This window comes from Girardinichthys multiradiatus, chromosome 17 (genome assembly GCF_021462225.1).
Source record: "Girardinichthys multiradiatus isolate DD_20200921_A chromosome 17, DD_fGirMul_XY1, whole genome shotgun sequence".
NCBI classification, from domain to species: Eukaryota; Metazoa; Chordata; class Actinopteri; order Cyprinodontiformes; family Goodeidae; genus Girardinichthys; species Girardinichthys multiradiatus.
In genome coordinates, this window is record NC_061809.1 from 8,256,827 (window position 1) to 8,401,005 (window position 144,179).

At 40.2% G+C, this 144,179-nt stretch overlaps 5 protein-coding genes and 1 long non-coding RNA gene across 9 annotated transcripts; 3 read left to right on the plus strand and 3 right to left on the minus strand.

The window, feature by feature from the left end:
- Positions 1-11,120: 11,120 nt before the first annotated feature.
- On the minus strand, positions 11,121-28,268 carry LOC124882933 (cAMP-regulated D2 protein). The gene is made up of 9 exons (XM_047389622.1): positions 27,939-28,268; positions 25,674-26,636; positions 24,519-24,720; positions 24,022-24,155; positions 23,320-23,447; positions 23,022-23,140; positions 21,078-21,218; positions 20,673-20,845; positions 11,121-12,081 (listed from the first exon to the last, which is right to left on the minus strand). Exons 2-9 carry the CDS (start codon positions 26,142-26,144, stop codon positions 11,629-11,631), a joined length of 1,821 nt encoding a protein of 606 aa, XP_047245578.1. The 5' UTR covers positions 26,145-26,636; positions 27,939-28,268; the 3' UTR covers positions 11,121-11,628.
- On the plus strand, positions 27,541-57,365 carry krr1 (KRR1 small subunit processome component homolog). 3 transcript variants are annotated; one of them, XM_047389619.1, is made up of 27 exons: positions 27,542-27,633; positions 27,706-27,758; positions 27,835-27,895; positions 29,529-29,683; positions 29,759-29,823; positions 29,935-30,028; positions 30,376-30,639; positions 30,793-31,086; positions 33,390-33,641; positions 33,767-34,081; positions 34,169-34,290; positions 35,274-35,493; positions 35,580-35,732; positions 37,348-37,538; positions 38,821-38,972; positions 39,062-39,319; positions 40,343-40,496; positions 41,914-42,043; positions 45,509-45,684; positions 46,846-46,980; positions 47,087-47,212; positions 53,275-53,358; positions 54,667-54,723; positions 55,210-55,380; positions 56,179-56,256; positions 56,434-56,530; positions 56,608-57,365. In XM_047389619.1, coding segments are annotated over exons 1-27 (4,011 nt in total). In that variant the 5' UTR covers positions 27,542-27,631; the 3' UTR covers positions 56,760-57,365. The 3 variants fall into 3 exon arrangements, with proteins under 3 accessions (XP_047245576.1, XP_047245575.1, XP_047245577.1); XM_047389620.1 differs by lacking the exon at positions 39,062-39,319 and having other exon boundaries at positions 27,541-27,633; XM_047389621.1 differs by lacking the exons at positions 27,542-27,633; positions 27,706-27,758; positions 27,835-27,895; ... (13 more) ...; positions 40,343-40,496; positions 41,914-42,043 and adding an exon at positions 43,687-43,841.
- A 318-nt stretch (positions 57,366-57,683) lies between these two features.
- On the minus strand, positions 57,684-63,525 carry glipr1a (GLI pathogenesis-related 1a). The gene is made up of 6 exons (XM_047389623.1): positions 62,594-63,525; positions 61,923-62,171; positions 58,577-58,689; positions 58,391-58,476; positions 58,295-58,318; positions 57,684-58,200 (listed from the first exon to the last, which is right to left on the minus strand). The coding sequence occupies exons 1-6, from the start codon at positions 62,744-62,746 to the stop codon at positions 58,052-58,054; spliced, it is 774 nt and encodes a 257-aa protein (XP_047245579.1). The 5' UTR covers positions 62,747-63,525; the 3' UTR covers positions 57,684-58,051.
- On the plus strand, positions 58,608-61,497 carry LOC124882935. The gene is made up of 2 exons (XR_007042035.1): positions 58,608-58,736; positions 60,336-61,497. It is a non-coding gene; the product is annotated as an uncharacterized LOC124882935 (long non-coding RNA).
- A 1,995-nt stretch (positions 63,526-65,520) lies between the features above and the next one.
- Positions 65,521-113,091, minus strand: LOC124883407 (cytidine monophosphate-N-acetylneuraminic acid hydroxylase-like). The gene is made up of 18 exons (XM_047390534.1): positions 112,893-113,091; positions 112,726-112,800; positions 107,849-107,975; positions 93,644-93,854; positions 93,471-93,562; positions 91,123-91,232; positions 90,851-91,041; positions 90,159-90,239; positions 82,521-82,587; positions 82,347-82,428; positions 82,141-82,278; positions 79,459-79,594; positions 79,080-79,223; positions 72,275-72,449; positions 70,681-70,797; positions 68,903-69,018; positions 66,942-67,123; positions 65,521-65,744 (listed from the first exon to the last, which is right to left on the minus strand). Exons 4-18 carry the CDS (start codon positions 93,847-93,849, stop codon positions 65,521-65,523), a joined length of 2,061 nt encoding a protein of 686 aa, XP_047246490.1. The 5' UTR covers positions 93,850-93,854; positions 107,849-107,975; positions 112,726-112,800; positions 112,893-113,091.
- Positions 100,380-104,135, plus strand: LOC124883253. 2 transcript variants are annotated; one of them, XM_047390264.1, is made up of 3 exons: positions 100,804-101,038; positions 101,142-102,041; positions 102,128-104,135. In XM_047390264.1, exons 2-3 carry the CDS (start codon positions 101,397-101,399, stop codon positions 102,323-102,325), a joined length of 843 nt encoding a protein of 280 aa, XP_047246220.1. In that variant the 5' UTR covers positions 100,804-101,038; positions 101,142-101,396; the 3' UTR covers positions 102,326-104,135. The 2 variants fall into 2 exon arrangements, with proteins under 2 accessions (XP_047246219.1, XP_047246220.1); XM_047390263.1 differs by having other exon boundaries at positions 100,380-102,041.
- Positions 113,092-144,179: the final 31,088 nt, after the last annotated feature.

Here is a 144,179-nt window from a genome sequence, read left to right on the forward strand (position 1 = left end):
AGTCAATAAAATTATCTAGAAGAGGGTATAAAATGCCATTGCATTTTTTAAACTGTCTAAGCAATCTTACAACAACAAATATTACAACTCTCAGGTTGAATATACAGTTTTTATTAGTACTCACTACAGTAAACCTAATGATTGATTCATTTCCCATGGAGAGTTAAGATCAGAGTATCCCACAGCACTACAACCTAATAATACTTGTTGACAGATTAGAGCATTTGCAGGTCATATTCATTCAGCCTACAAGTCACAGCTGTTTGGACCCAGGATTAAAATTCTGTGCTGCTCCAGGTGCTTACTGACATGATTGTTCCCTATAAAGAGGAAATGGCCTCGTAAACTTAATTTCAGGATCAATAAAACCACTGGCCTGTGGGACCGTCTCTGATGAGGAGTATAGTTGACTTAAGAGGCAACCAGGTGCACCTTGAACTGTCCCAGTCATCTGTAAAGTTGTCCGCAGGCTGTGTGGAGAGGTCGATAAACGTATTCAACACATGATCCTTTAGGCAAAATCAGAATCAGCTTTATTTGCCAAGTTTGTGTACACAACCAAGGCATTTGGCTTCTGTTCCACTTTGCTCTCAATGAGGACTTTTGTTTTCAGAAATATAGGGAAAAAATATTTTTGTAAATATTTATATATACAGTATTTTTACAAAATAGAAAGATAAATATGCATGGTATCAAATTGGGCACTCTAACTGTTAAGTGTTAATCAGAGAGACAGCCGGAGGGAAGAAACTGTCTCTGTGCCAACTAGTTTTTGCAAGTAATGATCTGTAGTGCCGACTCAAGGTAAAACTCTAAACTGTTTGTTTTCAGGATGTGTTGTCTCTGCTGGGCTCTCTTACGAACAGCATCTATGTTTGAGGACCATCTCAGGTCCCAAGAAAGGGTGGTTCATAGGAACCAGAAGTGACCCAGAGCGGACACAGTATGGATGAGGATGATGAAGGGAGGTACTGTGGGAGGCGTTTTGCGGTGGTCTACCATTATCTCCACTGTCTTGAGCCAGTTATGCTCCAGATATTTCTTACCGCACCAGTGGACCAGGCGATCCGCCTCCTGTCTGTATCAAGACTCATCACTGCCCTGGATCAGACCAATAACAGTAGTGCTCTGCAAACTTCAGGAATTTCACCTACAGGTCCACTGAGATGCAGTTGTACAGGGAGAAGAGGAGTGGGGAGAGAACACATCCCTGGGTGGCGCCGGTGCTGATTCTTGTGGGGGAGAAGATGCTTCCCGGCCTTAAGGAGAATGTCTGGGTTGATGGTATTGAAGTCTGAGCTCAAGTCTAGGAACAGGATTCTGGTGTAAGTCCGAGAGGTCGAAATGGTGCAGGATGAACTGTAGTCCCAGATCGACAGCCGACCTGTTTGCCCGGTAAGCAAACTGTAGGGGGTCCAGCAGGGGCCCTGTGATGTCCTTCGGCTTCTTCAACACCAGTCAGTCAAAGGATTTCATGACCACAGACATCAGCGTGACAGGTCTGTAATCATTTAATCCTGTGATGGTGCATTTCTTTGGGACCGGGATGATGGTTGCGCATTCGAAGCACGTGGCAACCTCATACAGCTCCAGAAACTTGTTGAAGATATGAGTGAAGATATGGGCCTGTTGGTTCAGCGCAGGCTCTCCGGCATGAGAGGATGCATTGTCAGGTTCTGGAGTGTTCTTGATGTTTTGATGCTGAAAAGCATGCAGACAAGCTTCTGTAGGCAGTGTGATTTCTCAAACCATTCCAACTGCTGGATTGTTAGCTGAGAAGCAGTTTTTTAGCTTCTTGCTGTAGCTTCTCTTAGCTGCCCTGATCCCCTTGGTAAGTTTGTTCCTGGCCTGCGAATACTAGGCCGTGTCCCCACCAATGTAAGCTTGAGTCTACATGTCCATAACCTTCTTGAATGAATACAGTCCTGGATAATGAATATCTAGTCCTTTTACCTCTTACGTTGTCAAAACATTGCAACATTTTTTATGCCCCCATCACACAAAAAATAATGCTCCCGCATTGCCTTACCAACCATCTGACAATGTAGCATGCACAATCTGGTCACCAGCTTACGTTTACAGACATGTTATTTGTTCAACATAATTTATATCAATCCTTGCAGACTGAGGATTAGTATTGGGGTCTGATATTAAAACTCAGTCATACGATGGTCTTTTCAGGGTCTATGCAAGGTCTTCATCAGCTTATTAGAAATGCAGTCTGAGTTTGACAGGTCTCTAACTGTTTTCTGTAGTCAAAACATTTGCAGCAAATGGTGCTTTATTGTCCTTGTGGTAGCACATAGAGATTTTGTTAGCACAGTTTCCTCTTCATTGAGAATTTTATAAGCATGGTAGCATGCTATGATTTTCCATTGCTCCACCCTAATTTAGTCGAAGAGAGTTGAGCCAGGTCAGGGTCAGGGCCATGTTGTGGTGGAAGTCTTATGTGGCAGGATTGTCATAGGAAGGTACCGCTAACGTATAGCATATGCAGAGAAATACAGCATCGTGGGAAAGTAGAGAATATGGGGGAGAAAACTGCTTAATGAGCACATAAAGCGTAGCAGTGTTTTGATAGCCTTTAAACTGAAGGAGGTTTTGTAAATTTGTCTCCATGTGATGGCTGTTTTGGTCACCAAGAGCCAGGTGCAATATTTTTAGGTCAGTTTAAATCACTAAAAATATATCTTGTCATGTAACTCTATCTAATTTGAATCAGTAATTGCTAGATCAGATATTCAAACGATTCCTAGTTTAAGTTGTTAGATGGACATGGTGGAGAGGGCTGCAAATCTAAGTGCTAACGGTTCTGTGTGAATGCTAGTGTTTACTAAGTAATGGTTTTTGCATGAGTAGCGCCCCTGAGCGAGCTCCTCCTTCTGCTGATCCCCCAACCAATTAAAATGCAGGAAATTATCTAAGATCCTTGGGTGGAATAAATGAAGTGCACTCCCTCACAAAGTACAGAAAACCCTGCCTCTGTATTCTCAGCTGCAAGCAACACACGGGGGTGCCAACTCTTCATTGACTGCACACACATAAAAGTATTAGAAAAATGATCTGAAAATGGCGCAACGGACAGTTAAGTCTTTTGTTATATCTAGTACTCATGTCCCCCTTTCTAATGTGGCCCTGGGCAAGAACCCATTTGACCAATATCATATATCATTACTGTAGACATATTAAAACGGCAAAGAAACATTATTGTGCTAGCAGCTTCACATCTCAGCAGCTCTAAATGCATCACTGTCTTTTTCCCCCACTACACTTTCTTAACACTCAATTCTTCAGACAGAGAAACAACCCTTTGGATTCATGAGCAAATTGCAGTGTAGTTTACCTTCTGAATTTACTCTGAGAGCTCCTGGGACCAATTTTCGAGAGGTAAGGGAAATGGAGAAAATAAGCCCCCGCTGCTGCTTTCCTTTTACATGGTAATTCTCCTGGGATTGTGACAGAGGCCCGTAAATCAGCAGAAACTGAGATCCTCTAAAGCAAGCTCTTTTTGTGTGCACATGCTTGCTGTATCACAGAATAATAGGAAAGCTGATTAAATTACTTTTTCACTTTTAATTGCCGTTTGAATGGGATCATGCCTAGAGGACCTTATGTGGAGGTGCAAGTGTTTTTCCCACCATATGGAGAGGCATCACTCTGGTAATAAGGATATATAAGAGATCTGTGTTTCCCTCTGGAATAAGAACATGATGGGAAAAGCACAGTTTAATGTCAGATAATTGCGTTCTGAGCAGTGGACCTGAAAGAATTTATTCAAGTCTTTTTTCTCTCTTCATGAAATTTGCAGTGCAAATCCACCTTCTACTTCTAATTCAATTTGACTACCCATTTTTGTCATTTCTACCCATGCCCAGGTGATTGGTTCACTGATTAGCAGGACCACATTTATTCTACCTGGGTTCCAACAAAAAATTGTCCATTCCAGTGGTGTAATTTTAACACTTAGACAATCAAAGTCAATGTTAGACACAGCTGCACTCGACCAAGAGGGCTGGCTGCAACACTTCATCAGCAAAGAAAAGAGGTTGCCAGTGAACAGTATGGGGTTGAATCTTTACTTGCTGAGTGTTTAGAAAACTGAATAGCTACTAAAATATTCTGTTAATAGACTGAAAGACATTAAATCAGGTACAGCCTAGTATATTACCCCACTTCCATAGGTTAATATCAATCTGAAGCACAATGTTTTTTTGATTATACATACAGTATAACAATAACACTATATAATTCATCTATGCATCCATCCACCAGGATTCCCAAAGCTCCCTGACCCTAACTGCCTTTGCTAGCTCAGCTGGGGGAGACCAAAGTATACTAAACCAAGCCCTCAGATACATTTATCCTGCAACTTCAGTGTTTGTCCAGACACCTTGGATATGTTTGAAGGCTCATCCTAAGAAGGTGTCAAGAAGTGTCCCAGCAAACCCATAAAGTATATTTTCCTGGGCACTGTTATAGGGTTTCCCATTGTATGTTGGTTCTAGTTGGGAGGGAAGACAAGATATCATCCTTTAGGATCAAGGAAACTAAGTTACACTAATTAGAATTCTACTAATAATAGTAGTAATACTAGTCCTAGTATTCTTAGTCCTAGTTGAGCCCGTAAATGAACCTCTTTTCCAGAGACATGGGAAAAAGGCACATCTGCTTACTTCTGGCTGGGCTGTTACCAATTAAACTTCCCTTTCGGGTTTTGTTGTGGAGGGCTCAAATGCAGGCAGGACACAGGCACAACAATATTTAGGTCAAGGAAATTACAGTGAACAGAATCCTAACATTCCTCAGCGCATGAAGAAGGATATAAAGAAGCAACAACGGCAATAACAAGGGAATCCAAACCAATATTGAAAAGCCTAGGACTAATGTCAGACATGAAGCATGGTGTAGAACTGGAGGATCTGACAAGGAATATACAAACTGAGAGGAAGCCATGGTCAGTGATTACTGAGACAAGAAGCAGGTGAGTCTAGCAGCTGGTGTTGGCCAAATCATGCTAAGGGGAACTATTTATTTAGCAGGGACAGGAGAGCTCAGAGTTTATATACATAAAGAGCAATCCAGCAAGAAAACCTGTTAGAGGCTGAAAAACATGAGACTATAACAGAAGTTCATCCTCCAGCAAGATAGAGAGCCTTAACATACAAGAGCTACAAAGAAGGATTTAGATAGAGTTAGAATGCTGAAAGGAATTTCAACACCATGATACTGCCACTGCCATGTTTCACTGTCAGGATGGTTTGTTCATGGTGATGTACAGTGTTATTATTCAGCATGTATGACAAAAAGTTCAGGATGGCCTCATCTGACTAGAGCACCTCCTTCCATGATTTCTGTGTTATAATGTGTGTCCTCATGTAAATCAGATGTCTAACAAACCACAACACATTTGTTCCCTTAATGTGTTTTTCAAAATGTCATGACATTTAAAAAGGTTGGACTTTTTTAAGCATTCTTTGAAGGATTTTCCAAGTATTCAGTTTTACAGAGTTAAAATCATGCAGTACAAGAAAGAAATTAGGCTGTTTTGTTCAAAGCACAGTCAGTGATTCATCTTCCCTAGAGTTTGTCCTCAGTGATATTTACCTGCAACACTAAGATATGAGAGAGAACAAAGTTGGGTGCATTCAAAGCAAAACTTGAACTGAAGTCTTGATGTGATATTGCTGCCAAGGCCTCTCCACTCTGTTTTTTAATCTTGGACGTAAACAAGAAGAATCCTAATTTCATCTCACCTCCCCTTACTGCTCTTGAGCATTCAATGTGTTGAGACAAATCACAGTGCGTGTGCTTTTGTTGCTTTTTAGTCATATAGCCGAGAGCAAAATAAAGGAGGAGAAATACACACACACACTGTGTTAATGTGCAACAAAAATCTAACCCTCCTTGTTCTAAGCCCTTTTCTAAAAAAATAATTTCCAGTCAAACTTTAAAGTTTCACTGCAGCAATGTTCAGCTATGCTGAATAATATCAATGTTCAAATATCAATCAGTGTCATTACCTGTCAGAAATCCCCCTGAAGGATGAACCATACCTTTCCATAGAGTTTGCTTTATTATAAATTACAAGAAGAATCAGGAGATTTTAGTATTTAAGATCTTGTTTAGAACCAATGCAAAGATTATTGAAGTTAATCACTGATAGAATATAGAATTGTATGTATCATTAATCTACTCACTAATATTTATTATCCAGTGATTGATTAAGCAAAAGAAACACACAAAAATAGAACAGCTAACAAAGATCAACAGCAGTAAAGAAAATACAGATTCAAAATATTATAATCTAAACTCATTTAAACATTTATCAGGGGTTTATCAGTCTCTTAGAAGCCAAAGAAAAAGATTTTATGGCATAGTTCTGAGATCTAACATCTAACTGTAACCAAAGAGAGAGGTGTGCAGACCAAGCAAGATTCAGGAGCAGCCTTGATTGGCTTTCAGCACCAGAACCGCCACAACAGTACTGAGTATCTTACTTTGGTCTGACACATGCTGTTCTGTAACCTCTGTCACAGAAGTTGCATCTGTTGGCTTAGGGGCCCGAGTCACTAGTTTAACAACTGGTTCTGTTGGCCATGAGGTAGCTCTAAGAATTGCAAACGGTTTTAGTTCATTTTAGCAATGGACTTTGGATGTTTGGAGGTTCCCCACTTTGGATCACATACAGGTTGGATATTAAGGGAAAGGTACTTAAGGAAAATTATTCAGTATTGCTGAGCACACATCCAAGTTGTGCAGAGGTAAAGCTGGAAATGTGCATAACTTGACACAAAATAGATAAACATATTGTCTTGCAGAAGGCAGAAACTGGATAGTCAGTCCTCTCATTAATTCAGTCAAGCAAATCTTCTTGATGGACTCTGGTTTTGTTTCCGAACTCAGCTCTCTGGGAACATGCATTTCCAGGAGAGGAGCAGTCATAAGGCACCTATGAACCAATCAAAAGCAGACCCTGCATTAGACACACAATGATAACTGGATTTAGCATTTTTTTTACACATTTTGCACATTCTTAGACATCAGACACTTCTAAGGTTCAAAAATGTCAACAAGTAATCACTCTAGTCATAGCTGTCTCCTAACTGAGATACTTTCACATTACTGTTTTTCTGAAATGTTATTGTTCTATTGAAAAAAGACAGGTTTACATTTAAGGTTTGAAACCAAGCAATTCTGGATTTGCTAAATAAGATTTATAGGATATTTTTCAGAATGTGAAAGAAGGAGCTCTTGTAAGGGAATGGTCATCTCCAAGGGTTGTGTGTGCACTACAACTTGTATAAATCCAAATTTTATTCTACTAAAGTTCTATTTGCTTAACAACTAAACCGCTTTAATTATAAAGTGTGTGTACCTCTATTAAGACAGTTCTGCAAGTAGAGTAGGCCAAATTCCACAGCAATGACTTACTAGCAATGATAGCAATGCTTCATGGTTTGTTGTTGCTGCCAAGGGTGGAATGATCTGAAACATTTAAGTGTGACAAAGAAGCAAGAACAGATCTGTAAGGGGGCAAACACTATTTTATGGCACTGTATATATTTTTTCAGCATTAAGGAAAATATACATATTACACAATTTCTTTTAGACAGATGATGAAGACTACTAGAGAAATAAATGCAGCCCCCCTCCCCTACAGTATTCTCACCAGCCTGATCAGCATACTGGGCACGGGGAGCTGTCAGCCCATATTTAATTGCGGCAACGGTGTCTCTAATCAGATTTTATTGGAATGCATCCACACAAAGCCTGCAGTTGTGATTTCTGGCCTGCGAGTGACAGAAGGGCACCATTACTACAACCTTTCCTAAATTATCCAAACAACACAGAGGACTGCTCTCTTTTCTCCCTAGCACTGACTCCATTATCCGTTATCACTTGTCACCATGAGTAGAGATGTTTGGAGGTGTGTGGGGGGGACCTGCAGCTCCAACCCTGGACACGGAGCTGAGATGAACTGCAATTGATTAGCCGTGCGGCCATCTAAGACGGCCGAGATGTAGTGTGCGCTGGGCTTTGATATTGGATGACAGCAAAGTAAATGTGTGCTGAGATAATGAGGTTACCTCAACACGCCACACAAGTCAACACTCAACCAATCGATGCTCCAATGTAAACAGCCAGTAAAACTGTGATGACTGAGCCAAATTTTAAACTGATGCCACAAGACGCAGGAGGAATCTTCAAGGAACAAAAGCCATTTATTGGTAGTCTGTATTCACACCAGAGGTATGGACTTTGACTGGATTACTTGAAGGCCCCTGAGGTTTGTTAGAGAATGTTAGAGAACAGTATCATAAAGCCCAAGGAACACAACGATCAGGGATGACGTTGTGGAGTTTAAAACAGGGTTAGGGTATAAAACAATATCCATTGAGCATTTCATGGATCACTTTTCAATCCATCCACTGAAAACTGAAAGAGTATGGTATAACATCACAACCCCCAAGGCATGGCCGTCCACAGGGGTGTTTCCTGGGCCTGGGAACATTGGGGACTGATCCCACATCCTCATAGGACAATCTGGGGGAATCTAACCAGAAAAAAGGCTTTTTATTTCAGCTTTCTTGAGCATCGTGGCTCCTTGTCTGAAGCCAAATACTGCAATATGAAGTTCTAAATGTATTTATTTTTTAAATTAATCTTGACACTGTAAACAAGATCTCTAAAATCAGTATTAATATTAAGGAATGATATTATGGAGGGCTGCAGTTGGCAGCACTGTTGCCTTGCAAGAAGAAGGTTGCACCTGGTTGGACCACTGTGTCTGCTACTCTCGTTGCTCTCCACCATCTGCTTTCTCCTTCAACCTTCTGCTGCCAGAAATAACAATAAAATTAAGATAAAAGTATTCAAAAAATCATCTAAAAAAATTTATTTTAGGTTTTCATTATTTCTTTCACTCATGCAGTTTTCACACAAATGTCATCCAGTAAGATGCTGTACCTTTAGCTTTTTCAGGCCGCTGCTGTTTCTCTCCACAATTTGCTCTCTGTCGTACAAATTCTGCAAAAAAGGCAAACGTGAACAGTTTTCAGTTACCTGCAATTTTCAGAAAAAAGATCATGCTGAGTATTTACTGTACCTCTTTATCATCTGATCTGTCTCTTCCCCCTTTCCCTACAGGCTTCATCACTTTATTCATTTTCATGAATAAATTAATCAACTATAGGCCAACCAATCTTAAGGTTGTTGATAATTACTTCTAGGTTATTAAGCCTATTGAGAAGTAAAATGTATGAAACTGATACATTATTTTGATAACGCATTATCATCATAATAATATCAGTTGTTATGACAATCGCATTAATGTAGAAAAACAACAAAATGAAATATTGTTATAGTATACATATAACATACACGGTTTAGCTAACACGGTGTTCTCTCCATACTCTCTGTTTGTATTCAAACTCTTTAAGTTTTCATTGTCCCCTGTTGGTTCCTTGTTGTGTTAAGTCCTGTCTTCCAAGTTGTTCTGTCATGTCTGGTATTCTGGTCTGGTTTCTGTTTCTGTGCCTGGTCCTGTGAGTAAGGATATTAAAGCCTTCTTACCTTCAATCTCCGTGTTCCTGAAGTACTTCTCTGTACTTTGGTCCTACTGGTTAGTTTCTTGACGCACATAGCAGGTAGAAACATACCACCAGCTGTAATTTACATAATTGTAATAATTCGAGTGAAACTATGGTAGCTTCTAATTGAAATATACATCTGCAAATAAAAAATTCTTTGCTGGAGAAGACTTTGGTGTGGTTTATATCCTCACCAACATAATTCTGGTTCACCTTGAGACATTAAAATGATTAAACCATCTGTGGCTGGTTGAATTATGCTAGTGTGGGTAAGTAGCAAAGAGCTGACTAAAGGACCTGCCTGTGCATCCCTTCAGCCATGTTGCAGGTCTAGCTTAAAATAACTGCCTTGATGTTTTGGTTTTATATACATTATCAAAACAAACTCCTGTTTGAGAGTATTTATATTTGAATTTGGGTGGGAAAAAAAGCAGGAATTGGGTGTTATATTGTAAAAATAAAATAAAAAAGGGAGTGTGGGGGGGCAGCTGACAGGAACAGTGCGACTCCTATCAAACGTTCATCAACGCTACATGGCAGTCTCTGGGGCAGAACTAAAGCAGACATCTACATCACCACATAATGAGACCAGACAAGACATTGAGGGCAGAACAATTTTCTTTGATACTGATAGGTCTTTCATGCTTTTTCCTTGGGCTATCTTAAATGAAAAAGATGTTAAATTGAGACCCTCAGAAGGGCCACAGGCATAAAATATGCATATACATATTTGTGTGTGTGTGGTCATAAAGCGTGCACTCTTTTTTTCTCTGTTCGACATCTTGCATCCTATGTTGCATCATTCATTAAATTTATTTGTTTTGATTGTAATGTTGCTGGAAGGTGAGAAATATAACAGGTCTTTGAAGACAGCCATACTGTGTGTTGTTATCCGTGAGATCTTTATCAAAAATAAAAAAAATTAAAAATCCTTGGAACCAAAAATGAGAATAGTTTCCAGGATGCTTTTTCTATGAGCAGTGGGGAGTAACAGAAATCCTTGCATGTTGTTGCTCCAGGCGGTTCTGTTGCAGATTGGCCACATGTCTGAGTCTCACTTTATTTTATGGAAGTGAAAAAGATGAAGCACTAGTATAACTTAAAGCACTCAGGGATCTGATTCCTCTGGGTCAAAAAGGTTGCTCCACTTGCTCCAATGATGAGAAACATATGCATTTCTCTTCACTAAAACATTGCTGATGACCCCCTGCTCTGATAAGGTGTTACCCTATAGCAGCAACCTTTCCAAAATTGGCTTGAATTTGGTTATAGGAACAAGAAGTTGTTAACTACTGCCTCCCAAGTCTCCAACTCTCAATCTATTCCAACACATAACTCAGATCATTAAATGTTCTCTTCAGTCTGTCACAAAACTCTGAAGGCACCTGCTAATAATGCAATCATTTAGGTCAAGTCTGGTAAGACCAGTGTCTGATCATCTGAGGATCTGAAAATGTCAAGGATCAGATGCCACAGATTGGTGTAAGATACTCCACCCAACATCTGAAAAAATGAAGTCAGTAGATTCCATTAATTACACTAAAAAGTTTATTTTCCTTTTCTGTCAGACATATTCTGCAATAAATAAGAAACAGAAATTCTCCCGACACAATAAATGGCATGAGTAAATCCTGTAGAGTATTCGCTTTGTGACAATGTTTTATTGCATAGAAAGAATCGTTGCATTGTTACTACTATCATTTAAGTAAGGTTAGTTGACTAGTCTTTACTGTATGTTGACTTTAGAATGGTGGCAGGTCATCGCCATCTTTCCCCAACCTGCCACGCATTTTGAAACAAATGGTGTCTCTCCACATTTGTACATTTCTAGGAGTTCTTTGTACTGTTCTTCTCTCCTGGTCATGTGACGTTCGCTGTCAAAGCCTTCAGGATAGAAGAGAAAATCTTTGACATATCTTCTTTGGGCGATTTTGGTTTCCTGACTTTCAGCAGTTTAAAGGTTTTAAAGATACACAGCTTTACGCTAAAATTTTAACCATGTAAAACGAGGCATGTTGACACCCGGCAAATTCTCTCCCTAGTAGATCCCTAGCCGGTCCCAAAAGTCACATATATGGTTCCTGGTTCCGACTTGCGCATGCGACCGCACTGTCAGGTTCATGACAAGCCAGTCGCTGGTGTCGAAATAGCGCGGCCAAACAGGAAGACGCTGCTCCCGGCAGAAAGCCGTCTGCTGAAGTCTTGAGGACGGGTCACCAGTGTGTGCAAAAGCCCCCCAGTAGCATAGCATCCGATTAGATAGTAGCTTTTCAGACGGGGATAGGGAGTAGTTGGCAACCAGGGCAGAGTCAAAGAGAAACGGCAGTTCAGCACCGTGGCAGACATGCTTGTAGCAGAATGTCAGACCCGACCAGACGCTGCAGTCGGATGCGACATGGTCGAACACGTACATCCACACCTGACTGCCTGTGGCAACAGCAGCATGCGCTGACCTCCTGGAGGGACACAGGAAGACGTAATCGGTAACGATCTGAAACGAGAAATAAAGTGGAGAGAAATAAATTACTTCACCACAACCAGGGGCTGTATAATAAGTGATTCGAGTTTTTGTTGGGATAATGTCTAAACAGCAAATGACCAAAACCCATTATACCAATTTTAGCTTTTTACGTGGTTTCCATGTCCATAGGTAGCACTAAATTGAGGATGACTTCATGCTTTTATACCCGCTGTTATATTTGGGACAGCTGCACCACACTGGTAAATTCGCCTGAGGCTGGTGGTAGTTGTCAATACTGCTTAATATATTTTTTGTTCTTTGGCTGTGTCACATAAAAACAATATTTTTGTTACTTAAACTATTCTTCAGTACTTTAGTTGTGTGTTTGGGTCACAGTCATGCTGAAACGCCCAAAGTTGCCGAAGACCAAATTTTTCTGCAGGCTGCCAGATGTTGTTGAGAATCATAATGTTTTTTTTTTTTTATAATGCCAATTACTTTGAATTGTTTGCTTGTCCCATTAACAAACATTCCAATCACTAAGCTTGACTGTGTGGATGGTGTTCTTGGGGTACAATGCTTATTTTTACCCCACATAACAGCTACATAACTGCTGCCAAACAATTGAATTTTGGTTTCATCTGACCACAAAAAACATGACCAGAAGTATTCTTGATTACTCGGATGGGATTTTGTAAAAGCGGGCTTTTTGTGTCTTAGTCTGAAAAGTGTCTTCCTCCTTGCTCAGCATCCATGGAATCCAGCAGATTACAGTGTTCACTGGACAACAGAAAAGTGTAGAGTTGTGACAACTACAGAGGAAATAAAGTTTATGAGTTATACAATACAGTTATGGAAAACAGTAGTGGAAGGTAGACTGAGGTCAGAAGTGAGAATCTGTGAGCAGCATTATGATTTTAGGTCAAGAAAATGTACTATAGATGCAACATTTGCTTTGAGGATGTCAATGGAGAAGAACAGCAAAGGTCAGAGGGAGCTGCATTGGGTTTTTATAGATCTTGAGAAAACATAAGACGAGAGGGGCTGTGGTAATGTATAAGGAAGTCTGGAGTAGCTGAGAAGTATGTTAGAGTGGTGCAGGACTTGCTGCTGTTAGTACTTTTAGCACCTGCTCGCTTGCAGTTCCAACCATACCGAATCGTGCTGAAAAAGCTACATCAGAGGACTGTCGATCATTGGTTAGCGGGTGGAGTCACTAGTCGTAGCTTAAATATTATAATAACTAACTAATATCTTCAACCATTAAATATTACACTGGGCTTATTACCACCATAGCAAGCTAGCATTAGGTAGCGTTAGCTTACCCTCCTGCATCTTTAGCTTGTTGCGTTCAGTTTGATACCTTTCCATGGCTTCCCTCTCTCTCCTTTACTTATCCAGTGTTTCAGGAGCCTTCTCTGGTTATCTTTTAACTCGTCTGACAAAAGCTATAGACTGAGCCCCAGGTCCTCCATTGTTGTGTTTACATACAAATCATGTTACTTTTTCGGACTGTCGAGCCATCTTGCTATTGACAATCCCACCCAAATAGAGATGGTACTCAATTGTAACAGGAAACGTAACAAACCGTGTGGGGTAAAACTAACCCAAGACGAACCGTGTTGAGTAGGTACTAATGGAAAATGGGCATAGATATAGCCTTGTAGCTCTTTCCTGAGTTGTGAGCAGCCACATTGCACAGCCACAGGGCCTCACTGAGTTATTTTGTTTTAGCCATGACTTGTCACAAACCAACTGCAGAGGGCTGTCGTTTTTCACTTAAAGAGTTGATGAAAACAGCAGTTCCTATTTAATCAGGGCACAGTGTAGAATCATATGCACAAGAAACGTATTAGTCAAGTTAAATTATTTCTCTAAATCTCAATCTGCCATTGGTATCAATAATTTTCGGCTTAGCTGTAAATATCTTGCTTTTTCCGGTTATTGCTAGATATTCCTTTGCTGAATATATTTCATTTAAATAGATACAAATGTATTAGCTCTTCATTTTTCTGTCTTATAGCCGTTATTAAAATAGTAACAAATCATGATTGGTTTGGCCATATTTGCCCAGGATTTGACTTCCATAGTCTGCTTGTTACATCTTTGTGATCAGATCCAAACTTGAGAAGAAAAAAAAACCCTGGCATTTCTCTATTGAATCTTAAAACATCTGGCAATGAAACATCAGTTTAAGCATCACTGCTCTTTGAAGGTCCCAAAGACTACAGTGCGAGTACATCTAATTAGCAGGATGTCTACAAGAAGACGAGCTTTAGGCAGACAGGCAAAAACGGGTGTTTCCTTTTGCCTAAAGGAAAGAAACAGATGTGAAGGCAGATTTCCTCTCTCCTGCCTGTTACCTGGAAACCAGTGTGCCTTTTTGGGCGGTGTGCAACTTGCGCCCACACAGCTGCATATCTCACACCCGAACATGAACTGTATGAAGTAAAAAAAAAAAGCACGCAAACATACACCCTCTTTTGGTTCTCCTTTTTAGGCTCATGGGTGCTCCAAACAGTCTCAAGATGAAATGTAATAAACCAAAACAGACACATTCTGCCCATAAATGCTGATATCAAGTGGGTATGTAATGTTATGTAATAACCCCCCCTCTACCTTCAAGAGGCAATGAATCTCTTGAAATACTCTCTCCCAAAACATCTAATGCATGTCAACATACAGTGTAACAACTACAGCACAATTACAATTTCAGTGTATTTTAAAGGGATTTTCATGTGACAGACAAACACTTCGCAGTGCAGAATTAAGTAAAGGTTTGTCCACCTAAACTGACAGAGCAGACAAAGAAATTATGTATTAGAGAAACATTGTTTGAGATGCAAATATTTGCATTTCAAACAAAGACATCAAACAATAAGAATTTAAATAGCCCAACAAAATAATGTTACAAAATACATAATGCCACTTTTAATGACTAATACAGCCTCAACCCCTTCATGCTAAGCATCACTAGTACTTCGTAGTGCATCCCTCTGCCGTTATGACCTGCTGCCAGTGTGATTCATAGCCAGACAGCAGCTCCTGGCAGTGTTCCTGAGGAATTCTAGCCCACTCTCAGGCGTCATTTTCTGATACTTGATCGAACCAATCTGGCCCTCTGCAGGTTTGCTGTGCTAGAGGAAGAAAAGCACCCCCAGACCATAACTAGGCCACCACCATGCTTCACCGTAGGCGTTCATTTCAGCTCTTCGTTTTCCAGACATACTGCTGATACATTGGCCTGGAAATAGTTGAAGTTTTGATTCATCGCTCCACAGAATAGAATCTCTAATTCTCTTTGGCTTATTTATACAACCATGAGCAAAGTGTTGTTGACTTTTCTTGTGGTTTTAGGTCAGAAGTGGTCTACCTCTTGTATTTCAGACATGGAACCCATCAGTGGTTATAATGTGCCATACTGTGAAAACTGAAACCTCAGTGCTGCCACCAAGTCAGTCAAACACTTTTGACCAACTTCCTCTGAGGAATCAGGTGGTAGCCACTGATAGCTTCCTCTTTCTGCCACCAGGTGGCAGCAGAGCCTCCATAGCCTATACATCCAACGGTATGTAAAGGCTCTGCTTCTCATCAAAGAGAGTTTTCCATACTTGCATTTCTGCCCAAGAACACTGCCACGGGTAGAGTGGGAGCAAACCATCCACCAAGAGCAGTTCCACCTTCTTCCAACAATCCAGGCACAATGTGGTGATGATCTGTGGATTTTCTAGCCTGACAAAGCACTGTGTCATAAGATAAAAGTGACACGAACTGCATCTTTTGATAAAGTAAGTCAAAGATCAAAACTTAGAAATTTTGGACTACATTTTCATCTTGTTGTGAAGCTGAGCTCAGTTCTCAAAGAGCCTGATAAACAAAACCAACAAATTGAGGTCACGCCCAAGGACCAATAAGCCAAGAATGGGTGACTATCAGTCAAAATTAGACTTAGAGGTTCATTTCCAACATGCTAGAGTAATAAAGATAAGATTGTAATAGTAGATAATAGGTGCATCTCAGTTAATTAGAACTGCAACAATGTATTTATTTCAATCAATTCCAAAAATGAAACTCAAATTTAATAGATTTTTCACAAAAATATTACAAATAAATGATCTAAAACACATACATTTTAAGTGCTTATTTCTCTTAATTATAATAATACTAAAGCTAATGAAAACAAAACATTCCATTCCTTTGAGTGTTAAATAAAAACCCTACACAAAAGGTCATTAAAAGGAAGCTGGGTATTCGCTAAGTTACATATCCAGGTATATTAGTAAAAGGTTGAGTGGAAGGAAAAAGTCTGGTTAACAATGTGCAGAAACCACAGGGAAAACAACAGTTTATTTCTGTTAATCATCAAAATGAAGAGAAGTAACATTGAAATATACACTGCTTAAAAAAATAAAGGGAACACATAACACATCCTAGATCTGAATGAAATATTCTCATTGAATACTTTGTTCTGTACAAAGTTGAATGTGCTGACAACAAAATCACAGAAAAATCATCAATGGAAATCAAATTTATTAACCAATGGAGGCCTGGATTTGGAGTCACACACAAAATTAAAGTGGAAAAACACACTACAGGCTGATCCAACTTTGATGTAATGTCCTTAAAACAAGTCAAAATGAGGCTCAGTATTGTGTGTGGCCTCCACGTGCCTGTATGACCTCCCTACAATGCCTGGACAGTCTGTGGTGCAACGTGATGTTGGTGGATGGAGCGAGGCATGATGTCCCAGATGTGCTCAATCGGATTCAGGTCTGGAGAACGGGCGGGCCAGTCCATAGCTTCAATGTCTTCATCTTGCAGGAACTGCTGACACATTCCAGCCACATAAGGTCTAGCAATGTCCTGCATTAGGAGGAACCCAGAGCAAACCGCACCAGCATATGGTCTCACAAGGAGTGTGAGGATCTCGGTACCTAATGGCAGTCAGGCTACCTCTGGTGAGCACATGGTGGGCCATGTGGCCCTCCAAAGAAATGCCATACCACACCATTACTGACCCACTGCCAAACCAGTCATGCTGAAGGATGTTGCAGGCAGCGGATCGCTCTCCACGGTGTCTCCGGACTCTGTCACATCTGTCACATGTATTCAGTGTGAACCTGCTTTCATCTGTGAAGAGCACAGGGCGCCAGTGGCAAATTTGCCAATCCTGGTGTTCTCTGGCAAATGCCAAGCGTCCTGCACGGTGTTGAGCTGTGAGCACAATCCCCATTTGTGGACTTCAGGCCCTCATACCATCCTCATGGAGTCGGTCTCTAACCATTTGTGCAGACACATGCACATTTGTGGCCTGCTGGAGGTCATTTTGCAGGGCTCTGGCAGTGCTCCTCCTGTTCCTCCTTGCACAAAGGTGGAGGTAGCTGTCCTGCTGCTGGGTTGTTGTCATCCTACGGCCTCCTCCACGTCTCCTGGTGTACTGGTCTGTCTCCTGGTAGCGCCTCCAGGCTCTGGACACTACGCTGACAGACACAGCAAACCTTCTTGCCACAGCTCGCATTGATGTGCCATCCTGGATGAGCTGCACTACCTGAGCCACTTGTGCCAAAGATTTCCCCCTGTTGTCTATTCCATTTGCACAAAAGCATGTGAAATTGATTGTCAATCAGTGTTGCTTCCTAAATGGACAGTTTGATTTCACAGAAGTTTGATTTACTTGGAGTTATGTTGTGTTGTTTAAGTGTTCCCTTTATTTTTTTGAGCTGAAATAAAGCAACTCTTTCATGATATTCTTATTCACTGAGAAGCACCAGCACATAAATCTGAATGTACGTCTTCCATTATGACTGGATTGGATTAAATCGGATTCATTTGAACTGACTTTTGAACTAAAACTGAATATGCAGAATAGCTGAACAGGCATTACAGCTGTTTGTCTTGCAAAGTGTGTTGAGATGACATTTTTTTGTTGTCAATTAGCAAGATATAAATAATCGGAGTTGAAAACAATTGAATAAGAAGCTCCTTATTAGCCAAAGCCAACATTTCAGACAGACTCTGGATGAGTCTGTTAGACACAAACACTGTCTTTTTATTCAACTTTCTTCTGGGACAATGACAGTGAGTGCTTCCTCCTCTGGCGAGCCTTTGGTCTTGATCTGTGATTCCACAGCTGATCCCTCCTGTCACCAAAGACCCACATAAGAATTGAGTCCCTGTTTGGTGGAGCAGTCAGGCTGCATCTTAAGCAGACAAACATCCTGACTCCAGGTGGTCAGTGTGCTTCATCCATGCAAATGATGGAGTGGAAAAACATTGCCTCTCAGTCAAAGTGAGAGATGCTGGAGCTGGAGCAAAAGCTTCCATTGCAGACCAAAGATTTTATGACGTGTTCAGAAAGTAAGCAAGTGAAACTTTTAACACGGCAAGACAGTTCTTCTCCTCCTAGCAGAAGAAATATCAATCTCTTATCATTTTTTTCTTTTTTTTTTTTGTGACAGCAGCAACCACTCATTGTTCTTTCACAGAAAGGAAGGACAAAGAAGATTCCTCATTAGGTACCAAGCTAAGACATGGAGTGGGACATCGATCTTTGGCTGAAGGTCTGTACCAGACAGTGTGTCAGGGAACTGGTTTGTGATGCAAGTGTATGTGGAGTTATGCCCAGCAGACTGTGAACAATTGGCAAAAAGGTGAAATAAAGCTAATGCTCCGCCAGTGCGGCTTCCCATTTCTCTTCTTTGAAAAACTACCTAAACTACCTAAATCTTAACACAGTTCTGTGCATTAGTTTTGTAAATGTCTTGCTTCTTACAAATTAACATTCAAATGGAAGCTAATTGATAGCATTGAACTGTGCCGCAAATAAAAACTACAAACAACCTTTGGTGTATCTTACTGGGATTTTATGTGATAGATCAACACAAAGTGGTGCATACTTGTGCAGGGGAAGGAAATGATACATGGTTTTCAAATTTACAAATAGAACTTTGAAAAGTTGGCCAATTATTTGTGCTTGTAGCCTTTATTGACAGTAATTAGTCAGGAAATGGGCAGAAAGACAGAAAGAACATGCAGCAAGGTTCACAGAGCTGAGCATCAAACCCCAGTTGACTATACTGATGGCTTCTGTAAATAGGGCATTCCTTTAACTGAACTTTTTTGACAATCAGCAAGTGTCGCCAAAAACTAATACTCCATGTCACCCTGTACACACCATCCCCACACTGAAAAATGGTGGGAGCAGCATCATGCTGTGGGGCTTCTTTTCTTTAAAGGGAACAGGAAAACTGGTCATAAGGGAAGATTAGCTGGATAGATTTAAATCCAGGATATAGGCCTATCCCAATAACAAATTTTGCTGGATGATAAATTGTCAAGAAAATAATTGCGACTAACGATAATACTGTCGTGCATAGACCTTTTTCAACTAATATAATGATAATGGCATAATGATGCAAATAGTTACACCCTCTTAAAGATCAATAAACTTTAATTTCTACAGAACATTTAACACTGAAAGACAAATATCCAAAATAAATAAATAACCAAAAACAATAAATAAAATGGAATATGAAGTCTCTATAAATTTGCCCCAGAAAATTGCCCTTCAAAAATATTAATCATTAGGCTCAGACAGGGAAAACGGGCAAAACTGCCACTTTTATAAACAAAATGTGCAAACTAACAACTTAAGCACTTATTTTGAATAAGAGCAGATGACTCAACTGACCATATGTGAATCTGTAGCTGCTTTAGTCTGTCAAATTAAACACTATAGTGATTCTGGATGTCAGGAAGACTCAAACGGCCCGGTTTTTTGACCCAGCTGGGAAACTACATCGGATGATTTTGTTTTTGGTACAGATGAATGTTGGTTGTATTACCGCATTTAGTTGCTACTGTTTTACAACAGTAAAAGTGTGGTTCACCACTGTCATTTGGTTTGAATCAAAAGTGCTCCCACACTTCAACCGTTACATTTGGCTTTGAAATCAATTCCATTTCTATTTTTCCAAATCTCAGCTAGCGTTTCTCTGGCTTGCTGCTCCTCATGGGGCTTCTTCTTCTCCTGAAGTACATAATGAGACCATGCGCCTGGCAAGTACCAGACGCAATACATTTTAATTTATCATGAGATAATTTGAATGAATGCGATTAACTGATTTATTGCTTATTGCGCCAGGCCAACCAGGGCAACCATGACTAAAAACCTATTGGAACATCTGCAGCTGGGACAGACCCTGAGAGTGCAGCCAGAACTACAACACAATTAACTGGCACTGCTTTGTGCTAGTCCGCCACATAAAATGAAAAAAAATTGATAATGATCAGAGGCTATAATTAAATTTGCAAGACACTGTAGCATAACGGACACATGGATCAGCATGGTTCCAACAGAGCACTTTGCTCTCAGTCTGAGGTTTCCATTGTGGTTCTGAGAATTTCCAATGGAGCCAGCTCGCTGTAATGTATTATATTGTTTGTAACTCAATTTGAATCTGACTGTGTTGGATTTAACTGTGTCCCAAACTAATTAGCGAGTCAAAATATTTACCTTTAAATTTCTTGAGGTTGCAAATGTAAAGTCAGTTAGGTTATTTAAAATGAGTCAGTTTAATAATGAAAGGGGGAGGGGGGAGGGGGTACTGAGATTTTCTTACCTGGGTTAGCATATGCCTGAAGTCAGCTTCCCTGTAGAGAGGCAGATATTTGTGTAGGATCCTCAAAGTGTGTTGCTTAAAGATGGCTGCGATGTACATGATGGCCTCCACAACAGACACTGGCTTGTTAAAGACCCCATAAACAAACAGCACTCCTTCTTCTGAGGTGGTTCCTGCAGGGCGGAAGACAGTCCAAAGAGACAAACACGCTTCAGTCTGTTGTTCCGAAGAATATCATTGACTTTAGATTTCCTGCAATCGTCAGAATGCTGACATGCAACTGGTTTTTAATGAGGACCTGTGGGAGTCCAGCAGAAAACAGGATGCAGATCCAAGATGAAGAAAAACAAAATAACACATTAGAATTTGTTTTTGTTTATGTCTCTGTGCTGATGTGGCTCCTACCCAGCAGTAATGCCTTCTCTTTCTGCCAGTCGCCCTTCTGAAAGGCGGTGATAGCCTGCTCTTTTATCAGCTCCCCATCAATGTGCGGGCCCCATGTCTCAAAAACCTCCAGGAATCTGAACGGGTTCACGATCTTAGAACCTGCAATCAAGATGAACATCATAGGGATTTGGCAGTCTACTTTTCAAAGCAGCAGAGGGTAAAAAGCAGATGAAACTAACTGTAACTGTTCATAAATCAGTCTCATAAATCCTTAAAAATTTAAATAAAAAAGGGAACATTTAATTTCCAGGAATAAATAATTATTACATATTGAACAGAAGAATCAGGATGTTTCTGAATATTTATCAGGATAAAAAATCTATTTAGAATCAATCAAAGATTATTATTTTTTTCAATTAAGATATTCAGTTTGGCCAAAGATGACTACTAAAAACTAATATTTATTCTCTACTGATAAATTCACTTTAAAATCAAAGACATGAAATAAAAAACAATGATTTATCTGTGTATTTATTTAACGTGGACTTTAAACTAGTGAAAAAAACACTGAACTCATTCAAACCCAAGAATTACCAGAAACATAGGATACTCAGAAGCCTAAAGGAAACGTTTTATGGCCTAGCCATGGTTCTAATCTCAGGAGACCAGTGCTCCATTAAGAAGAATTAAACACCTCACTTTGGTCTGAATCGAGCTGTGCCACTACTCATGAAACCGGGTCGATCTCAGCAGGTGGGTGGTCCAAATCCTTTTCGTCTCTCAGCTTGAGTGACCTGTAAATCTCAGCACAGCAGCAGCCAGAGTTTAGTCTGAGGCAGGCAGGCTGTGTGGCACAAGTCACAGGATGGCTGAGTGGTTCCGATGTTTGGATCGAGCATGAACAGAATCATTCATAGACAAAAAAGAAACTCCTCTACAGATCCTGCCAAGCTTCAGTTGATAAAGTCTCCACAGTGGAATTGGAGAAAAAAACAAGAGTCTTTTAAGAACTTTGTTAAAAAACAGATGAAACATCTGGTTCTGATAAACAGAATATTGCATCTTCTGTTGAAGCAGTACTAGAAGATCAAATGATTGGCGATGAAGGGCACACTTGATGCTTTAGGTATTAAAAGCTTTCCATATTAGCAAGTGATGGACAAAAATTATCTTTCTTCTGGGCTAAAAGAGTCATACAGGAGTGACCCACCAATTAGTTCTTGAGGGTTAGCTTCCTGGTTAACTGGGGTTTACACCACCTATTTATTTTAAATGTGTTTCCTTCAGGCATCTGAAAATCCTTTTAGGCTCAACAAAAGTTCAAAAATAATCCAATTTAGCACTTTTCCTATAAAAACAATCTCATGACACTTCATGTGCTTCACTCTCCTGAGATCTCATTCATATAATCACATTAGTGAACTAACTCAGTACTCACACTTAGATAAAGATTAACTAATCATTAATTATTTTATAACTTTCTGGATTTCCAAATAAACAGAAAATAGATTATTGATATAAGGACTTTAACATGTATCAACATATTAAAAGACACTTTTGACCTTAACAACTGACGAGGACATGTTTATGTTTTTAAGATCCCAGGACGCCACCTCTGTGATTATGAATTTGCTTAGATTAGGCTAGGGGTGATCTGGGGGAAAAACGTTTTTTGGTTTAAAGGAAGAATGAAAACTTCGTCTCAGAACAGAATCACAGATTTAGAGACTGATCAATAAACCTGCCAACCAAAGAAGGATGACATTCATTTTATGCTGTGAGGCAGTAAAGCCCATCCAATAGCTCCTTTAGGATAAAAGTTCAATTTGAACCATTTTGTCTTCCTCTAACTCAAGTTAAATAAAAGCTTTGCATCATCTTTCCCAGATAAACACACTGCATCCTTCTCTCTTATGTAACTGTGTGGGCAGCTCTAAATTCAGGGGGTTTGCGGCACCCTACGTGTTTTCATCTGTGCACTCAGGACAGCCTGAGGGGTGAGAGACAGCAGGCAGATGAAGTTGCTCACAGAGCAGTTGGTTTCTTTAGCAAAGTCTTTTCCCAGCCTCAGGGCATCATATCTGGAAAGGAGACGGGGAAACAAAATTAGACCGCAGCTTGAAGTTGTCCGGAGGCGTGCCAAAGACAGAGAGGGCTAGGTACAGTGTGGAGTCATTTGATTAAGTATGAAAATATTGAATTCTGTTTTCAGTGCACGGATATCTGTTACTCCAACCAACCCAGGTTGTCGGTTTCCCACCTGGTTTTGAGTGGGATGGAAAAAGGCAGGCTCTGCAGGACAGCTTGTTTGAACAGAGATTTGCTGCTTTGGATCATCAAGTGAAGACTCACTGACTGCGCACCTGCACTCTCTCCAAATATGGTTACCTGACCACAAAAAAGAGAACATACTCAGAACGTTTTTAGTTCCCTTCACCCCTACCACAGATTCTCATTATGAGCTAGTATTAGAAGTCACTGGTATAACAACTGAATAACATGGTGTCACATTATGCATAACCATCTCTGAGGCACGTAGAGTTCGGAGATGTAGTGTCTCTAATTTCATTGCTGTTGTCTTTCCACCCTGGCATCGTGCTAACAGACACATCTATGCTTCAAAGTCAAAAGTCCTGCTTTGGGTGTACATAGGTTTTTTTTTAAAGAAAACAAAAGTACTTTTTACTTTTTAGTCTGACTGTAAATAACAACTGTCTGATGTTGACAACATTTTGGGATTTTGAAGTGTTTTGAAAGCTTTTTATGAATTTTACTTTGCATCATTGTTTATTTTTTTTAATAATTTCTATGAACAACAACAACAAAAACATGCTCCAAGTAATCAGAAAAGCACATTATAATGTTTTATGTGTAAGGCAAATCAGACAGAAATTTGACATGATGTTACTCCATCAGGTTTAACAACCATCAGTGTGGATTTGTGTGCGCATTTCTTGCTTGCCTTGCTGGGGTCACCCCCGAATGCTGCAATGTTCTGCTGCACCCAGAGAAGAGCCGCCTGCTGGTCCAAGATCCCATAATTCCCCGTAGCGGTGGACAGAGGATCTGTGCCCGAAACAAGGAATCCAAACGCCCCTTCCACCACAGATCAGTTCACATGATTAACAAGACAATCAACTTAGGCAAGGCATGCATTTCCTCTACATTCCACATACCCATTCACATGCCACTGTTTTCAGCCTGCTGGAAGCCCATTTAATGTAATTACACACCGATTTCTTCTGCTTTCTGTCGCTCACAGGCAGACACTCAAATAATAAACACATTCTTATGCAAACAAAGAGAGGTTTCTGGAGAAACACCTGCTGCCCAGGTTTACTCTGTCTCCATCCCAGCACACACACAACAGCTATCAGTTTGCCGGGAGCATCCCCATTTCCATCTGCTAACACACAGTTCGCTAAAATATTTAAAGAAAACACCACCAATCATTCTCACCCAGTCGGTACTCCAGGTTCACAACAACAGTGTGAGTGAAGTTACTGAGGAAGCGTCCATCATACATGGGCTTGGAGGCAGATCCGGCAATGAAATCGCCCCCATGGATCCACACCATGACAGGCAGGGGGCGCCACAGAGGGGAGGTGAAGTTAAGGTCGAGAGGTATGAAGATGTTGAGGTAGAGGCAGTCCTCGCTGACCTGTTTGGGTTGCAAATGGATGCAGGTCAGTTAGCTTTTGGCATGCTTGCAAATACTGCACTCGGAAAATATGGACAACAATCAATTTCATATCCAACTAAACACGATTTAGTTCAATTCAAATTCACATAAATTCTAACTTGGGAGACAATTCTTCTTAATAAGTGTCTGCATGTCTAAAGAGTTAAAACCTGTGTAAACATATTTGGTAAGTAGTATGAGGCACCCAGGAAAAGGAACTAAATAAATCATTAAAAGCCCCTCGATAAATGGGTGGAAACTTCTCACTGAAACTAGAATCCTTCCCTTCCCTTTCTTTCCTTCCTTCCTTCCTTCTCCACTTCCATTAGTTACCTGTCTCCTTCCTTCTAGCTTTCCTTGTGTTCTTTCCCTCCTTGTGACCTAGCTTCTTTTCTTTCTTTTTTCCTTACTTGTGTTGTTCTTTTCCTGCTTCCTTGGAACTTTCATTTCTTTCTTCTTTGTGTTTCTTCTTGTGATCTCCTTCCTTGTGTCCTCCCTCTTAAGTCTCATCCTTCTCTTTGTTTCCTTCTGTCCATTCTTTCTTCCCTTCTTCTTCCTTGTCTTACCCCACATCCTTCCTTCCCCAACTCCTTACAGTTAGTTTTTCTTACAGGTTTTATACTTAAATTTTCCTGCTAACGTATAATAAACATTACATATTATAGCTGCAGGCCTTTTCAGATTTTTAATTAGAAATAGATTAGAAAGCTACTTATTTTTTACTTTACACTCTTACAATCTTTTGCACAACATAAATTCCCAATAAAGTACATTAAAATTTGCAGTTACAAATTGACAATGTGAAAAACTGTTTAGTGTATGCTCTAATCTCTAACAGGATAATTTAGCCTGTTTTTTTCTACCGTTGCCATCACACATGAACCTGAAAAAATACCCCAGCAGAAGGCAAATAAATGAAAAATCTTTCTTACCTTCTTAGGACACTCTGCGGAGCTGGATCCACTGCAGACCTGCATGCATGCTGCCCGGGGGAAAGAGGCATCGTAAACTCCAGACCACGTGCTTACAGGTCTAGGGGGCTTCCAGCGATAGGCACCAACAGGAGGGTCTGCATAGGGTACCCCATAGAATATATGGGCCTTATCCACAGTAACCCCCTTGATCTGTCCGTTTTTGGTAAACACCACTGGTCCATCAGCCTCGTCTCTGCCCTGACTGAGTGCTTTGTCCTTAGTTTGCTGTATGACTGCAAGGTCTGCTGGGCGCCTCAGCTCTTTAAGCTCAGAGTCCCTGACGAACGGCTCGTCTCTCAACAGCAGTGCACTGTAAATATTTCTCAGAAAGCCGAAAGGGTCAATGCCATCATCATTTTTCCTCACCCCTCCAGAGCAAGGCCTTAAAGTTATTGCAGTCAGCAGCAGCAGACACTGCCAGTTCTCCATATCATACCAAGGAGCTTCTCAACGCCTCGCTGCTTAGATCATTATTTGACTTGAATTATGTACCAGATGAGGCAGAGGCGATCCTTCAGCTCTTCACAGGCTGTGCATGACTTTAATTTGCCTTGTTATGTGTTAGACGTTTTCAGACAAAGGTGGCCTGTCTGACTGCTGATCGCTGAATTAACTGGATCCAGGACCACTAATAGTAGACCGCTGGCCTTTCCTTTGCCTAATACAGGCTAATCACCGTGATACATCCAGGGTAAAGAGAATAGATTTGACTTGTGGATGGAAAAACTGGCCTTGGATAACTATTAAAAACCTGTTCTGTTTAACCTGATGTATCAGTAAGAGAGATTTTATTTTCACAGATACCTTATTGAAGGGCTTCCCTTAGTGTAGTGAAATTGCAGTAATGTATACAGTGCCATCTACTGGTCTCCTGCACCACAACACAAAACTGGGAAATCTGGGAGGTCACCATGGGGTCATCTGTTTGAAGGAAGGAAATGCCAATCATTAGCAATTTCTTGTAAACCTTTATGCTTTCCTCTTTTCTGGTTGAATTAACAATACACGCCAGATATATACTAGGAGAGCCGTCACTGACACAAATTAACCTGATAATACACTAAAAGCATTTAAAAGCTTTTAAAAAACACAAACCTTACTACAGAGTAGCTAAAAATTTGAAAGTGTGGCACACATTCTTCCTCTGATACCCTAAAATTAAATCTAGTGTAACCAACTGCCTTCAGTTGCCACCTAATTAGTAAATTGAGTCTAGCTGTGTGTTATTTAATCTCTTATATAAGCATATGTTCTGTTCTACCTTTGTTATATATTCATATATTTTCAGTATATTCATGTGGTAGAACGGCCTAGTCCAAGTCAAGACCTAATTCCCGTGGAGGAGTTTTGGCAAGACTTGCAAATTGATGTTTACAGACACTCTCCATCTTGCATGGCTGAGCTTGAGTTGCTTTAAAAACATAAATGGGCAAAAGATCTAATAGTGTAAAGCTGGTAGAGATTTCCTCCCACCCGCACTCATCAGAATTGAATTGGATAAAAAGAAAAATAACAGTTTTACACTTCACAATAACGCTCTAGCTTATGTAAGTGTATCAAATAAACCCCCCCCCCACAAAAATAAACGTTTTAATGTGGAAAAGTTTAAGTATGAATGCTTTTCCACTGCACCATACATTCAGACTTAGCTATCAATGAAACGTTCAGGTCATGGTCCTGATATGGTCCATTATAAAAAGTTCTCAGTGAACCTTATTTATAATATTTGTTTACATTGACATAATTATCAGCTTAATCCAAATCAGATAATTACGTGTCCTTTTTTCTCTAAATTTTTGTGTGACGTCAGGAAACCTGAGCAGGTGAGGGATGGTTCTGCACACCTGCCTCTTATTAGCAGCCCTACATGCTTCTCAGTTTGCTAAACACAACATACTTGACAGGAAGAGAAAAAAATGTAAGATAATTCATTTACAGCGAGATTAAACACCACCTCAGATTCTAATTCTTTTATTTTTAATGCTTTCAGGAACTCATTAGAATACTCCTTTGTCTTTTTTATTTTGGTGCCTCATTCGTTTGGTAAGTATGAACCCACTGCTCCTGTGCATTTATTTACTTGATAATTTGGTAAATGCTACAATTTATTTAAATCCAGGAAGATGCTACGATATGTTCTTCTCAATATGTTGGCTGGACAAGGAGGACGCTTTAAATGGGTAAAACAGATGTCTGAAATACTTTTTTAAAAGCTCCACTCACCCAAAATGTTGCTTTTCTTACAGCAGCAACTGCCGGCCATGGGTCTCGTGCTCTGATGCAATATTTGGTCACGAGCCTTTTTTTTTTTTTTCCTAACTCGAGACCAAACAAATCAAATATAGCGTCATCAGGAAACGACCAAGCGAGGGCCAGAATTTCAGCGGTGATAAGAAAATGCGGCCACCACGTTGTGCTCAGTTCCCCTGAAATAATCTGTTCCCCCGAGTAACTTTGGGAAGGAAAGGGCAAAAATGTCTAAAAAGGCACAGGAATAGTGTATGATGGGTGGGAGAAACCCAAAACACGATTTGTTTCAAAAACAAGAATACGTTTTATTTATGTGTTTTTACCGACACCGTCAGAAATTATGTGCAGACTAGAACCCGGCTCTCCTGTCCCCTGAACTAATCTGTCCCACACAGAACCGGTGTTACACCATGGGCATGTATTTCACCATTTAGTGTTTCCACAGACTTGTTTAGTTACGAGTCTTGTGAGGTTAGGGTTTGTGGATTTATCAGACTGGGGAGGAAAGGCACCCCATGTGAAGCAACAGCGCCACCTGGAGTCACAAAATATACAGTGGTCACAGACGGGGAACATTATTTCGCACATCTTGTTTTAGAAGGTGAAAAAAAAAATAGTTTTTACATGGTATTTGCTTTGGTCGTGTACTAAAATATAATTAATCGAAAAAAATATGAATAGAATATATATTCTACAATTAACACCTAAATATGTGGTTTATTTTTATGTAGTGCAAGTTTTTTAAATGACTGTAGGACAAATTTCTAAAAAAGTTAATTCGTTATCCTACTTATTTTCAGTGTTTTTCTGTGTAATATCGGGTGCTTTTTTAAATTTAAATCAACAAATGCAATTTTGTCAATGTTTTTTATTATCATATTTTCTGAAATCTCCATCTTATGTCATCCTCCCAGAAAGCATGAAATGCAACATTTAGCTTTTTACAATTTTACTGGGGGAAAAAAAATAAATTATTTAGATATATATATATATATTATTTATTTATTCATTTTTTGATGGTAACATCCTCCCACACTGGCCCTCATTTATAAATGACAAAATACGGAAACATTGGTTTTTTTAACAACTCTTGGGGATGGGGTCGCCTACACTAAAAATAAATAGATGTGGCAATTTAAATCCAGACTATTTTACACTGCGAGATTAATCACCTTCTACTGTTCGTATGCTGAGATTGGCCAACATAATAAACAGTTTCATTAGTAACATTTGGAACTATTTTAGTTTTTTGCTAAAGAATGATCAGTATGTTTGTGCTACCTACACAATTTGCTCTACAGGCAAGTGAAATGAAAATGTTACAGCTTACCATATAGATAGGGTTAATTATAAAAAGGGTCGGTTCTAACAGGAATTAAACTTTAGTTTTTCCACAGATAGATTATTTAACTAATAAATATATTTCTTTGTGTTTTGAAAACTAGTTTTAAAGAAATTAGAAGCTTTTATATTCAGTGACTTTTTGGGGTTAAAAAAGCAAATGGAAAAAATAGTTGTCTGTAATTTTATAGATTATTTCTGAAAGTGTGTTTATTCTTTCAGGCTAAATGGAAACTTGTGGCTAAATGGCACGTCCTTGAACTCCATTGGAAAAGTGGGACGAGTTACCTCTGTAACGGTGTCTCCGGTTGTAGAAAACAAGGTTGCACTGCAGTATGGTGGCATTGCCCAGAGATGGACCTTAACAATCAGCCCACGTAAGGACTAAAGGGCTGAAGTGTGTTTTATCAGCTAATTGCACCCTGTAAGAACCATTCCTATCTCACCCTAAGGTACGAAGGTGATCAAAATCACAGGCAGACACAAACCCTTAGAGCATCCAACAAATGCAACAAAGGTATTGTTGACATGCATTAAAGTTTATTTTTGTTCAAAGATGAATGGCTATGTAAAGATTTTACACACTGCTTCCATTGCTACATAGTTTGATGACCTGTTTGTACTCCAGGGCTTTCTGGAGTTGCTTGATCCCACTGAGGTGTTTGCGTGTGAACGTGGTGCAATGTTCCTCCACCAGGATGAGAACTTCTTCCTAGCTGTTGGTATGACAAACTTTTCACCCACAGTTTGAGTATTTCCTTTTAATAAGATATAGGAATAAGAGATATAGGAATTTTTTCAAGGCACTTCCAGTATACAATATTCCATGCTCTGTGAACTTGATGAGGTTTTTTTTTTTAAGATCCAAGTATGTCTTGTTTTTATCCAAAACTAAAACCCAAAGATGGAGATGCTGCATTTTAATCCATCCATTATGTTTTTAAAACGATGAGTCACAGTACTTCCCATGAGCTTTTTATTCAGGTTTGCTGAGGGAAAAACTGTTTATAATTAATCTGATGTTTCTGCCTGCCTGAGCAGTGGAATGAAAGTTCTTCTCTCCTCTGAGGTCATACATTGCGTTTCCCCATCAAACTGGAGTCCAGGAGTCCCTCCATGTTACTGGTGTCCTGGTTGGTGAACGATCCAGAAAATGTCTATGCTCACATGGTGACCCTTTACCACATTGAAATGGGATCCTACAGCTCTTTCGCAGAGGACACCACCACCCTGGACCACTACCGCTTCACTGCCTTGGACCCATGCAGCCGCTACATGGTCTGTGTGGAAATTGCAAACACTCACTCCTTCACATGTCTCTCTACTATTTCAGGTATGAACATGAAGACCTTAATGTGTGGTTAAAATTGCATGGTGATGGTATCTGGCACAGTTCAAATTCTGCTTACCAATGATTTAAACAGTTTTTAGAAAGATAAATAAATTAAAGGATTTTAGTTTCTTTCCTTAAATTTTACCCCACTAGAGCCAGATATTCCAAAGCATTTTGAAGTGACGTCATGGAACAGCAGCAGCATATCCTTGGCATGGGACTGCCCAGAAAACCTGAAGTACTCCCTCTTCCTCCTTACGATCTTCTACCTTAATGGTACAGACCATATCACAGAGGAGGCAGAGCTGTGGCTGGCCGATGACAGCTTTACATTCACCATGTCTGACCTGCCACCCTGTGTCAGGCTCAGGTTTGGCCTGCAGACGGTTTGCCAGTCAGGGTTGGAGTCCCGCTACAGCAGAATGGCTTTGCATAAAGGAAACTCTGGTAGGTTCTGCAGATTGTTGCTCTAGTTTGGCCGGTCTGATCTTGCCTCACTTTAAAATAGGGTTTTTGATGTATGTTATTGCTTCTTGGTGATTTCTGCTCTTTGACAGATACTAGTAATGTTTTGACAGTTCACCTTTAAGAAAATCTAGTTCTTTTTATTTCAGAAAGGTTCAAAGTGACCAAACTCATGTTCATAGTCTCCACAAAGATGTTCTTAACCAAATTTGGAGTCCTAACATGAGACCCACTTGTCATTCATTTATCTTTTTTTATGAAATGGAGCTAAAAAAAATCAAACCATAAGGATTTTGTCGCTTGTTGGTTAGTATTTCAATGATGACAATGCATTTAACTGGTCTTGCCAGCATATTTACCTCAGTTAAAATCTCTCCTGTTCTCTTTACTCACATGAACTCTATTTTAATTTGTGTAATTAATTAATAACATTGCTCTCATTTTGTTTTTATGGACTTTAACTCTTGGAAAGCAACACTAGTCAAAAATGTTGACGGAAAAACAAGAAATTCAGATGACTGCTTTGAACCAGTTTGAATACACCACAAGGCTGGTGTAGTAAGCCGCTTCTGTTTATTGCTCTTTGTCAAACCTGTCAGTTTAGATGAATGGCCATATCTTGATAGGTTTGTTGAGCCATGTCCATCTTCAGGTGATGGTTTGAACTGTGCTTTATGAAATGTTTCGAATACCTGAGATATTGTTTTATCAGTCAACACTAAATTGACAGTGAACAAAAATATAAACCCAACACTTTAGTTGTTCCCATTTTTCACGAGCTGAATCCAAAGCTCGAAGACTTTTTCTTTTTACACAAAATGCCTATTTCTCTCAAATATTGTTTACAAATCTGTCTAAATATATTAGTGAGCGCATCTCCTTTTCCGAGATGATCCATCCACCTCACAGGTGTGGCATATCAAGATGCTGAGTAGACAGCATGATTATTGCACAGGTTTGCCTTAGGCTGGCCGCAATAAAATGCCACTCTAAAATGTGTGGTTTTATCACACAGCAAAATCCCAGAGATGTCGCAAGTTCTGTGGGAGCATGCAATTGGCATTCTGACTGCAGGAATGTCCACTAGAGCTGTTGCTTAGGTTCATTTATCTACCATAAGTCGTTTCAGAGAATTTGGCAGTACATCCAACCAGCCTCACAACCGCCGACCACGTGTAAGCACACCAGCCCAGGAGCTCCACATCCAGCCTCTTCAATGCCAAGATCGTCTGACAGCAGCCACCTGGACAGCTGCTGCAGCATTACCAAAGATTTCCACACAAACTGTCAAAAATCATCTCGGGGAAGGTCATCTGCATGCTCGTCATCCTCCTCAAGTTCTCGACCTGACTGCAGTTTGTCGTCGTAACTGACTTCAGTGAGCAAATGCTCGCATTCAATAGTGTCTGGCACTTTGGAGAGGGGTTCTGTTCATGGATGAATCCAGGTTTTCACTGTACAGAGCAGATGGCAGACAGCGCGTATGGTGCCATGTGGGTAACGGTTTGCTGTTGTCAATGTTGTGGCCCATGGTGGCGGTGTGGTTATGGAATGGGCAGGCGTATGTTATAAGGACAATGAACACAAGTGCATTTTGATCGCATTTTGAATGCACAGAAATACTGTGATGAGATCCTAAGGCCAATTCATCCAAGACAACCACCTCATGTTGGCAGCATGATGATGCACAGCCTCACGTTGCAGGGACCTGGACAGAATTCTTGGAAGCTGAAAACATCCCAGTTTTTGGATGGCTGGCCGTTGTGCATATTTGGGATGCTCCAGGTCGCCAGCGTGTTCCACATCCTGCCAATATCCTGCAATTTTGCACAGTCGTTGAAGAAGAGAGGACCAACATTCCACAGTCAACAACCTGATCAACTCTATGCGGAGGTCTGGTGCGCTGCCTGAGGCAAATGGTGGTCAACAACATTTGTGAACAACATTTGAGAGAAAATAGGCTTTTTGTTTTCGTAGAAAACATCTTAGATCTTCGGGTTCAGCTGGGGTTCAACATTTATATTTTTGTTCAGTATATATCAGTTAAACATAAGGGGGATAGACATAGATCATCAGTAATTGTTTCCTATAAGGATAGATGAGTGCAAAAGCCTAAATTTTGTCTGCATGCATGCATACATACAGTACACACACACACACAGATCTACCACCAAGCTCTTGCCTTCTAGGGAAGTTTTTCATTAAAAAAAAAACTGCATGTTAAAAGTTCTGCATAAGTGATCTGCTTCGGATGTCAGCAAATCTAATGTGTGTCTTCTTGCCAGACTTCTCCAACATTTACTTGTTGCGTCAGACTTCGTTTGGGCCCAACAATTACACACTGAACTGGGAGGTAAAGAACACCTCATCCATATCTGTGTTTAGAGTTTACCATGAGGGGGCGCTGCATGGCACCACACTCCTGACCACACACACTGTGGCAGGTCTGCTGCCATGCCAAAAGTACCAAGCCAAGGTGGCGGCAGTGTGTGGTGACAATGTGCTCATGAGTGCCAGGACAGTCACAGCTCAAACAGGTAATTTAGACCTGAACATCCAACATTCAGTAGTGTTCGTACCCTCTGAATACAGGTAGTGCTACTAACTTTTAGATTTTACTCATTTCCACTAGTGTTAAATGGTAAATTATTTGTGTATTTAGGAACTCGTGGTGTGTCTGAGCTCAGGTACCGTTCCAGTGATTCCACGGCTCTGTGGACACCCAGCCTCACTCATCAGCAAGTTGTGGCCTACATGTACGAGCTCTCCCTGGGGAACGGCTCCATCATTGAGAGCAGCAGTGTGTCCAACACTGAGCTGCCGCTTCCAAGTTTGGAGGTGGGAAAATCCTACGTCCTGGACGTGTGGGAGGAGTGTGACAGCCTGTGGGGGTCTGAACCGTCTCATTTGAATTTTGAAGGAGCTAATTCAACTTTCAAGATTGATGTGCGGGCCATTCAATCTCCTCAGAGCGAAGGTCAGTCTGGGGTGCGATGAACCCTGCCAAGGCTCTTTGTTAAAAAAAAAAATGGCTAACCTCACTTCTACATTGGGGGCTCTGCAGGGCTGCAGGTTGATTTCGACAACATTGGTCTCAGAATGGTTGTGCCCTGGTCTCTGCCAGATGATCTACAGGATGACTTGTCAGGATCTACAGACAAACTGGATCAGATTTTTAAAGCTAAGGTGAGACAAATTCATATGTAGAAAGAATATATTTTGTCTTAAATATTTTTGCAATTTAGTTAAACTTGCCATTATGCTGTTTAGAGGAAGCCTTGCATAAGAGATTTACATGTTTTACTGTCATTAGACCATATGTCACTTCACAAAATCAAACTTTAAAGAGTTTTCTTTGGATTTTATTCGATAAAACAACACAGAATGGCACGCTATTATGAAATGGAAATAAAATGTTTTTAAATCTTTCTTTTACAAATTAAATCTGAAAAGTGTGCCATCCATCTGTATTCAACTCAACTGACTACAGTGTCTGTAACTAAAGTCCAGTGCAATAAACTGTCTTAAGAGGTCACTTAATCAGTTAAGAGTTCCTCTGTGTGTTATTTAAACTTGTGGCAAATCCAGCTGTTCATGAAGGCCTCAGAGGTTTGTCAGAGAACATTAGTGACAGCAGCCAAAAGCGCCATGTCAAGTCTGGGGGAGCTGCAGAGATCCACAGCTCAGGTGGGAGAATCTTTCATTGGGACAACTGACCTTCATGCACGGCACAAATCTGGTTAGAATGGAAGAATGGCAACAACAAAGCCCCAATCCATGCAGAGGACGCAGCAAATGTGCGAAAGACGGTTCTCTGGTCAGATGAGAATTAAAATTGGATTTTTTTTTTTTTACTTAATTTTAAGGAGCTATACGTGGCATCAGTCTTGGCACACTTTTCAGATTTCTATCTGTAAAAATCTTTGAAAACACAATTTTCCTTTATAATAATGCACTACTTTGTTATGGTCTGTTACATAAAATGACAATCAAATACTTAGAAGTTTGTGGTTGTAATAGAGAGAGAGATTCAAAGGCTATGAATACTCTTGCAAGGAAGTCTGTGTTTTATATATATCCTCTTCAGTTATATTTGTATAAAACTGCAATTAACTTAGTGAAATGGTTATGCTCTAATTGAAAGCTTTTCCTGTGTATGTGTCCTTCAGCTGGAGGAACTGTTAAAGGGCTTTGATCAGCCGGTCCGCATTGAGCTGGATGGTTTGGTACCCGCAGATGAACCAGGAAGGACAGTTGTTGTGTTTAAGTCCTTTGATGCCTCCAACCCCCAGGAAAACATCCCCTTACCAGTTGATGATCAGCTCAGTTACATTAGCTCTCTTAATAGGTCTGAGATCAGTGTTAAGAATGGGGTCATTTACTGGGACGGTAAGTGATGTCAAACAGCTTGCGTTCGTCTATGCATAAGTAATTCTGAGTCATACTATTTTTGGTGCTTTCTTTATAATTTTTAGGTCCAAACTTGTGTGCTTTTAAGCAAGCTTTCTGTCCCCGTAAGTCTTTGTGCATCAACACTCTGGGCTCATACTTATGCGTTTGCCAGGACGGTTACTATGATGTCAGCTCTTTCATAGATATGCCTGCAGCTTCACATCCAGTATGCAAAGGTACAAAGCAGCACTCCTAATATTTTTCTTAAAAGCACCTTAAAAGCACGAAGCACCTTTAGACATTACGAGAGCTCCTAAAGTGAACAAATGTTAAAAGTAGTGAGGAGGACTTTTAGTGAGCCTAAGAGTGTCTTCAGTGGGGAAGATGGTGGAAAGACAAAAAGAAAAGATATTCTCCGAACAGTGAATTAATAAAACACTACCAGCTCGACCGTGCAGGGATCCATCTCCTTAATAGTTGAGTAAATGAGCACATAAACTTCTAAAACAATCATCCAATTATTAATATAGACAAAAAATTAACATTATCATCCCCCTAGGGCAAAATAAAATGGTTTCAGCAACAGGACACATTAAAGGTGCACCTCTAGCACAGTAATATTAGGAAGGATAAATAAAAAAATAAAAACAATAATAAATAACCACGAATAAAGTAAAGAAGTGCACAAAGTTATTTATATATATATATATATATATATATATATATATCATTTTATCAAATTAATCCTCATTATACAAGAAGTCAATCACAGTAAAATGCTGAATTTTAATATTAACATGAAATTAATTAATATGAAATGGATGCAGTATGAAAACGACCAGCATGGTGAGTAAACATAATGATAAGCAAATTAAAATACTGACAAGCTTGTAATTCAGCTACATTCAAACATGTTGATGTGACAATTTTATTTTGCTAAGTTTTATCATCATGATTTATACATTTCTAAATCCAGTCTAAATTCTATCATCGGTTAATTTCTCCCCAGAGATTACTAGGAGTGTATTTGTTTTTTTGCAACAATCAATAACCGCTCTTAGAAGACAGCATCACACCTAGCAACGGGTCAACCACACCTCCTCACTAAGATAGGAATTTCTGTTGTCTCCTTGCTTAGTCGCTCTCAGCAGCGAACTGGTCACTTTTAAGCTAGAAGTCCTAGCCAGGAATTTTTAGGCCAAGTCAGGAGCTCTCTAAGAAAACTGAGAATCTTTGTGAATGCGGGCCTAGATTATTTTAATGTTTTGACACATAAAACTCTAAAATATTGAGGGCGTACCTTCTTTTCTTAGACTAAATGTGCAAACGTAAGCAAACAAACCACAAACCAAGGTGTGAACTTGAATCATCCTTCACCTTTATCGGATTTTAACTTGTTTGCTGATGTTTTAGAATATTCCAGCACTAAACGATCTGAGAACGATCTGAGGCATCTGTGCTGCACACACGTTACATTTAAACTGGGATCCTACCTCGGCACATGTGCAGATTATGATGCTCCACAGAGACGGCTTTATTCCAGCTTTAATTGGAGTAACATGCTCTGCTGTGCTCGACATTCCATGCAGAACAGGATCTGTTCTGTGTCAATGTACTGTACATAGTCCACTGTTGAAAACATTAGCCTGTACAGTTTAGAGGTTTTATCAACTGGGATTCTAAATTATGCTGCATTAACATCATGGCTCAAGGCAGTTTACTTGGGCACAGCAAGCCAATACTACTACTACTACAAAGTCATAACAATGTGGATGTTGTTAAACCCTGCTCCAAAATTAAATGATGCCTGCAAAAGTACCGCAGTAAACATTGCATGTCTTGATTTAACAGATAAAGGACTCTTCAGCCAATGTCTGGATGATGTGATGAGGGGTGGAATAGCAAAGGCCTACTTGACTTCTCTTTTCGGGGGAAAGGTTGAGGTGAAACTGAACGATGGCCAGTGCCCTGTAAAGGAGACGGATGTTTTGTACTACTTCCACACCTCACGAAACCCTCCAGAGTGTGGAATAGAGAAAAAGGTAAAGGATAGCTGCAGAGTAAAAAACTAAAACAGATGTGCTTTACATTTAAGTCCCAGGTACACTATTACATTCCAAAAGAAGAAAATCCTTATTAAGGCAAACGATTTTCCCAAAACAAGAATGCTGCTTGCAGGAGTATTATTTTTTTTTCCAGCTCGTTAATACTTAAAATTATTTGTCCTCAGGAACAGGCCAAGAAAGTGACATTGGATAAGGATGGATGGATGTTGAGATTTTATTATACCTTCTTGTTACGAGTGTTCCCCTTTACTGCCTTGTTGTCACCCTTAATTCAAACAAATTCAAACATTTTATCATCAGGTAAAGATGATCTGAGGAAATTGAAAAAGCATATTCAAAAGATTTGTGTATTTATCGAAAAAAGGCATCCATACCATCCCCATCCTGTGTGAAGTAATTGCCCTTAATCCTGAGTCATCAATTAACTTTGATTAACCACATTTCTTTTTTTTGCATTGTACAGTCAGGCTTGATTTCTGTCAGACCTAGAAACAACTTAAACAAGATGACATGCAGTGCTTTAAAATATATTGCAAAGCAATATATCCTTTCCAGATCTAAAGAAACTTATTAGCAGCCAGTTACAAAGTCATTTCTAAGGTTTTGGGACCAAGAGCCATTATCCACAAATTGTGAAAATATGGAATTGTGGTGAACTTTTTTAGGAGGGGTTAGCCTATCAAAATGACTCCAATGGTCATTAGCAACTCATCCAGGAGGTGCTAAAAGAACCTAGAACAACATCTAAACCACTGCAGGCCTCACTTGTCTTAGGTCAGAGTTCATGATTCGACAATAAGAAAAAGACTTGTGGTATCTATTTGAAAGCTCACCCTTGCTAAAAAAATAAAATAAAATTATGATCCCTACGACCTTTTGGGAAAATATTTTGCGGACTGATGAGACAAAAGTTGGAACGTTTTGGATGGTGTGTTTGTGTGCATTGTATCTTGGATAAAACCAGTATTTCAGAAGAAAAATTACACTAGCAGTCAAACATGGTGGTGGTAGTGTGATGTTTGGGGCTGCTTTGCTGTGTCAGGTACAAAAGGAGATATTTCACGATACTTTACAGTTCATTGTTTCTCATGACATTTTTGTTGATTATTAATGGAGATGCAAAGAATGGACACTGCATGTGTTATCAAATTGAATACACCAGAATTGTACATTGATGGAAAGTTTGTACAATAAAGCAGCAAATGTTTTTTTTTTTTTTGGTATATTGCAAATAAGTGTGTGTGTGTCTCTCTTCCAGGTGAACAAAACCCACATCGTGCTCCAAAATTCTCTAAGCATCAGTCTGACTAGAAAGCACACCATCAGCCGGCAGGATCTCAAGGTGGTCTGGAAGTGCATCTACCCAAGATATTATGTCCGAAACACTCAAGTTGTTACTGATATGGAATGGTGAGGCACATGTTCTAGTGTTTCCATCCTTTTTTAAATCAAGTTACTGGAACTGGAAATCTTGTTTGAATGTGCTGGGTTTTTTTTAGGCTGTCCTCACTTTCCTTTGTGGAGTTTAACTCATCAGTACAGCTGGGGCTGACCATGTACTTGTTTAAGGACGAGTCTTATGCCCATGCTTACACGGATGCAGTCGAGCTGCAATATGAGGACACGTTATTCTTCCAGGTGGCCCTGCTGGACAACCGTTCTTTTGCCTCCAATGTGCTGCTGCAGGTGGAGTCCTGCTGGGCTACCGAGAGCGCCGACCCACAGGATGCGGTCCAGGCTGTTTTGCTTAAAGAAGGGTACTTTTTTGGATATTCTCACCCGTGTGCCATGAAGCTTTGCATGGTTAAACAGATCACCATGTTCAGTGCCCTTCAGATGTATTTATAACCCTTATAGCGTATGAACTTTTTAAGTTTTTTTTTCAAGTGACGCAAAAATTTCAATACAAAGTAGTGCTTATTTATGAAATAAAAGGAAAAGGAAATGTTTTTTTCAAAATTAAAAGTGTGGGATGCATTTACATTCAGTCCTCTCTGAGTCAATACTTAGTAGAACCACCTTTAGCTGCCACTACAACTGCAGGTCTATGGCTCGTGGAGACCTGGTGGGCCACTGGATGCAGGTCGATACTGGGACATGGAGATATTTTTGTGAAAAAAAAAAAAGTGTAGTGTTGGTCTGCTCTGACCACAAAGCTTCTGTAGCATGTTTACTCTGACCCCTTGATGGCTTAAAGCAAACTTGAGCTCTTAAGGCTTTCTTCTTGCCATTCTTGGCTGTCTCTTTGATTAATGTTCTCCTTGTCCACACTGTCACCCCAGGTGGAAAGCATTGTCTTGAAGGTTAGCAGGTGCTCTTTAGATCTTAAAATGGATTAAGCAATGCTCTGTGAGACATTCAAAGCTTTGGATAATGTTGTATAAGCTGTACCTACTTTAAATTTCTCAACAACTCTCTCCCTGCCCTGCCTGCTGTTTCCCTTGGTCTGCATCATGCTTGTTGATTGTCACGTTTATCTAATGTTCTGGAACAAGCCTTTGAGTCCTTCACAGAACAGCTGGATTTACAGTGGAGTTGCATTATATACAGGTGGTCCAATTGGCTGCACTGCAGTTTATTTAGGGTTATCAGACTGAAGGGGGGTGATTACTAAAATGTCACACTTTTTTTGTATAAATCATGTCATCAGCCTTCACTTCAGTTATATGCTACTTAACATCACATGAATGATGATAAAATGCAACAAAATATTTTGAAATTTGTGTTTGCAATGTAAAAAAGTTCAGTTGGTATAAAGTCTGTTCAACTGTTTTCTTCAGCTGTCCCACTGACAACACATTCCGGTGGCTCTCTGTTAATGGCCTGGCACAGAGAAGCAGATTTTCCATCCAGATGTTCCAGATGCCCAAAGGCCTACCACTGTACTTCCACTGCCTGACCAACATATGTGGACAAAAAGAAAACTGCACAAAGGTAAAACCATGCAGCTAATCTTGGTTCACCAGACAATGGCTTCAAATCCGAGCATAAATTTTAGACCCGGTTGTTATAATCCTCATTCTCCTTATGATTTTCCCTGGTACTACATGAACTCTAGGGTGCTTCAAAATCCATTTTAATTCGTCTACGTCCTGGATTTTGTTTACACTTGTTAACACCTTGGGTAGTGATCGGACTCATGCAAATATCTGATATCACCAGGTGTAAACAATAGGACCACAATTAAATGCACCAGGCCAGTTAAAGTTGTGGGTAAAAGTCGAACAGCCTCAGCAATGGAATAAATATAATATAGACCACATTTAAAACCATCTAATTTATCTAAATTATTTTAATTTATTTGATTTAAAACAGAAAAGCAACAAAAAGTATTTTTACAGCTGCTAAAAACACAACATTATTATATATAGACTATTATTATATAACAAATATACATTATTAGTTACGTTATTGATTTATTATTTTGATGCTTTTGACTTTCTTAGATGTAGGAGCTCCGATCTGGGAATTTTGACACACTAGAGTAGAGCACATTCTGGCTGCAGGTTGGAAAACCAGTGGCTGCTTGTCTACAGTGACATGCTAACTATTAGCAGTATTCTGTTCACTCAGTGCATTTAAAGGGTAAACTGAAAGGCCCACAAATGGAGGATGAACAGTTCTGTGCCCCACTGGTTTAAAAATATGCAACCCATCAGAACTTCAAATAATATTTTTTCCTGTATTTTTTCCTGCAATTCGGACCCGGTACCAAGACACAGCTGATATTAATTAGCTTGTTTAGTTTCCAAGGCCAGACAGTGCTCCTTTGTTGTGACTGGACATGTAACCAATGCAGCCAAACTGTCTTTCTTGTAACTATGAAAAAAGTGAAACACTGACTGCTCACAGCAGTGGGTAGGGCGGGGTCAGCGTTGCATTACTCTATGATGTAGAAAGCTCGGGTCAAAGCAGCACATTCTTTGAGCATCAAGAAAAGGATTTCAAACCATAGGACCAGTATAAAGGAGCATTTCAGCAGCTTTAAAACCGCAATTCTTTCAAGTCTTACTGTAGCTTCATACAGGTGACTGAGCTATAGCTATATGCAAACCACAACTTCCTGCGTATTTATTCAAAGCAAATGTTTTAGTATCTGATCTTTAGGATATTAAAACTGATGTCTTTTGAGAACATCCATATCAAAATCAAACATGTTTTCATTTTAGATGGTTTTAAAATCCATTTCTGAAGATATTATTGTTATGCTGTGTAACAGACTGGTCATTATCTCTAACTTCTTATGAGTCTTCAGAGAACCTGAGGATTTTTTATTTCTGTGAAATGGCACTAATGATGATAAAGATACAAACTTTCATTTTATTTTGTGCCATTGATTATTTTAATGCAGAACTGCGCCAGCCAGCAGCGTCCCAAAAGGTCAGCGGGCCAGACAAACAGACAGGAGAAACAAGCTGCCATTGTGTCTGCTGGGCCACTGACTATCAACATGAGGGTGAAGTCGATCCATCCATCTAATTGTGAGTTTATCAGTACAGACTCAATTGGTTCAGATTAATCAAACAGCCGCAAGAGCACCTGTTGAAACAGCAATGTTTTTTTTGTTTTTGTTATTTGTTGGTGGTTGTTTGTATTAAAATGAACACATTTTAATTATAAAGTCATATAATGTCCCTAATTATTTCTACAAACATCCTGGCATGTGTTTTGGGTAAGATGACTTGTTTCTATCTCTTTCAGGGGCAGAACACATTAGCATGGTCGTCATCATTGCTGCATTTATAAGCTTTTTAGGAATCTGTGTGCTCTCACTGAGTGCAATCAAAGCAGTCATGGTGTACTATGAGAAGCTACGGCTGCAATAAACAGTTTGAAGCCACATCAGAGTGTCTTTTGTGTTGTGACCATGGAAACTGCTTAACCAGGGATCAAAACGAATAACTAAACATTGTTATTATCAAAATGCTGTTAGAGGGGGACTCTAAAGGAGAAGGTGAACAAGAACACGCTGCCTGAGAACGAGGAGACTGGTGGTCTACTGAAAGAAGAAATGGTTTATAAAAAATACCTAATTTAGATTGATGCAGTCTACCCAGATGCCCTAGTGTTTTCCATGCTGGTGACTTTAAGGTCATTTATTTTGCATGTGCTTATCAGACTGATCACTCAAGAAAAAAATCTCAAGGGTTCACAAAGTGGACGAAAGTGTAAAACTTCATAAAATTCCTAAGAATGGCGATCAAATCAGGTTACAATAGGTCTTAAGAAAAACTGTGTGCCAAGCAAAATGTCAATGCATATATAAATAAGAAGGAATATGTAAGATGGTTTTAAAATTGTCTGCTAATTTCTGTTCAGTGGCCTTTACTCTAATGGTCCTTAGTAAAATCCTGTAAAGCTGACTGGCTTCAGAATTCAAATGTTACTAGTCTAGGTATGTGTAATTTATTCTCCACATAAAACAAGCTGTTCTATGAAGGCCTTTGAGGTTTGTTACCAAACATTAGTGAAGAAACGGCATCATTGAGACCAAGGAACACAGCAGACACTTCAGGGATGAGGTTGTGGAGGAGTTTAAAGCAGGTTCGGTTAGAAACCGACAGCCTGGGTGAGGAAAGCATAAATCATGGAATCCACCAAAAGGCCCATGCTATGGGGGAGCTGCAGAGATTCAATGCAGGGAACATTTCCTTTTATTTGCAATAAACGTTTTTAAAAACCAAGAATTTTAATTCACAATTGTCGATTAATTTGCGTCGGTCTGTCAAATAAAAGACTGAAATTTGTGGTTGTGATGTCCTTAAAAATGTTAAGACAAAAAGTTCAAGGAATATGCCTACTTTTACAAGCTGTTGCAACTGATTGAAAGCATTAAGTTCAACTGAGCTGAGGCCGGAAGGAACAGTTCCGAACTTCCTGTTGGGAAAACCTATTCAGCTGCCTTGTTATGTCCGAACCTCGGTCATTCAGTCAAATTCTTACACATTTGGGTCATGACTTTCTTATGGAGACCAGTCATTTTTGACGCACTTTATTATGGTGGATTTGTGTTCAGTCAATAATTCATAAATACAACTCTAGTCCAAACGTTTTACTACAGCTGTATATAAAATAATCTGTGTTGAAAATCCGCCTGTTACTAGGGAGATCCGAGCAGCAGATTAATAAAACAAAAACGAAACGACACACTTAACTTTACAGGAAGAAGTGTGGCTTTGCGTCACTTCCGCTTCTTCGCAACAATGGCGGCCTCCACAACTAAAGACGGCATGAGTGGAGCCCAAACAGCTAAAAGCCCAAAAAAGACGAAAATCCAAGGTAGGTTCTGGATGCTGGAGAGTCCAGGCCTGTTAGCTGCTACCCAGAAAGAAGTTCATTGTTTACAGGCGCGCTTTTAATTCCGATTTTACTGATATTTTCAGGTCATTTACAGTGCACGCATTTGGAAAATCACTTTCCGTAACGTTAACTGTTTACACATCGAACCGTAGAAATAAACAACGACGCATAGTTTTAAAAACACTAAACACGCGATGCTTTACAATACAGTTTATTGTTAACCCGCTGAGTCAAGTCAAGTTTATTTCTAGCGCTTTTCAGCAACAAAGCAGGATACAGTTAGAGATTGCAAAAAAACCTCAGCACAAAGAAGCAACATATATACAAAATAACATCATAAAGGGGATCCGGTGAAAGCGGTGTGAAGGGGTGCATATGTTTATCTTGAGCATATGAGTGTGTGCAAAGTAAGTCCGTGAAGCACTATCACAGAGGCCATTGTCCTTGATGTTCATTAACCGGCCACACAGTTCTGAGCAGGTCCACAGATGTCCTCAGGGAAGGGAGGGAGCAGAGCGTCATGTTTACATAACTTCCAGGAGAAGTTGAAGATAGTCGGCCATCAAAGCCGTGCAGGGGAGCTAAATTCAGAAAAACAATAATTATGTGGGTTAGGCTGACTCTTAATTTTCTGTCAGCCTTGAGAGTCTCGCTGGTGCTTCTCAATGGCGAATCCAAACAGCCAAATTCCAGGTCCTTTCTGCCAGATCCGAGCGAACAACTTTCACCAAGATTCATCCCATTTCACCCATGAGTCCAGGAACCAGTCTGCGATTCAGCTCATGTAACATCTCAGTCTGAGTGTTGATCGCTCTGTAGATCCCATCATACATGCCAAGCAGTCTTACAATGGCCAAAACAGCTGCCGACGTTTTTCGAATTTCTCAAAATGCCAAACCACCAACTCCAAAAAGCAGAAATCCTGTTATCAAACATCCAATTGTGTACACATCTTCAACATCCTCGTCTGGACAAGAGGCTTTCCCCTTCACCCTGTCTTCTCGTTGAGAAAATTTGATCAATTGCATTGAGGGACCAGCTGACCAAATCCACACCTCATAATTTTGGAAGATATGCAAAAAGAGGCTCCAAAAAGAAAGACAAGACACAGAGCTAAAGCAGGGTAGATATGGGTGGTTGCGGAGACCGATAAAAGCGTCCTCCTCCACCGAGAGCAGAAAGAAAAAAGATCGTCTCTGTTACAACCCCTCCATTAAAACTACCTCTATGCAACAGATCCTCCGCTGAGAGGGCTTAAAGGTTATGATTTTTAAATGTCATTTAGATTGAAGAAGGTGTCAGAAACATTACTGTTGTCGTGCTGTAGCAGTGATGTAGATCTGCACATCCATGTTTCAAAGCTTCTGTTCCACCACATCCTGAAGGTGCTCTGTTGGATTGAGACCTGCTGACTGTGGAGCCCATTGGAGTACAGTGAACTCTTTGGCAACTTCAGGAGTCCACCTTGAGATTGCTCCTCTGGAGGTAGCCATCAGATGATGGTTACATTCCGGAGTTAAAGGGATGGACATGGCCAGCGACAATATTATAAACTGATATAATCCTATAACACAGGCTGTTGTGTTTAAATGACAATCCACTGCTAGTGTCAGATCTTTACTGATTGTGATCTTTGTGTCCTGCAGTGGATGAATCTGAACTCCTGACTGTTCCTGATGGGTGGAAGGAGCCGGCGTTCACTAGAGACGACAACCCCCGCGGGATGCTGGAGGAGAGCAGCTTCGCCACACTGTTTCCCAAATACAGGGATGCTTACCTGAAGGAGTGCTGGCCACTGGTGGAGAAGGCTTTAGGAGAGACAGTATGTACACACATTCATCCCGCTGATAACCTCTGATTCCACACTGGTACCCAGCTGTTCCCCTATATATACGAAGACCTTACACCTAATAATCATCTAACTACCAGAAAAGCATAGAGAAGTTTAAATTTTTTCACCACCTTGTGAAAAACCTATACATTAATCAGGCATAGCATCATGACCACCTGCCTCATAGTGTGTTTGTTTGCCTTTTTCTGCAAAAATGTTAGCAGAAGACCCTCTGATTCCTACTTGTGTGGAGGTGAGGTCTCCCCTGGAGCTGACCACAGATGTCCACAGATGGAGGCAACACCTCAAAATTATTGTTGTGCTCCTCAAAATATTTCCTGACGCCTGCTTGTGGGTTATCATACTGAAAGAGGCCACAGCCATCAAGGAGTTCTGCTTCGAACCTGGACTGGTCTATTGCAATTCTGAAACCTTCCAGTAAGAGCTATAGTAGCAGCCGTTGGATCGGACCACACGATGTGCGTCAGTGATTCTTTTACCGGTTCACTTTTAAAGGATGTGTAAACTGCAGACCTGGAAATTCTTATACTTGCAAATGTTTCCTGCTTCTAACATCAGCTTTGAGGAAAAAACCTTCACCCGTTCACCTAGTTCAGTGAAAAGTATTTGCTCCCTACAGATTTCTTCTGTTTTTGCTTTTTCGTCACATTTAAACATTTCAGATCATAAAGCAAATTTTAATGTCAAAGATATCCTGAATTTTCAAATGTTGATTTCTCATAAATTAACTTTGATTATGGGAGAGTTCCTAGGCAAAAAACACAACTAATCAAAAGGACTACAAAGGCCTGCCTCACATTTGCCCAAAACATCTAGATGATTTCCAAGACTTTCGGAAAAATGTTCTGTGGACAGATGGGACAAAAGCAAATGTTTTAGAAGGGGTTCATCTTATGGATGGCAGAATTGGTCCTCCATTAAACTGAATTATTACAGAGTTTTGGATGATGCTTTGGTTCTTTTGGAGCTTAAATGTGGGGAATAATCTCAAGTGTTATAGGTTTCTTTAGGTACCTGTTACTTGTTGAATTAGTGTTGCCTCACATGGGACAGTTCATTAGTGCAGAGGTTTTTAGTCCACAGCCAGCAGCGACCTACAAGTCATGTTGTGTCAAATCCTGTTTCTCTCAGCACATCAAGGCTTCTCTAGACCTGATAGAGGGCAGCATGAGTGTCAGCACCACCAAGAAGACATTCGACCCGTACGCTATTGTGAAAGCAAGAGACCTCATTAAGCTGCTGGCAAGGAGCGTCCCATTTGAGCAGGTAAAGGCCTCTGTTCCTTTGATTGCGACCTACCTGGTTAGCACGGTCACTGCTCATGGTCAGCACTACTGATTATTACCTTCCATCTGATCCTGGATGTTTCCAGGCTGTCCGCATATTACAAGATGACGTGGCCTGTGATATCATCAAAATTGGGACCCTCGTGAGGAACAGAGAGCGGTTTGTAAAACGAAGGCAGCGGCTGATTGGTCCCAAGGGCTCCACCTTGAAAGTAAGACCCACGTAGTAACTATTTATTTAAATGTAACTGATTATTTATTTAGGCGTTTTTTATAATATCTAAGAGATATCCATCCATAACTTGTTGCATCAGATTCAATTCGACTTTACTGGTTGGGGAAATATTTCATATTTGAAATTAAATGCATTGGTTTGAAAATGAATTTCACTGAACTGAAACTGAATTAAATGGTTTGAAGCTGAATTTATTTGCTTTGAAACTGAATTTGTTTTCTTTGAAAATTGTTTTGCTTTGTAATAAAAATTCAGTTTGACTACTTTCACTTTCAGGTCTGTAATTCAATTTCAGTTCCAAAATTCAGTTTTTTGTGTCGAACATCCAGGTCCTTGAGGATAGCCACAGATTAATCAAACACAGATTCATCGATTTACGTTTCACATCAGGTTAAACTTCCTTTACGGCATGTTGAGCTGGAGCAGTGCAGCATACATGAGCTTAGCGGATGTCAATCACCAAGTCAAATTAACGTCTATAAGAAGTGTCATGTAAACAAATGATGGTCAAACAGTGACACTTATGCTACCTGCAGCTATTAGCTAAACATGCCAGATTAGCCTAGTTTGCCACCAGTGTTACGTCGGTCTATGTTTCTCTTGCCCTTAACTCAGCTAACCTTTGTTGCCTAGCAATCGTGTAAGCGTGAAGCGCAGAGCTGTGAAGCTGAACAAATGGAGCCTAAAGGTTAATAACGCTGTCTCTACTGTAAATAACTACATGGTTTTTATTTACTCTTTTACATATTGCTGATCGCTTATAATGCTGTTTTGTTTTAAAATGTTCTTGTTTTATGATCTTATTATTCAGCCATATAAAATGTTCAAAATAATTTTTGTATTCATATATATAAACATCTAACACCATAGATAAAATACATTGATGAAAATACCATTTGTTTAATTTTTTGGTGAAGCTTTCAACAACTTAAACACTAACATATTAACTTTAGCAACACAGTTTAATAATAATAATTCTTATTATAATTCTAATAAATAAACCAAACATTAATATTAGATATCATCTGACTGAATTATATCTGTTTAACTTCCACACATTGGGGAAACCCAGCGGGAGTTTGAAAACAATGTTCTCGTGTTGCGCCAAACGAGTTACTCAACAGAATTTGTATCCCCTGGGTCAGGAGGGCGCATTCAGCATGAAGAGCGAGTCACGTCAACTCCGCCTCATTTCCGACCAACTAGACATGGAAGTAAAGATGTTTTACTTTTGTTAACGAAGTAAAAGAGGAGTGTTGTTACATTATCGTTCAGTTAGTGGGTTAAATCTGAAACTTTCACACCTGTTGTTATCACGTGGTATCGTACGGGGTTGTTTGAACAGATCGAGACCTTTTGCCTAATATGAGGATCATCACGTCTATTTAAATTCGATTGATCACTCAATATATCGCGTTCTGAAAAGTAAACGGCTCTGTGGTCATTTCCAGATGTCTCACGGAAATATTATTTGCTTTATCAGATTGTCTCTTGTCTGTCTGCTGAAACCAAACATCCACCTCCCTAAGGCCATCACAGCTGTCTGCCTGTTTGTGTATCTTTTGTTGATAGAGAAACCGCATGAATGGATCATATAAAACCGATCCCAAATATGATCAAATAAACACTGAATAAAGTTACAGCCAAAATTATTCTTTTCTGGCAGATCTAGATTCAATGAGATTTTATTTCAGTCAAGAAGTATGTCAAGGAAACGAGATTTTAATGTATAAGGTGTTTTAAAAATGTATTTTATTAACATGGCATGTTTAAAGTCTTTTAGACTTCTCAGTACTGAGGTTTTACTGATTTAAAGCACTGGAGCCCAGTTTACAAGTGCTGACCAGCTTTTTTTTACATCTTTCTAATGGTGTTTTGACATTTGTCTTTGGAGCAGAGTCCTGCAGGCCGGAAGTATACTACCATCACCGTGTTTTTTAACATCAGGTTTCATATTTTATTTTACACTGCTATTCTCAGATTATGATTAATGGTTTGTGTATTTTTAAGTATTTCTGTCCTAATCTTGCACTAGGTCAGCTAACAAATTACCACTATTTTTTGGGGAAACAGGCTGCATCATGCTGAGCCTGTCAGGATTTGTATCCCCTTCCAAAAATAGACTAACAATGGCCCACATTCTTGATTTTTGGATCATAACCCCTTCTTATAATGAATAACTACTCCAGACATTTTGAAGCTGTTAGCTCTTTATATAGTGGACTTACAGGGGGGAACAGATTCTATCAGGACATTGTTAGTCCATTTTTGGAAGGGGATACAAATCCTGGCAGGCTGGCCCTGATATTTTTCATATCCCCCTGTAACTTTTACATTTAAAGAACCAACAGCTCTAAAATGTCTGGAGTAGTTATTCATTATAAGAAGTGTTTATGATTTTACACAATTGGCAGATGATACTACCCTGTTCTTAAAGGACAAGGATCAAATTTCATTGGCTATCCAAGTAATAAATAATTTCTCAAAGGCCTCTGGGCTTCATTTAAATCTTAAGAAGTGTGAGATTGTGTCAGTTAAGGATTGCACTGAAACTTCAATTTATTCAATTCAAATTAAATTCAATTCAAAAATACTTTATTAATCCCAAAGGGAAATTAAATGTTGTAGCTCATTATGTAGGTTTCTTCAAAGAGCCGTAGTAGATGCTGATGGCTGTGGGCAGGAAGGATCTCCTGTAGCGCTCCGTCTTACAGCAGATCTGAAGAAGCCTCTGACTGAAGACACTCTGTTGTTGTAGGACAGTCTCATGAAGAGGATGCTCAGGGTTCTCCATAATGTTCTTCATTTTATGAAGAATCCGTTTTTCCACAATGATCTCCAGAGGTTCTAGAGGAGTCCCCAGAACAGAGCCAGCCTTCTTTATCAGCTTGTTGAGCTTTTTTTAAGTCCCTGGCTCTGATGCTGCTTCCCCAGCAGATGATGGTAGAAGAGATAACACTCCACAACAGACTTATAGAAGATATGCAGCATCTTGCTGCAAACACCAAAGGACCTAAGCTTCCTCAAGAAGTACAGTCTGCTCTGTCCCTTCTTGTAGATGGCTTCACAGTTGCATCTCCACTCTAGTCTATTGTCCAGGTGAACACTGAGGTATTTATACTCCTCCACCACCTCCACTTCTTCTCCCATGATAGAAATAGTGTTTGACTTATTCCTGTTTCTCTTAAAATCTACAATCATCTCCTTTGTTTTAGTCACGTTCAACATGAGATGATTGTTTCCACACCATGCCACAAAGCGGTCCACCACCTTCCTGTACTTAGCTTCTTGTCCATCTCTGATCCACCCCACGACTGCAGAATCATCCGAGTATTTCTGCAGATGACAGGAGTCTGTCTTGTACTGGAAGTCTGAGGTGTACAGAGTGAAAAGGAATGGTGAGAGTACAGGACCCTGTGATGCTCCTGTGCTGCTGACTACCTGGTTAGACTCACAACCCTTCAGTCTCACAAACTGTGGTCTGTTTGTCAGGTAGTCTTTGATCCAGGAGATTGTTGAGGCCTCCACCTGAGTCTTCTGGAGTTTCTGACAAAGCAAATCAGGTTGGATTGTATTAAATGCACTGGAGAAATTAAAGAACATGATCCTCACAGTGCTACTGGCTTTGCCCAGATGACAGTGGGTTTGTTGAAGCAGGTGTATGATGGCATCTTCAACTCCAACTCCACAGCGATAAGCAAACTGAAGGGGGTCCTGATGGTTTACTGTTTGCTTACTCAGGTGGGCCAACAGGAGTCTCTCTAGGACCTTCATGATGTGAGATGTCAGGGCAACAGGTCTATAGTCATTGAGGACTGATGGGTGAGTTTTCTTTGGTACCGGAACAAGACAGGAGGTCTTCCACAACACCGGAACCTTCTTCTGGGCCAGGCTAAGGTTGAAGAGGTGCTGCAGAATCCCACAGAGCTGCTCTGCACAGGCCTTCAGGACTCTAGGGCTGACATGATCTGGACCTGCAGCCTTATTCCGATTCAGTCTCTCCAGTTGCATCTTCACTTGACTTCTTGAGACACACAGGTGGAAGGGGGAAGCAAAGGAAGCATCAGCATCTTCTGATATGGTTGAAGGCAAACATGTAGAAGCAGAAGGCATACCAGTTAAAAATGAGGTCATTTATTTGGGCATGACCATCTCAAAAGAGCAGAAAAAAATGAAGCTCTCTAAATTTTGACCCTCTAATTCTCAAGACTAGAAAAAGATTTAATCAGTGGTTATTAAACGATCTTTCGCTGCGAGGTCATATTCTGCTTAGTAAGGCTGAAGGTATCTCGAGGCTTACCTATGCTGCACAGGCTTTAGATCTTGATAACAATACTGAGGAAGAAATTGATAAATTGCTCTTTAACCTCATTTGGAAGAATAAGACACATTATATTCGGAAATCCACTCTAATAAACTTGTATGAAAATGGAGAACTTCATTGTTTATCATTCTCTACTTTAAATAACACTTTCAAGATAAACTGGATTAGTCCGTTTTTTTTGTATCTCAGTCTTCTATCTGGTACATTATCCCTTATCATATTTTTTTTTTTTATTTGGGGGCTTACACTTTTTCTTGGTTTGTAATTTTGATGTACAGAAACTTCCTATCCAACTCTTCAATTTTCACCGTCAGGCTTTTTTTGTCATGGTCACTTTTCTACAAGAACAACATCTCTCCTCACCGTTTAGTCATATGGAACATTAAAGACATTTTATTTAAGAGAAGAAAACAGTTTTTGGGCTCCTGGTTCAATCATAACATCATTCTGGTAGATCAACTATTTGACAATGCGGGCACTTTGAGTTATGAGGGGTTTCTCTAAATGTAATTTAGCCTTTGCATATTCTTCTGGAGAATATGCAAAGGTTTTTGGCGCTATTTCTGCTGAGATCCGCATGTTATTCAGACAGAGGCCAAGACTCTTCTCCATCTCCTACTCTGACTCCCATGAACTCTCCTGTTGGAAAAATTTGTCTTACCTCGCCTATTCGTAAGAACAATAAATCAATTAGGTCCCTCTTTCAGAGGAAGGTGATATCGATTCCTGCTGTTGTGCCGTACTGGAATCGTTTTGTGACTGATGTGTCCTGGAAACATACTTGGCTGCTGCCCAATCACTTTCTCCTCACTAACAAGGTGAAAGAAGTGACCTTTGAACTCATACACAGGATCTATCCTGTCAAAGACTACCTGAAGAAGTTCAAGTCTGACATTTTTGTGATCTTCTCCCAGAATTTGTTACGCATTTGTTCTGGTTATGTCCATACTCTAAAGCTTTTTGGAAACATTCCTGTAACTATGGATTCAAATATTTTAGAAAAATTTAAAATACTATGGGAAAACATTCTATTTGGATTTCAACAACACATCAAAATTTATCCAAAGGTTTTCTTCATTAGCCTATGAATCATCCAAGCTAAATTTCACTTACATAAATGTAAATGTTTAAAGAAAAAGCCTAACTTTAATGTCTTTTAAATTGAACTTAAACAATATTTGCATACTATCTGATTTTTCCACTCACCAAAACACAAAAAAACCCATTTCGGTTTGTTTCCAACTTAAAATTCAGGACAGCTTAATCTCTTAGAATAGATATTTATTTGACACTGTGGCAATATGTCTTTTTAATGTACATTTTCTTGTCTCCTATGGTATACCCCCTGGCATACTTGTGTTCTGTTGTATTTAGTCTCTCTATTATGTTATTTAAGTTGAAAATAAAGTTTAAAAGAAAAGGATGCAGCCCCTGAATTTGGACACGGCAATAGTGAATGACATCCATGAATCAGTAAACCTGTGTTTGATTAATCTGTGGGTTCAAGAACCTGGATGAATTAGATAAATGCCACTAGGTGGCAGCAGTGAGCTGTTTTAGCCGCTTCTCTGTAATTCAATGTACAGATTATTAACTATGTATTATAACTATATCTATTTATAACTAAATCTTACAAATCTAATGTTTATTTTATATATCCTATTTAAATGTCATATATTAATTATATAAATAATATTTTTTTCCTTGCTTTATAGGCGTTAGAGTTGTTGACCAACTGCTATGTGATGGTGCAGGGTAACACTGTGTCAGCACTGGGACCCTACAACGGCCTTAAAGAGGTAAGAGTGCCACTGCGGCCTGTCATAGTAGTGGGTGGAATGGTTTATAGCTAAGAGGCATATTTGCAAGATAGGCATAATCATCCAATCACAAATCGGCTTACTTTTTCCTAAGTATCGTATTTTCCGCACTATAAGGCGCACTTAAAAACCTTTAATTTTTTCAAAAAATGACAGTGTGCCTTGTAATCTGGAGCGCCTTATATATGGATCAATTGGTTAATTGGTTGATCCATACTGGTTGTACACGGCGCTCTGTCAAAATGTTTCAGTACGACTGGTAAACTACAAAGCCGCACCGCTTGCAGCATTACGGCTACCGTAATCAGGGGTGTCGCCGAAGTAATAGCGGTAAACACCTGTACTGTGCTTACTCCTAGTCCAACACCACTTGTGTGTGTATAATGTTTGAATGTACTGTTGCAGGAAATGCCTGAACTATATGTGATTAGAAGCTCAGTGTGTGGGGTGTATGTTTCGTGTGTGTGTATGGAAGATGTTGACATTACTCCTCCGGACAGAGGTGGCGCTGTGTGCTGCCGTAGCTGAGAATCAAGAGTGAAGGAGTGACGTCGGTATTATTGTGTGTGTGGGGTGGGTAGAGACGGCGACCGGAGCAGCGGTGTATGAGTCTGTAAGCCCTGTGTTTTTACGTGCTGCAAAGTAATTAAAAAGAACCCCGAATCTCGTCAACAACTCAGTGTTTTGACGCTGTTTCTTCATGCTCAACTCAGCAACGTATGAGTGAGGGAGTTAACCCCGAGGAAACTAGTAACTTAGGCCCTGGAGAAAGCGTCTCCCCTGTGTCATCAGACTACGGTCAGGGGACAGAAACAGGAAAGGTTAACAGTACTAACGTTTAATTTAGTGCATCAAACTGTTTCTTTTACGTGTTTATTGAATCAGGGAAAAGTTCCCTTTCACGTTTTAACTAACGTTTGATTTCAACTTCATAGACTCCAATGCATTCCTAACGTGCGGTTGGCTCTATTCAATAGAATTCTATGTAGAGGAGACCTTACCATGAGAGTGAATGGAGTTATCAGAACGCTGGTTTGTAGTGTATTAATAAAGTTTGACCGACTGACTTATCTGACTGTTTTGTTGACATTCTCTTTAGCACAGCTCCGTCTAGTGGATGCATAACGCAACCCCAGTCAAACGTTTGACTGCAGTAGCTTCTATTCTATGCGCCTTATAATCTGGTGCGCCTTATAGTGCGGAAAATACGGTAATTAAAGTAGGGCAGAATTTTACACACACAAAATAGGAAATGCTTTATTGTCACAACAATCTGTTATTACACAGGTCCGCAAAGTGGTAATGGAGACCATGAAGAACATCCACCCCATCTACAACATCAAGGTATGTTCAGCTGCTCTCAGAGACATCGCTAGCTTAACAAGCTTCCTGTTTAAGCCAAAGATGGAAGACATTCATGTCCAATGAAGATTTTCTCCATCCTTGTTCTTGACTTCCTGACTGAAGCGAATTCCTCTGGGTTTGAATGCCAGGGCTGGCTCAACCTAGAGCTGAGGGCATGAAAAAGCAAATATTCACTGTTTAAGCTCCAGATGTTTGATTTCCACACCAGGACTGTCTGTTTTGGCAACTGGAACTGTTTCCAAACGGCCAAATCTGCCATTTTTATATGCAGGGGGGAAGTGTAGGTGTTATCTTTCAGCCAGCCAACTGGGAGTGTGCAGAGGCTGGTCCATACAGCAGTAGAAAATACCATTAGCATTAATCATTAAAGTCTACGTCTTGAATTACCCATAACTTTCACCGTTCTGCTGCTATTGTTCCACTAACCACCTCTCTTTTAATCTCTCTTACTGCCTCAACCGTCAGACACTGATGATCAAACAGGAGCTTTCTAAAGACCCAGATCTCCGGACACAGAATTGGGAACGCTTCCTGCCCAAGTTCCGCCACAAGAACCTCTCCAAGCGCAAGGAACCCAAGAAGAAGAGTGTGAAGAAGGAATACACCCCGTTCCCTCCTTCACAGCCAGAAAGCAAGGTCAGGAGGGGTTTGCATGTGAAAAAAATTGATGTGCAACTACCTTGAAATAATCACTTCTACTAAGTCATAATACAGTCCAAATGTAAGAAAAATTGTATTGGATTGTAGTTGAAACCAAGTATTTGCTAAAAGGGACACTACCTTTTTTGATCATATGGGATTACCAAAATAATTTATATTTCCTGAATTCTAAAATTATGAGAATTTCTTTAAACTGTCTTCTAATTAAGGAGATGACATAGATTTCCTTCGTTGCTGGAATGACCTTTGGGTCTAATGTTTTGAGTATCTTTCCACTAGCGTCTTGCTGTAGTTTCTCAGACCTTCAGTCCATTTTGATAACCACTGTAAAACATTGACCTTCTTGTCCTTAAGTCACCTTCCAACTAATTAGGCGTTATAATTCTGCTCATTGTCTGCTTGGAAGACCCATATGTGACCAAGCCGTAACTTCCTGGCTGATGTCTTGAGATGTTCAGCCCATGTTGTTAAAGGTGGCGGTTCCGTGTGGATAATAGCTCTTTTCTGCCAGCTTCAGCAAGAAGGCAGTGTGTTTGAGGTGTTGCTTCAACATACATGCACAGTTCAGAAGCTTGCAAAGCTGTGATATCAGCTAGACTTTCTAAAACGGAGTTAAAGAAAGTAATCTTATTTCAAAGAAGGCAAACAAACTCAAAGATTGTCTCTCATTCTGTCATTGTTTTAGTAATTCTGACTCTGTTCAAACTATGTATGTAAATATCTGGTTTATATTGAGACAAATTAGCAACCTTAACTGTTTGGATTGCTTCACAGGTTGATAAGGAGCTCGCTACAGGTGAATTCTTTTTACGTGAAAGCGTTAAAAGGAGGAAGAAGATGGAAGAAATTAAGGTAGGCATTTGTTTTGTTCCTTCTGTTGCTTAGTTGTAACCATTTTTTCATGTAAAAACAAGACTTCTTTAAACTTTGCAAAAAAAACAACAAACAAACCCTGTAACAGGAAGTAAAGTTACATCATCCTGAACAGTGGTAAATGTGACCGTTGTCGTTCCCTTTTTACCTTTTTAGGTCCAACAAGCAGAAGCACTGAGCAAGAAGCAAGAGGAGCGGAACAAAGCGTTCATTCCTCCCAAAGAGAAGCCATTAATGAAGAAGACAGCTAAAGGTAGATGGAATACACTGATCTGAGATCAGAGGATTTAAATGTAGTCCTGATTAACCATCTGAGTGTTTGTGTCACAGCTCCTACAGAACAACTGGACATCGCAGCCATCAAGGACAAAGTGAAAAAGGCCAAAACCAAGAAACTGGGAGCTCCACCTGTGATCCCACTTCCTCCCCCCAGCAGCACAACGGACAAAAAGAAGAAAAAGAAAGCAAAAGACAAAGGCTAACAGCATGTGAAGCCCAATCATATAAGTGACATGTACCATAAGATCTGGTATTCGTTGGACAGTTCACAGATACTAGATACACGTCGGTAGATTGGGAGTGTATGAATATATTCCCTCATTTCCTCAAAATCTCAAAACATGCTTTCATTCTTGTAGGATACAAAGAGTGATGTACAGAGATACATTTCTTCCTTCGTTATCTTTGTTTTCTTTCCATTGCTACAGTTTATGGACAGATAATATAGGTTGTTTCTTGTTTTTGCTCAGACAGTGTGTCAGTGAGGACTCTGAGACACTGAGAAATGTAAAATTGAAGTTTTTTATGATCTGATTCCTGGATATAAATCGTTTTGTTGTCATCCGTGTGTTCACATTACATTAATATATTATTCCCACTAAAAGCTGACTGTTAACAGGGTCATAATTAGTTTTATCAACTTTATGGTGTGTTCAGTTTGGATCCAGGAGTAGGAATTTATGAGTTCCAAGTCTGTTTAGCTTGTATCACCCTGCTCTAGTAATAGGAACTCAGATCTGTTAAAGACTTCACACTCAGTACTTGTGCCCGGTTCATGACATTGATTCAACAAAGTGTTTGCAACATTCCTCCAAGAATTTTATCCTTATTGACATACAATTGCTATCATATCCATATACCAACAAAATATCCCACACCATTATACAACCACCAGCTGCCTTTACTGTATGAATGTTGCAGCTGAAGTTGGAGACTGATCGGACCAGGAGATGTACAACCTGCTATTGTCTAATTTTGGTGAGCCTGTGAATTATAGCCTCAGTCTCTGTCTTGATGGGGAGTTCTATCTGATTCTTGTCTGTCTTGGAACGTGAAAACACGGACTCTACAGCGGAAATTGACTTCAGCGCAGGTTTCTACTATCTTCTGCAGCTCAACACCAAAGCTTAAATCAGAATCAGCTTTATTGCCAAGTTCGTACATACAAACAAGGAATTTGACTCAAAGGTTCGTTTATAGGGGACAGATATTCATGCTTAAGTTAATAAAGGCGTGGGAGGACTATTGTATGGTTCACGTTTTCCATACAGGCATCATCCACAGAAAAATCCAGGCAAGAAGGTTTGGAGCTATCTACATAGAAGCCAGGAAAATGGAACAGTGGAGATGTTTTCTCTAGTCATATTGTGATTGATCAGATAATGGTGACATGCTCTTCATTGCTTGATGATGTCCTATTTTATTAAAAAAATCAATTTCCAGGTCATCATGAGTTGCTGTCCAACTGGGTCTCCCATCAAAATGCCACAAAGCTCTACTCGTAGCAGAAGACATCGGGGTAAAGGTAATGGACTGCGTATGCAGAAATACACGTCAAGATGAGGACCACGGTCCGGACGATCAGAACATCCGCAAAGTTGTTGCTTCTTGAGGCAGGGTCCCAGTCTGGAGTACAGTTATAGCCTAGAAAACAACAGTATCGGTTTTTAGTTTTACAATGGAGTACAATTGCTCACTTTTACTGATAGATTTTTGGCTTTCCTGCCATGGCACTTACTTCTCAATTTGTCTCCTTTACTGCCTGCAGAGACACAAAGATGCTTTAAAAAAAGTCTACCCAGTTTACTTTACTTTAACTGGGAATAATACTTACAACAGAGCCTGTCCACACAGCTGTCTTTACATCTAGAACAGGGAGCCCCGTTAGATTCATAAGGACGTCTTCCGATCACATTACCACTGTAAAAGGAAGCATGCCATTTCCTGCTTCATCAAGCCACTTCTGTTTCACACCTGACGTTCTCACAGTGTTTCATATCAAATGCAAAGTTTAAGTTACCCTGGGCCGTAGTTGCATACAAAAATGGCACCCTCATGAGCGGTAAATGTTTTGACCCCATTTGGGCAGAGCTGGACAGCGCAACCAACCTTGTAGCTGTTTGCCCACACAACCTGAAAGGAACAAGGATACAGTTGGAACCAGATATTTATATATACAGGTCCTTCTCAAAATATTAGCATATTGTGATAAAGTTCATTATTTTCCTTAATGTCATGATGAAAATTTAACATTCATATATTTTAGATTCATTGCACACTAACTGAAATATATCAGGTCTTTTATTGTCTTAATACGGATGATTTTGGCATACAGCTCATGAAAACCCAAAATTCCTATCTCACAAAATTAGCATATTTCATCCGACCAATAAAAGAAAAGTGTTTTTAATACAAAAAACGTCAACCTTCAAATAATCATGTACAGTTATGCACTCAATACTTGGTCGGGAATCCTTTTGCAGAAATGACTGCTTCATGGAGGCAATCAGCCTGTGGCACTACTGAGATCTTATGGAGGCCCAGGATGCTTCAATAGCGGCCTTTAGCTCATCCAGAGTGTTGGGTCTTGAGTCTCTCAACGTTCTCTTCACAATATCCCACAGATTCTCTATGGGGTTCAGGTCAGGAGAGTTGGCAGGCCAATTGAGCACAGTGATACCATGGTCAGTAAACCATTTACCAGTGGTTTTGGCACTGTGAGCAGGTGCCAGGTCGTGCTGAAAAATGAAATCTTCATCTCCATAAAGCTTTTCAGCAGATGGAAGCATGAAGTGCTCCAAAATCTCCTGATAGCTAGCTGCATTGACCCTGCCCTTGATAAAACACAGTGGACCAACACCAGCAGCTGACACGGCACCCCAGACCATCACTGACTGTGGGTACTTGACACTGGACTTCTGGCATTTTGGCATTTCCTTCTCCCCAGTCTTCCTCCAGACTCTGGCACCTTGATTTCCGAATGACATGCAGAATTTGCTTTCATCCGAAAAAAGTACTTTGGACCACTGAGCAACAGTCCAGTGCTGTTTCTCTGTAGCCCAGGTCAAGCGCTTCTGCCGCTGTTTCTGGTTCAAAAGTGGCTTGACCTGGGGAATGCGGCACCTGTAGCCCATTTCCTGCACACGCCTGTGCACGGTGGCTCTGGATGTTTCTACTCCAGACTCAGTCCACTGTTTCTGCAGGTCCCCCAAGGTCTGGAATCGGCCCTTCTCCACAATCTTCCTCAGGGTCCGGTCACCTCTTCTCGTTGTGCAGCGTTTTCTGCCACACTTTTTCCTTCCCACAGACTTCCCACTGAGGTGCCTTGATACAGCACTCTGGGAACAGCCTATTCGTTCAGAAATTTCTTTCTGTGTCTTACCCTCTTGCTTGAGGGTGTCAATAGTGGCCTTCTGGACAGCAGTCAGGTCGGCAGTCTTACCCATGATTGGGGTTTTGAGTGGTGAACCAGGCTGGGAGTTTTAAAGGCCTCAGGAATCTTTTGCAGGTGTTTAGAGTTAACTCGTTGATTCAGATGATTAGGTTCATAGCTCGTTTAGAGACCCTTTTAATGATATACTAATTTTGTGAGATAGGAATTTTGGGTTTTCATGAGCTGTATGCCAAAATCATCCGTATTAAGACAATAAAAGACCTGAAATATTTCAGTTAGTGTGCAATGAATCTAAAATATATGAATGTTAAATTTTCATCATGACATTATGGAAAATAATGAACTTTATCACAATATGCTAATATTTTGAGAAGGACCTGTACAGTACAAAAAGACACATATCCTTATTTTTCTCCTTGACATTGAATCAGGTTCAACCTTTAGTGTTTTAAGTCAATTTAGGATTACCAAAATCATTCTATCTGCAAAATTTCAGAAAGATATAACAGTTCTTTTTGCCTTCATTTAAATTAAGAATTTTCCAAATATTTGCTTAGTATTTGGCCTTATCAACTATATGACCAGACTCAATTGTTATGGTTATCATTCCAAGAACTTCTTACAAAATATATATATTTATATAGCATTTTCTAGTATTTCATATCACTCAAGACCCCTATTCACACAATCCCACTCACACTTTGCACACATTCATACACCAATATGCAGGTCAGTAGGCAACTTGGGGTTAAGTGTCTTGCCCAGGGGCACACAGACATGTTACAGGAGAAAGCTGGAATTTAACCCACACGGTGAGTGGGGGACGACTACCCATTGAGCCACAGTCACGTCCCACAGTTTATCGAGAGCACCAGTTCCTCCTGTAGCTAAGTACTCATGCTCCCACCTCCATACCTTACAGTTGGACTGGTGTTTGCAGGCTTGTAAGCTTCCAAATTTCTTTCAGATTTAACAAAAGTCATTATGAACAAATTACTCCAAAAATAAGATCTTTGCCTGAAGTGTATTTGTAAACTGCTATCTGGCCTTTTTATGTTGCTTTTGCAGTAATGGCTTCTTCCCCTTTGAGTGGCATTCAGCTCATTTTCAGCTCACTGTTGAAAATGATACTTTCTTTCCAGCTTTAGTCGGCATCTTCACTGTATTTTTTGCTTTTGTTCTATATGGATGCATGTTCGAGGTGTTAATTCTACATGTGTGCCCCACTTTAACTTGGTGAGAATTAACTTATTAGAGACAAGTAGGGGTGCACCGATCGGCGGGCTGATCTCCTCATTTCCTTAATTTCCAGAGATCGGTGATCAGCCGATACTTACATGTATAAACGATCTTATCCACTGATCTTATCCATTGTGCAAGTTTTGTTTCTTTTTAAAATGTGAAAAATTAAAGACGGAAGGAACTGCAATGTTCTAAACCTTTCATTTATATTTGAGAGCATGTCCTCATGTGCAGTTAAAACAAGTTTGCATTGTTTTACAGGTATTGTTCAATGTTTTTCAATAAAATGAGATTGGAATTGTGTAGGTGTATTGTGACCTTTATAAAAACCTGTCAAGAGTCAGTTATATATAAAAAAATTAAAAACACTTTATAGGCCAAAATCTGAATCGGCAGGTCAGGCATTTTAAAGATCGGTAATCGGTGATCAGCCAGAAAACTGCAATCGGTGCGCCCATACTTACAAGTCATGACATCATTATATAGGCTCATCCAAATAGTTTCAAAGGCATACTAATCCTAGTTTATGTAAACTTTATGTATATTAAATTCTCACTTTTCTGGAAATTAACAAATACAAAATATTTTTGTAATCTCAAGTGGCCTCAAAACAGAAGAAGCTCACTGTGAATGGCAGGCCGGGAGCAAATAAGGACATGTTTTTATAATACAGTGTATGTAAACACCTGGTTTCAACTATAGATGAACCATGATATCACTGAGCACATACCTGTGTGTAGTGGCCACAGACATGTGTACAGCTGTTTCTCTGGTAGCTGTAATCCTTGCTTTCGTTCACCCAGCTTTGTATGGCACCCTTTACGCTGAAAATCGATGGCGGGTGGGCTGTCCATAGGTTTTCTCCTACGGAGTGAAAGGTAGGGTGCTCACGCTGGACCTCCTTCAGGTAGATGTTGTGTTGAAAATTACAGTGTCCCGCCCATGCTCTGGCAGTAACAGCCAAAGCTTCATCCCATGACTGCATGACATCATGAACACATGAAACCAAGATGAAACATAACACATTATTTTTAGATGTCACAGGAACTTAGTAAAATGAGGGTAAATAGAACAGATTCTTGGTAATGAGTATGAACTAGATTGGTGAGAGCATTTCAGAGCATTGGGCAATGGACATAAGTTTCCCTTTTTGAACTGACTTACTAAAATAAATTACCTTTCAACCATATTCTCATTTACAGTAGATGCACCTGTATATGTAGGTTAACCTTTCATCCATTTGTTGCCCTTAACAAAAAGTGTTTTCTCATACCTTTTTTATTTAATTGCAACAAAATTTCACTTCATTCGATAAACTGTTTAACCATCAGTCTGGACGGCTAACACCAGTCTGATCCCTCCTTTGGCAGTAAGACACAGGTTGAGATGTGCAGTACCTACCATGTACAGCATGTCGCTCGCTGGTGGATGGACAGCTGATCGATGGCTGTTGTGTTCCCTCACACATTCGTCAATAAATTCCTTTTCATTGATTTGTGGCAGTGACACAGAGAAAGCTCCCAAATCCAGGATGATCAGGGCCCACAGCAACATCTTCACAGTTCTCTGCAAAGCTGTAAACTGCAGCAAGTTTAACTGCCACAGGAAATGATTCACTTTTGAGAAACAGGATGTAATCTTTTTTTTTTTTTTTACTGGAATACGTTTACATTTATGTTTTGCATCAAACTAATAATGCAGCTTTAAAAAAATAGGTGGCTCAATATACTTTCTATTTATGGTAAACATAAAATGCACCCCCTTAATCTTCTAGCATTTTGGAGCCATTTAAAACCTTGCTATTAAGGTTGAAATATTTTTGTAAGCTAAAGACATGAACCTGTATGTTGAAACCTGCCGTGCATCAAAGCCTGAAATTTCTTGAGCAAGGTTAACATAAATTATTATAGAACAGCCTCCTCCTCAGATGGCCACATCTCCAATTACTTAGTCACATTTGATGGCCTGCATTTGAATTGAAATACTATCTCCTTTGCTCTCAGCAGCCAACTTAGCACAACCTAGGTGCAATTTGGAGACATATGCTTTTTTGCTTTGGAGATCTACTCCAAGTCAAGTCAAGTCAAGTTTATTTATATAACGCTTTTCAGCAACAAGGCACTCAAGGCCCTGCTAATGATACAGAAAATCAAACAACAGAAAAACAAATCAAATGTCATTAATAATCCTTGGGGGTTTACTAGTAAGAATACAATCCTTGTAAGAAATCTAAAAATCTATGAATTCTTCTAAGCTGGGTCACTGGTATAAAGTTTTAGTCCAAACGTTTAAATACTAATAATGTTTGGCTTTCACTGGTATGAAATAGTTGTAATACAATCCTTCTAAGCATTCTAAAAATCTATGAAGCCACATTTAGGTAAAAAGAGGATAAAAAGAAAGACCACATTAGGTAAGAGGAGGAAAAAAAAATCATATTTCACACTTTATGCTTAGCAGGATACAGTTTGAGATATCAAAAAAAAAACCTCAGCACAAATAAGCAACACATATACAAGACAACATATTACAGGGATACAGTGAAGGCTGTATGTCAGGAGTGCATATGTTAATATGAGCATGTGAGTGTATGCAAAGTAAGTCCATGACGCACTGTCATAGAGGCCATTGACCTTGATGGTACAATAGAATGTTCATCAACCGGCCAAACAGTTCTGAGCAGGTCCACAGATGGAAGGAAGGGGGCAGAGGGAGCAGAGCATCATGTTTACATAACTTCCAGGAGAAGTTGAAGATAGCCAGCCATCAAGGCCGTGCGGGGGAGCCAGATTCAGAAAAACAATTATTTGGGTTAGGCTGACTCTTAATTTTCCGTCAGCCTTGAGAGTCTCACTGGTGCTTCTCAATGGCGAATCCAAACAGCCAAATTCCAGGTCTTTCACCAGATCCGAGCAAACAACTTCTTCAAGATTTATCCCAGGCGGGTAGCTTGGCACAAAACGGTCACTATATGCAAGGTGGATAGGCGTGGCACAATATTTACTGGCATGGAGCTCATGAATTGCATGTTACAGCTACATGGTGAGATGCTTTTGGTTAAAGCCAAAGCAATGAGTTGTAGTAAATGGAGTGCTAAGAGCATTACAAGAGGCTAGAATGGACATGATAAGGTTGTAAGGTTTTGTTGCAGCAATATATATATTTTTTATTTTTCTCAAATTTTTGACACTAAGCAGACAAGAAAGGGGTGGAGAGAGAGGGATGACATGCATCAAAGGTTGCCTGGGCCAGGAGTTGAAACTGTGATGGCTGTGTCGAGGACCGAAGCCTCCAAACATGGGTTGTGCGCTTTACCCCATGCCACTGCCCATGAGGTCATCACTTCAATTTAAGGATGTAGGTCTGTGCCAGTACTATGGAATGTATACACTACAACAACTATGACCCCTGGCAAAACATATGGAGATATTACTCTTGAAGAGTGTTTAAAATCAAACATATGACTCAAAACCATTTAACTGTATAGCAGTCTGGCGTTATAAAGCATACCTAAACATTTTTAAATAAATCTGATGTTATTGATTGCTAATTTATTGCTTACTTCTTATCATAAGAATCAGAAACCCAAAAGATCTTTAATGTAAGAAAAAAAAAAATTACAATATCATTTTCTGTTGGATTGTGGTTAGATAATTTTAAATTACTCAAGGATAAAAGCCAGTTCATGCCATCTGTCATGCTATAACAGATGGCTTGAGAAGGGAGTAAACAGCCATACCACGAAGGGAGTGCTGCTGTTGTTTGTAAACCTAAAGTTAATCAGGTAAGAAGATGCAATGTTTATAAATATTTAGTTTCAACTGTGTGAATTTAAAGCTGTCTGTTGCTTCAGGTCTTTTTTTTTTTTTTTTTGCTTTTGTTAATTTTATTCTGCTACTGTTTACAGTGAAGCTAAAATTTTGTTTTTCTGTCCCTTTGAAGCTTCTACCAAGCACCTACCCTACAACAAGAAGTTCAACTGCCCCCCCTACTGGTGGAACTGAAAGCCTCGGGTTCCCTTCTTACTTCAATGTTGTGCCCACATAATAATTGCATAATAGTTTATTTCTCTTAGAAGTTTCCTTTTGTATGATTTATGGAGATAAACAGTAATAAAAACATCCCCATATGATGTTTGCCGTCTGGGGTCGGAGGCCGGGAGAGGGAGCGGGGCTTCTGGATGGGATCTGGGCTGGGGATTGTCTGGTGCTAGGGCTGGCTTTTCGGCCCTCTCGGGATCATTTGGATTGCCTTGAATCTCGGTCCCTGGCTTCGGAGTCTGGTACATCGGTCGGGGGGGGGGGTCTTGGTCGGGCAGTATACAGTGTTCATTGAGATGTGGCTTCGCTTAGGTGGAGGGGCTGGCCATCCTGCGAGGTGTGGCGAGGTGTGCCGTGGGTAGCTGGCATCCTGGGGGAACCTCCAGGGTTTGGGTGTGGGGTTGGCAGGATGCCTGGACCAGGTTCAGGTGCTAGGACGGTCTGCCTGTCTCCGCCCTCAGAGGGAAGGGGAACACCTCCTGGTTGCCCCTGTGGGGTATCAGCACCTGGACCTGGGAGTATAGAGTATGTATGGGGAGTGTGAGTGAGTGTACGACGTCCATTGTTGTTTCTCTTTATGTTGGGTGCGTGGGTGTGAGTGTTTTATGTGTACGTATGAGGGTGGGAATGTGTGATTGTGACTGTGTGTGCCTGTTTTTTGTGTCAAGTTGGGTCTTGGGCTGCTCCCTCTCCTGGATCAGTTTAGGCTCACCATCAAATGTGGAGCCAATTCCTTCCCCGCCACACTACTTGCCGGTGGTTGGTGTCTCTGCCCACCAGTGTACTTGTGGTTCTCGGTAACCAGCAGGGCTGTGGGCTTTGGTGTGTGCTGGCGTACTCCCAGTGGCTGCTTGCTGGGGCCTGGACCCCTGGGCTCTGTCGGGCCTCTGCTCGGGGAGTGAAATGTCCCGGGGTCCATGGCTGGATCTGCTCGGGCGTACACGGCTGCCAGCGGGGCCTGTGAGCTCGTCGATGCAGCTCCCTGGGGCTTCTGCATCGCGGCTGCTTGGTGGTTCCCCTGGGACTCTCCCCTGCTCTTCTCTGGGGGGGTTGCGGTAGTCCCGGCGGTGGTTCTCCTGGGGTTCCTGTGCTCTGGGGGGCCTTTGGATGTCTGTGGGTTGGATTTCCTCCGCATCTTTCCGGGGTCCAGGGGGGCAGGTCTGCGGCTCCTTACACTCACTATTGCATATTTTTACGAATGTACCTTGTATACACAAGCGCTCTCACACTTAGACCCACAGGTGTTTAGATTCAATATTGAGCAGCATTTACCACTAAATACATCTTGCATTCATACGTACAGTGCACTTTTCGGTAAAAAAGCTGGTAATATGAATTTTTCTGCATGTGTAGAAGCAAGCAGTTCTTTCTTTCTTTCTATTCTATTTCTCTCCCCTTTTCCTTTGTGCCCCTTTTTCTCTTTTGTGCTTCTTTTTCTCTCCCTTTTCATTTCTGTCTGCGTGTCCGTAACAACTGAAATAACCCCAAAGCAGTTTCTAATAAAGTTTCTTTGTATACATATCAAACAGAGCTTTAAAGCGTTAGCTTTCCACTTGTGAAAGTAAATCTGTCAGGCTTTTTCTTGGCACTCAGACAACAATTCTGAGCGCTACTTTAAAAAAAAAAGAAAAAGAAAAAAAAAAAAAAAAGAAAAGAAAAGAAAAAAAGAACATTTCTGGTTTCTATTTCTATTAGCACTGTTGCCTTGCACCAAGAAGGTTCTGGGTCTGGGGGGTCTTTCTGCATGGAGTTTGGTTGAGATTGGTTGTTTGTCCTGTGTCTCTGCGTTGCCCTGCGATGGACTGGCAACCTGTCCAGGGTGTACCCCGCCAGAAACTGGTTCCAGTCTGGACAGCAAAGTGGTAACTGGGTCTGGAAATGATTCCAGAACCTGAAGGCCAAAAGTATAAAATAGATATTGCATGAGTGAACATCGAATAAAAGCAAATTAACTGTAATTTTTTTTTCAAAACTTTATTCCAGACATATTATACAGGTCCTTCTCAAAATATTAGCATATTGTGATAAAGTTCATTATTTTCCATAATGTCATGATGAAAATTTAACATTCATATATTTTAGATTCATTGCACACTAACTGAAATATTTCAGGTCTTTTATTGTCTTAATACGGATGATTTTGGCATACAGCTCAGGAAAACCCAAAATTCCTATCTCACAAAATTAGCATATCATTAAAAGGGTCTCTAAACGAGCTATGAACCTAATCATCTGAATCAACAAGTTAACTCTAAACACCTGCAAAAGATTCCTGAGGCCTTTAAAACTCCCAGCCTGGTTCATCACTCAAAACCCCAATCATGGGTAAGACTGCCGACCTGACTGCTGTCCAGAAGGCCACTATTGACACCCTCAAGCAAGAGGGTAAGACACAGAAAGACATTTCTGAACGAATAGGCTGTTCCCAGAGTGCTGTATCAAGGCACCTCAGTGGGAAGTCTGTGGGAAGGAAAAAGTGTGGCAGAAAACGCTGCACAACGAGAAGAGGTGACCGGACCCTGAGGAAGATTGTGGAGAAGGGCCGATTCCAGACCTTGGGGGACCCGCGGAAGCAGTGGACTGAGTCTGGAGTAGAAACATCCAGAGCCACCGTGCACAGGCGTGTGCAGGAAATGGGCTACAGGTGCCGCATTCCCCAGGTCAAGCCACTTTTGAACCAGAAACAGCAGCAGAAGCACCTGACCTGGGCTACAGAAACAGCACTGGACTGTTGCTCAGTGGTCCAAAGTACTTTTTTCGGATGAAAGCAAATTCTGCATGTCATTGAGAAATCAAGGTGCCAGAGTCTGGAGGAAGACTGGGGAGAAGGAAATGCCAAAATGCCAGAAGTCCAGTGTCAAGTACCCACAGTCAGTGATGGTCTGCGGTGCCGTGTCAGCTGCTGGTGTTGGTCCACTGTGTTTTATCAAGGGCAGGGTCAATGCAGCTAGCTATCAGGAGATTTTGGAGCACTTCATGCTTCCATCTGCTGAAAAGCTTTATGGAGATGAAGATTTAATTTTTCAGCACGACCTGGCACCTGCTCACAGTGCCAAAACCACTGGTAAATGGTTTACTGACCATGGTATCACTGTGCTCAATTGGCCTGCCAACTCTCCTGACCTGAACCCCATAGAGAATCTGTGGGATATTGTGAAGAGAACGTTGAGAGACTCAAGACCCAACACTCTGGATGAGCTAAAGGCCGCTATCGAAGCATCCTGGGCCTCCATAAGACCTCAGCAGTGCCACAGGCTGATTGCCTCCATGCCACGCTGCATTGAAGCAGTCATTTCTGCAAAAGGATTCCCGACCAAGTATTGAGTGCATAACTGTACATGATTATTTGAAGGTTGACGTTTTTTGTATTAAAAACACTTTTCTTTTATTGGTTGGATGAAATATGCTAATTTTGTGAGATAGGAATTTTGGGTTTTCATGAGCTGTATGCCAAAATCATCCGTATTAAGACAATAAAAGACCTGAAATATTTCAGTTAGTGTGCAATGAATCTAAAATATATGAAGGTTAAATTTTCATCATTACATTATGGAAAATAATGAACTTTATCACAATATGCTAACATTTTGAGAAGGACCTGTATATTAATCCGTCGATTGAGAGCTTTCTCTGTGTGTGTGTGTTTGTGTGTGCGTGTGTATGTGTAAACCTGTGGTGGTAGATGTCCGGATCTCGGCTGATGCGGTTCTGAAAGCCAATATACAGGTCATCCCAGAGGCAGCCATGCAGCACCACATACCGCATCACACCGACTCTGTTTTTAATCTCAAGGGAATACAACAAGAGACTTTCAGCTTTTTTTCTGGATGTCAAAGTTAAGCTTCATTTCAAAAGGATCTGCAGTTAGGGAAATAAGTAATAATCCTCTTGATGTTTTTGACATTTGTTTAAGTAAATATACTTCTAATGGGACTATTAAAATGAAATTCACACTAGATATCAGTAAAAATAAACAATTTAAATCCATTAATTAAAGGTTGTGTAAAAACTTGGAAAGACACAGGAAATTTGCATCAAATACATGAAGAAAAGAAGCAGCCAAAAGTGTGTGGAAAGTCAAGCAAAAAGCTGAAAACTTTTCAAATTTAGAAGCATTAAAAAAAAAACTTTTTAATTGCAAATTAATATTGTGTAGGGTCTGAAAGTGGTTCCAGAACCAGAATGGCAAATGGCCTGAACTTGTATAGCGTTTTATCAAGTCCCCAGAGACCCCATAGCACTTTACACTACAATCAGTCATCCACCCATTCATACACACATTAACACACTAACAGTGGTGAGCTACAATGTAGCCACAGGCACCCTGGGGCACACTGACTGAAATGAGGCTGCCATAAAGCCAGAAAGCCAAGAGTAAAAAATCAATAATGCATGAGTGCACAGCCAATGAAAGCAACAAGGCAAGAGTTAACTGTACTTTTTTTTCAAAACTATACTCCATACTTTTGCAAACTTTCATCCATCGATTTTCTATACTCGCTTCTTCCATACAGGGGGAGCTGGTGTCTATTTCCAGTGGCTTACGGGCGAGAGGCGGGGTACACCCTGGACAGATTGCTAGTCCATCACAAACCATCAGCAGTGCTCATTTTATGAGCCCCGACTATATCCACATGCTCCTCACAAGATTTCAGACAGAGGATTTCGAAGAATTATAAAAAGAGCTGGCTAGGATTCAACAACCACTTGCAGGGAATTTTCCATTTGAACAAATTACTTCTACGATGATAGCTGCCAAATATAGACTTTAGAATACTCATCTTCCTAGATGACAATTTTACACAATTTTAACTATGAAAACAAAGGAGTGGATTTAGGAGCAATCTTAAGTGACCCTGTAAGAGCCCAGACTAAAATCCAATGTTACATCTCCTGATCCACCTATACATGGCTGTGTACTGATGCTTTCCATCCATCCATCAGTCATTGTTTCCAAAATAGGTTGATTGCTCAAAACATAAAAGGGAATGTGCAGGAAAGTGCCAAGCTCTGTGTTACAATACTTCAAACACCCTGAATCAACACTAGTAGAATAATTTTACATGCCCAAGGAAAACAGAAACATTTTAAAAAGGAGAGCAGTATGCAATAAGCAACATGCACAGGGTGTGTGCAAAAGATAGTTTCTTATAAGCATCAAATGGCTTAATACTGCAGGATGTGCAGGTTTCATGACCACTCAGTGAGTAGCTGATTGTACAGCTACTAACTGGGAGGATATGAGAATAAACAAAATATTCTATCCATATCTATAACCTCTTGTTTGCAGTGCCTTTCTATGTTTTTGTGCAACAGTCCACGCAAAACATGACACTGATTATCAATCTTTGGTCCAAGATATGTTTTTGTTCAATTTCCTTATATTCTCTTTATTCTGAAAACAAGCTAAAATAGTACAAATATGCCCTTGTCTTGAGTGGTGCTTACCTCAATGTAGCAGTGTTCTCTGTTCGGTCTTGTGGAGGGAAAAGATAAATCCAAGAAGTCCACAAAGTAGTCATAACCATTAGAGAGTTGTTCAAAGTTGTCATCTGTTTCAATCATCTACAAGAATGAGGGGGAAGTAGAGAGAAAAACATATGTCAGTTTATCTAACATGTTAATGCTGAGTACAAAAGTGGCCAAAGGTTAGGGTTTGCTTTTAAGCAGCCAAAGCAAGAAAAAAAAACAGTGTCCTCCTCTACACATTGTGGGCTCTTGAACCAGAGTGATAGAAAAGGGCTGGACAGTCCCCTATTCCCGAGTTGTCCAGGGAGAACAGTGTTGGAGAGTTATAGGAAAAGTCCCGTCTTCAGCCAGTGAATGATTGTGCATATTGAAGCCACAGCACCAGCAGTAAGGGAAAGTTCTGACTGTGCTCCTGGATTGAACAGCAACTCAGATTTGTTGACCTTTTTTATTGAAGTCGCTGGATAGTTTCCTGAAAGAAGTGCCATATAGATTATGATCAATAATTCTGATTGGCAGTTGGCCACGTTAGACTTGATGCTTGATTTTGTAGTTATAGAATCTGACCCGTGGTCCCACTTGAAGAAAGAAAAATTACTGTTATGAACTGTCCAACTTTGGCTTTCACTTTTTCTGTTATTTAGTATTTCAGATGATTCATAGGTTTGTGTACTGTTATTGTTTAGCTATGTTCTGTTATTGTTCTCCAAGTGTTTTGTCTATGCTTGATGCTTAGACTTTATATTTGAGGTTTAACTTAAGTAAATCCTTTTATGTTTGGTTTAGTTCGTTTTTGAATTTATTTATTAGATGTCAATCTCCATTAAATACCCACAGTATCTCCTCTCTCCCTCGGCTGCAGTCTGTTAACATTTAACTGCTTTTGTTTAGCAGTTACTTTCCCACACTGAATATCTCTTGCTTTAGCCAGGTCTTTTCCAGATCCTCCCAGCCAAATTCGCGGTGCTGTGTTTTCATGCTATTCCAGTTGTTTCCTTGTATTCTGTAAGTTTGCTCATTTTCTATTAAAACCATGTTTGATCATGGTTCTGCCTAGCTTCTGCTTGCGTTTGATTCCACCATCATCACTTACTACAGTCAGTTATGCAAAGGCAATGAGATGGCCTGCCCCTGTGAATTTCTAGTTCTTTCCTTTTTTTTTTTTAAATCGTCCCGGTAGACTCACAACCAGTTGAGGTGTATCAAAATGGCTGATTGTGTCAACCAACGTAATGTTAACCTAATAACATACTGCTGTGAATTTGTAAACCTTTAATATGTGCTAACAAAGCCGTGTATTCCATAAATATTAACATTTTAAAGTAATTTAAAAAAGTTAGAAACAGCTAAAATGTGGTCTGTCTAATTATCTGTCAGCCTTCCACTTTAAGGACTTCTTCACTTTCCTACAAACTTACTGTGATATGACAACTTCAAAAAAAGGTATTATTAGTGGCAAAAAAGAATTGATAGAAAAAAGCAATGCAGTAGCCGTAAAATAAAAAGACCCAAGAGTTTCTGCAACAGGTGTTAAAGAAGAGTAGATGCGATCCTTCTGGTCTAATATATTTACCCGGACCACCAGGTTGTAGTCTTGAAAGCCTGCCCAGGTGTAATAAAACTGGATCCAGTCTGAATGTTTAAATATCTCACTGTCCAAGGCGCTGTTCAGCTCATCTACATACAAGTCAAACTCCCAGCTGTCCTTGTAGATTTTGGTACTTGCTGGAGGATCAGTGATGGCCTTTCTGTAGTTGATCGTAGCAAAGGAAGTAAAGGAAATATAAAATGAGCATTGTTGTTGGATTGTACTTTAACAATTTTTGTACATTTGTTTATACAGTCTGTCCATCCATCTATCCATAGGCTGGTGCATATCTCCAGTGGTCACTAGGAGTTCCCCTTATGATGAATCACCCTATTTGTTTACATTATTGTTAGGGGGAAAAAATTATTTGCCGAAGTGAAACTTCACAACAGCTACACTCATTTCTATTTCAAGGTTAAAATGAGTATGAAATAAATTCCATGGTTCCACAGCTTTTACAGCAACGTTTTTTCCAGAAGTGCCTTAAGAGTCTAAGTAAGCTTCTAACGTCATTGCTGTCAAACTCTGCTGTAGTACCTGGCCCAGTCTATGTCTCAATCTGTTTATTCTATAGTTTTCATAACACAGAAAATGAGCCAGAAACTGCAGCCTGTTAGTACTGTGTCCATCCAGTTTGCTTGTTGCTGTGTGGCACAACACAAGAAACTTCTGAGTAGGAGCAAGAAAGCTGCACTAAAAACCCATGAAAGATGGAGTTGCAAGACACAGCTGACTGAAAAAAAATCTATTCATTTTTACTGCTCTTGAATTAAAACAAAAGAACTAAGTGAACCTCAAGGGTGCACTGTAGCTCCAAGTCAAAGGAAAAGCTTTAAAATTCAGTGTAAGCTGTGTTTTTCCAGAGACTGAACTGTATCAAACATCAGATATGCAGCATATTTGGGTAAGGACTCTTTTACACTGAATATAGAAGCGCTGAAAATAGAACTGAGAATTTGAATGCACATCAGACACAGCTGTCCAGCTTGGATAAAAAAAAAGCACCATCCATGACGTGAACACATGCTCACACTATAACTTAATAATAGGCATGCTGTCATTTCTTATTCTTATGCCTACATTTATTTAATTGCTTGCCTCTGAACCTTCCTGTGCTCTCTCTAAAAGTAATGCTTCCTATCCTAAAACAAGCCAGGTCCACAGGTAAGGGAGTAAGCATGCACTAAAGGACTAGCGTCTGGAGTGATGGTTGCTTAAGAGGTAGGTGTTTGTCCTGTAACCAGTTGGTTGCCAGTTTGAACCCCACCTCCGTCCATCTCAGTTGTTGTGTCCTTGGGCAAGACTCTTCACCCGTCTTGCTGATGGTGATGCCGATTGTAGGGCGTCCCACCTCTGTCAGTCTGTCCCAGGGCAGCTGTGCCTAAAGTGTAGCTTACCACAGTCAGTGTGCGAATGTGTGTATGAATGGGTGGATGACTGATTGTAGTGTAAAGCGCTTTGGAGGCCTCAAACTTGATAAAACTCTATACATTTACCATAAATATAAACAGTATCCAATTGAAATGGGGTGTAACTGAAATTTTGGTGTTCAAATTTTTTAATCACATGGGGAAAAATTGTCAAGCCAAAAGCACCCACACAGAACTGTCATGCACGGTTTTTACCTGTTCAACATAAACTAAGCATGCAATATTTGAATAAAATAAATAAAGTAGTAATTTTTTTTGTCTAAAAGAAATGTGTAAATCATTGGAGATTGCATGTTTGCCTATTAAAACATTTCTGGGCTCACTTTTAAAAAGACAAAAACAAAATTAGTCTATTCTCGGCAATAAAATAGGATTTGTGTCACACTTTCATTGAAAATGGTTGCTGATTTCAGCCAAGTTTTTTAAATAAACTAAAAGTGGATTTAGATGCATCAAAGTCTGCTTTTATATAAAAGTCAATAGAATCCCATTTACTGTAAAATTAAAGAGATTACAACATGCGTGGTTATTAAAAGACAAATACTTTTGTTGTACCTAACATTTCCCATTGTAATAAGATTCTATTCTGTTGGCAATAATTTTGCCCAAACTGTATCATCAATGAATTGCTCTCGGGGGCCGCACAAGATCAGTCACGGGGCTGCCAATGGCCCCAAGGCCTTGCTTCAAACACCCCTGCTGCAACTGTATGTCAACATTTTTCCTGTTTTTGGTTTCAATCTGACTCAGCTTGACCTTGAAAAATTAATCAACAGTCTCTGCTTTTTTCTTTTCTGCATCTCACTGATACAATCTGGCAAAAAGACAAGGGTATGTTGAACAGTAACATGGGTCTGACTGACAGGATTGTAAGACTGCTTAATAGTACTTACATTGGCATGCCCAAAAAAACCAACATTTAAGCACTTTCAGTTGAATAGGCGCCACTCTTTCTGCTGAATGTGCTCTCTTGATGCAGGGGAACCAGATCTGTCCGGTATAACTCGCTTGGCACCATACGTGCATCAATCTATGTGGTTGTGCTTCAAGGTGGTAGTGGAGTGGAATGCAAGTAGGCAGCCTCAATGCTGACACAGCTGGCCCACAGAAACTGAGCAACGACAATGAAGCATTTATTTCTAGTTGAAGAAAGTGTGGCAGTTGAGTCACAGGAAAAGCATGGGTCTTTTAAAAAAAATATTTTTTCCAACAGTAGGCAGACAGGAAATAGGGGTGGAGAGAGGGGGAAGACATTCGGCAAAGGTTTCCAGTTCCAGTACTTGAACCCAGGACAGCCACTTCGAGGACTGTAGCCTGTATACACATGTCGTTCACTTAACCCCTACACCACGACGCCCATAGTGTTAACCACCGTGCCTAGGTAAAGTATTCATACTCCCTTTTTGTACATTTTGTCATGCTTTGGACACAAACTTTAATGGATTTTACAGGGATTTTATGTGGTAGACTTACATGGAGTTGTGCATAATTATAAAGGGTAAAGAATATGCTACATGGTGTCAAATATTTTCACCAAAACAACATCTAAAAAGTGTGGCATGCATCTGTTTTGAGCCCATTTTAATCAGATACCCCTAATTAAAATACAGTGAAACTGATTGCACCAGCAATGTGTAATTCTTTGTTTTTTGCATGAGGAACGTCCAATAGGACGTATAGAGATAGATACTAAAGAAAAATCATAAAAGCCTTTTTTGGGAGGATAAGATATTTTGTAATACAGAAATGAAGGCTTACTGAAAGGTATTTACTGTATAGGCACTCAATAATTGGTCAGAGCTCCTTTCACATTGATTACTTTGCCATGCCACATTGGTGCAGGACCAAGGTTCCGCTGAGGTGTTAAGGAAGCCTAAGTAGGTTTAATAAGAGCCTTCAGCTCATCTGCCGGTGCCAAGTCCTGCTGGAAAATGAAATCAGCATTCCCACTGTTGGGACCCACAGCCATGGATTTCAACATTAAACTCCGGTATAAACTTTTCTGGAACTTTCAAAATAAATTGCATTAACCTACTTCCGGCACAGCCAAGCAAACTGTAGCAGCGGACTTCCCATGATGCCACTGGCTGCATAAAAGCACCCCCTTCCAATGGTCCGATCTCTTCCACACCGGTGATCATTGGGATAGGAGGGGAAACAAGCGCGCTAATGTCTCTTTGCTGGCAAAAAGACATAAACACTTCAAACTGGATCCAAGGATGTCATACGATCATCGATCATATGCAAAGTTAAGTACGAATGAAATTCTGTATGTGTATCCAATATTTTCATTTATGAACGGGGAAATTAAGGTGTAAGCATTGCTTACTTTCTCTCTGAGGCCTGCAGAAGCAAACTGTCCCAGAGAAGTTCCCTACACAAATGCGGTCTCTACAAAGCCAAGCGGAGTGATTTTCCCTGTCTGAGAGAAGGACAACAGGAGCCGCATCAACGTGGTTACGGTAACGTGCAATTTTGGCCGGCCGACAGAACAGCCGCCACTCCCCACAGCTAAGGAGGCTAACTGCTCAAAGACCGTGGATGTTTCTTCAAACTTGTGTGTTTGATTCTGGTGCTAAGCTATCAGCTTCTTTTGTTAGCTCAACTGCTAACCGGTAAGAACACGTCCTTGCTACTAAAGAGTATTTAACAGAAAGGTTGTTAGTTTTCAAGCTAGTGAATAATAGTCCCTAAACATCATTTTACTAAATTTGATAACTAAGTAAACACCATTAAGCCCCATTTCTCCAGAAAGATTTGGCTCTTTTCCAAAATACTCCCTCAATAATACAGGTCCTCAAAATATTAGCATATTGTGATAAAGTTAATTATTTTCCATAATGTAATGATGAAAATTTAACATTCATATATTTTAGATTCATTGCACACTAACTGAAATATTTCAGGTCTTTTATTGTCTTAATACGGATGATTTTGGCATACAGCTCATGAAAACCCAAAATTCCTATCTCACAAAATTAGCATATTTCATCCGACCAATAAAAAAAAAGTGTTTTTAATACAAAAAACATCAACCTTCAAATAATCATGTACAGTTATGCACTCAATACTTGGTCGGGAATCCTTTTGCAGAAATGACTGCTTCAATGCGGCGTGGCATGGAGGCAATCAGCCTGTGGCACTGCTGAGGTCTTATGGAGGCCCAGGATGCTTCGATAGCGGCCTTTAGCTCATCCAGAGTGTTGGGTCTTGAGTCTCTCAACGTTCTCTTCACAATATCCCACAGATTCTCTATGGGGTTCAGGTCAGGAGAGTTGGCAGGCCAATTGAGCACAGTGATACCATGGTCAGTAAACCATTTACCAGTGGTTTTGGCACTGTGAGCAGGTGCCAGGTCGTGCTGAAAAATGAAATCTTCATCTCCATAAAGCTTTTCAGCAGATGGAAGCATGAAGTGCTCCAAAATCTCCTGATAGCTAGCTGCATTGACCCTGCCCTTGATAAAACACAGTGGACCAACACCAGCAGCTGTTTGTGCAGCGTTTTCTGCCACACTTTTTCCTTCCCACAGACTTCCCACTGAGGTGCCTTGATACAGCACTCTGGGAACAGCCTATTCGTTCAGAAAGGTCTTTCTGTGTCTTACCCTCTTGCTTGAGGGTGTCAATAGCGGCCTTCTGGACAGCAGTCAGGTCGGCAGTCTTACCCATGATTGGGGTTTTGAGTGATGAACCAGGCTGGGAGTTTTAAAGGCCTCAGGAATCTTTTGCAGGTGTTTAGAGTTAACCCGTTGATTCAGATGATTAGGTTCATAGCTCGTTTAGAGACCCTTTTAATGATATGCTAATTTTGTGAGATAGGAATTTTGGGTTTTCATGAGCTGTATGCCAAAATCATCCGTGTTAAGATAATAAAAGGCCTGAAATATTTCAGTTAGTGTGCAATGAATCTAAAATATATGAATGTTAAATTTTCATCATGACATTATGGAAAATGATTAACTTTATCACAATATGCTAATATTTTGAGAAGGACCTGTATTTCTTTAAATATTATTTTAATAAATAAAGGCAGCTAATTAGACCCGTTGAGAAATGGTCATCCAGAACTTTAATTTTATTCAGCAGATCATTATTTAAAACATAATTTTATTAAAATAATATTTTATCTGATCTTGCATTGTGAATGGTTGTCTAAACGTTTGCTGATTATTGCCTAAGTTGGTTCCAAGACTAACTTAACTTCATTTCCAGATTCTTCAAGATAATCCTTGGTTCTCAAACATAAATAACATTGCATGGTAATGTTGCATCACTCTTTTTGGTCATGATTTTCAATCATCTCTCGTCAACTTGTTTATATTGTACATAGCCCATTAGTCTTCCCTATTCTTTAATTCTGCTTGGTAGTTTAGTTGGATTGTTTTAGCATAGTGAAGAGTTTGTTGATTGAAATATGTTTGACTTTGAGTTGACTTATTTTTGTTAATAAATTCTTGTATTTTAAGAAATTGTGTGAATTCATTCCATGTGTGTGCAGAGTTTTTGCTGTTCAATAATGTCAGAGCTCATCTCACACCTTTCTATTTTGTCCTGATACCATCACCTTACTGGGATGGTATTCACAGGACAACCCTTAACAGACCAAAATATTATTTGATAAAATATTAAAATATTAATATTAAATAATATTCTCAGATTCATAATCCTAACACCACTAAGCATGTCAGCAGAGGGAAGGATGCGTTGCTCTAAATTTTCCTGGCACGTTGCTGAGATGATAGCTCTTCTGATGTTTTCCTTGTTTCAAAAGTGGTTTAGCTCTAGGAATGTAAAAGCTGTAGCTCATGACAAGGCCACTTGTGTGTGTGTGTGTGTGTATGTTTCCAGCTACACTCCACACTTTATTTGCCAATCCTCTCAAGGTTGCTGTTATTCCTGCTACACTTTGACCTCCCACTTAACTTTCTATTAGTATGCTTGGATACAGCAGCTATTTATGAACTAGCTTCTTTGGAAATGACCCTCCCTGTGGAAAGTACCAGTGACTGTCTGCTGAGCAACTGTGGCATAGGCAGTCTTACCCATGATTCTGTTGGCCATAGCAAAACATTTCTGCATTAAAAGTATCTTTTTCTACTGCTCTTAATATAAACTGCATCTAAAGCAATAGATAAAACACAGTTTTCCCCTATATATATATACATATGAGCTTTACCCTGAACTTGCCCCACGCCTCTGGTTTTCTATCCGTTCATTTGAGTCATTTCTTGTTTTCTTACCACTCTTCCTGTAGTTCTTTAAGATAAAATAAGATAAAATCTCCACACCCATCACAATTTACACCCAGTACTTATGCCCAACATGAAGACATAGAGACAACTTTGAGTTATTGTAAACCTGCTTGAGGGGTCTTTCAGTGCAAGGCAAAGGTCCAGCATGGCGCCAGGCTTGGGCGTCCACGTCTTGGTGTCTGGTGCAAGCTTATTGATCAGTGCATTGAGGTCCTCTGGGCTATTTTTGATGTTTGTATTCTTAATGTACCTTCACACATATAGACAGAAGAGACAAAAATAACAATTAGAAAGACAACGTACAATTTACCAGTTAATGCATTGAGTGTTTTAGTTACTATTTTCTATACTGTAGATTTTTCTATCCGCCTGCACCTTCATCAGGGCAGCACAATGTGAAGGCTATGAAGCCCATTCCCGTGGCCTTTATGCATAAGCCATTGGTAATGTATGAACCCTGACCAACCCTTCTGTGTAAACTCAACTTGTCTGATGGATGAGCTTCCACAAAATATCCAGCAAAGGGGCAGTAGATCCTTGGCTGTAGTGATTTGACCAGCGTAGCTTTGTAGTTCAATAACTTTTTCCTTTCATTCTTGATGAACTCTGCCTTCCAAGAGCCTGAGAATAAAATAAAAGGACAGGAATAACATTTAGGATTATTTTATTTTTCATATATTTTTTTAAGTACAACAGGAAGTAATTCTTGAGTTGTTATTCACTTGTATGACAAAGTTGGCTAATGTTGTCAACAATTTTGAGTACACGGTAGAAAATAGAAAGGGTGAGAAAATAACAGACCGGAATTAAACTATTTATAAGCACTGATTAAATAACGTAACTAAAGTGGTCATCTGCTTCCCAGCTTCTTTTTAAAGCTTTAGGGTGTGTGTGGACTACAGGTCCTTCTCAAAATATTAGCATATTGTGATAAAGTTCATTATTTTCCATAATGTAATGATGAAAATGTAACATTCATATATTTTAGATTCATTGCACACTAACTGAAATATTTCAGGTCTTTTATTGTCTTAATACGGATGATTTTGGCATACAGTTCATGAAAACCCAAAATTCCTATCTCACAAAATTAGCATATCCTTAAAAGGGTCTCTAAAGGAGCTATGAACCTAATCATCTGAATCAACGAGTTAACTCTAAACACCTGCAAAAGATTCCTGGGGCCTTTAAAACTCCCAGCCTGGTTCATCACTCAAAACCCCAATCATGGGTAAGACTGCCGACCTGACTGTTGTCCAGAAGGCCACTATTGACACCCTCAAGCAAGAGGGTAAGACACAGAAAGACATTTCTGAACGAATAGGCTGTTCCCAGAGTGCTGTATCAAGGCACCTCAGTGTCTGTGGGAAGGAAAAAGTGTGGCAGAAAACGCTGCACAACGAGAAGAGGTGACCGGACGCTGAGGAAGATTGTGGAGAAGGGCCGATTCCAGACCTTGGGGGACCTGCGGAAGCAGTGGACTGAGTCTGGAGTAGAAACATCCAGAGCCACCGTGCACAGGTGTGTGCAGGAAATGGGCTACAGGTGCCGCATTCCCCAGGTCAAGCCACTTTTGAACCAGAAACAGCGGCAGGAGCGCCTGACCTGGGCTACAGAGAAGCACCACTGGACTGTTGCTCAGTGGTCCAAAGTACGTTTTTTGGATGAAAGCAAATTCTGCATGTCATTCGGAAATTAAGGTGCCAGAGTCTGGAGGAAGACTGGGGAGAAGGAAATGCCAAAATGCCAGAAGTCCAGTGTCAAGTACCCACAGTCAGTGATGGTCTGGGGTGCCGTGTCAGCTGCTGGTGTTGGTCCACTGTGTTTTATCAAGGGCAGGGTCAATGCAGCTAGCTATCAGGAGATTTAGGAGCACTTCATGCTTCCATCTGCTGAAAAGCTTTATGGAGATGAAGATTTCATTTTTCAGCACGACCTGGCACCTGCTCACAGTGCCAAAACCACTGGTAAATGGTTTACTGACCATGGTATCACTGTGCTCAATTGGCCTGCCAACTCTCCTGACCTGAACCCCATAGAGAATCTGTGGGATGTTGTGAAGAGAACGTTGAGAGACTCAAGACCCAACACTCTGGATGAGCTAAAGGCCGCTATCGAAGCATCCTGGGCCTCCATAAGACCTCAGCAGTGCCACAGGCTGATTGCCTCCATGCCACGCCGCATTGAAGCAGTCATTTCTGCAAAAGGATTCCCGACCAAGTATTGAGTGCATAACTGTACATGATTATTTGAAGGTTGACGTTGTTTGTATTAAAAACACTTTTTTTTTATTGGTCGGATGAAATATGCTAATTTTGTGAGATAGGAATTTTGGGTTTTCATGAGCTGTATGCCAAAATCATCCGTATTAAGACAATAAAAGACCTGAAATATTTCAGTTAGTGTGCAATGAATCTAAAATATATGAATGTTAAATTTTCATCATTACATTATGGAAAATAATGAACTTTATCACAATATGCTAATATTTTGAGAAGGACCTGTATATCTGTCCTCCTCTGGTTCAAATCACTTAGGTCATTCTACACTAAACAGAGATTCTTTAGCACGCAATTCAAGATTTATCATAACTTTGTTCCATTTCTGAAACAGAAAAGAACATTTTCAATGCTTTTCGGCATTAATTTGAGAACAGTAGTAAATCTGTAATATACAGTATATACTTTAAAACTTTGACTGGATAATTCTACATTGATTAAAGGTTACTTAAAACACAGTTTCTGATCCATGACGGTTTTACTCTACTTGTGAAATAGATCCATCCATATATCACATCTCATCCAATCAATGTACTTGTCTGACATCATCCACTGTAAACTACAGGTCCTTCTCAAAATATTAGCATATAAGGACCTGTATGTATGCACTGTATGGTCTGTGGCTCCTATTTGGGATAATATCTGCCTTAGTGAACTGCAGCGGGATGAACAGACAGCCTCTCGGCAACCAAACCTTGAACTCTGGGTCTTGTGAACCAGGTAAAGTGTACTTTCTCATCTCGTGAGCTGGAAGTTTTGCTACACCACTAGAAGGGTATCTGAATAACTAATCACTCTACGTTTAAAACTTTATATTTATTTTTATATGAAACACAGATTTCATTACACCACCAAGTTATGTGATCCATAAAATTAAGTTAAGCTTACTGCTGTATTTTCCCCCTTGAAAAGTCATTGGAAATCCAGAAGCACCACCAGCAAAATCACTCATCATCAGGTCCACATTTTGTGGAAGTCTGCCACCATTCGGTCTGGTGCAGTCCACTGTGTTTAGGATCATGTGACCTGCAATCAATTTCAAACATCTGATCCACTGTTAGAGAATTGATGTAAAATCCATGTACCTCTTGTACCTTTATAGTCAACAATGATGCAGGTGTCCATTTCAGGATGGACACCGTCCATCAGAATCATGAACCTCAGGCTTTCATCAACCTGAAAATGTAAAATTGACATAAAATTAAAGTTTTAGAACAACAAACCTTTTTTAAACCTGCCTTTAATAAGCAACATAAACAGAAACTTACGTTCTGCCAAACACCAAAAGGAGTGACTTTGATATTGGTCAGCTTGACTTTGCTTTGCTCTAAATACCTGATGTACCGTGAAGAAAAAAGATGAAAGTAAATAATATAGCTTGAATACAAGAAAAAAGAATATTTTTTCAGGATATTTTAGAAGCTAAATAAGAAAAACATCTCAAATACATGAAAATGGCATGATAAATGACTGTTCATTTTAAATACTGAAGCATAATAACTGAAGAAAAACTATGGAGTATGCAACACATTATGAAATGTTATCTTTAAGGGATGGTTAAAAATTATAAAGGGATGAATAAAAAGATATCATTAAAATAATTATTTGAAGTTGAACCTTCAATGTCAAAAGTTACAATAGCAGTTTCCAAGAAGGGTTTAGACTTGGAAAACCAAGTTCAAAAGAAAGGCCGTGTTGGTCTCAGGATGTAGTATTTTTATTCTGTGAAAGCAACGTTAATGCAGAAATACACCACATTTTACAGGCAGGTCCAGTTGCTTCAATACAAGCTCAAATAATCATTCCTCCTCCACCATCCTGAAGCAACAAAGTTCAAGACCTGGATGTTTGTCAATATGATGTTTTATTTCTGAAGCACTGTGTTGTATGGCAGATGTAAAAAGGGCTGGCCTCTTCTGAAAGGGTCCACTTTTGTCATGTCAAGTCCAAAGAACATTTTACGAAAAGTCTTGAGGGCCATCAATATGTTTTTTTAGCAAATGTGAAATGAGCCAAAAACAAAGAAAAATGGTAAATATCAGTTTGTTTGTGATTAGAAAATAGGGCAATAATATTTTCATATATGGCTCGGTTGGTTTGGAAAGATTTATTTCCCTTAATAAATGAAGTATTCATTTGAAAACAAAGATCTGAAACATTTAGGTGTGACAAGAAAGTAAAAGCACAACTGTGTAATGGGACGGAACCTCGCAGCAAACTATACGTTTATGGTGTTGTCTCTTTATTGTCCTCTCAACTTCCAGTTAACTGAGGCAGCAAGCTGATTACTCTGAACCTAATTCTGCAGATAGCTTATCTTCTGTTAAGCTTCAGTTTGCCGAAATGAGAACTGAAACTAGCTCTTAGCATAAATACCTCAGCGAACAATAACTGAATTTGTAAGGAAACTGGAAAAATTTGCATTTCCTGCGAAAATGCAGTGTGAATGCAGTAAGCTGAATTTTTTAGATGAAAGCTGGCAGAAACAAGCTGAAATTGACTAAAGATAATCTGCTGAAATTTTATGAATTAGAAGAAAACAGAAATGCTAAACTCTTGTTGAAAGCTGGCAGAAAGTGGCTAAGGTTGACAGCAGAATATCAGCTGAAAAACCTTCAAAGCAAAGAAACAGTTAAGAAAAACTGTCATCTGATCTGTTTAAGCAGGAAGACTATTACCTGAAATACAGCGTAACAAGGTGATGTTACCTCAAAACTACTTGTTGAAATAGTTGTTGAAATGCAAAAACTGACAAAAACTTTAATAAAGCAGGAAAGAGCTGCCCATAGATGAGCTGAAAAGGCATAGACTGAAGCAAAAATATAGACTAAGAAGTTGAATTCAGTGCTAAAATATATTTTAAAAAGTTGCAGAAAATTTTTAAAAGAGTGAACTAACAACAAATACCTGAAGAAACACAAAAACAAACAGGTAATGTCCTAAAAAAGGCAATGTGTTCATCAGCTAAGAGAGAAGAGAGGATAAAGAGAAGCTAAAATGCTAACATTAGCAAATAGGCTACCACTAGCATGAAGGCTGATATTAATTTACCCCATCTACTATGCAAAAACAATGTATAAGCTAAAATGAGCTAAAATGCTAATGCTTACTACAGCCTATATTCAAAATTCTATGAAATTGCCCTTTAAAATTATTCACTCTTGTTCAGGTGTTGGAACAGCAGTAGAAGCTGTTTAAGTAGCTGACATCAAATGATCACAGTTTTTATGCTCCCCTGGGACCTATGAAGATGGTCTTATCATCATAAGTCACAGAGTAGTGGTTTCATTCTGGTTCTCACAGAGTTTTTGATTGGGGTTTTGTTCCTGATTATGATAGAGGGTTTTTCCTAGATCTGATCAAGATTTGTACCTGGTTCTGATAGTTAGGACCTGTTTCTAATGGATGCTTGTACATGGTTCTGGTTTAGATTTGTTCAAGGTTCTTATGGAGATTTTTGCCAGATTCTAGTGGAGTTGGGACCTGGTTTTGATTAAGGTTTCTTCCTGGTTGTGATAGAGTTTGGACCTAGATCTGATAGAGGTTTATACCTGATTCTGATGAAAATCTTTAGAAGGTTCTTAAACAGATTTTTTTTTCTGGTTCTGATGGAGCTTTTTGCCAGGTTCTGATGGAGTTTGAACCTGGTTCTTAAAGAGGTTTCTTTCTGGTTCTGATGGAGTTTGGACCTGGTTCCGATACAGGTTTGTACCTGGTTCTGATGGAGGTTTTTTCCTGGTACTGATGGAGTTTTTTGCCAGGTTCTGAAGGAGTTTGGACCTGGTTCTGATTGAGGGTTCCTCCTGGTTCTGAAGGTGATTTGGATCTGGTTCTGGTGGAGGGTCCCTAACTGGTTCTGATGGAGTTTGGGTCCAGTTCTGGTGGAGACTTGTTCCAGGTTCTGATGCTTCTTGGAACTGGTTCTGATAGAGGTTTCTTTCTGGTTCTGACTGAGTTTGGACCTGGTTCTGATAGTGGGTGACTAACTAGTCCTGATGGAGAATTTCTCCTGGTTCTGATGGAGTTTGGGTCTGGTTCTGATGTAGATTTGTTCCTGGTTCTGATGGAGTTTGGGTCTGGTTCTGATGGAGTGTTCCTAACTGGTTCTGATGGAGTTTTGGTCCGGTTCTGATGGATTTCTGAACTGGTTCTGATAGAGGTTTCTTTCTGGTTCTGATTCAGTTTGGACCTGGTTCTGATAGCGGGTGCCTAACTGGTCCTGATGGAGAATTCTTCCTGGTTCTGATGGAGTTTGGGTCTGGTTCTAATGGAGGGTTCCCAACTGGTTCTGATGGAGTTTGGGTACGGTTCTGATGGAGATTTGTTCCTGGTTCTGCTGGAGTTTGGATCTGGTTCTGATGAATGTTGGACCATGGTTCTGATAGAAGGGACCTCCTGATTCTGAAGGAGATTTGGACCTGGCTCTGGTGAAGTTTTCTTCCTGGTTCTGAAAGATTTGACCTGGTTCTCATAGACTTTGACCTGGTCCAGATGGAGTTTTGTACATGGCTCTGATGAAGATTTGTACCAGGTTCTGATGGAGTTTGGACCTGGTTCTGATGAATGTTTCTCCTTGGCTCTTATAGAATTTGGACCTATTTCAGATGGAGGTTTGTACATGGTTCTGATTAAGATTTGTACCTGGTTCTGATGGATATTGGACAAGGTTCTGATAGAGGTTCTTCCTGGTTCTGACAGATTTTGGACATGGTTCTGATGGAAGGTTCCTAACTGGTTCTGATGGAGATTTCCTCTTGGTTCTGATGGAGTTTGTGTCTGGTTCTGATAGAGACTTGTTCCAGGTTCTGATGCGCTAACAGCCTACATGCAAAACTCTATGAAATTGCCTTTTAAATTTAATCACTGTTGTCTAGCTGTTAGAACAGCAGTACATGCTGTTTAAGTACTCAACACAAAATGGCCGCCAGTAGCTGCCTCCTATGAAGATGGTCAAAGGGTTTGGGGTCGGGTCAGGTTTAGGCCATAGAAACGAATGAAAATGAATGGAAGTCAATGCAAAGTCCTCAAAAAGATAGTAAAACAGGGATGTGTGTGTGTACACGCGTGTGTGTGTGTGTGTGTGTCAGGGCTCTCCCTGTCTGAGTAGGAGACAGGGAGAGAAGAAAGGCAGAGTCACATACAGAATTCTACTGACTCTTGGCGATCGAGGGGGGTTTGACAGAAAACCGTGAGACCTAGAACAATTTTAAAGATATTTTAAAGATATTGTCTCAAAGCAGAGGCTTTGAGACAAACTGACCAAAAATGGTGACTTTAGAGTGAAATTTGTGGCCGTGACGGCGAGTTACAAATCATTTTTCCTGCAAAAAAACCCTGCTTTCTACACTAGTTAATTGCCATCTCCACTGTAGGAGTGGGATTTTCTCGCAAACTTTGTGTCGCTTGGAGTGTAATTGTAGAGAAACCGTAGCAGTTATCAACAAACCGTTTTCACTTCTGAAAAGCCGGCGGATTCTCTACAAATTGAAAGTTAAACTGTGTCTCTAGGTGAAAGTATGGCAATACAGCAAAGCCTCAAAAACAGTGAATTTTGAGAATTTCTTCCTCCCCTGACTCCATTCATTCCTATGGGATTTTTTTTGGGGGGGGTTCGTTCGTTAATTATGTCGCCATGGTAACTCCAAACGCCAACCAAAGTAATAGCACACCTCCCAGGACCGAGCCGGACGTTTTGATATATATATTGTGGGGGTGCGCGCTGCGGTTCGGGCCGCATTAAAGTGGATAGTTTTGACCAGGTGAATAACAATATGTGCCTGCATGCTTTGCATTGCAGGCCCCAACTTGAAAATTTCGGAAGAAATTTAGACGGGGCCTGCCTCTTGGTGCGTGCTTCTCGGACCGGTGCTTGCTATTTCTTTTATTGTCTATGCTATTATCAGCTTAAAATATTACTAGTAACTCTGGAAGACTGAGGCTTTTATTTTGAAATTTTCAGTAAGCCTTATTTTAAAAGGCCAACACTGGGTGAGCTCCAACATTAGTGTGAAGCCCAGTTCTGAAATGATCTATTGTTTAAAGTGTAAAGGCTTTTATTTTGTAGAGCATGTTTTGTCTTATTTTGAAAGTCCAGTATAATTGTACTTTCAGGTCTGGGTTAGTTCCATTAGTTAAAGAGAACCCGCTTGCTGTTTAAAAATCATTTTCTATACACTTGTCAGGTCAGAAAATCCATAGTAACTATGGAAGGTTGAGGCTTTTATTTTGAAAGTTTCAGTAACCCTTATTTCAAAGGACCAGCATAGTCCCATTTCCAACACTGGGTGAGCTCCAACATTAGTGTGAAGCCCAGGGCTGCAATCATCTATTGTTTAAAATGTAAAGGCTTTGATTTTGTAGAGCATTTTCTGTCTTATTTTGAAAGTCCAGTATAGTTGTCCTTTCAGGTATGGGTTACTTCCACTAGTTATATAGAAGCTGCTTGCTGTTCCAAAATCATTGTGTATACTGTTATCAGCTTAAAAAAATCAATAATAATTATGGAAGGTTGAGGCTTTTATTTTGAAAGTTTTAGTGCTCTTCTGAAATAATTGTGTATGCTATTATCAGCTTTCAAAAATCATTAGTAACCATGGAAGGGTGATGAAAGAAATTGCCCTTTAGGGTTAATCACTGTTGTCTGGGTGTTGGAACAGCAGTACATGCTGTTTAAGTATCCCACACAAAATGGCTGCCATGTAGTTGCCTCCTATGAAGATGGTCAAAGGGTCAGGGGTTGGGTCAGGTTTAAGCCATAGAAATGAATGAAAATCAATGGAAGTCAATGAAAGTCCTGAAATAGATAGTAATCCATGTATGTGTGTGTGTCTGTGTGTGTGGGTGTGTGTGTCCGAATGTGAGACAGACAGGCAGAAAGAAAGACAGAATCACATCCAGACATATACAGTCTGAGATACACAGAGCTATAAATAGAACAGTGAGGAATGAATCAGCCAATCAGCAAAGAGCGTCAGTGTAACTTGACACCTTTCTCACTCACGCAGCACCTCACTCTGTGTCTCGCCTGGTCTAGGCATTATAACATGGAGGTGCATGCTCCCGAACTACTGGCCATAACTTGGAAACCGTAGGGGCGATCGATGTCATTCTTGGACCGTTTTTATCAGAACGGAAAGGGGATCGAGAATATTAACACATTTTTGTTGAAAATATAATAATAAAGGCACAACACTGGGTGAAAAGAGAGTGAAAATTGAGAAAAAGGCAAAAACGCCTGAACATGCTCCCGAACAAAGTCTAATATCTCGGAATCCGTACATAGTATTTGAAATTTTTTTAAACTGTGGGCGACAGCTATCCTTCGTCCCCAATCATGGAGATTTTCATAGCTCTATGTCATTCACAGTATAAAATATGATTATGGAAATAAATGGTGTCACTCATGGATTACAGGTCAAGCTCTCATTGAAAATACATGGGAGAAGGCCTACAGAAATGTACTGACTCTTGGCGATTGAGGGGTGTTTGACAGAAAACTATGAGACTTGGAACAATTTTGAAGTTATTGTGTGAAAGCAGAGGCCCGGCACTACAAACTGACTGAAAATTGTGACTGTAGAGCGAAATTTGTGGCCGTGAGTGCCAGTTGAAACTAATTTTTCCTGAAAAAATCCCCTCTTTTTACACTCTAGTAACTGCCATCTCCACTGTTAAGAGTGTGATTTTCTGGCAAACTTTGTGTCGCTTGGAGTCTAATTTTAGAGAAACTGTAGCAGTTATCAACAAACCGTTTTCATTTCTGAAGAGCCGGCGGATTTTCCTACAAACTGAAAGTCAAACTGTGTTTCTAGGTGAAAGTATGGCGATACAGTAGAGCCTCAAAAACAGTGAATTTTGAGGATTCCTTCGCCCCTGACTCCATTCATTCCTATGGGGATTTTGGGGGCTGGTTTTTCGTTAATTACGTCGCCATGGTAACTCGAAACGCCAATAAAAGTAATAGCACACCTCACGGGACCGAGCCGGTCGTTTTGATGTATAAATTGTGGGGGTGCACGCAGCGGTTCGGGCCGCATTAATTTTGACGGAAGAAAAATAAATAAAGAGACCAGTTTAGAGGTGCATAGTAATAGGTGCCTGCAATGCACTGCTCTCCTATGCATTGTTATGGCAGGCCCCAATAAATAATAAAGAGTCCAGTTTAGAGGTGAATAGTAATAGTGAGAATGCATTCTCACTGATAAAGAATAAAGAAAAACAGGATCTCAATAGTGTGAATGCTGTAGGCATTCACACAATTATATTCATTGAAAGCCGACACCAGGTCTGGGTTGTATTTCATTTGAGAATAGACTGATCAAAAGGCTGGATTGAGTTATGAAGCAGAAAGAAACACAAACATGACATAAATGACTTAAAAATTTGTCATTTTAATTTTTATCATATTTATGTGTCCAGGAAGACAAGGCTGTTAAGAAGCTTGACTTGTTCAGCCCCAGCTTTCTTTTACTAAACAGCTGTAAATGGATTGGAATAAATTATTGTGTGAACTTGTGTTTGAATTGGACCTTTTTGCTTATTTTTATAAAGCGATGACAAGGCTTTTAATATGAATTGGTTATATTCACTAATCAGGCATAATATTATGATCATTGACAAGTGAAATGAATAACAGACCATCTCTAAATCATGTCACTGGATAATGGGTGGAATAAAATGGGGAAGTGCTCATAATGCCATGCTTGGTCACTGTATATAAAGCTGAATTAAACTGAACAGATTTGAAATGTAAGAAAGGACAGGCAATCATCATAAAAAAGCAAACTTTTATTAAAGAAATGACACTGATCTGATTCGTTGAAATAAAATACGTTCATGCGACTGTAGTAAAATCATATGGATTTACCAGTGGACTAAACAGAGCCCAGCCAATGCAATGTACTAACCAAAAAACTGGCCTGCTTGTGTCACCAACATATATGGGAACATCGGGCCTCCTCTCCGACAGCACTTTCAGGGTGGGGTAACTGGAAAACAAACAGAGCAGCTCACTCAGCATTTTATTAGTCCGTGGCTGGAAATGTTTTGTTAATCCAGATTTAATATTGATGGCAACCTTTATTGGCCATCATTATTTAGTTGGCAAAGTAACTGATGTGTGGTCTGAGAGCTCCACAATCTACATGTAGCACTTCCTGAAAATACGTTTTCAAAGATAAACGAAACTTTAAAAACTGATCAATAAACAGATTTTTATGAAAAATCAAAGGAGTTTAAATATTTTGCTACGGTATTTATAGTCCTTACACTTGTCCACATTTTCCACATTGAAGCAATTGCTAGAAGAAAGCAATAAGTCCAATGTACAGTTTGTCATAGGCATTTTGTCGTTTTTGTTCTAATTGCAAACCACTTTCTGTGTGAGATATCTGGGCCATCGCATTACCCTGAACATATCATCCCTATCACATATACCTATGTGTTTCATAAGGTGAATCCAAACATGGCAAATCCTACCAAAGGTTCCTTCCATTTTTTTTTTATCCTATCAGTTTGTGTGATCTTCGCTAGTCGGATCTTTTCCCATATGATATAAAAGTTTGAAAAACTTTAAGTTAATAGCAGTAACAGAGTTTACCTCAGGTGGTCAGAGTGCAAGTGGCTGATGTAGATCAGATCAGCTGCACAGAGTCTATCCAGGCAATCTGCCGGGGGCTCGTGGAGAAGCCACCAGCCTCGGGCAAAGGCAGGACCCCTCAGCCAGGGGTCAAACAGGAAGCACTTCTGTCCGAACTGAAGCTCCATGCAAGCGTGGGTGAGGTACGTTATCTGAACAGAAAGTTAAAGGTTTTATTTCTTTGGGACTAGTTTGGTCCCTTCTCAAAGTGTAGAAAGAAAAACAGGTCCTACTTTCACTTCTCCCTCCTGGAGCTCCAGAGGCTTTCTGGGGGCAGTCAGCCAGGGGTCAATTGGGCTCAGCTCCACGAGTTGCATCCCCCCTTCATCCAAGATCACAACTTCTGAGAGTAGGAAACAAATTTCAAATTGGGTTAAAATATTTAACCAATTTAAACAGTTTGGACGGGTTTACAACAGGAGGTTCAAAGTGTGACCCAGGGTCCACTGTGTTCCAACATTCAAATTAAAATGGATTAATAAAATACGTTTTCATTTTCAAAATGAAGCTGCATTTTTTGGAATCATAAAATTAAAAACAAATCATTCAAACTGCGTTTTCATTTTCTTCTTCAAGACTGCTTCTTCTGTTACTTTATTAAAATTTTAAATAAAATAACATTTAACATTTCATTTTCAAAACATGTCCCAGCAAAAAGTTACCAAAATTCACTTTAAAATGAAAAAGCATTTCTGTTAATCCATTTTAATTTTCAAATTTGACATTTCAAAGTCATAGCTGCATTTTTTTTGGCTCAAATGAAATTGCTAATAGATCTTTCAAACTGTGTTTTCATTTTCTTCATCAAGACTGCTTATTGTGTGACACAACTAAAGAGCAAACTGAGAGGAACATGCTTTTTCGTTTTCATGCCCGCCCACGTAGCAGTAGAGTGATGTCAATGGAAACTCTTCTTTTCCTGCCCCAGACTGCACCATTACGCATCTTGTATGCTAGGGAACGGTGTGCATTGCTCCTGAGACGAAATGAGATCACAAAGATTGTGTGTTCTATTTTATTGGATAAAAAGTTTGCTAAAATTATTGAATATAAGGAAACAAATCGGATTTTGTGACCCATAAGTACTTTCAAGTTGTCGATTTTGGCCCATGCTGGAAAACGATTGGACACCACTGGTTCTAACTAATCCTTTTATTAATTACTTATTATTCCTTATTAATTGGGGTCATCCCAGGACAGATTTTGCATTAGCAGAGTGTATGGTGCCAGTTCCCTTTAGTGAAAGTTTTCTTTGTCATTTTTCACTTTGTGTGCCCGTAAGCTCAGTTTCAACATTCATATCACTCATTTTCAACTGTGAATAAACAAAAACAACAACAAGTTGTGTTGTGCTTTATCGGTCTTTACACGCTGCCACAAGGCACAAACGCATTTACATGGGTAGCTGTTGAATGTTCACACTTTGAGATATGACTGAATAAAAGCCACCACAAAAATTAGCCGTTTATTAGGCAATAGCATCATCTCTGGAAAGCCGTAGGCCGAACGCTGTAACGCATCATAAAGCCAGTCCAATGCGTCATATGTTTGTATTTAATAAGGATGATTGCACTCACCAGAGACGTCTTGAATAGTAATCGTGCCTCATACCTTATTATTTGATCGGTCTTACTTGAGATGACAGGGATGGTTGAGTGAATGTAGCTCCTTTGTTTTCTCATGCATATTAGCTAGTCAGGTGGGCGTGCGCCAAACTTTTCCAGGTGAGTTGTCCTCTTCATAAAGTGGCATATCCTTTAATCCGAATGGTCAGGTTTTTTACTTTGTAGTAGCGACTATCAAATTCCATCCATTTTTAGTCGCTTCTGGGTGCGAGGGATCCAGGTCCTAACGCGCTCGTAAGGTAATGTCCGGACTGAGAGAAGTTTGGGAGTTTGGAATTTATTGAATACAAGCTGAGTATTGAATGAAATCCAAAATCCAGGGTGGCGGTTTATGGCAGCATGCAAAAGATGGCAATTATGGTCAATAGGTGGATATGATGAAGCCAAACCAGTATGCAACAGAGAGCGGTAAAAAACCATATGACCTCCACACACCCTAACACCTGATGCCCTCTAACCCTGAGACCTAAATAGATTTCCCCCACACCGCCACCAGTGGTAGAGTAAAATAAAGGTCAGAGTGTCAATTCACATATAAACAAAATACTGCCACCAAACAAACCGAATTAACAAAACTAAATAAGACAGACCCAAACTATGCCCAAACACCAAAAACCTCAAATGGCTCCTATATTAATCTTACAATTTTTTTTCTGGTAAGATGACACATTTGGTATGACAAAATCTCTAAATCTCTATTCTCACCTTCCAACTATCAATTAACGAAGGATGAATGACCAGCTTATTTAACTGACCAGAAATAAGTTACCATAACTTTATAAACTTTCGAATGAGATCACCAGACTGTGATATTATGGATCAGTTGCTGTTTGAATGTAATCCCAGGGAATTTGCCACCTGCATTAATGTTTCCATACCAAAACAAAAATAAAAGCATTTCGCTGAAGACTTATTGTCTTACCTTGAAAATAAAATGTGCCACTCACTCATCTTACCGAGTTCATCCTGCTGGAAGCTGTCAGGCGGGTTCACGTATTTCATTGATGAGATGTTTAACTTCCAGTTGTGTTTGGTGCATTTGACTGTCCTATGAGATTAGAGCAGCACATCAACCATAAGACGTCTCATTTTTAAAACTCTGTTTTTTGTTCCCAAGAAATGGCCTCACCTGCTATCCAAATCTTCTATATCCTTGATAAACACCCCTCCTTGGTGTTTGCACTGATTCTTGCATGCTTTAAAGCCACCACTGCTCTTGTATATGATGTAACATTTCCCATCGCTGGGGTTTTTCTTGAAGTTCACGCCATCTTTGAGCGAGTCCACCTCTTTAGTGTCCAATGACAGCACCACCTTGGATGTTTGGGCAGTCATTTATCCTAAAGATTAGTAAATAGACCAAAGAAAATGTCAGATTTAACCGTTTTGACAACTTAATCCCAAATAATCTAACAGTGAAAAAGGTGTAACAACCACATATTATAGACACATCCAGATACACCTTTTTTCTTACAATTTTGACCATTAAAACCCTAAATTGACCTGACCATTTACAGATGGGTGAGGGTTACCCATCAAAGTGACAGCAAATGCTTCATTGCATTTGTGAACCCGAAAAAGCCTAAGAGAGGTGGGGTGTGTCAGAATGTGCACAATCTTACAACCTGGCTCATGGGTTAAGACAAAACAATAGAAGACACAAGAGTATGATTTACAAATATTTATTTCAAAGAAAACAAGAAAACCAACCATAGTCCATTGTTTGAAGTTAGTAAAATCAGTCATGTCCATTAGAATGGGTGAAAATGTTAAATGTAAATGTTAAGGGGCAAACCAAGTAAAGCAAACCAAATCTGACCATGGAGGACAAGCATAACAAAGAGGGGGCAGCTGCACAGCAACCAAGCCTTCATAAAGGGTTAAAGATCAAACTCAGACCTTCTCAATCAGTATGCCTGCTGCACTCCAACCAATGGATCTGTTCCTGCAAAGGCTTAAACAATTCTCTCTCTCTCTCTCTTGAGTAGAAAGTAGAAAAACTTGAGTAGAGCCTTAGTTATGGTGGGTGCTGTGATTTTCCTAAGTGGTATGGTTTCAGGAAAACGAGTAGCAGCACACATGACTGTTAAGAGAAACTGATAACCAGTTTTTGTTGTGGGCAGAGGACCCACTCAATCTACCAAAACATGCTCCAAAGGCTCACCAACAGGCAGGCATGGGCTTAAGGGGAACAGGTGGCACTCTCTGGTTAGGTTTACCCACAATTTGGCAAACTATGCATGTTCTACAGAACCTGGCAACATCTTTCTTCAGCCCTGGCCAAATGAAATGCTGCAGAATGCAATCATAGGTTTTAGTAATTCCTAAATGACCTGACCATGGGTGTTCATGTGCCAGGTGAAGTATTTGTTCCCGGTAATCTTTAGAAATAACTATTTGACGTACCAACCCCCAATCCTCCTCAATACCCTCCTGTTGCAAAGCAGGCCTTGAGATCCATTCCCTCATGAGTAACCCATCTTCAACATAGAATTTATGGGCTTTGTTTCCATATGGTGCATCAGCGTAACAGTGAAAATTTATCCTATGCTGCCTGATAATTTTACCTATTGGACGCATATATATAGTAAAGAGAATTGGCCCAAGTACTAAACCCTGTGGTACTCCACAATTACCCCGGAGTTTAAAGATGATTTATCATTTACATGAACAAACTGGAATCTGTCAGACAGATAAGATTTAAACCACCCTAGCGCTGTTCCCCTGATCCCTACAGCGTATTCCAGCCTTTCTAAGAGAATATTGTGATCGACTGTATCAAATGCAGCACTGAGATCTAACAGGACAAGTACAGACACAAGTCCATTATCTGAGGCCATAAGAATATCATTAGTGACTTTCAACAGAGCTGTTTCAGTGCTATGATGAGCTCTGAAGCCTGACTGAAACTCTTCAAACAGGTAATTGCTGTGTAAATGCTCATACATTTGATTAGCAACTATTTTCTCAAGAATTTTAGATAAGAATGGAAGATTGGATCTGTCTGTCTGGTCTGTAATTTTTCAAGTCATCTCGATCAAGCGAAGGTTTCTTAAGTAAAGGTTTAATAACAGCTACCTTAAAAGCCTGTGGTACATATCCATTTACTAAGGATAGATTAATCATATCTAAAATGGGGCTGGTAATCAGAGGGAACACTTCCTTGAATAATTTGGTTGGGATTGGGTCTAACATACAAGTTGAAGGTTTAGATGAAGCTAATATTTCTGATAACTCAGGAAGCTCCACATGATCAAAACAGTCCAAACACAGATCAAGTTCTATAGTTACTTCCAATGTTGTCTCACTTGCTGAGGATGAAGTAATTATCTTCAGGAGTATGTCAAAGATTTTATTTTTAATAGAATCAATTTTATTTAAGAAGAATCGTGTCTCTGAACGCACAACACGTCGAACCTTGAGGTGGATGGGCTACAGCAGCGGAGGACTACACCGGGTGCCACTCCTGTCACCTAAGAACAGGAAACTGAGGCTACAATTTGCACAAGCTCACCAAAATTGGAAAATAGAAGATTGGAAAAACGTTGCCTGGTCTGATGAGTCTCGTTTTCTGCTGCGACATTCAGATGGTAGGGTCAGAATTTGGCATCAACGAGATGAAAGCATGAATCCATCCTGCCTTGTATCAACGGTTCAGGCTGGTGGTGGTGGTGTAATGGTGTGGGGGATATTTTCTTGGCACACTTTGGGCCCCTTAGTACCAATTGAGCACCATGTCAACACCACAGCCTACCTGAGAATTGTTGCTGACCATGTCCATCCCTTTATGACCACAGTGTACTTCCAGTAGGATAACACGCCATGTCATAAAGCACGAATCATCTCAGACTGGTTTCTTGAACATGACAATGAGTTAACTGTACTCAAATGGCCTCCACAGTCATCAGATATCAATCCAATAGAGCACCTTTGGGATATGGTGGAACGGGAGATTCGCATCATGGATGTGCAGCCGACAAATCTGCAGCATCTGTGTGATGCTATCATGTCAATGCGGACCAAATTGTTGGAGGAATTGTTGGAAAAATGTATAGAAGTTATCATTGTTTAGTTTAAACCACATTTATATTTGAAGTTGTACTCTAGCTAAGATGATTCTTATGATTGGTTTTTAGTGTGAAAAAGGGTTTGTGGAAGGTTAAGGAATGCGGTCTGGAGTGGATTACTTTCGGACATGACAAGCTTATACCATATATGGGAACGACTACTCTTTTAGGTTGAAATCTCTGTAAGAATTGGCTGAACCGATTCCCGCTTTTTGCTTGTAGGAATGGGAGTTGTAAATAAAAGGCTGGTGCAAGGACCTTACTTGATTCACTTGTGTCTTATTTTACACCTGTCTGTGTTTATCAGCCTTCTAACTCTATCAAGAATGTTTCCACTACCTTGTTGAATCTATGCCACGAAGGATTAAGGCAGTTCTGAAGGCAAAAGGGGGTCCAACCCGGTACTAGCAAGGTGTACCTAATAAAGTGGCCGGTGAGTGTATAACTATTTTAAAATCTGTCAAGCCAACACTTATCTGAATTAGTTAAAGGGATGACTCGTTGGAAAAATATTCTATTTTACTCATTTGTCTCAAAGGCTGATAACACTGACTTAGGGCAAGCCTCTCTACATCATTCAAACTGTGAAGCGGGGGGGTCATGTTGCAGGGCTGGTTTGTTGAAGGAGGGACTGGTGCACTTTACAAAATGGATGGCATCATGAGGAAAAGAACATTCTGTGAAAACACGGATTGGTCTGCCTCTACCTTAGACTTTTCCTTAGTTCTCCACTCCCTGTGACTTCCTTTGGGTCATGTTGGTTTTTAGTTAATTCTACCATAGTTCTGTGGTTATCTTCTCTGTTCATTTCTGTGTAATCTGTGTTTAATCTAGCTATTTTCTCTACATTACCATTTTTCATGTCACTGCTAAGCTGCTATGCTTTCTGTTTTCTCTAAATTCTTCTTGCCTAGTCTGTCCTCAGTTGCTTCCTCATATGTCCCTCGTAGCTGCACTTCAGTTGTTGACTTACATGCATCTGCCTGTCTCTGTACGTTTGTTTATTTTTTCAATAGAATCCAAACAAATGGATTGTGCCTTCGTTATGTCTGCATTTGGATCCTCCAACAACTGTGCAACTTATTAAAACCATCCCTCACTGCTAAAGATCAATTTCTGTAAATTCAAATGAACATGAAAATAGCTTCTCTTATGCTGCCTGCAAAGAGTTTGGACTTTTTTGGAGAATTGAGAAACAATGATAAAGTGAGAGGGGCAGAAATAGCGGACGTGCAAGTAGAGGGCTGTTAGGAGAGCTAATGTTAAGGTTCTATTCAAGCAGCTATTGTCTGGGTTGTCTAATTTCACTTATTAGTGGGCTGACTAAAAAAATAAACTAAACTAAACAAAAAATATATAATTGTATATTTTTGTAAAATATAATAAAAAGATGCAACTGTAAGTCATTTTCTACGGCTTCTTCCATAGTGGGTCACGGGGAAGCCGGTGCCTATCTCCAGCAGTCTATGGGTGGGAGGCGAGGTTCACCCTGGGCAGGTTGCCAGTCCATCGCAGGGCACTACAGACACACACACGACAAACAACCAATCACACACACTCATTCACGCCTAAGTCATGTTTTTGGAGTGTGGGAAGAAGCCAGCGTACCCAGAGAGAACTCATGCATGCACAGGGAGAACATGCAAACTCCATGCAGAAAGACCTGCGGCCAGGAGTCAAACCCAGGACCTTCTTGCTGCAAGGCAAAAGTGCCACCAACTTTGCCACCATGAAACCATTGTTTAGGAAAAAATTAGGACACCCCCACATTTACTTTGAGGAATGTAAATTTTTCCCACGTTCTCATCTTGTATCGCAGGAACAGCAACAGCAACAACGTGTGTCGCCGAGCCTGTAGCCTAAAGGCCTGCAGCCTTTAGGCTACAGGCTCAGCGACACACGTTGTTTACAGTAAGCTGGTTGTGTTTTGGAAAATACAGCTTTTTGCTGTGAACAGAGATGTGGATGGAAAGAATATGAGATTTAATTGGACCGCTGGATCACGTGCAAAGCTGTACTGTAAATTTTAAATGTACAGTTGCATTGTGGGATATTAACCGACCGGGAGGAGGAGACTTTTCGCGGGCGAGAAAGCGGGGCCAAAGGGGACTTTCACCGGGTAAGTACCTTTTTAATTAAACATTTTCATTGCATTTTGTGTCTGTTAGTGGACAAAAACGTATTTTATATGGTTATATTGAGCTAGCTTCTCTCGCACGTCTATCAGTTTGTCTGCTAAAGCTAACTTCGGTTATTTCTAAGCTAGCTTCATGTGCAACACAAGTGTTGTTTAGTTCCGTTTTAACTTTTGTTTCTCATCCAGAATTGCCGGTGGTTACATTATTAGTTAACATTAATGTTGGCACTGACATCGGGGTAAATCCTTTATTTTTTCTGTTATTTCCGGTGGCAGCCTTAAACTGGCATGTTCTGATCCCAACTCTGGCATACTGTCTCAGGTGACTTTACAGTGGTTTGTAAGTGAGCATAATCCAGACAGTTGTGTGTTAATCGCTGCTTTGTCCGGTTAAACTGTAATTATTCTTCCCAAAAATAATTAGCATTTTACACTTATGTTCAGGCAACTAGCATTGTAGTATTTTATAATTGCGGACCAGACATCCTGTCACTGAGATCACACTCAATCAATGTAGTTGCCATGTGCAAACTCCAATGAAAAACAATTGTACTTTGCTGTACTTAACAAATGCATTTAATCATAAAGTTTATTCTGCTGTGCACCCATCCTACACTTACAACTGTTGTCAGAGTAAGCGCATCTCACTCCCATGATTTGATGTCAGAGTTTAGGCAACCTCTCACTGAAGTGATACTGAGCTGTTGCTTAAAGAAAATATTTCGTTTTCTTGTCGTGTTCTTACATTCAGTAATGGGTTACTGCTACTTTATTGGATTTTAAGTTGCGCGACACAAAGATATAGGTTCTCCGTTATAATAGTACAATCAGCAGAGTAATTATTATCCTTTTCTTGTTTATATGACAACTTAACATTTAACTGTGGAAAAAAAACAATAGATTCGCGCCCTTTTTTTCCTCCTGCCTTTCAGGCACGGTGCCTCCACTGTGAGTTTTTTTTTTTATTACACTTTACTGGCAGCTTGAATGAGCGCTCACATATATTAAAAAAATCCCTAGTATTCACAGTTAGTTGTTTTTTTTTGTAGTGGTTGTAGACAATACAGATCATTTTTACTGCTGAACTGTTTGAGTCTGCACTCTGGACTAAAATAACTTGTATAAGTTCAGGATCAAGATGATTTCCTGTCAGTTTTGCCCACATAAAACTGAAACTCTTTTTGCCTATGTGAGGCACATAAAATTTCACAGGAATTTGCCAAATGGCATTTTTCAATGTGGAATGACAAACTGCAGCATGGTGTTGAAGATGCTTTTGTGGCAATTTCTGGTGATTTTAACCATGCTTCACTCTCTGCTACACTTCCAACGTTTCAACAGTTTGTCAGCTGCTCTACCAGAGAAAACAAAACATTGGATTTGTTTAATGCAAATGTCAAGGACTCATACTCATAGGCAAATCAGATCACAATCTTGTTTTTCTCTGCTCGAAATATAAGCCCCTTGTTCAGAGGCAACCTGTAATAAAGAGGACTGTGAGAAAATGGTCACAGGAAGCTGAAGAAGCTCTGCAAGGTTGCTTTGAGGCTACAGACTGGGACGCACTGTGCCAGCCACATGGAGAGGACATCAATGCCATGACTGAGTGTGTAACCGACTATATAAACTTCTGTGTTGATAACATCATCCCCACCAGAACCGTGAGATGCTTCCCCAATAACAAACCTTGGATCACCAGTGACCTGAAGGACCTGCTTAACAAGAAAAAAAGAGCCTTCAGAGAGGGAGACAGAGAATTATTGAGGAGTATCCACCTTATTCCTATCCCCCATGATGCCTTGCGCAATTTATGGGTACGACTTCCGCCGCCAACTGGAACCGGCTTTTGTTTTCATGCTAACAATAGGCACTAATCTTCCTTTTTCGAGCATTTGGGGCAAAAATATGTGGGAACATCAGCTGACACAGCTGAAATGTGGCAGTACTGTTATACCGCTACCTACAGCTATCGAGGGATGGGAGGACGATCTGAAAAGGTGGCCGCAGATAACCTACACTAGCATATTTAGTTACGTCATTAACGCGGTTGCTTCAGATGGCAAAGCGATGAGTAATCTTAAAAAGCTCAGAAGCGTATCAGTATCTCCATAGTAATAAAGTTGGTCGCATTTTGTTAAAAGAGGTGGGACACAATCTTCTCTACCTTAAAGCAGACATAGAGCCCAGCCAAAGCCTTAAAGCACCTTATCACCGAGCTTGGGTTTTAGTTTCAACATCAGGTGAAATTCAGACAGCTGGATGTTCATGTGTTGCAGGACAAGGCAGATCTTGCAGCCACGCTGCTGCAATACTGTGGAAGGTACATACTGTTTTTTTGTTTTGTTTTAATAATCATGTTAATAGCATTTTGTATTGACAGTGTAAAAACATTGTCTAACATTTTGACTTAATTTTTGATTCAGGTTGAGAATGCAGTCAGACAGGGAAAGACAGGGATATCATGCACTGATGTACAGAGAAAGTGGAATGCAGGTACAAGAAAGAATGCTGAGCTGAAAAGGGTGAAGCACATACATTTTAGACGTCATAAAGCAGACCAGATTCATGAAGGCCCATCTACATCAACATTAGATCCCACAACTGCATTCTCTTCAGTGAGCAATCCCACACTTTTCAAGGATCACAAAGAATTTAAAAGTTATATCAATTCCTCTGTGATGGCCCCTCTATTTCAGCTGCAGACAAACAGTCTTCTTTCAAGGTGCTACGGAGTAAATATAGAAAACCATGAATCTTCTCAGAGCCAGTGTGACTTACAAATGCCCCATACAGAGCACAGCACAACGCTGACCTGCAAGAAATGCCTCTCTTTTTTTGAGAAATATGTTAAACTAAACCCAGCTCAAGTGGAGAAGTTGACACAAGACACCCAGGTACAGAGTGCATCACAATTATGGCACAATGCAAGGAAGCTACGACTCACTGCTAGTACTGCAAAAAGAGTGCCCAAACGAAGCACTACCAACCCACAAAAATGCATAAATGAACACTTGCACCCCACCTTCATGGGCAGCAAGGCAACTAAATATGGGAAAGAAAATGAAGACAAAGCCATACAGCTCATGGAGGCCCAAGGGCACACTGTAGAGCGGAGGGGCCTGGTGTTGTGTCCTGACCATCCCTGGTTTGGAGCAAGCCCAGATGGAATTTTGGATTCAGCACAGCTCCTAGAGATCAAGTGTCCCCTAAAGAGTGCCATGTCCCTTGCAGAGTTTATTACTTGTCCAAATGGTGACATAAGACGCTTGGAAGGCGGGAACTACGTCATTCTTCCAAATGGGCAACATGGATACTACCTCCAGGTGATTGTTACCTTTAATCAATGATCTAATATAATAAGTTACTTGTGAATCTTCATTAAAAGAAACCATGGCATTAATTCTTCCAGGTCCAGCTTACAATGATGTGCCTCAGGCTGGAGAGCTGCAAGCTGGTCATCTGGGCACCAACTGAGCACCTGGAGTTTGACATTTCATTTGACAAAGATTTTACAGATGCACAAATGAAGCATCTTGAAAATTTCTACTTTTCACACATGCTTCCAACATTAGTCAATGAATTTGCTGCAAAGAAAATTCAGCTGTGACCAAAATACCTCGATCTCTTGAAAATACACTAGGCAAATAACTGGTTTTATGTGTAGTACATTCCCAAAATGCTCCAAACACTAGAACATTAAAAAATAAACAGAAAAATCCTCCAGACATATTAGGACATACAATCCGATTAGACAAAAGTACTTTATTAATCTCCAATTGGAATATTGTATATTACAACAGAGAAAAAATATTTCTTATATCTATATGTATTTCTTATATATGTATTCTTATAAGAATACATATATGTTAATAAGTGACGGTATGAACACAAGAATCACAAATACTTTAAACATTTTTTTAGTTCCTAGTTCAATAACAGGTTGAAAGGTTAAGAATTTTGTTTAGCTTTAACACAAATATTGCACTTTAAAAACTATTCAGCATATTACCATATTAGAGTTGTGTTAACGTTATTGTAAGTAAATTGGCATATCAAATGTTTGAGGTAATGTTCAATAAAAGAAGTACATCTAAGAGCAATATTACATTTCTTTTCACTTTTCACTTGAAATAAGCTCAGCTCTTAAATTCACTAAGCCTGCACAAATCCTGAGCATTTTGTCAATTTTAGGCACCAAGTTAATTGGCACCGTTTGAGACAGAATCTTGTACACCTTGAGACGCCTTATTGCTCGTTCAACGTGAATTCGGGCGTGTGCAATGTGGCGTGTGCGAGTGACTTCCTCGTTGGCCAGCTGGCATCCTTTGCGTGTGAATGCTGGAATGATAAGATTCACACCACGCTCCTCCAGCAAGTCCCTAACTGTGAAACCACAGTCACCCATTACCTCATCTCCAGCACGTAAATAGTCCAGAAACCCTGAGTTCTGTGTAATGTACCTGTCACTGCATTTGCCACCATAAGCATCTGAAATAAACATGATAAGCCCTTAGGGAGAAACAGCCACTAAATATTTCACTGTGTTGTTGGCATAGTAGTGACTGTATGATTCACTTCTGGAGTCCAGATTTTTAGCTTTCTGCAAAACTGTCTCTGTGCAGTCAATTACACAGGTTGTGTTAGCAAAGTGCTCCCTAAAAGCTTTTGGCAATGTTGCTTTGATAGTTTCACGGGGCAACCAGATAACGAGGTCCTTGGTGTGCTCAGACATTATGTCTATCCAGATTCCAATAGTTTTACTGACCTGACCCTGTGACAGTTTAAACTGCTGCGCTAAATCTGCCATGACAAAGTTTTGTCTTAGCTTCATTAAAGTAATTAGAATTTGGTCCACAACAGGCACTGATGAGGAAGCTGGAGCAAATGGCTGAAGGCAAGACACAAGTGTGAGAAACTCAATGAGTGGAATCCCTCTATATAGGAGAGAGTCCTCATCAGTCTGCAAAACACTTTCTGAAACAGATTTAGGCAATGCTGGGGATGGTGCACTCATTACACATGAGATTGTGGGCCCTGAGAGTAGCTGTGGTCGTCCATCCCAGGGCATGACCATTGTGTTTGGGCATCACAGGATGGCTCCAGTGTTGTACACAGCTCCTCACTCTTGTCAAGCTGATCTGATGATAAAAATACAGCAAAAGATATTGAAGATGAGTCAAATTAGGGTTTTCCCTATTATCTCTCATATATATATAGACACACACACACACACATTTTAGTTACTGCATTTATGCCTAACCCTGACAAAAGTCTAGTAAACATACCAGAAAATTTCCTAAATAGATAACAAGTACACACATACACACGCGTCTATATACACATTTACACAGCAAATAGTCATATTAAACGACATCATTGCCGGTAAAATGCTATAATCCGTCTCCTTACACAAGAAGTCATACCTGATCTCATGTCGCTGCTGTCAATCCTTCTAAGGATCCGGCGTCTCTTCTCCGGTGGTCTGTCGTAGCCCAGCCACAAACTAGGATGCAGGTTTTCCTCCATTGGCTTTTTGTCCACAAAATGAAACGAGCATACATACAGCGTTTTGGGTGGTCTCTTCAAATTCAGATTTTTCAGCCACATTCTTTTTTTCCCCTCATTGGTGGGTAGACGATAAAAACTGTACCGCTTTTCACAAGAACACTGACTTAGTATTAGGCGCATGTTCAACACATTGTTGTTGAAGCCACAAATTAAGCTTGGTCTGGTTATTAGTACAGCCACGAACAGCGCAACACGTACCAGAGCTCCGCAAAGACATTTTAGAAAACAAAAGTTTTGCTTGATATCCTCTAGAAAACGCAACTGTAACTTTTAAACTATAAGCTGATTAGCAACGAACCACAAGCAACAGCAGGAAGACTAGCTTAAAACTACTTCCGGTGTTCCGCCGGAAGTTCTACCCATAATCGTAACTACATAGGCCCTCCCAGGAATAAGGTGGATACAGAAGCAACTTAAAGTCAAAATAAGAGACAGCAAGGAGGTGTACAAGAAGAAGCTGGAGAGCAAGCTCCAGCAAAACGATATCAGAGATGTGTGGTCAGGGATGAAGAAGATCACAGGCTTCAAGCAGAAGGATGATCAGACCGATGGAGGTCTGGACAGAGCCAATGAACTGAACACATTCTTCAATAGGTTCAGTTCAGAAACAAGCTTCGCATCCTCCTCTCCTGCTCACAGCCAAACAGACATTCCACCCTCCTTTGACCCACAGGACCCACAGATGTCCAGTAACACCTCATTTTTTATCTTCCACCTCAGCCCTAGACCCTTCTGCTTGTACATGTTTGCCTTCAACCATATCAGAAGATGCTGATACTTCCTTTGCTTCCCCTTTCCACCTGTGTGTCTCAAGAAGTCAGGTGAAGAGACAACTGGAGAGACTGAATTGGAATAAGGCTGCAGGTCCAGATCATGTCAGCCCAAGAGTCTTGAAGGCCTGTGCAGAGCAGCTCTGTGGGATTCTGCAACACCTCTTCAACCTTAGCCTGGCCCAGAAGAAGGTTCCGGTGTTGTGGAAGACCTCCTGTCTTGTTCCGGTACCAAAGAAAACTCACCCATCAGTCCTCAATGACTATAGACCTGTTGCCCTGACATCTCACATCATGAAGGTCCTAGAGAGACTCCTGTTGGCCCACCTGAGTAAGCAAACAGTAAACCATCAGGACCCCCTTCAGTTTGCTTATTGCTGTGGAGTTGGAGTTGAAGATGCCATCATACACCTGCTTCAACAAACCCACTGTCATCTGGGCAAAGCCAGTAGCACGGTGAGGATCATGTTCTTTGATTTCTCCAGTGCATTTAATACAATCCAACCTGATTTGCTTTGTCAGAAACTCCAGAAGACTCAGGTGGAGGCCTCAACAATCTCCTGTATCAAAGACTACCTGACAAACAGACCACAGTTTGTGAGACTGAAGGGTTGTGAGTCTAACCAGGTAGTCAGCAGCACAGGAGCACCACAGGGGACTGTACTCTCACCATTCCTTTTCACTCTGTACACCTCAGACTTCCAGTACAAGACAGACTCCTGTCATCTGCAGAAATACTCGGATGATTCTGCAGTCGTGGGGTGGATCAGAGATGGACAAGAAGCTGAGTACAGGAAGGTGGTGGACCGCTTTGTGGCATGGTGTGGAAACAATCATCTCATTTTGAACGTGACTAAAACAAAGGAGATTATTGTAGATTTTAAGAGAAACAGGAATAAGTCAAAAACTATTTCTATCATGGGAGAAGAGGTGGAGGTGGTGGAGGAGTATAAATACCTCGGTGTTCACCTGGACAACAGAATAGAGTGGAGATGCAACTGTGAAGACATCTACAAGGGACAGAGCAGACTGTACTTCTTGAGGAAGCTTAGGTCTTTTGGTGTTTGCAGCAAGATGCTGCATATCTTCTATAAGTCTGCTGTGGAGAGTGTGATCTCTTCTGCCATCATCTGCTGGGGTAGCAGCATCAGAGCCAGGGACTTAAAAAAGCTCAACAAGCTGATAAAAAAGACAGGCTCTGTTCTGGGGACTCCTCTGGAACCTCTGGAGATCATTGTGGAAAAATGGATTCTTCATAAAATGAAGAACATTATGGAGAACCCTGAGCATCCTCTTCATGAGACTGTCCTACAACAACAGAGTGTCTTCAGTCAGAGGCTTCTTCAGATCTGTTGTAAGACGGAACGCTACAGGAGATCCTTCCTGCCCACAGCCATCAGCATCTACAACGGCTCTTTGAGGAAACCTTCATAATATGAGGTATAACAACATTTATTTTCCCTTTGGGATTAATAAAGTATTTTTGAATTGAATTGAATTGAAGAACTTCAATGCTTTCAAATCACACACATACCGATATCATAAGCTGCAACCTGCAGCAACCTGCAGCTCCAATCTACACCAATGATTTAACCTGTCATGTTGAATATTGCACTGTGCATTGTGATGACCTAATCAGCTTTCTTTCACATTTAAAAACTAATTTGAAGGAAGGTATAGGTGTAACCTGTCCATTTAAAAAGTGCAAAATAACTTTTACTATTTTGTCTACATTCACATCACATGTTTTTGTTGTGGGTAATCGTATGTTGTTACTTCACGTGCTACAGCTGCAGATCTTGAAGGAACACAACCTGCTGCCAAGTCCATGACTCATTGCCCTTGGTAAGTACAGCATATATTGTACAATGTTCAGTGTGTCTCACTGTATCTCCTATCCATCTGTCTATAGACAAATGGATGTCAGATACATTGGGACTCTGTCATCTTGCTGTGTGTGTCATCCCTATTTAAAAACTGAAGATGCAGTGAGATGATGTGGAGGAAACAGTATGTGGACAGAGACAGGATGTATCTGAGGGTTGGCAAGTACATCCCTTCAGAGGGTGGGGGATAGACAGGGATCTATCTGCCTCCCTTCTGTCTCTGTCTATAAAAATGTCCTTCTATAGACAGTGGGACACTCCACATCATCTCACTGTATCTGTGTCAATAGGCAGAGGGATGGCAGACCCGCTGTTTCTATAATCCCTGTCTGTAGAATTATGAATTGTCTGAATTGAATTAAATTTACTCACCTGGAAACACAGAAACCAAGAAAATTGTGGAAACAAAGAACCTGAACATCAAATTAAAATAATATCTGTGAATATTGTTTTTTTTTTTTTTTCTAGGAGACCTTTGACCAATGGATGATAAGCATTGAGGGTGAAATTGTTTCTGAGGGTACTCAACCTACCTTCCTGGCTAGTTTTGCAGCACTTTTTGCTACCTTCTATGTATTTAACCTTGAGTATCCAGAGGAGGCGACATGCACACTGGAGTTTATTCAAAGGTGAGAACTAATTCACTAATTCTTTTGCTAAACGTATTTTGTAGTTTAGGAGCGTCTGATTTAAAAATGCAATTTGTACCTTAAAATAAAGAAACAGGTAGTTTGAATGTTCTCTCTGGGTACTCTGGTTTCCTTCAACAGTCCAAAAACATGACTATTAGGTTAATTGGTATCTCTAAATTGCTCTTAGGTCTGAATGGGTGTGTGCATGGTTGTTTGTCTTGTGTCTCTGTGTTGCCCTGCGATAAACTGGTGAGCTGTCCAGGGTGTACCCTACCTCTTGCCCGTAGGGCACCAGCTCCCTGTACAGAAGAAGCGGGTGTAGAAAATTGATGGATGGATGGTAGTTTGAACTCTGAACTATGTCTCTCGTCTGTTTTTAGGCAGGTTTTTAGGCCTCAACCCTGAAATAAGAACAAAAGCAGCAAAAGGAAAAGTGACATTGAAAACAACAGGAAGACTTGTTCAAAAGAAACAGATGGCAGTGAACCCACGTCTCCACTCTCCTCTGCCAAATCGTGGACTACCAGTGGAACTTTTAAAATGGTAAGATTACACATTTACCCACAATCTGTTCGCTCTCTTATGTGCTCTTTGTTTTTTTCTCTATTCTACCAGCTTCAGGAGACCAACCACTGTTTTACACTCTGTTTAGGGAGAGTCTAAAACAGTGGTGAGATACAGTAAAATTTCTGTCTCTCTCTCCCTGTGACATAACTGTGGTTAAATCTGCTGTACATTTTATGTGTTGAATAAAATTTTTTTCTTTTCTTTATCCTCTAGCAACCCTTTGATGAATTACTTGGATCAGCAGCAGGACCTGGATCAGTCTACCTTATTTTCAGAGGTGTGTTCAGGACTCATTACTCGTTCTCGTTGGCTTTGTTTGGCTGTTCACAATGTTTTAAACTGGCTGACATTTTAAAGATGTACCAGCATGGTTCTTATGCAGTGTGTATGTGATTTAAATATTTTACAGTTCTGGATTAGTTTGATGAAGACAACAGTATTGAAATTGCTTATATTCCTAAACTTTATTCCCTGTTGCACTGTCCATTATTTTTCCATCCATCCATCCAGTCTGGAAATTTTACATTTCAAGCTTGTAAAGCTTTGTTCTTATGCTTTTGGTTGACAAGCTGTTTTTTTTGTAACTTTTAACCTTTGGCACTTCTACTTTTCTGGTTATTTAATAGCTTGTGTGTATTATGTTATAACCATGGGAGTTATGCATTTAAAATGGTGTATGAATATATATTTTTCAGTCAATTCTTGAATATTTTTACATTCAGGTTGCAATACCTTTTGACATTTATGTCAAAAGCAAATGTTGCTGTTCTTTAAAAATGTAATATTTTGTTTCACTGCTGTGTGTCGGTTTTAAACATTAACACTGAAATAAAATATGTTTAAAATGTATTGTTTTTTGTTTCCTTGAAATAACAATTACTGACATTTATTGTGAGTTTGTTAAATTAAGTTGAATTTTGACATTTCCATTTTAACAGCTAGCAATAGCCAGTCAGTTCAATTACTGTTGAAATTACAATGTAGGAAGTGTTCTTAGGCTACTGTAAAATAAAACAATAATAATAATAATTCTGTTACAGAATTACAGTAAAACTGTAATAAAATCACAGTAAAATGATAATATACAGGTCCTTCTCAAAATATTAGCATATTGTGATAAAGTTCATTATTTTCCATAATGTCATGATGAAAATTTAACATTCATATATTTTAGATTCATTGCACACTAACTAAAATATTTCAGGTCTTTTATTGTCTTAATACGGATGATTTTGGCATACAGCTCATGAAAACCCAAAATTCCTATCTCACAAAATTAGCATATTATTAAAAGGGTCTCTAAACGAGCTATGAACCTAATCATCTGAATCAACGAGTTAACTCTAAACACCTGCAAAAGATTCCTAAGGCCTTTAAAACTCCCAGCCTGGTTCATCACTCAAAACCCCAATCATGCGTAAGACTGCCGACCTGACTGCTGTCCAGAAAGCCACTATTGACACCCTCAAGCAAGAGGGTAAGACAGAAAGAAATTTCAGAACGAATAGGCTGTTCCCAGAGTGCTGTATCAAGGCACCTCAGTGGGAAGTCTGTGGGAAGGAAAAAGTGTGGCAGAAAACGCTGCACAACGAGAAGAGGTGACCGGACCCTGAGGAAGATTGTGGAGAAGGGCCGATTCCAGACCTTGGGGGACCTGCGGAAGCAGTGGACTGAGTCTGGAATAGAAACATCCAGAGCCACCGTGCACAGGCGTGTGCAGGAAATGGGCTACAGGTGCCGCATTCCCCAGGTCAAGCCACTTTTGAACCAGAAACAGCAGCAGAAGCGCCTGACCTGGGCTACAGAGAAGCAGCACTGGACTGTTGCTCAGTGGTCCAAAGTACTTTTTTCGGATGAAAGCAAATTCTGCATGTCATTCGGAAATCAAGGTGCCAGAGTCTGGAGGAAAACTGGGGAGAAGGAAATGCCAAAATGCCAGAAGTCCAGTGTCAAGTACCCACAGTCAGTGATGGTCTGGGCTGCCGTGTCAGCTGCTGGTGTTGTTCCACTGTGTTTTATCAAGGGCAGGGTCAATGCAGCTAGCTATCAGGAGATTTTGGAGCACTTCATGCTTCCATCTGCTGAAAAGCTTTATGGAGATGAAGATTTCATTTTTCAGCACGACCTGGCACCTGCTCACAGTGCCAAAACCACTGGTAAATGGTTTACTGACCATGGTATCACTGTGCTCAATTGGCCTGCCAACTCTCCTGACCTGAACCCCATAGAGAATCTGTGGGATATTGTGAAGAGAACGTTGAGAGACTCAACACCCAACACTCTGGATGAGCTAAAGGCCGCTATCGAAGCATCCTGGGCCTCCATAAGACCTCAGCAGTGCCACAGGCTGATTGCCTCCATGCCACGCCGCATTGAAGCAGTCATTTCTGCAAAAGGATTCTTGACCAAGTATTGAGTGCATAACTGTACATGATTATTTGAAGGTTGACGTTTTTTGTATTAAAAACTCTTTTCTTTTATTGGTCGGATGAAATATGCTAATTTTGTGAGATAGGAATTTTGGGTTTTCATGAGCTGTATGCCAAAATCATCCGTATTAAGACAATAAAAGACCTGAAATATTTAAGTTAGTGTGCAATGACTCTAAAATATATGAATGTTAAATTTTCATCATGACATTATGGAAAATAATGAACTTTATCACAATATGTTAATATTTTGAGAAGGACCTGTAATTACAATAAAATTGTGATAAAATTACAGTAAAATTGTGATAGAATTACGGTAAGATTGTGATAGAATTATGGTAAAATTGTAATAAAATTACGGTAAGATTGTGATAGCATTACGGTAAAATTGTAATAAAATTACGGTAAGATTGTAATAAAATTACAGTAAAATTGTAATAAAATTACAGTACAATTGTAATAAAATTACAGGAAGTTACTGTAAAGATTACAGTAAAGTACTGGCAACCCTGCTGCCAGTACTTTACTGTAAATTTTACAGTTACTTTTTTTTACAGTGTAGTAACCAATAATGTCTCAATCGCCCTCAGAACCTGAGCTGGGTCCTTTCTGGATGCTCACAATCAACACACTTCCATGTTTGTTTAGGTAAATATGACAACTCTGCCCATTTAATTTCCCTTTGGGATTATTAAAGTATTTTTGAAATGAATTGAATTGAATGTCAAAATACATCTACTTTGAATAAAGCTTGGTGCATGTAAATGCACGTCACAGTCGCATTATTGGATTTTGTTGCTATATAAATGGTGCATTCGGATTTATTTATTTCAATCCCATCAAGAATTTTTGCACGTGTAAAATATAGCTACTGTTACTCAGCATTGCCTTGTTTGAATCTCAGACTTCTAATTTTGAGTTCCTCTGACTATTAGCGTAAAGGATCCACTGGAATACAGCGCCAATTCCAATGAAGTTGGGACGTTGTGAAAACAGAATACAATGATTTGCAAATCCTGTTCAACCTAACTACAAGATATTTAATGTTCAAACTGACAAACCTTTTATTTTCTGCAAATATTTACTCATTTTGAATTTGATGCTTGCAACATATTCCAAAAAAGCAGGGACAAGAGCACCAAAGACTGGGAAAGTTGAGGAATTCTCAAAAATCACCTGTTCATGATTGAATGAGTTTCATGATTGGGAATAAGAGGAGCATCACTGACAGCCCATGATAAGATTGCAGCAGCTTAAGAGTCTGGAAAGGAATTTAAGAAGTCTCAAAAGAATTTGAAATCCACTATTCCACATTATAGTCCACTGTAAGATATTAAAATAAACTGCAACATGCCTAAGGCTGGCCATCCAATCACGTTTATCCTGAAAGCAGGATGTAAGATGCTAAAGGAAAGTACCAAACCCCTAAGATGTCATCATGGGACGTATAGCAGCCCCTACTTACAGTTGATGTACAGTTGATTGTATGTGCGAGTGCCTGAGGAGACCATCTGTAAAGAACTTTATGCAAAATTAAAGCTAAAGCAGAACTGGACCCTGCAACATAGCAATCACCCAAAATATACCAATAAGTCCAGTCCAATACTGGCTGAGAATTAATAAATGGAAAGTTCTAGGCAGAGTCAAAAATAGGTCCTGATCTCATTTAGATATTCGGGGTTGACTTGAAACGGCTCGTACAAGCAGGAAACCGATCAAACATCTCACAGCTGAAAGTAAGAAGCGGTGCAAACGCTCCTCAGGCAAAAAATTGAGACTTGTATTTGGAAAATGGATAAAACTTTACATACTGAAGTAATTTCCTGTAAGTCATGTTGCTTTTCCTGGAAGTGCGACTCAATCGGTGTGGCAGCAGAGATGCCGTTCAGCTTTGTGACATTCTGTGTTAGTTTGGGCTAATCTGTTTCCCTTTGCACTAAACCAGACTTTTCTGCTTTCGACATTGCTTATTCAAAATTTTAGTTTTCTTTTCTGATGATGAAAGCACTAAAATTAAGAATTTCAGTCATTACGCGGTTTATGTGAGCAGTGAGAACAGGATAAAATAACACTAATGCTTGGCAATAGTATAACGTTTAAATAAGAAGCATAAAATTATAATAATACAAAAAATACATAAATAATCCAGACTTACTGTTAATGCTGCAGGGATTATATTTATATTTCTTTCGGCAGCCTTAATATGAAGTTCCTCAAAGTTACATGAGCCCTAAAAAAGCCAGAATATATACATATACAATGCCATAATTCCAGTTAATATCTGTGCAGTCCATAATTTACCCCCAAAAAGAGGCAGCTTACCCTCCGCGGTACAATCGGGCTTTCCTCAGGAGCCAGAGGGAAATGAGCAAAAGGGAACTGTGGAAGACTGTTCTGCTCAGTGTTGCCAGGTGTACGATAATTATCGTATTTGTACCACAATTTTGCTCTCTGTACGATGTACAATCAATATTCCTAAAACAAAAGGCCAAATGTACGATAATTTGACCATTCCGTGAACGTGTGGTTGTAATCAGTTGTCATCAGCCAATCGCAAAGTCTGTCGGAGTTTTTTTGTGAACCCCGAAGGCATCTGTGTCCGGATTCGGAAACAGATCCTGGAAATTACAGCCAGTCGTGCTTTTCTAAATGTTAACTACGAGTGAAGTGTATGCGTTGGCCTCAGAACAACGGTCATATGATTGGCTGAATAGTCCACTGCGCCCGCCCATGATAGAGGAAAATAAAAGAAGAAGCAGAGCCAGGCACTGTGCTATGGAAGCAAATCGTTACCATATTTCAAATGAAAAAGCATTTTCAGAAATGCTTTTCATTTTAAGAATGTGGCTGCATTGTTTGACTCATAAATTAAATTAGTTATCAGTTGGTAGCACTGTTGCCTTGCAGCGAGAAGGTCCTGGGTTCGATTCCCAGCCTGGGGTCTTTGTGCATGGAGTTTGCATGTTCTCCCTGTGCATGTGTGGGTTCTCACCGGGTACTCTGGCTTCCTCCCACAGTCCAAAGACATGCCTGTTAGGTTAATTGGTAACTCTAAATTTCCCTTAGGTGTATGAATGAGTGTGTGCGTGGTTGTATGTGTGTTGCCCTGTGATGGACTGGTGACCTGTCCAGGGTGTACCCTGCCTCTTGCCCATAGACTGCTGGAGATAGGCACCAGCTCCCCTGCGACCCACTATGGAATAAGCAGTAGAAAATGACTGACTGACTGAGGCTATAACAATAATGACAACCAATTTGCCGATAATCAGCATCAGCTTCCACAAAAACAGCGGCAACTGCATTGGCAAGCTTTTACGGCCGGTCTGGCACCTTCTGGCATTCTTGCGGAATCCCGTGCCACCCTGCGGCAGGCTGTGGCAGTTCCGGTGGCAGCTTCGGTGGCAGGCTGGCGGAACTGCCAGTTCTGCCTGCCACTGCCACAAATTGAGCTCAGCCCTGCTGCAATTCAATCAATTTCTCGGCAAGTTTGCAATGTAATGCAATGCAGATGTGCACAGCGCCCCCTACCGAACAAGATGGGTAGCTCGGTCAGCAGGGAGCTGAGGAAGAGCGGCTGCTGACGTCACTCTGCTGCGCCCGCCGCTCGGAATGCTTTTTCGTTTTCGAGTTCTGGGCAGTACTTTGCGGGCAGACCACGAAAACGAAAAAGCAATGTCTGCTTTGTTTTCTCTTTGATTATGGCATAAAATGTGCAGGCGTGAAGAAGAAAATGCAAATGCAAATAGGATGATTGATCACTAATTTTATTTATGGGTCAAATAATGCAGCCACATTCTTAAAATGAAAAAGCATTTCTGGAAATGCTTTTTCATTTTCAAATTTTACATTTCAAATTGAATTTTGGTATCTATTTGCTGGGGTACATTTTGAAAAATAAATCTCAAATGTCTTTTTCATTTTAATTAAGTGAAAGAATGAGCAGTCTTGAAGAAGAAAATTAAAATGCAAATAGGATTATTGATAACTAATTTAATTTATGAGTCAAACAATGCAGCCACATTCTTAAAATGAAAAAGCATTTCTGAAAATGCTTTTTCATTTGAAATATGGTAACGATTTGCTTCCATACTGTGGGGCTGCAGGTGTTGATAAATCCATTCCGTACTGACGCCACAAAGCTGCGAGTGCCTGTTAGACGCTATTCAACACATCAACAGACTTGTTATTTTGGTTATGACGAGTGTACGATAATTTCCCTCAAAATACGATAATTTTATGTCTCTAGTACGATAATCCTACATTTCTCACCTGGCAACACTGGTCCTGCTCTTAAGTCACTAATATGCACACATGCATATGCCAAACAGCTTGCTGCGGTCACACAGAAACTGTATTTCAACATTTAACATGTTTTTGCTTTATATTCATTCATTTCAGTTTAACAATTTTTCCTTTATTGGTTATCTTTAGGAAAGAGTAAAGACGTAAACAAGTGGTAACTGAGTTTCTCTATTAAACAGTCTCTGCAGCCTTGTATCTTAGAAATGTGCATTTATCAGCAGGTTGTACTGGTCGCTGCTGATAAACGCATACAAACGTACAAGCAGATAAGAGTTGAAACCACACATTTTCATGCCAGAGGCAAATGAGCATAACGGAACTGTGGTAGACTGTTCTGCTCTTAGTCATTAATATGGTATGCACACACATGCATATGCTAAACAGCTTTTCACATTATATTCTTCCTAGTGGAACACAATCTCTCAGATTCACAGCTTTGTTTACAGTTCAAAATTACTTTATTTTTAAAATGAGAAGTGGAAAATTTATCCGCGGTGAAACTAGTTTTGGCAAGGGCAAGCTGATTTCGTGCAACTACTCTCTGCTGTCTCGCTTCTCCTGCACACGGTGGTTCGCTTATAGGGACTGTCAATAAATGTCCGAACCAAGCACTCGGGAGAAACAAAAATTAATAACTTTCATGTCTTGTGACCAAGTGTTGAGAATTAAAATCATGTATTAGTTTAGTTTGCATGTTATTAGTTTAGTTTGCATGTGAGAACATTAAACTGAGATTTAACATGAGTGAGCCTTGGGGAGAGAGTACAGCAGGGGTCAGGGTGAAACGGGTTAGAAGGGTCTCGGCAGCTGCAAGCCGTAAAAGCTGGCTGTAGGGACAAAATGTCAACTTTTGGCCATGGTATAGATGCCACAATGGAGCTTGGCTGATTTACAACACCTGATGGAAAAAGGGAAGGCACAGTCAGTAAGCTTTGAAGTCCACAGTATAAAGATGTACCTGGAACTTGAAATGACAGAGACATCTGGGTAAAGACAGCCATGCTTTGCTGAAAATCCATCTCTCTCCGTAAGGGCCCTTATGTAAATTTTCTATTCTTCATGTAATTTTCTTTCATTGTGTTATTTTGTATATTCATTTTGCATTAGAAATAATTGGACTTATTATCTTCCAAATTAAACTTGCGTTAATCTTAATTTCCTGCTCTTCATCTGGACATCCGGACTGGGAGAGGTTGAGGCCGCAAGAATATCAGTGATAGCATTATTTTACCTCAACACCAAGTGAAACAAAATCAATCATAAGTCATCCAAATAGACTGGAAGAAAAAGAGGCACTCATTTTGTTCTGATTTAGATGCATTTCCTATTTTTTACAATTTTTCTTCAACAGCTTTGAGGTCATGAGACCAATTTACACAAAATCCATCTTGAATCATCCTGGTAGACTGGAAGAAAGAGGTACACTTATCTTTATCTGATGTAATGCATTTTCTCTTTTTTATAAATTTATTTAGTCACAAATCATTTTTTTGGTGACGAGCTACTGGTAAATAATTATATTAGACTAAATAAATGAGACACACTTCTTTTTTATCTGATTTTCATGCCTTTTGTTTATTTTTTTTATGTATTTCTTTCATCAAAAATCATGATTTGTTTTCAATAGCTTTCAGGTCACATGACACAATGGTACAAAACTAATGTTAAATCATTCTACTAGACTGAATAGATGAGACGCACTTCTTTTTAAAGAATGTTTGTAATCACAATTGATCTTTTTGATTAAACATAGGATTATAATACATACTGTGATCAGTTGCAAGGTAATTCTCAAAGCTTACAACCTAGAGTCAAATGCAAAACGTTCATTTTAGCAGATCACTCTTGGTTTTTTGAAACTGTCCAGCTTTACTTTTCTTCAATTCATGAACCAGTTTCTTGGAATATCTGATGGTGAATTAACCTTACTTTGGAAAAAGAGGGGCACAGACGTTGTCCCTTCACAAATCAAGGGTTGAAGCATGTTCGTCCATCATTCAGAGCTATCCTTTTGTCCACATCAACAAGTGATAGGAGAGGTATGTGTGTATTTTTTAAGTTTATGTTTCACTTATTTGTCAACATTGACTTCATCATTTTAAGACATATCAACAAATGTTCAGATTTACTGGGAAACTGTTTTAGCCACTTTAAATATTTATAAATTATTATGTTGCTTTGCAGAATATTGCAAGCCTGTTTAATGTGGCTGCCCATGCATCGGGAATGGTGGATGCCAGTTACCTAAATCCCTCCACAGCTGGTGTGATTCTGTTTGGTGACCGAACAGAGCTTCTCCTCACAGTTAACCAAAGGTCATTTATATGTTTGTTTATTGTGGTATTGTACCAATGTAAGAAGTAGAACTCTGACACATCAGCTGCTGAGTTAAACATGACTAGAAATCAACAAATCTGCCATATAAACCAGTAATAATACCTCTCTTTTAGAAGGTGCACTTGTCACTAAAATAAATGACATACAGTGCATGAAAGAAGCTTGTTTGAGATTATTGGAAATTTATTAAAAATAGAAAAGAAATCACATTCACGTAAGTATTCACAGCCTTTGCTTAACACTATGTTGATTCACCTCTGGCAGCAATTACAGCCTCAAGTCTTTTGAATATGACGCCACAAGCTTAGCTCACCAGTTTGGCCCATTCTTCTTTGCAGAACTTCTCAAGCACCATCAGGTTGGATGAGTGAGGTCTATGCACAGCTATTTTTAGATCTCTCCAGATGTTCTATCGGATTCAAGTCTGGACTCTGGCTGGGACCCTCCAGGACATTCACAGGGTGGTTCTGAAGCCACTCCTTTGAGATCTTGGCTGTGGGCTTCGGGTCGTTGTCCTGCTGAAAAATGAATCATCGCTCCAGTCTGAGGTCAAAAAGGCTCTGGAGCAGGTTTTCATCCAGGATGTCTCTGTACATTGCTGCATTCATCTTTCTCTCTGTCCTGACTAGTCTCTCAGTTCCTGCTGTTGAAAAACATCCCCATAGCATGATTCTGCCACCACCATGCTTTACTGTAGGGATGGTATTGGCCTGGTGATGAGCGGTGCCTGGTCTCCTCCAAACATAACGAATACTTGTCTCATCAGACCAGATAATTTTCTTTTTTTGTGAGGTCCTATTAATACTTTCATTCATGACTTGTGCTTAACTAATTTCATTTAATCAATCTGTCATTAACTTATCTGATTATCTGTACAGCATTCATACAATTAAATCAAATATTCTGATTCCTTTAATATCAACATTATTCATTAAGTCACAGAATTCACTGTAAAGGATATCGGGTTAGACAGGGCAGGGCAGAAATAGGGCAGCCCCCCTTTTCACTTTTTCCTCTGTCAATCCAATGTGCCTGATCACAGCCCCCTCTTTCTTACATCCTTGATTTGAGGGGCCCAACCCCTTAACTATTTACATCTGACAGGCGGTTGGCACTCCCAGACCCCGTGAGTCCATGAAGCCCATGGTTGTAGTCATGCCCCTAAGGATGAGAGCCTAAAGGGTGTCATCCTCTTGTATCAGTTTATCTTTGACTATGTGTTGCATCTTATGTGATATGAACAGTTATGTTGTGTAAGCTGTAGCGGTGAGCAGTGCAGCAAGTAAGCAACAAGGGCAGATATATATTTAATTAAGGCAGCAAAGAGATAATTAGAAAAACACCACAGAATCACACATCCATAACAATCCCCCTGTTGAGGTGGGAAAAACCCATCTCACATCAATCAATGTGTCTAGTGCATATGGACCTAAACTAGAATATGGGAGGCAGTTCCTTCTGGTCGTCGCATAACTCCGGCCCCCCAAACGGAGTGCCATTTCTCTGGTAACTGCCTGCAGTACTCAGTGTCTGCACCCCCTCTGTTTCCCATAGAACAGACACATGCTGGTGTGTGTCTGAAATTTAAATGATTAAAACATTGCAAATAGAAAATAATGCCTTGTTGAAAAATTTAAAACAACAAAAATAATAAAAAGTTAGAAGCACAGAGGGAATGAGCAGCACAATGTGTATCAGTTTATTGTAGACCCTTCAGCTGTCTCTCCTGTTTTAGTGTCATTTAAAAGATTAGAATCGGTTCTAACAGGAAGCAGTTTGTATTCTAGCAGACATATCAAATTCAAAAACACATTTTCTGAAAGGTTCCCCCTGACGAAGTAGGCCAATCGGTGTCAGGGCATCCTGGAGGGAGAGGGTAACCAGGGTACATCTTTCCTGTCCAGTCAATAGGTAGTCACCCACAAAGCGATTATTCCCCATAAATCAGTTCTGTTCAGCAGCAAGTAAAAGTTCAAGGCCTTGTATCAAGTTAATTTACAATCTAAGTTGCAAACAACATCATCTATAAATAAATAACTCAGAAGCACATAGGAAGTTATAATTTCTATTCATTAAGTTATTCAAATTGATTAAATAGTTAAACACTCCTTTAACCCTTCTTGCAAATTATTCCACAATTTCACTCAATCACAGATATAAAAATTTGTTTTGTTCATTATTCACACAGTTTTACTTATAAAAATCTTTGAAATCATCCACAGAACAAAGTATTCGCATCATTTACCATGAAGGTGTCCAGTGTTTTGGACACCTACTTTTCAAGCATGTTGATAATTTGATTATATCTACCTAAATTAGACCTTTAAGGTCCTTCACTGTAACCTCTACACCCAATACCAGATAAAAGTAATTTGCATGTTCTTTACAATCTTAATTATACCATTATTTAGTTATTCATTCCTGTTAAACATTTGATCACTATAACCAGTCATTTTTTACCCAAAATATCCATTTCCATTTTCCATCCTATGATTATTATTATTTCTTTTTGTTTTCTCTGAAGTCTAAAGGTTAGTCAGACAAACATTTGAGACAAACATTAAAACAGAAATTTAGACAAACACTTAAGACACACAACACATGCCAGCTTCAGCCTCCCGTCTTAAGGGAGATTTGCTGCCAAATCTTTTACCATCAAATTATTCAACCAGAACCCTATGGCAGAATGACAGGTTCTATTTGGTTATGTTCCCATCCCAAAGAGAATTTAGATCCAATTTCACCTCAAGAGAATTCATAAGAAATTTAAATGTTCACCCTCTGAAACTAAAACCCAGAAAATTGTTCCAACTTGCTGAACACATATAGGGAACACCGACATTAGAGAAAAACAAATGAAAAACAAAACTTGGTGCACTCTAAAACGTTCTTTAGTTGTCCGAACACAACTATGAATCAAAACCCTGTTGTAGAAAACTTGTATTTTCCAAAGAAAGAGAACGATGATAACCATTCAACCAGCTTTATTAATTTAGCCGTATAAGAGAGACAGATCTTTCAGCATCCGACGTGTTACTGAACAGAGCCGAGACCAAATCTGATAAGACAAGTGCTGACCCCTCCTTATATCAGTCTGGTCCTGACACCACCTCTAGGAGAAACAGAGGTGAGAAATCAACCTAACTTTCTCGCAGACATCTCGGCTCCTCTGCAACTGATTGTTTGTTGGACCAGCAGGGGTTCCAGGCACAGGAAGAGAGACAAAACACCTTTTGTGTTCAGACACATTTCTCCTTCAGTGTTATGGTTTGTGAGATATAGGACCCCAGAATGCAGACGAGCAGGCAGCATGATGGTAAGTGAAAAAGGTTTAATAACAAAAACTCACTCACAGCAGGAGCCAGGAACAAAACAACAAAAGGGCACATGGCATTATCAAAAAACAACAAGACTTGGTGTGAGAAATGTTTCCGCGATGACTAACTGAACAGGTGTATATATATGGAGTGAAAACCAGGTGGAGCAAGGAGACAGATTAACTTTGAGCAGGTGAACCGAACAAACTTAATTGACGGACAGAACAAAACGTGACTGCGGCAAAAACAGAGACTCTAATATACAAACAAAACCAAACTTGACAAAACATGAACAAGACTAAAACATGACCAGAAAAATAATAAACAGAAGCAAGATTCAAAATCTAAGAAGAAGAATAATAACAAAAAAACGAGTCAAAACCTTAACTGTGAAAAACATAAGAAAAAAACAGAAACCAAACAACCCCAAATCATAACACTTCAGCTTGTAAATGCCTTGGGAAGACCACCCAGAGGGGGTAGAAAGGAAGGTGAAAGCTATTGTCATTTCAAACTTGGTCATCACCTCAAAAGCACAAAAGCAATTAAAATTTGTACATTACAATCCCACACTTTTTGATCATAAATGAAACATGTTTCATGTGTGATCAACACCAAGTTAAAGGAAACAAAATAAAAAATAAAAAAGAATTATACAATAAAAGGAAGAAATTAACAGAAAACAGTCATCCTTTGTGTGAGCGAAAAACCTGTCAGACGGAAATTAAGACACGTTTGTTTATCAACAAACAATCAGGCAGGAAAATTCTCACATGACCCCTCCGCCAAGGCGGTCACCAACATGGTAAAGGAATGACCGGAAATAAAAGAAGAATAAAAATGCAATAAAAGAAACATGATACTCAAATCATCAACACTCTGTGTCTTCATTATTCTTAAAGATGCATCATTAGAATCAAGAAACAACACAAATGATGATTGTAATGTTCATTAAGCAGGAACAAAATCATCGTTTGAATAAATGGAGATTAAACAGTGGTAAAATCAAAATCACCATCATGAGTTATAAGGAACCCCCTTCAGAAATATGTTTAGAAACAGAAACTCTAACCTGCTGAATGAACACATTTCAAATTTGTAATGAAACCAAAAAGATTGATATCAAGCAATATGCATGAAAGTTAGACAAAAGCATCCGTGATTTCCTCCTCAGAGTCAGTTTCACTGTCAAAGTGGGAGCCCATAAGCAGCGGCATCTGGAAAGGTGGAGGATTGTGTTCTTTTGATAGAGCAGTTGTAATAAGTCTATTTATCAGGGTTCTCAAGCAAGGAATGAGACGACAGCCACAACAGGTTAAAATTGCTGTAAACACGGCAAGGGAAATCAGAGCTGCCAAAACTAAAGCCTTGTATTGGCCTGGCATATTTGTAAATCTGTAAACCAATTGCCAAAAGGATTCTCAATGCCAGAATGTTTAGTCATAGAATTTGACAGAGTTTGAAGGCCATCTAAAGCACAGGTTACAGAGGATAAAGTGTGAAATATGATTTTTTCCCACTACTTACCTAATGTGGCCTCTTTTCTCATCTAGCAAGGGCAGCGCCTGTGAGTGGGCAGCAAAGCCTCTGTGACCCGTCCCCCCTTTGTCTTGTGTCATGATGTATGTTTGGATGGGTTGTACTGGATTTCTAATTTCCCCTCGGGGATCAATAAAGTATCTTTGTATTGAATTGAATTTGAATGTGTCTCTCACCGTGGTGTGTGCGCAGTGAGGCAAATGGCTTTATGATTTCTAACTTTCAGGCAATGCGATGGCCTTAAGTAGATTTGGAAATAATGTTGCACCGCCCAAGGAATTATTGTGCCCTTGTAAGAACAGTGTTCTTCAACCACCTTTTCAATCACTTGTCAGTGATCAGCTTACAGTCCTTTGTCTTTTGGTGGTCCGCTGTCCTCACACCTTTTTAGGCCATGGATGATCTAGTTGGAAGATGACTTGTGTCCTGGAAGCCAGATGAAGCTGGAGGAGCTGGAGCTTTCCTGCAGTATGATGCATGTAACCGGGCAACACGTTCTGCTATCTTGACAGCGGTGTGGGTGACTAGTAGGATCTGATATGGGCCATTCCAGCGCCTGGACTTCCAGTGTTTTCTCCTAGATTCTCTGACCAGAATCCAGTCGCCAGGAATAAAGGAGTTGAGTTTGGAAGTAGCTGTTTCTGGTAATGCAGCCTTCACCATCTGTGAAACTTGAGAAAGCATGAGCTACCCTAATTCCATAAGTGCTAAAACTTTTGTAGCCCAATGTTACTTCATTCTGACACCTCTTCTGGCGCAGGGTCAAACCCATGCAACAATCCAGCAAAAAGTTTGAACAAAAATTTTCTAGTAACCAGGATCACATTACAGAGAACCAAAAAAAGAATTCTGACATAACTATGTGTCACTATGAATTTACCGAAAGCAACATAAATAAAATCCAGATGTTTTTAAACTGCAACTCAGTTCCATTAACAACAAAATACAAACTTTAGTTGTTGTGCAATTTATCAATGTCTCACTTAGAATTAAGTCACATATCATCCTGATTTGTCTTGTATAAAGATGAGTATTAGATTAATGGAAATCTAATGTACTTTGGATGCATAAACCCTACAAATTGAATCTAATAAATATTTCCCACCAAGTATGAAGTCATGACTCAGATTCTTTATTAAAAATATATTCATTACTTTTGGCATATCTTGAACTGTCAGCTAGCTTAATGGCACCAGGGAAAACTTTCAATCCAATAAATCACCAATGATTCTGCATGCAAAACTAATTCTTTAAACTAGTTTAAACTATTTCATGAACCTTTTAATAGTAAAACACAGAAATCTAAATGTCATGCTACATCCTTAATTATTATACAAAGGACACAAACATGTTTTTAACACAGTAATCAGTACAAGCCTTTTGATTCTATTGTCTCTTAAACAGTGTTAAAACTCAGGAAGGGAGTTGCTGAGCGTTTCCATGAAAGCGAAGGCGTGTACAAATCTGGTAGGTGGGCAGAGTCAGGCAGAACTAACCTCTGATGGACAGCCTATGGGCGGACCCCACAGTTTCTTCATTCCAACCCATCTTAGTAAACTGCAAAACTGTTAACATGCACCTACCTCAGAAAAAAGCAGCTTCTTAACTCTCCTGAAAACTCAAGGTTTTAATCAATCTGGAATTTGGAAACATTATTCTAAACATGGATTATTGTTTCATGCAACATATAAACAAACATTCATTCCAACAAAACAAAGACAAAACATCAAAGACAGACAAATGGACAAATTTGAAGCTTCAAGAATTCAAAGAAATTTTTAACAATCTCTTTTCAGAATATGTTTTCTCAGCCATATCTCTTAATGCTGTAATTGATAAATTTTGTTATGACAATCTTCAGGATCCTGTTTTAAGATGAATGCACATAATCCACACAGATCTCAAACAATTTAGAAGCACAGCAACAGTTTTCTCTTACATGAATCCAAATTTACTGATGCTAAAACCCTTTGCCAATTCTTTGTACTGTAACTCTGTAATAATAATAACTACAATCCTGAGGGTTATTGTTATAATTCTCTTTTTGTTTGGCTCAATTTGATCGCAGCTGCATTCCAGAATTTCTCTGCTCAGGTTAAATGCAAAGAAGTATTTTAAGCCGGCATTGACATTTTTAAGGTATACCCAAACAAAACAAAACAAAACTGCAGTGTTAGACTTAATCAGAAATGAAGATAAGAAGCTTCTTACAAACATTATGCTAAAAAGCCGAAAACAAAACAAAAACACAGATTTGTTTTAAAATAAAGAAAAAAGCATGCTTAAAGAATTTGGTACTGTGGTGGGAAATAATTCCACAGTTCTGGACGAAGGCCTTTTCTATGCAGTCTTTTAGGGAACACGAGATTAGTTTAATTTTGTGTGGTACCACTGTCCAATCAGATTCTTTTTCACACTCTGACACAAAATAACCAACATCTATCCAGTCCTGCAATACAGGTTTTGCCAAAGGGATGTGTGGGACAAAGTCTCCCGTTTTGAAAAACTGCAGCTGGTGTGAGTTCAGACAAACAGCGAGCGCGGCTGTATTAGCATTCCAATACAGCATAGAAATGGTTAGATTTTCACAAGAAATGTGGAACCAAGCTTTCTTATATTCTATGTCAGGACCCAAAGACACATGAACAATACAGTTTAAATCAACAGATTGCTGTGAATTCAGGGAGGAATCCTTCATCCGACTGAGCTATGTCAGGGAGAAGTTTGGCAAACTCATCAATGTCCTGGGAAGTGCATGATCGGAAAACCAGGTGAGGTCCATCAGGACGCATTACTTCAACCATAGGTGCAGTGATAGTGTATCCATGAGTCTTCTGTCTGGTATGCATAGATGGGGGGCTGGAACTCGGTCCTGGCAGTGAAGCAGACGAGCCAGAGGTGCTGTCAAGGTCAGCAGATGTTGCTTCAGAGCTGTCTTCTTTCAGGGAGCGTTGCTGCTGTGGGTCTGCAGGCGTAACTGATTTTGTGGAGGCTGTTGGTCTAGCAGAGGAGGTGCCGTCAGGGTGTTGTCTGTTCTCTGTTGATCGGGCGAAGACACCAGTGTCCAGATCCTGATCCACCACAGCCGTCAGAGTCGCCAAACCTCGCACATCAGGGTATAAAGAGTGAGAAACAGAGGAAGAGTTAACAGGGGTGTTGGATGTTGCAAAAGTACTGTAAGGCGGTGGATTATGAACATGTATGCTTGCTTCAGAATTTCAAGAATAGGAGCAGAAATAGAGCAATTGTCCTGTCGTCCACATATATCTTTACTGTCATCCTGACTACCTGCCATTAGTTTAGAATATTTCTTCCCCTGACGCCTCTCAGCTTCCTCTTTCCAACATTGTAAGCATGCCTTATGTTTTTTCAAAGTCTGCAAATCTTTTTGATAAACTCTCTTTTGTCCTTCTAATTTTATCTCTCTCTTGTTTATAGCCTCCTCAATTTTATTTAGAATAGAATGATTGAACAAACCATCTGCAGGAAAATTTTATTTTTTAACCCATTCTTTAATGCACTCTGTGCTTTTTGGTCCATATTTTTTTACCATGTAGTCAAACATTTCTCCCTGAGGAGGAGGTGTCTCCTTAGAACTCGTCAGACCCATTACACTCCGGTTAATGGGGGAATATTCCTTAAAACCTGTAGACGTCTCCACAGGAGTTCAAGACTTTCTGGCAGCCTGATAGCCTTCCTTCCAGCCAAGTAGTCAGGAGAGCCTTATTCAATCACCTAAGGGCCCCTAATCAATTGGCCAGAAGAGCCTCACTCAACCACATAAAGGGAGGGGACTCTGCCAGCGAGCTACTGATCAGTCCACAGTCATAACCACCAAGGGAGAGGACATGGACCGAACCGTTGCTCAACTGCACACAGCTACGACCTTTAAGCTGTATGTTCTAAGGTGGAACAATCCTATAACACTTACACCCTCGTCCTCAGTAGAAATGCTTTAGAAATTTAAGCTTTCAATTTAATTAGTAGGACCTTTTCAATTTGGTAGAAATTTAAAATGTTGAATCTGGATATTTTATTCTAATTTGTTTTTAGGTTTCAAACCCAAGCTTGGTAAAACAAATAATTATAGTAATTATTAAATTATGCTGATTCAGGATCTCACCATCTCTGAGAAAAAATAAATCAGGTTCTTTCCAGATTCCAGTGCTGAGTCTCCAAGAACCTCAACGCAGAAGTCCTCCTTCCCTGTAACAGTAAATCGGGGTATGAGACGAGGAAACTCTTCCAAGGCTGGCCTAGCACTTCTCCATCGATGTCCTCAGAGGAATTCAGTCAAGGAATCTTGCCAGCAACGCCAAATTGTTGTAGAAAACTTGTATTTTCCAAAGAAAGAGAACGATGATAACCATTTAACCAGCTTTATTAATTTAGCCTTATTAGGGAGACAGATCTTTCAGCATTCGACGTGTTACTGAACAGAGCCGAGACCAAATCTGATGAGACAAGTGCTGACCCCTCCTTATATCAGTCTGGTCCTGACACCCCCTCTAGGAGAAACAGAGGTGAGAAATCAACCTAACTTTCTCGCAGACATCTCGGCTCCTTTGCGACTGATTGTTTGTTGGACCAGCAGGGGTTCCAGGGACAGGAAGAGAGACAAAACACCTTTTGTGTTCAGACACATTTCCCTTCAGCTTGTAAATGCCTTGGGAAGACCACCCAGAGGGGGCAGAAAGGAAGGTGAAAGCTATTGTCATTTCAAACTTGGTCATCATCTCAGAAGCACAAAAACAATTTAAATTTTTACATTACAACCCAAAACAAAAATGAGCTCACAGAAACTAAAACATACCATTCGATCCATGAACCTTTCACTCATGTGGTCCACATCATTCATCATTCATACCTTGGGCCTTCATTCACTCCTGTCATACCCTTCTCAACCACACGTTTTCAACCCTCAAACACAATCTTTGGATTCCTATTGTTCCTGAACCCCAGAGATCTCATGTTCTTATTAATAATGTGTCAATGGACCCATTTGTCAGGCTGTTTTAATATAGGACATTCATTTCAATTTTGTCAGAAGGCAATGGTAGGTTTATTCTTTTCAAATTATATAAAGTTAACAATCTCTTTCCTCCTGCTGAAAGTCTTAAATGAGTGAAAGTTTTTCCAAGTTTAATCACTGCAATTAATTGTTGTAAAGTTTTCGACAAATCATCTTTTGGAGTCAGATAAAATCTGAGTCTAACTGGTCGAATTTAAAATCCTAAATTTAATATTGTTTGAAAGCCTGTTGCCTTAAAATAGTCACATTATCGTTCTGCAGATTGTTTTTCCCTTCCAGCTTGTAAAATAGTTTTCCACAACTGGTGCTGCCAATGTAGAACACGCTGATGTTATTTATGGCCATGCCACAGAAACTAATCTTTATCCCCTCAAACTTTGAAATACTCCGTATTTAGAAATACTTAATCCAATTTAATTCACTATATGGCCTGAGAAATACTGATAAATTATCTTTTTGTGTTTTACACCAAGAATTAGGAAAAATTAGATGTTTTGCATTTCCGTTTAAAGCTTCATCAGCTTGAATACTTTGCCTCAGTTACTTAGCTGTATTACTGCTATTCATATTTACTTTATTGTAAAACATCTTTCTCTTGCTTTCAGTAAGAATAAAGGTTAATTTATTCTGGACTTAATCCTCACAGAGATGTGCACAGGAACTCTACATCTGTATGTGTTGTCTTATTTTGTGTCTCAAAGTTAAGTGTATGTGCCATGCAGTTGCTATGCTGGTGTTTTGTGAGAGTGTGTGTTTGTGGGTCCTTGAGAATGTTGTGGGTATTTCTGTGTGATTTTTTTCACATTTGTTTGATACGTTTTACTGTTGTTTATCTTCTGTTCTGCAAGGACCCTGTCAAAAATGAGATGGTGCATCTCAAGGGGTTAACCTTGAAATAATCAGTTGTCAGTGCTGCCAATTATACCTTTTATTTCTTTCCATACATAAAATGTGCCATGATAGGGTTAAATAAAGTCAAAATGAGGTCGAAGGACATTGGGTCTGCCCAGCAAATGTTTTTGTTTGGCCCTGATAAAGCTGCTCTCTTGTAATCATCTGGTTTCATAACAATTTTTTTGGTATTCATCAGCAAGATTATAACGGCTCTGAATGTTCTATTCTAATCTAGCCTTATTTACATCTGTCTATATTTTCTAATGCAGTAAGTCCTTATATTTAAGAGTGGGGTCACTAGTTTGTATTATTTGTTATTATTCTAATAATGCGAAGTGCTAATTTCATTAGTTCTAGGGCTTATTTTAATCTCTTTCCACACCTCGATTGGTCTCTTTTTATGTGTAGTGTAGGCATCAAAAAGGGTCAGAGTATTGTGTTCAGTTAATTGTGAATGTAAGTATTAAATCTGAACCATAGATACCATTTTAAAAAATCTGGTTCAATTACATTTAACTGTAACTGAGTCTTGTGGAAAAACTTGTTCGTTTAGAAGGCTTAATGAAATTGATGAACACAAAATGAAGGGCATGTTATGTCTTATACTCTTAGTTTTTCTTACCCAGTTTTATAAACAAACCGTACAGTTTCAGTCAGCTATATTTTATATTTATTTCAAGTAACTAAAGTTTGTTTCAGTTAACTCAAGTTTTCTCCATTTCAGTCCAGTCCAGTAATTATGTTAAGGTTAATTTCATCTTGTGTTAAATTTTAGTCTAATTTGATCATTCTGACTGGAAAAAGTCAAACCATCTATTAAAATCATGTTTTGAGGGGAGAGATTGTCTCTTTCTGGCACTTCCTTTCGTGTTATCATAAAGAACTGACCTAATATTATTATGGTACTGCTGGATCAGACCTGCTCTTGTAGTCTCTAATTATTATTGTGATACTTTACTTAATAAATAACACTGAGCGTCAGATAGTTTAAAATGTTTTTACCTTTCAAGCAGGCGGTCCATGGTCAGGACTGCCTCTCCAGACCTAAAAACTCAAAATTACCATTAGTTTCACATCAGAAAACAATTTAATTCATTCGTCTTCCTCTCAATCCTCACGGAAAGTGCGAGTGCTGTGAACTCTGCTCCCAGTTTCCTTAACTCCGTCTCCCCTGGCGGATCCCCTCTCCTTTCTAGTAAGAACAATAACCCTCGTACTCGTACTCGTCGTGTTCCGCTTATCCAGGACCGGGTCGCGGGGGCAGCAGACTCAGCAGAGACACCCGGACGTCCCTCTCACCAGACACCTCCTCCAGCTCCTCCAGGGGGAGCCCAAGGTGTTCCTGGGCCAGCCAAGAGACATAGTCCCTCCAGCGTGTCCTGGGCCGTCCCCTGGGCCTCCTCCCGGTGGGACGTGCATGGAACTACCTCCCGAGGAAGGCGTCCAGGAGGCATCCGGTATAGATGCCCGAGCCACCTCAACTGGCTCCTCTCGAAGTGGAGGAGCAGCGGCTCTACTCCGAGCCCCTCCCGGATGGCCGAGCTCCTCACCCTATCCTATCTCTAAGGGAGTGCCTACGGAGGAAGCTCATTTCAGCCGCTTGTATCCTGGACCTCGTTCTTTCGGTCATGACCCAAAGTTCATGGCCATAGGTGAGGGTAGGAACGTAGACCGACCGGTAAATTGAGAGCTTTGCTTTTCGGCTCAGCTCTCTCTTCACCACAACGGACCGGCACAGTGTCCCCATTACTGTGGCAGCCGCACCGATCTGTCTGTCGATCTCCCGCTCCATTCTTCCCTCACTCGTGAACAAGACCCCGAGATACTTAAACTCCTCCACTTGAGGCAGGAACTCCCCTCCAACCTGAAGAGGACAGGCCATCATTTTCTGGTCGAGAACCGTGGCCTCAGACTTGGAGGAGCTGATCTTCATCCCAGCCGCTTCACACTCGGCTGCGAACCGCCCCAGCGCATGCTGTAGGTCTTGGCTAGAGGGGGCCAGCAGGACCACGTCATCTGCAAAAAGAAGAGACAAAATCCACTGGTCCCCAAACCAGACCCCCTCTGGCCCTTGGCTGCGTCTAGAAATCCTGTCCATAAAGGTTATGAACAGGACCGGTGACAAAGGGCAGCCCTGCCGGAGTCCAACATGCACCGGGAACAGGTCCGACTTAGTGCCGGCAATGCGGACCAAACTCCTGCTCCGCTCATACAGGGACCGGATGGCCCCTAATAAAGGGCCCCCGATTCCATACTCCTGGAGCACCGCCCACAGGGCATCACGAGGGACACAGTCGAATGCCTTCTCCAGGTCCACAAAACACATGTGAACCGGTTGGACAAACTCCCATGAACCCTCGAGCACCCTGTAGAGGGTATAGAGCTGGTCCAGTGTTCCACGGCCGTGACGAAAACCACACTGCTCCTTCTGAAGCCGAGGTTCGACTATCGGCCGGACTCTCCTCTCCAATACCCTGGCGTAGGCCTTACCAGGGAGGCTGAGGAGTGTGATCCCCCTGTAGTTGGAACACACCCTCCGATCCCCCTTCTTTTGAAGGGGGACCACCACCCCAGTCTGCCAGTCCAGAGGCACTGTCCCCGACCGCCTCGCAATGTTGAAGAGGCGTGTCAACCATGACAGCCCAACAACATCCAGAGATTTGAGGTACTCAGGGCGGATCTCATCCACCCTCGAAGCCTTGCCACCACGGAGCTTTTTAACCACCTCGGTGACTTCAGCCTGGGTGATGAAAGAGTCCAACCCCGAGTCCCCAGCTTCTGTTTCCACCACGGAATGCGTGATGGCAGGATTGAGGAGATCCTCGAAGTACTCCTTCCACCGCCCGATAATGTCCTCAGTCGAGGTCAGCAGCCTCCCACCCCCACTATAAACAGTGTTGGCGAAGCACTGTTTCCCCCTCCTGAGGCGCCGGACGGTTTGCCAGAATCGCTTCGAAGCCAACCGGTAGTCCTTCTCCATGGCCTCACCGAACTCCTCCCAGGCCCAGGTTTTTGCCTCTGCCGCAGCCCGGGCCACAGCACGCTTGGCCTCACGGTACCCGTTAGCCGCCTCAGGAGTCCCACAAGCCAACCACAGCCGATAGGACTCCTTCTTCAGCTTGACAGCATCCCTTACTGCCGGTGTCCACCAACGGGTTCTGGGATTGCCTCCGTGACAGGCACAGCAGACCTTACGGGCAGCAGCATCGACAATAGATGTGGAGAACATGGTCCACTCGGACTCTATGTCTCCAACATCCCCCGGGATCTGGTCAAAGCTCTCCCGCAGGTGGGAGTTGAATACATCCCTGGCCGAGGGCTTGGGCCTGCCAAGTCTGTCCGGCTTTCTCCTCCTCCAGCGGATCCAACTCACCACCAGGTGGTGATCAGTGGACAGCTCAGCCCTTCTCTTCACCCGAGTGTTCGTAACATGCGGCCGAAGGTCTGATGATACAATAACAAAGTCGATCATCGACCTCCTGCCTAGGGTGTCCTGGTGCCAAGTGCACTGATGTACACCCTTATGTTTGAACATGGTGTTCATTATGGACAATCCGTGACTAGCACAGAAGTCCAATAACAAAACACCGCTCGGATTGGGATCGGGGAGGCCATTCCTCCCGATCACGTCTCTCCAGGTGTCATTGTCGTTTGCCACGTGGGCGTTGAAGTCCCCCAGCAGAATAATGGAGTCCCCGGGAGGGGCACTATCCAGCACCCCCGACAGGGACACCAAGAAGGCCGGGTACTCCGCACTACCGCTCGGCCCGTAGGCCGAGACGACAGTCAGAGACCTATCCCCAACCCGAAGGCGCAGGGATACGACCCTCTCATCCACTGGGGTAAACCCCAACATGAGACGGCTGAGCTGGGGGGCAACAAGCAAACCCACACCAGCCCGCCGCCTCTCCCCGTGGGCCACTCCAGAGTAGAAGAGAGTCCAACCCCTCTCAAGGAGATGGGTTCCAGAGCCCACGCTGTGCGTAGAGGCGAGCCCGACTATTTCTAGTCGATATCTCTCGACCTCCCGCACAAGCTCAGGCTCCTTCCCCCCCAGCGAGGTGACATTCCACGTCCCTAGAGCCAGCCTAAGCATCCGGGGATCGGGCCGCTGAGGTCTCCACCTTCGTCCGCCACCCAATCCTCTTTGCACCGGTCCCTCACGGTTCCCCCTGCAGGTGGTGGGCCCACTGGGGGATGGCCTCGCGTCTCTCGTTCGGGCTTGGCCCGGCCGGGTCCCGCGAGGAGCGACCCAGCCATCAGGCGCTCTCCGGCGAGTCCCAACCCCAGGCCTGGCTCCAGGTTGGGACCCCGGCTCCGCTGTACCGGGCGTCGTCACGTGCCTCGATATTTACAATAACCATTATTTATTATATGTTACCGTCACTGTTTCTTACCTGCCCTTTTCCCTCACACAGTTGGAGAAACCAGACTCCTGTTACTTCCCTGTAGGAATTAATGAGAAAATAAACTTATTTTTCACTGTGAGATTCTCTGCTGCGAATTCTTTCTGTATGTGGGTCAGATCAGTGTCAAAAATGATGTCAATCTCAGTTTTACGTTTACACATGCAGACTGAACAGATAGTATGAAACTAAATTATTTTAATTCTCAACAATGGCAAATCATAAGGATTAAGAACCTTTTTAAACTTAGCAATGATAATTCATGTACAAACCTTCCAACAATTCCCTCCTGTTTATTATTGATTAGTTTAAAATAAGTCATCCATGTCTACACTTCCTTTTGGCTTTATGCACATACTTCATTTAGTATGTGCATAAAATGTGCATTAATGACAACTATTTCCATGTCGTCATCAAGATCTGGATCTTCTCTCTCCAACAGCTGGTAATCCTGGGACAACATTGTTCCAACTATGCCTGCAATCATCTTGGAAATCATTACTCTAATGCAAGGAATGATACACATGGTGAAAAGGCAAAAACAGCATTAATATTATGAGAAAAGGAATCATGATTTTCAGTAGCAGTTGCCACCATGGTCCAGAGGTAAGCCATGAGATCAGGCCTCCTTGTCCCGGGTGTGCATCCTGCTGCATACCTTTCCTTATCTCTTTGAGCTAAGCTAACGCTTCACTCACCATCTCCGGTTTCATGAGGGTGCAGGTGCAACAGGTCTCATTCAGAAGAGCACAAACTCCCCCAGACGCGGCTGTTACCAAATCCAACACCATCCTGTTTTGCAGTACCACTGTGCGGATTGCTGTTATTTCCTGTAAAATTCCTGTAAATAATTCCTGTAAAAGCTTCATCAGAGGCATTAACAAATAACCCAAACCTATAATCTATGGTTTCCAATATAAGCATATTTTTTTCCTACTCCTAACCATGGGAATAAACCTAACAAGATCTTATCTCCTGTTGATCTATGTTTAAACTAGTCAGGGACATCTGTTCCCCATATACTATCATGTGGTTTGACTTGAACGAGTTCTCTCTTAATTTTATTTAGAGTGGAAAATTCTCGGTTGATAATAAAAGTATGGTCAGTTACATACACAGATGGCTCGGCTCAGGAGGGCACCTACTGGGACAGAACCCCTTCCTCCTACACAATGAGGGAACCGAGAACCTGCTAACAGTTTGACATAGTTAGAGACAGGAGCAGTGACATTGAACTTAAATGTAAAAATTGTGAAATTACAGGTGTGAAATTTTGTAAAGTTTACTCTCAGTACCAAATGAAAGTTCTCACTGTTTCCTTCAAGGCTCTGCCTTATAAAACACACATCCTCTGGTGTCAGCACTGGTCTAGACATTCATATATATTTCATATAAATGTACTATATCTTGATAAAAAAATGTCATGGAATCCTTCATTGATCCACCTTTTAACCTTTTTGCTGGGACTTTGTGTCATGATGTAGGGTTGTTTGGTGTTTGGTTTCGGGTTTCTTCTTATGTTTTTCACAGTTAAGGTTTTGACTCATGCGTTTTGTTTTGTCATCTTGTTCATGTTTTGTCAAGTTTGGTTTTCGGATCTGGTTATGCTTTTGCTTCATGTTTTTCTAGTTTGTGTTCAAGAGTCTGTTTTGCTCCAGTCACGTTTTGTTCTGTTAATTAAGTATATTCAGTTCACCTGCTTCAAGTTAATCTGTCTCCTTGCTTCACCTGGTTTTCACGCCATATATTCACACCTGTTCTGTTTAGTCTTTGCGGAAACATCTTTCACTCTCATGCTCATGTCAAGTTTTGATGCTCAAGTCTTATTTTCGGATCATGCCATGCCTGTCTCGCCTGCCCGTCCGTTGTTTTGTTCCTGCCTCCTGCTGTGAGTGAGTTTTTGTTTTTTTGTCATTAAAACCTTTTCACTTACCATCACGCTGCCTGCTCGTCTGCATTCTGGGGTCCAATTCCAAGTAAACCGTGACAGAACCGTGACACTTTGTTCATCAAACAAAATTAATAATGCTAAGGTACAAAAACCAGTTATGATTAATTGCTTCAAAGCCCCTTTTTCTTATTTTATACAGGTGTTATCAGTCAATCATTTACCTCCCCTAAGTTCTAGGAGGGACGTTGGTTTCTTCACTGACGTTGAGACGAAGCACCTCTAAACGGCCACTATTCCTTTGTAGGCGGATTTTGTCGCCCCATAGTGGTCGGGAGAAAGTATTGACTGACCCACCTTTTACAATGTGTCTTATGCAGCTCTTTCCTGGATTTTCACAGCAGTGGGAGTTGTGAGAACCACCAGCCTCCTTCCTTCGCATCTGAGGAGGTCTCTGGGGTGTCAAAAACATTTAGTAGATTATTTCCACTTTATATTTCTCTAGATTGTTAAGAAAATCTTTGACATACTCCCGAAGATGATTACTTCATGCTCAGCAAGTGAGACAACATTGGAAATAACTGCAGAACCTGATTTGTGTTTGGACTGTTTTGATCCTGTGAAGCTTCCTGAGTTATTAGAAATATTAGCTTCATCTAAACCTTCAACTTGTATGTTAGACCCAATCCCAACCAAATTATTTAAGGAAGTGTTCCCTCTGATTACCAGCCCCATTTTAGATATGATTAATCTATCTTTAGTAAATGGATATGTACCACAGGCTTTTAAGTTAGCTGTAATTAAACCTTTACTTAAGAAACCTTCGCTTGATCGAGATGACTTGAAAAATTACAGACCTATATCCAATCTTCCATTCTTATCTAAAATTCTTGAGAAAATTGTTGCTAATCAAATGTGTGAGCATTTATACAGCAATGACCTGTTTGAAGAGTTTCAGTCAGGTTTCAGAGCTCATCATAGCACTGAAACAGCTCTGCTGAAAGTCACTAATGATATTCTTATGGCCTCAGATAATGGACTTGTGTCTGTTCAGGTTCTGTTAGATCTCAGTGCTGCATTTGATACAGTCGATCACAAAATTCTCTTAGAAAGGCTGGAATATGCTGTAGGGATCAGGGGAACAGCGCTAGGCTGGTTTAAATCTTATTTGTCTGACAGAGTCCAGTTTGTTCATGTAAATGATAAATCATCTTTAAACTCCAGGGTTAATTGTGGAGTACCACAGGGCTCAGTACTTGGACTAATCCTCTTTACTATATATATGCTTCCAATAGGTCAAATTATTAGGCAGCATGGGATCAATTTTCACTGTTACGCTGATGATACTCAGCTTTACTTAACCATAAATCCTGATGAGCCCAACCAGTTAGATAGACTACAAGCATGTTTTGAAGATATAAAAACTTGGATGACGTTAATTTTTTGCTTCTAAATTCAGACAAGACAGAAGTTGTCGTCTTTGGACCGGAGTCTTTAAAAAAGAAACTGCTTAGTCAATCCCTTAACCTGGATGGCATTAAATTGACCTCTGATAATAAAGTAAAAAACCTTGGTGTTATTTTTGACCAGGACATGTCATTTAAATCCCATATTAAACAAGTTTCTAGGATTTCCTTCTTTCATCTCCGGAACATTGCCAAAATTAGAAATATCCTATCTAGGAGTGATGCCGAAAAACTAGTCCATGCATTTGTTACTTCAAGGCTGGACTATTGTAATTTGTTACTATCAGGATGTCCACAAAATGCAGTTAAAAGCCTTCAGCTGATTCAAAATGCTGCAGCAAGAGTTCTGATGAAAATTAAAAAGAGACATCATATTTCTCCTATTTTAGCTTCCCTTCATTGGCTCCCTGTTAAGTCCAGAATAGAATTTAAAATTCTCCTCCTCACATATAAAGCCCTTAATGATCTAGCTCCATCATACATCAGAGATCTGATTGTTCCATATGTTCCAAACAGAGCACTTCGTTCTCAGACTGCAGGTTTACTGGTGGTTCCTAGAGTCTGTAGAAGTAGAATGGGAGGCAGATCCTTTAGTTATCAGGCTCCTCTCCTGTGGAACCAGCTCCCAGCTTTAGTCCGTGAGGCAGACACCCGGTCTACTTTTAAGGCTAGGCTTAAAACTTTCCTTTTTGATAAAGCTTATAGTTAGAGTGGCTTAGTTTATCCTGAGCTATCTTTCTTATTTTTTACCTCCGTCTTCTTCCCTCCCTGTTGGTTGGAGTAAGGGGGAGTCAGGTTTAGCCTAAACCGGCTCAGTTATGGTTGAGGTGCAAACACAACCTCCATTTCTGCTACCTGTATGACCCCTTCTCTTTTCCAATGGTTATAATCAGTCTGACAGAGGGAGGTATCCCAATCATTGTGGTTTTTAGTATAACAATGACCATCAGTGGGACCCTTTGTGGGGTGCCTTGAGACGACATTGATGTAAATAATCGCCGCTTAACTAAATAATCTGAACTGAAACTATCTGTGTAGTTATGCTGCTATAGGCTTAGGCTGCTGGAGGACATAACGACCACTTTCACCCTCTTCGCTACATTTTCACACTACTCTCCAATTTTGCATTGTTTGCTGTTATTTCAGCTTTTAACCTTGTTCTCTCTTTTCTCTTCCTAGAAGCCACACCTGGCCTGGCTCTGTGTCTGCCTGTGACACCTTTCTGGAGAGGGGAATCGTCCGAGCTTCTGCTGGCAACAAGTTAATGCTCACCCTCTACCGATGATCCACATAGCCCTGTCTTTTAGTGTTTAACCCTTTCTCTCTCCTAGACATGGAAATTATATGGGCTCTCTTTCAGACTCTAACCTTCAAAACTGGCTCAGAGTTTATCTGTTCTTTCTTTCTAGGTGAAAAGACTAAAGGAGCTACATCCATTTACATTTACTTTTCCTTCTCATAGAAAGTCATTCTGGATCAGTGCTTCTGTGTTCTTTTTGTGTCTCTGCTCTGTTCTCTCAAACCCCCAGTCGGTCGTGGCAGATGGCCGCTCACACTTAGACTGGTTCTGCTGGAGGTTTCTTCCTGTTAAAAGGAAGTTTTTCCTCTCCGCTGTCGCTACATGCATGCTCAGTATGAGGGATTGCTGCAAAGTCAACGCCAGTGACTGTCCACTGTCTCTACATGCTCATCCGGGAGGAGGGAATGCTGCAAGTCACTGACTGGATGCAATCTGCTGGGTTTCCTTAGATAGAAAAACTTTTTATCCAATTTGAATAAAAAGCTAACTCCGACTGCACTGTTCAATTGTTAGGATTAATTGCAATGCATGTACCTGACTGTTGTAAAATGCCTTCAGACATGTGTTGTGAATTGGCGCTATATAAATAAAAGTGAATTGAATTGAATTGAATAGATTTTAATGTTTTTCTTATATAATCTGACATCGTTCTATCCAGTTATGGGTCTTTTAGTTCCTACTCCAAATCAGGAATGTAATAGGGTCTGCCATGTATTATTTCAAAAGGTGTTAAACCTCCTTGAGCTCATACTAAGTTTTACTATAGCCACGCATTCAACCCAGTTTCTTTTTGTTTCTTCCATTATTTTTCTTAATTTACTTTGAGGATAACTGCAATGTGTTTTTAGATCAATGTTAAAACATTTTCCTAATTCCTGTTTTAATTTATTTCCAAAATGCGTTCCATTATCACTATAGATTCTTCTTCAAATTTTAAAAGTTGGTTTTATATTTTTGCACAAAGCTTTTCTACTGTTATTTAGATGTATCTATTATTCTTATTCTTTTTTATCATATTTTATTTTATTTATTTTTTATTTTTTTATACAGTAAGTCCTTATTACATTTAAGAATGAGGTCAGTATTTTTGGTAGTTGCTATTATTTTAATAATATTTGGTTTAATTTAGGTTTTATTAAGTCTAATTAAAAAAAAAACAAAAAAAACTCAGTCCTCATTGATGAACACAAAAAATGAAGGGCATATTATATCTTATAATCTTAGTTTGTCTTACCCAGTTTTATAAACACACCGTACGGTTTCAGTCAGTTATAGATTTTCCCTTTTAATTACACTTTGTATTTTTTTCAAGTAACTAAAGTTTGTTTCAATTAACTCAAGTTTTCTCCATTTCAATCCAGTTCAGTCCAGTAATTCTGTTAAGGTACATTTAATCTTGTGTTAAATTTGACTCTGATTTGATAATTCTGAGCCTGACTGGAAAATGTCCAAACATCTGTTAAAATCCTTTTGTTTTACCATAAAGAACTGACCTAGTATTATTATGGTACTGTTGAGGATCAGACTTGCCCTTGTAGTCTTTAGTTATCGTGCACATATTCCCTCATTTTTAGATAACATGAAACAGACATTCATTTCACAAAAACAGAAAGACAAAATGGACAGACATTGGCCACATAAAACTTTGATTATCCTGTTTGTAAAAGAATTGTGAACAATTGAAGACAGGTCAGTGAGCTTTCTTATGTTTATCAGTATTTCAATACAGGTAGAATCATTGCTATCTTTATATGATTTTTTGGAAAAGATTCTGAAAACCTTATTGAGACAGAAGTTTGGCAATGATCATCAGAACATCAGACCTTTATTAGCACTTTTAAGGTCCCTCAAAGATGCATTATAATGAAATCAGTAATTCCCATTCACACACATTCACACACTACTTACTTAACTTCTCTGTCAGAGCAATTTTACTTGCAAAAATTTGAACATAATTTGACTTCTATTATTCTTAAAATGCACATCGTTTCCTCATAACCCTTTTTTGTTTCCACTAGGTCTGTTTTGAACGCTTCAATTCTTTTTTACTCACCAAGAATCAATAAGGTGGTCTTAGTTGGGTCCACTTTAAAGGTATTGTCTGTTGGGTGTTATGTTTTCATTGTCAGGTCAGTGAGGTTCATAAGTCAGTCAGAACCTTGGTCATTTGGTCTGTGCACATAATGTTTCATAGATCCAGCCTATGACAAGGCAGCAAAACTTCCACACAGTGTGAAGTTATCTCTTCCAACTATAGGAGAAAAATGTAATATTAATGAATGAGCTGCATTTCGTAGAAAAAATTGCAATCCCACTGTCTTCCTTCTGGATGAGCATCACCTGTTGAAAAACTTTCATCATTGTTTGTTTCACATATTCAATCAAATCTTTATATTATACCAGTAGGTGAAGTTGTTAGTATCTCATGTAGACTGACATATACTGTTGCATTTGGAGAGGATCTCAGATTAAATAAATTTAGTTAGAGCATCAATCCAGGTTAATTTTGTGTGTGCAGACTTTAGCCAATTTTTCTTTTTGTATACATAAAGAGCAAGATTCAAAATATTTTCAAAAGGCAGAATGTGGCAGAATGTAGACAAAACTGCTTATTGATTGACAAAATAACACTCAATCACACAATCACCATATCAAAGGCTCTACTTCTAGAGAATCACATAAACTTCTAGGGGCTGGTTTCGACCCGCGGACCTTGAGTTTGACACCTGCAGGGTGGAGTTACAATCTTCATCAGAGCTCTCAGCAGAGACAGGCTTCTGCTGTGTGCAGATGTTTTATCTTTGTTTTCAGGCAGCTGCATTTTCTGTGTCAAGGTCGTTTCACAGAGCTGAAATCTAACTTCTCTCAAATAGGAAAAAATCAAAAATGCACACAATCTGAGTCAAATATGGAATTATTTCTCTGCAAAATGAATCTTTTGCATTTTATCAATGTGTCGCTGGTAGTATAACACCATAGAAGGATTTTTAAAGCACCTGTTTCTCACTAACACTTGCCTACAAGATCTTTTATTCTCAGATTACTTCTTTAACAACATTCTGTTCTCCATTATCTAGTCATTGTTCACTGGGTTGTCCAGTTGGACAGTTTTTTAGCCCAGTGTCCATCTTGTCCACATTATCACCTCCTCTTTTAACTTGTCCTTTACCACGTCCTCTAAAACCACTTTTTCCTCTGAATAATTTGGGGCTACATTGGTATTCTGAACTGGGATGGGTGGCAGTCTGCCTCTTTTTGTTTTCAGTTTTCAGCTAAGCTTAAAGTTCTGTCCTGTGCTTTTCAACAGGCCTCAGTATTATGGCTATGTTAGTTAAAGGCTGCTGTTGCTGTTTTTTAATTTATATTTTTGTTTTAATCTGTTTACCAACTGTGTGCACGCAGGAACTGAGAGGTCCCCTTTGAAATTATAATATTTCTGCCATTTAGCAAGGTTTTTTACTGTATCTGGATCTTTTGAATGCATGAACTTTGCATCTCCCTCCAACAGGGGCTGCTTCCGGACACAGCTGCCCATCTTTGGAGAGGTTATATACTTATTTTATATTTTAATTAATAGTTCCTAGTCAATAACTTTTAACTATGTATTATTATTATCTTATTTTAACTAATTATTATTATCTCATTTACTTTCAGAACATAAAATATGTATGTGCATCCACCAGCAAACAGAATTTCTCATCCGACCCTCAATTCCTCCCAGAAAACAGGCTTCTAGATGAAAAACCTAGTTTTCATACGGTTTTCCATTTAGGGTTCTAATCCCGGAGGTAAAAGAGGTTTTAGACTGTTACCGGCAAAATGCCTAAAAATACAAATCAGAATTTCCTACAGCACAGGTTCAGTGGAAAGCAACTTTAGGTTCACACCGCGAAGGTTTCAGGTTGTCTCACTGAGAGGGCTGTGTGATTCTGCAGACACACACACATGCACCAACACACAGTCACTTATAGGCCTCAATCACCTAGACTAGGTTTTTCATATTTTGTGCACCACTTCTTTTTAGAGCTCATCTTTTTTTTTTATATGGAGTTGGCAACTCCATATTTGTGCAACATTTCTTTTTATTAAGGACGTCTATGGGGGCCCGCAGCAAAACTCAAGACTCCTATTTGCGCAACACTTCTTTTTAGAGCTCTTTTTACCGCGGACGCCAGGCCTCTGCCTGCGCTTTACCTAGGTTTAACCTTTTACCTCGTGCGTTCAATCACACCTTCTGTTCGAGATGACGTTGGTCCACAGTCTGGAGTCCCACGGCCCATGGAGCGGTTACCCACACAGAATTTACTGTGGAGGATTTTGTGTCCCCAGACGAGCTGGAGGCTGCATACAGACGTAACCCTCAGTCAGGCACTGGGCTTTTCCGAACAGGGACACCTGTGATCCGGCTCGAAGGACCAAAGAAATGTCAGAGTTAGACATAATGATAAACTCAGAGAAGGTATGCAATGAAGACACAAGCGAGTCAAAGTTATCTTTGGTTGGCCAGGGAGAGACAGTTCATTCTCTCAGAGGATTTGCCCTGTGTCACAGCCTTTTATTAAAGAAAGAAAAACAACACTCGTGTTACAGCATTGTGGGTGTGGCTACACACAGTTTCACAAATACAAGTCCTACTGAATAAAACTGGTTTTGCCCATATACTGATACAGCCCACACATCCACATGTGGCATCCAAGGACACCAAGGTTAGCTGGGGTGCGAACGGACTGCTTCCCAGAACTCCTCCACACACACACACACACACACACACACACACACACACAAGTTCCTGCTCAGTCTGCATAGCAACCACCCAAATGCAACTCTAAGACAAGATGACAATTCTGTTAATAGTTCATAAAAGTACTTAGAAAATAAATGTGAAAAGTATTCAAACCACTTCTTTCAAAGTTCACCCAACTAAATAAATGAAAATGTCTTTTAATGGCAAATCATGAGGATAAAGAGCCTTTTTAAACTAAGCAATGATAATTCATGTACAAATCTTCCAACAGTTGCTAAGTTGCTAGCTTTGGAGCTCACGCTGGCTGATAGTAGATTGACTTGGTGGACAGATGAGTGAGTAAACGAAAAATACATAAAGTGGACTATGAAAATTGCACATTTAAATGTGAATGGACCGAAGCATACAGTCTCTTACAGCACCACAGTGGGCATACAAATGTTCTGTGTGAGTACAGTAGATTTTAGGAACACACAAAAAACCTTTCACTGACTGGGGAATGGTCATAGAGTGCATGGAAGATGTGGAAGAAACACTTTAAGTTGGAAAAGAATGACAACAACTTAAGGAAAAGGTTAAGCAAATGACCATGCCTGCCACAAGCACAAGAAGAGTAGAATTATACCAAGTTGCACAGACCCACCTCGACTATGCCATTCAGTGTGTTTAATATTGACCAATATTAGCTCAGATATAATCAGATATTACTGTTCTTTGTCTTCATTGGCCACCTCTCACATTAACTCCTCCTCCTCTTCTCAGATTTCTATCCATTGTAGAGCCTTACAAACCAGTTCTATCTGAACTGGCTTGTATAAGTTCCCTCAGACCATTCGCCACAAGTGTGATCGGTTTTGTTGTTGTGTTCAACTGGTGCCACCTGTGCTCTATCAGTGTTTGACTTTTGCCACCTGTGCTCACCATTATGCAACACAGGTTCATCATGATGAAAATGTATTGGCAAGTTGTCTAAATAGGTAAAGAGTTTATGGTTTTGCCAAAAGAGTGACAGATTCAATAATTGGGTTCAGGACACTGAGCATTTAGTTCAGACAATAGGGTTTAGTGTTTGCCAATTGAAAAACTGTAGTTCACACAGACACACACACACACACACACACACACACATTACTGACCTCTTATTCAGTCTAGTATTAGTTCACACATACAGATTTGACCTCTCATTCATTATCCTTCTGTATCAATTCATGCTATGATTTTTTCTATCCTATGCTGTATTGGATACATTTTCACATTGGATTAGATACACAATTCTCTTCCGCAGGCCTGGCAAACACGCTCAATCTTCCACAGCTGTTGTGCAATGAGGCTCATCTGGAGGTGGGTATGAATCGGGTGCAGAGACAATAGTCACCATCTGGTTCATCGTAGTGAAAATGGCCCCTTGTTGTTGGGTTCTGAAATCCCACTTCAAGTTTTTCTACTTTTGTGTCTTTTCTTTTGTTCCAGGATTACTGTGCACTCTAACAAGCTGATCTGCTGATCATTCCATTCCTGCGACTCTCCTTGAGCTCCTCGCCTTGAACTCTCTTGACATGACATGACATGTATCTGCAATTAAGTTACTTAACTTCAGTCACTGCACAAATGAAGTACACCCCCTTTAAATTCTAATTTTTTTAAGGTTTTTGTGCCACTAGTGACCTTTATTCATCAATAGTTGGACAAGAAGAAGGGCAGAAAGAGGTCAGGAATCAAACCCAGGATGGCTGTGTTGAGGACTATGGCCTTTCTATATAGGGGGCCCACTGTACCACTGAACTATGTAATGCCCTAAATTCTAGGGTTTTAAATGTTCGTTCGTTCGTCGTCTTCCGCTTATCCAGGACCAGGTCGCGGGGGCAGCAGACTCAGCAGAGACGCCCAGACGTCCCTCACCCCAGACACCCCCTCCAGTTCCTCCAGGGGGAGCCCAAGGCATTCCCAGGCCAGCCGAGAGACATAGTCCCTCCAGCGTGTCCTAGGCCGTCCCCTGGGCCTCCTCCCGGTGGGACTTGCCCGGAACACCTCCCGAGGAAGGCGTCCAGGAGGCATCCGGTATAGATGCCTGAACCACCTCAACTGGCTCCTCTCAATGTGGAGGAGCAGCGGCTCTAGTCTGAGCCCCTCCCGGATGGCCGACCTCCTCACCCTATCTCTAAGGGAGTGCCCGGCCACCCTACGGAGGAAGCTCATTTCAGCCGCTTGTATCCGTGATCTCGTTTTTTCGGTCATGACCCAAAGTTCATGGCCATAGGTGAGGGTAGGAACGTAGACCGACCAGTAAATTGAGAGCTTTGCTTTTCGGCTCAGCTCTCTCTTCACCACAATGGACCGGCACAGCGCCCCCATTACTGTGGCAGCTGCACCGATCCGTCTGTCGA

Excerpts from the sequence above, each read along its gene's own strand:
- LOC124882933 (XM_047389622.1), bottom strand. The coding sequence starts at position 26,144 with ATGGAGAACTGGCAGTGTCTGCTGCTGCTGACTGCAATAACTTTAAGG. Across the intron at positions 24,721-25,673 it reads CCGCAGAGTGTCCTAAGAAG|GTCAGCGAGGACTGCCTCTA; the intron begins GTAAGAAAGATT and ends CAACCCAAACAG. Across the intron at positions 12,082-20,672 it reads TCAGGCATATGCTAACCCAG|ATCGTTACCGATTACGTCTT; the intron begins GTAAGAAAATCT and ends TTCTCGTTTCAG.
- krr1 (XM_047389619.1), top strand. Across the intron at positions 27,759-27,834 it reads TTTGGTGCCTCATTCGTTTG|GAAGATGCTACGATATGTTC; the intron begins GTAAGTATGAAC and ends ATTTAAATCCAG. Across the intron at positions 55,381-56,178 it reads CTTCACAGCCAGAAAGCAAG|GTTGATAAGGAGCTCGCTAC; the intron begins GTCAGGAGGGGT and ends ATTGCTTCACAG.
- glipr1a (XM_047389623.1), bottom strand. The coding sequence starts at position 62,746 with ATGTTGCTGTGGGCCCTGATCATCCTGGATTTGGGAGCTTTCTCTGTG. Across the intron at positions 58,690-61,922 it reads TCTGTGGCCACTACACACAG|GTTGTGTGGGCAAACAGCTA; the intron begins GTATGTGCTCAG and ends TGTTCCTTTCAG. Across the intron at positions 58,477-58,576 it reads GTATGCAACTACGGCCCAGG|TGGTAATGTGATCGGAAGAC; the intron begins GTAACTTAAACT and ends TTCCTTTTACAG.
- LOC124883407 (XM_047390534.1), bottom strand. The coding sequence starts at position 93,849 with ATGACTGCCCAAACATCCAAGGTGGTGCTGTCATTGGACACTAAAGAG. Across the intron at positions 91,042-91,122 it reads TCCAGGAGGGAGAAGTGAAA|ATAACGTACCTCACCCACGC; the intron begins GTAGGACCTGTT and ends CTTTCTGTTCAG. Across the intron at positions 82,429-82,520 it reads CTTTTGGTGTTTGGCAGAAC|GTTGATGAAAGCCTGAGGTT; the intron begins GTAAGTTTCTGT and ends TTACATTTTCAG.
- LOC124883253 (XM_047390263.1), top strand. The coding sequence starts at position 101,397 with ATGGCCCCTCTATTTCAGCTGCAGACAAACAGTCTTCTTTCAAGGTGC. Across the intron at positions 102,042-102,127 it reads AACATGGATACTACCTCCAG|GTCCAGCTTACAATGATGTG; the intron begins GTGATTGTTACC and ends TAATTCTTCCAG.